The sequence below is a fragment of the Budorcas taxicolor genome, chromosome 25 (assembly GCF_023091745.1).
Source record: "Budorcas taxicolor isolate Tak-1 chromosome 25, Takin1.1, whole genome shotgun sequence".
NCBI classification, from domain to species: domain Eukaryota; kingdom Metazoa; phylum Chordata; class Mammalia; order Artiodactyla; family Bovidae; genus Budorcas; species Budorcas taxicolor.
The window spans coordinates 28,656,915-28,801,093 of record NC_068934.1 but is presented as its reverse complement, the minus strand read 5'-3'; the positions used below and the strand labels follow the sequence as shown (position 1 = coordinate 28,801,093).

The 144,179-nt window shown below is 44.6% G+C and overlaps 3 protein-coding genes across 3 annotated transcripts; 1 reads left to right on the top strand and 2 right to left on the bottom strand.

Moving 5' to 3' along the window:
- Positions 1 to 1,615: 1,615 nt before the first annotated feature.
- Positions 1,616 to 26,286, bottom strand: SLC37A2 (solute carrier family 37 member 2). The gene is made up of 18 exons (XM_052662318.1): positions 26,228 to 26,286; positions 11,392 to 11,473; positions 10,814 to 10,907; positions 10,620 to 10,698; positions 8,304 to 8,439; positions 7,847 to 7,923; positions 6,766 to 6,932; positions 6,203 to 6,240; positions 5,815 to 5,967; positions 5,398 to 5,488; positions 3,847 to 3,909; positions 3,471 to 3,556; positions 2,957 to 3,005; positions 2,713 to 2,786; positions 2,369 to 2,447; positions 2,152 to 2,249; positions 1,857 to 1,921; positions 1,616 to 1,643 (listed from the first exon to the last, which is right to left on the bottom strand). The coding sequence occupies exons 1-18, from the start codon at positions 26,284 to 26,286 to the stop codon at positions 1,616 to 1,618; spliced, it is 1,518 nt and encodes a 505-aa protein (XP_052518278.1).
- A 29,745-nt stretch (positions 26,287 to 56,031) lies between these two features.
- On the bottom strand, positions 56,032 to 104,745 carry CCDC15 (coiled-coil domain containing 15). The gene is made up of 16 exons (XM_052662412.1): positions 104,566 to 104,745; positions 102,250 to 102,399; positions 101,499 to 101,690; positions 95,781 to 95,894; positions 92,192 to 92,314; positions 89,999 to 90,115; positions 89,228 to 89,731; positions 88,547 to 88,669; positions 88,180 to 88,302; positions 85,287 to 85,361; positions 84,265 to 84,387; positions 77,553 to 77,645; positions 77,294 to 77,397; positions 58,291 to 58,467; positions 57,638 to 57,786; positions 56,032 to 56,363 (listed from the first exon to the last, which is right to left on the bottom strand). Exons 1-16 carry the CDS (start codon positions 104,743 to 104,745, stop codon positions 56,242 to 56,244), a joined length of 2,469 nt encoding a protein of 822 aa, XP_052518372.1. The 3' UTR covers positions 56,032 to 56,241.
- A 21,128-nt stretch (positions 104,746 to 125,873) lies between these two features.
- On the top strand, positions 125,874 to 142,812 carry HEPACAM (hepatic and glial cell adhesion molecule). Its single transcript, XM_052662432.1, has 7 exons — positions 125,874 to 125,958; positions 137,850 to 138,191; positions 139,124 to 139,405; positions 139,699 to 139,798; positions 140,870 to 140,943; positions 141,242 to 141,312; positions 142,510 to 142,812. The coding sequence occupies exons 1-7, from the start codon at positions 125,874 to 125,876 to the stop codon at positions 142,810 to 142,812; spliced, it is 1,257 nt and encodes a 418-aa protein (XP_052518392.1).
- Positions 142,813 to 144,179: the final 1,367 nt, after the last annotated feature.

The following is a 144,179-nucleotide window of genomic DNA, read 5'->3' as shown; positions in this document are numbered from 1 at the left end:
ACAGGAGTTGGAGCAAATTCCAGGAGTCAGTGATGGACAGGGAAGCTTGGCGTGCTGCAGTCCATGGGGTCACAAAGAGTTGGACACGACTCAGCGACTGAACTGAACAGGTAACATTGTATGGAAAAACCCGAATGAACTTTTTGGCCAACCCAATAATTGCTTTTCATCCCATTCATTGCCATTAGGGCTCCCCGTCACCTCTTCAGCAGGGAGCACCAAGCCAGAATCATGTTTTAAAAAACTTCACAGTGTTTGTACCACGTCTGACAGCTTTGCAAAGCCATGTCACATTTTATCCCAGCGTGTCTCAGCCTGAGACCAACCCAATCAGATATTTAGGAACGAGCACCCCCACTGGACACACAAGGACGCGGACATTCGGAGAAGGTGCCAAAGTTGGACAGAAGCAGGCGAGCAGAGAAGTCAGGACTGTCCAGGGTTTCTGGTGCGGAGCCCTGGCTCTGTGCCTCCGTGCCCCCGACACAGGCCTTCCTCAGAGAAAGACCCGCTGACGATGCAGATGGCAGTGAACTCACACACCTAGGTCCAAAGGCGGGCTCTGCTGGGATGACCTAAAGGCCTGAGGTGTGTCCCGTGAGCTCTGAGCCTCTCGGGGCTGCTGAGAGGGACGCCAGTACGGCTAGACGGACTCAAGTCAACGGCCAGAGCGGATGCTCACTATGCATCATTCTCCTCCCCTCCTGCCTCAGTCCCTCTCCTCCCTGGGTCCCCGCAGGCCTGGCCTGGGGGGTGGGGGGCAGCAGGTGGAAGCAGCACTGGTCTTGAGGTGCCATCCTCTGCTCCCCCTCCAGGGCAGGGCAGGACAGAGACCCGGCTGATGCCTCCTGCCCTGCGGGTTGCTCTCCCTGAGCCGGGATGACACCTTCCTTAAAGGGAAGTGCCTCCCCAGATATGGTGCTGGTTCCCAGGCCCCCAGCCGGTTCTTCCTCACGTTTACCATCCAGACCAGGTCCATCGCTCAGGCCACTTCTCACAAGCAAGAGCTTCCTAAGGAAAGCCAGAAAGGCAGCGAGAGAATATTCCCAGCCTCAGCACCAGCTGCACGGCCCAGCCTCTCACGCCCAGCCTCAGCTGTGAGCCTGTCTGAGCCACCTCCGCACCCACCACCTCTGGGCGACAGGCAGACCACACTTCAGGTCAGCTTGGGGTTTTGTTCCAGAGGCTTCACTTGGCATCTGCTTTTTTTCTGCATACCCCAGGTAGACAGGCCAGACACCCTCGGCTTCTGAACTCTGGGAGGTGCAGACAGCTCAGCGTCCGAGTTCAGAGGAAAAACTATTTCCCCAGACGCCATCTCCTCTGTCCTGGGGGACGGGGTCCGTCCCAAACCCTGTCACTTGCCGTAAGGAGAGGCTGCCAACCTTCCCAGTGGCTCTGGCCTCTGAGGAAATACTTCCCAAGCACCATATTCAGCCCAGAGTCCGAATCTTTGGAACTGGCCCCCAAGGAAAAAGCGAAAGTCAGAAAAGTCAGGAAAATCAGAAAAATCACACTGGAGGAGAGAGAGGCTTTGCATGCACTCTTAAGAGCACAGTAGTCACAGACTTGAAGGAAATACTCACAAAAGTCATGGGACTTGAGGAAAAGACTATCACGCGTGGGTTAGGGCCACATTAGAGCTATGGAGACACACGGGACAACAGACGACAGGTTAGTGGAGCTGAGGGCTGGGCCGGGGCTCACGGAGCACGTTCGGGGTCCGCGGGCTGCATTCCTGAGGTCTGGGCTGGAGCTGGGCTCAGACTCTGCAGAGCCCCCAAGCAATGGATTTCACTCCCAGGAGGAGTGAGGCCAGGTGGACAGGGCTCCAGCACTCTCTCTGCAGGACTTACCCTCTGTCTTTGCCCAGGGATGACTTCCAGGCCAGGATCTCTTTGTACACCAGCCGGCAGAGGAGCTGGGGGGAGGAGGGGAGGGAGGCACGATCATGGAGCACCAGTCCCTAACGCTGGGTGACTGCAGGGCTGGCTGTTCACAGTGCCATTCCGCAGGGGGTCACCCATGGGAGGCAGAGTGCTTCGTGCAAAGGAAGCAGTCCTCATCGTCCGGACACTTTGGAGCCCCAGATTCCAGGCCTGCAGGAGGGGACCCCTCCCACTACCCATCTGTGTGCCCCCAAACTCTTACCAAGCAGGCCAGGACGTCGGCAGCGATGAGCATGTAGAAGACATTGTTCCAGCCCGTGGGGGATATGAGACCGGCCAACAGAGGCCCCAGAGCCGCACCTGTGCGGAGCACAGTGTCAGAGAAGGGCCCGGAGCAGGGGCCCTGCCCTCCATCCTAAACTCCGCCCAAGACCACGCTCGGGGGTCTGTTGGGAGAGCCCAGGGTGAAAGTTACAGACCTATGGATCCAGTGCCGTCGATGATGGCTGTGACAGTGGACAGCGCCTTGGCGTTGCCCTTCAGGCTCTTGTGCGTCCCCTGGAGAGAGACAGCAGAGTTGGGGTGGGTTGGGATGGGGGCCAAACTAAGAGGCAGCGCCCTGAGCAGGACTAGGACTGAGAAAGCGGCTGGCTCGGGGAAAGGGAGCGATGAGGGCTTGGAGTTGGGAAGAAACAGGGAACCAGGGCGGACTCTGAAGGACTTTGAAGATCTCGTCTCTGGAGGCTGGGAGAAGGGGAAAGACGTGGGGAAGATGAGCCTGGAGACAGAGGCCCTGCCCAGGCCCCAAGGTGGCCCTGCTTACCAGGTCAGCCGAGACAGCAGTGGTGATGAGCGCATAAGGGCCATTGACCAGGGCTCCACAGATAAGCAGCATGACTGAGGTGGTGATGGAGACGGCCAGTTAGAGAGGAGAGGCCACCATCATCCTCTGCCCCAAAGCGGGTGAGTCCCCCAGGCTCCAGGCCAAGAACCTCCACTTCCCCAGGCTGCCCACCGTGCCCCCAAGCCAGCCTCGTGTGCTCCCCAGGGCAGCGCCAGCTCCCCACCTATGGAGATGCCGATTCCTCTCTGGCCAACATGGTTGTACAGGAACATCTGAGAGAGGAGAAGCAGGGGGGCAGGCTCACATGCTGGCTTCCCCGTGGGCCACCTCCATTAGCCTGGAGCCCAGAAGACTAGAGACCCCACAAGCCCGCTTTCCCTTCTTTCCTCTCATACCCTGGCCTCTTGGTCCTCAAGTGTCCCAGGGAGGCAGGGTCTAACACGCAGTAATCCATTGTTTCGCTTTGCCCCAGAAGTCTCCTCTCCTATCAGACCTCAGGCTCTTATTCTTTCTTTGGTCAGGAAGTTAAGCAGCTGACATTCCCCTCTCTAACTGAGGTTGAAGAGCCACTAGCCCTTTTCCAAAATTCTCAGTTTGGATCCCTTTCCCTGTGCTGATCCTGGCTTCTCCTCCCCTGGCCGTGCACAGGGCTGCAGACATGCAAAGAGACGGGTGTGTGTGTGTGATGCCCGGGCGTGCACACAGCTCCCGGCCCTCGACCTTGAGGTTCTACGCACCATGGGGGCAGCCAAGATCAGCATGACGCAGCAGGTGGTGGCCCTGCCGTTGATGTAGTCAGAGACGAGCCCCGCCAAGATGCCGCCTGGAATACAAGGTGCACACTGCCGCCCCAGGCATGGGCACCCCCGAGCACCGCCCCAGCAGTCCACCCAGCACGAGCCTGACCGGGGCACCCCGGGCCAGCAGATTGTCCCCCTCTGCAACCGTCCCCATACCCAGGGCTCACAGGAGGGCCACCTGGGCAGGATGCCACCTTTTCCCTCTGAGGCCACCTGCCTAGGTCACATCCCACGGGAACCTGTCCCTTCTCTCTGCAACCCGACAGGAGAAGAGGTGGATCCAGCTGAGAGGCACGGCAGGGCGTGGCCTTACCTATGATGCCACCAACATCGAACAGCGTGGACAGGTCCCCAGCCTCTTTGGCACTGAAGTGAACTGTGGAAAATGAAGCACATGCTCAGACCTGGGGACTCAGGGCGGACAGCGTGGAGGGCCACTGCTGGAAGCGTCCCGGCAGACTCCCAGTCCGGGATCACTGCCCACTTCTTCGGAGGAGGGAGTGGGGGGCCTTGAGGGAAGCGACTGGCCTAGGTCAAAGGTGAGTCTGCAGCAGTTTGGGACAGGACACCCTTTCTGGCCCCCAGGCCTGTACTGCCTTCTTCCCCTGTCGGATGGCCTTGACCTCCGAGAGCACAGGGATCTGGCCCCCAAGGACCCTGTCCCACCGGGGGGCACCCCAGTGCTGTCTGAGCCTCAGCCCGTCCAGCCACATGCCTGCCCGCCCCTGGTGGAGCAGCACGCCCGCACAGGAGCTTGTCACCTTCTTCTGAGGTCCCTACTGATAAACAGGAAGGAGGCTCACTGGGAAAATGGGCACCTCAGGCCCCTGACCTTGCCCTGGGATTAGAAAGAGGGACGCCCAGCAGCATGACTGGCAGCCCAGCCCTCAAGGTTGACTCATGCTCTGTAGCCAGCATCAAGGCCACAGAACAAAGAATCAGTGTCCACAGGGCCGCCCTGGCGCTAGCCCTGTCTTTGGGGGAGGCCCCTCAGTTGCAGACAGGATGAGGGTGGGAGGGGGCAGGTTACGACTTGAGATTTGGCCCTGACTCATCCAAACGGCATCCTGTGGCCCAGTGTACCGTGTGGACCCCAGCTTGTTCCCCCAGGGCCCTGGAGGGAGGCTGGTGGTCCTGCTGAGAGGTCCTTGACCCTGGCAGGGCTCTGGGGCTCTGGGGCTCTGGGGCTCTGGGGCTCTGGGCTCTGGGGGCAGAGCTGCTCCTTAATAGAGCAGCCCCACCTGGGGAAAACCAGAGGCCCAGGATGGGAGGACATAAACATCCTTTTCTAACCACAGAAGTGATCTCTCCTCATCTGTCCATCCTTGGGCAGGAACAGAGGCAGGAGACAGGAAGACCACAAGGTGGGCAGCCCAGCAGACCTGGGCACTGGGTATCAATAACCCAAGTATCCCGGCAGCCCCTGGGAAGAGAATGGTGTTTCCCACCAGGCTACCAGCAGTGAGGGCAGCTCGTCAGGCCCTCTTCCTTGGGCTGGGGGAGGCTTGAGAGACTCCTGCAGGCATTCAGAAGGCAGACCGTTTCTCCAGGACCCTCCGATCCCACCCATCTATGAGCCAATGGGCCTGAAGCGGGGTTTCACTTGAGGCCGGAGTAGACGTTAGAGAGGACTTGAGTTCCTAACCTCGACTGAGTGCCAAGTGAGGAAAAGTGGCTGGAATCAGTCAGGGACTAGGAGGGTTTCTGCAAAATTTAGCTTCCCATGAAAGAAAAAATTTTCCTTCTGTGCTAGGAGAGGATCAGCAGAAATCCTGCCTATTCGTGGAGTCATAAGCATAAGTGGCGGGTTTCTTCCTTGGAGGCCCCCTGCTCCTATATCCCCTCTTCTTCCCCGTGTACTCACCCACATTGGAAATGTACAGGGGCAGCCAGTAGAGGAAGGTGTAACTGACCAGCTTGGCGAAGAGCAGACACAAGGAGAACTCGACCACACCCTGGGAGCAGAGCAGAGGGCAGATGGGAAGGTGGGCAGGACAGCCTGGGGCCTGCGGCCTCCGAGCCCTGCGCCAGCACTTTCCACCGCCCACCACACGGAGCAGCCTCTAGAACACCTCCAGTCTCAGGTACAGCAACATGCCTGCTGCCTGAATGCTAGGGTAATGTCCGGCCACATTACCCTCCCCAGGAGGGCCCCTGCCCTAAGCGTTGCTCGTAAAGAAACTCCAAAAACCATGGATCACCCTGAGTGTCCCCATCTCCTGACACCCAACAGAAAAATCTAGAGAGCCTCTCTCTTCCTTCTGGTCCACAGATGACTCACCGGGATGCGCAGGGCCCCGAAGAAGCTGATGGCGGAAGGCTGAGCACTTGCTTCCTTGGAGCAGGTGACAGCTGACTCCAGGCTGCTCTCTTTGTTACAGTTGGGTCCGTTTGCAGGGTCCTCAGGGTGGTCTTGGCTCTCTTCTGGATTACCCTGAGCAGAGAAGAGCCCTTATTGGGGGCACGTCCACATACCACTCCCCCACCAGCTAGAGGGACAACCCACGTGAGATGAGTTGCATGAGGTATGCACTCCCCTCCTGGACCGGACTCACCACCTGCCAGGGAGCCACCCACGGGCCAAACTTGGGACACACAGGCCCCTCCTCAACTCCCCAGGCCTCTCTGGGACCAGCCCCCAGTGGAGTGGGGCTGGGGGCCACACTCACGTGGTGCTGAGGCGGGGAGCAGTCCACGTCTTCTGGGTCTGAAAGGAAAACCTTCTAAGAAGCTTGCCAGCAGACCAGGCCCTCACCCTGCACGACATGTGACCCCCACACCCACAAAGGGGCCCATGGAGTTTCCAGCACGAGGGAGCCGGGGCTCCGGAGACCACCTTTGAGGCCTGGGTCTCCTAACCACGAGAGCCTCGTGGACTTTCGTTCTTTTGCTTACAAGTGACCGTGGCCATGACTCCAGGGGCCATCTGTCAGGGAGCCAGGAAAAAAGCAGCAAGCATGGAGAGGGTGCTGTCCAACCCACCTCTCCGGCGTCAGGCTCAGAGGAGCCAGCATTTTCTGGGCATCCTGACATACGTCTCACAGACACTCTCCACAGCCCAGGAAAGCAGGTGTCCCACGTGAGAAATCAAGACTCAGAGAGGTTGTCCTCTGAGTCACACATCTAGGCCTCCAACCCCGCGACTCCCACGGGACCAGCCTCCTTCTCCCAGAACCTAACTGGGAGGCTTCGCTCTGGCCCTGTGGGGATGGAGGGAGAGGGGTCCACTCACATTCGATGAGGAAGAAGAAGGTGATGATGCCCATGATGGCAGTGATGACGCCGGGCACCACGAAGGACAGGCCCCACTGCTGATCCACCCACACGCCAGCCAGCAGGGAGCCCAGGATGTTGCCCACGGATGTGTGGGAGTTCCAGATGCCCATGATGAGCCCCCGCCTGGAGGGGAGGCAGGAAGGGAGGCAGGGAGGCAAGAGCAGGAAAGGTAAGAAGAGAAGCCCCGGGCTCACGGAGACCGCCCCAGCCAAGTGTGAACAGCTGGCTGCCTGCAGCCTCTGTGCCCGAAGACCCCAGTCAGGGAGGAGAGGCAGGGCTGGCTGGCATCAAGTGAGTGACAGCCAGGCCTGCGGTGTCCTGCTCCCCAGCCAGCTCCCTGAGCAAGACCTGTCTCCCCTCCGTCTCAGGGCCGCAGCCCCACCCTTTCTTCTCTTGCCCTGAGGCTGTGTCTCTGAGGGCCTTAGCTAAGGGTGATTGCCCCCAGGGGACATGGACACTGTCTGGAGAGTTCTGGTGATCCAGCCCAGAGTGTGCTGGTGGTGTCTAGCAGGTAGAGGCTGCTAAATGCTACAGTGTGTAGGATGGCCCCTCAACAAAGAATTACACAGCCCCAAATGTAGCCCACAGTGTTAACAGTGCCAGGGCTGAGAAACTCTGCCCAAAAGAAACTTTTTTTTTTGCACAAAAGCCAGTTCAACGGAAAAATAAATAAATATATAAGACATATACATATATATGCATTAAAAATATATGGATATATGTATTTATATATATACACACACAGAGTTTTATAGGCTTCATTTTTGTCTTCATGCAAAATTGAAATTCATCTATTATGAGGAAAAGGCATAAGCAAGATGGCAGGTTTTAAGGATTAAAACCTCAGCAATGAAAAAAAAAATGACTGCTTTTAGTCACTAAAACGTTTGTATTCCAGCCTGTGAAAGTCAGCAGGACGGAGGCTCATTTCTAATCTTTGTTCCTAAAATCGTATCAGAGGCCACAAGGGACCTCCTGCCCCCACACCAGCCCAGCACCCCCAGGCAATGCCCACCCTCCTCCCTGGTCACACTCACTTGCCCTTCCCGAACCAGTTGCCCACGCAGCTCACCACGGCGGGCCAGCCCGTGGTCTGCACAAGTCCATTGAAGATCTACAGGGAAAGTGGGGGGACAGAGGCCCCTGGACTGAGTGGTGCAGCTTCTGGAATGGGGGAGCCCTCCAGAATCCACACTATGCACCCCGTTCCTTCACACGCGTGCACACACCCACCAGCTGATGCCCTTCTGACCCGAGGTCCCCACAGCAGAGACTGGGCCTCACAGGCTCTTCCAGGGACCTCAGGCTGATGCTCAGTGCAGACTCCCTGAGCTGGCGAGGCTACCCTGGCTATGGGCAGGGGACCCCGCACTGTGATAAAGGAGCCTGAGTCGGGATCTGCCGTGACCTGGAGCGGCTGGGAAGGACTCACAGCCTCTATGATCCTTCTGTGCAGGAACAGAGGCCCGAGTGCAAGACGGAGGAGGCTCGTACCTGCACCAGCACAAAGTACCAGAGCACGTGGATGTTCCAGAAATACCCAAGGCCAAACAGTGAGGTGAAAAGGCCGCTGAGCAGCATTCCAGCTGTGAGGTAGTACCGGAGGGGTAGCCGCTCCCCAAAAATGCCACTGCAGAGAGAGTTGGATTCGTGGTTAATCTCCGCTACCTCGCACCCCTGCCCCCTGCCTCCTGGCTCCCCCGGGGCCCCACCAGGGACGTCTGTGTTGCCACTAGGCACCTCTGCTTTGTTTGACGACGGGCCTCGCAACGTGCCTGGCAAAGTGGCCTCTGTAACATCCCCGTGACCCTCTTCCCCCTTGGCTGACCAGCCCATCTCGTGCGTCTTCTCTTGCATCACCTTTATGGTTTTACCTGCCACGTATGTACACGTACATGGCCCAGCTGTATGTCTACAGCCCTGAACTTTCTCCCAGGATCATATCCACATTGCTTCTGGACATCCTGACTGCAGTGCCTCCTAAACAGCTGCTAATCAACAACTCCAAAGACTGGACTCCTCTGCCTCCCTCGAAGACCCTGCCCCGTGTCTGTGCCCCTCAGTGGACTGGATGGCACCCCCACATTTGGCCACTCAAGCCAGGAATGAGCTACTTCAGTCTCCTGTCCCTGCAGCCCACCGTCCACAAGTGACCTCCAAGACCTGCCCGCTGCTCCTCTTATTTCTCTCCAGCGCATCATTTCTCTCCATCTCTATTAATAATACCATTCTAACTCAAGCTTTCCTCCAAGCCCAGCTGGAGCTACTGTCAAATCTGTTCCTTAGTTTGATCCGCTAGTCAGCCCTGAAGTGAAGTTAGTCACTCCGTCGTGTCCAACTCTTTGTGACCCCATGGACTATAGCCAGTTGGGCTCCTCTGTCCATGGGCAAGAATACTGGAGTGGGTTGCCATTCACTTCTCCAGGCGATCTTCCACACTGCAGCCAGATTCTTTACTGTCTGAGTTACCAGAAAAGCCAATCAGCCCGTCTCTCCCTCAAGTCCGCCTCCGTCAGCCTGTCAGGATCTGTCTGACATGTAGGTCTGAACATGACACCCACTGAGCCACCCACTCAGTGGCTCTCCTGTGCTCACAGCCTAGTGCACAATGACCTCACTCTTCAGCCCTGTCTCCTGCGTTTTACACGCTGGTGAGCCTGTTGCGAGTCCCCCAGTCCAGCCCCTGCCCTCTGTGCAGTCATGCTGCTTCAAACTACACCTGCCTTATTTCACCAAGCCATGACTCCCTGGTGCGAGCATGCTCAGTCATGTCTAACTTTCTGCCACCCTGTGGACTGTAACCCCCCGGGCTCCTCTGTCCAAGGAATTTTTTAGACAAGAATGTGGGAGAGGGTTGCCATTTTCTCTTCGAGAAAATCTGCCCCACCCAGGGATCAAACCCGAGTCTCCTTTGTCTCTTGCCTTGCAGGTGGATTCTTTTTTTTTTTTTTTTGCAGGTGGATTCTTTACCCACTGAGCCACTGGGAAAGACTCTTGTCTCTGTTCAGTTCAGTCTGGTCGCTCAGTCGTGTCTGACTCTTTGTGATCCCATGGACTGCAGCATGCCAGGCCTCCCTCTCCATCACCAACTCCCGGAGTTTACCCAAACTCATGTCCATTGAGTCGGTGATGCCATGCAACCATCTCATCCTCTGTTGTCCCCTTCTCCTCCCGCCTTCAATCCTTCCCAGCATCAGGGTCTTTTTAAATGAGTCAAGTCCAATTTCTCTTCATCAGTTCAAATGTCATCTCCTCCAAGAAGCCTTTCCTGACCCCTCTTTTCTAATCCCAGCTCAGACAAAGTGACTCCTTGGAGCTCTGTACGTAGCCACCTCTGTCTCAGAGCCACCACACTGTTTATAACATAGCTGCTGAAGTATTGGTCACTCCATTAGGCTGTAAGCTCTCTAAAGGTAGTACCCAGCCTCAGCCACCCTCAACTCCTGGGAACAAACATCATGCTTGCTACATAAATGCTGTGCTGGGTTTTCAGCTTTCGGGTTATCCGTGAAGGACCCCTGTCCAGGACAGACCATATTCCAGCCACACTGCTGACATGCCATCTGAGTGAATAAACTCAAAAGAAGATCCAGGAAGGCCTTTGCAGGAGAATTACTAAGAGAGGGAGTCAGCCAGGTGAAGGAGCAGGCTGGGTGATAGTGGCAACACGCCAGCTACGGGTGACGGGATGTGTGGAAGGCTTGTCTCATTTCCAACAACTTTCTCTCTTTGACCCCGCTGCCCCAGGTTGGTGTAGAGAAGACAGCAGCCTGAGCTATCCTGCAGGACAGCGCAGGCTTTGCCTCTTACCTGATGAACATGCCGATGGCGTAGGCCACGAGGAAGGCGTTGTCCACGGCCCCCAGTAGCTCCTTGTAGTTGCTCTTATCTGAAGGCAGACGGGGGAGACAGAAAGCTCGCTGTCTGGATGCCCCCAGCAAGAAGTTCTTCCTGGACCTGGATGGCGAGCAGGCATGGGGAGGAGCAGCTCACCCCGCTCTTACCAAAGGGGGCCCAGTTGCACCATGTGGTGTCGTTGAGACTGTGGGTGCTATTGAGGGGCTGGATCACCTCTGAGCAGTTGTGGTGCAGACGGCTCTGGAGAGGCGACGGGCGGGCAGGTCAGGGGTTAGCTGGTGGCCCCAGAGTCAACCCAGCCCGCAAGGGAGCCAGTTACCTTCCCCACCACAGCAGCCCACTGCCCCTCCCCACTGGACTCCCTGCATCTTCCTCTGACACCCGGTCTGGCAGGTATGGCTCTGGGGACAAGGGGCCGCGGCAGAGCCTCGGTGAAGGGCAAGGGGTGTCTATGAGCAGCACCCAGGGGACCCAAGGTGCCTGCTCTCTGGTTCCACCCCAGTTCCCTGACACCGCTCTCTTGGTGAAGAAACCCAGGAAACTCTCCTGGGAAAAAGAACTGCTAACAGTGGGAGTCAGCCAAGGGGGAAGAGACAGACTTGGTGACCAAGATAAGGGACAAGGATGGGGCTTCACTGAGCTCCAGGCTGTTCTATTGAAGTATTTCCGTATTTCTGCTGAGGCTAGCAGTCCTGCCTTCTTCCTTACCCCCAGGCCAGCTCACCTTGACGACACTGATGGGCTTCCGGGACATGTGATAGCAGGTGTAGATTAAGAAGGTGATGAGCAGGATGAAGGCTCGGTACCTGCAGGGGAAGGTGGGCATCTGGGTGAGCAGGGAGTCCAGGCCTACCGTCTGCACTGTGTCCAGGAAGCAGTCTGCCTGTGCCCGTTCTGGCAGCACCACCAACGCTCCCCTCCAGACACAAGCTGCTTGGGGCAGAGGCCACGGGGAGGGGAGGGACAGGTGCCCAGAGGCCAGAGTGCTCAGAGTTCCTGCTCCCGAGGGCAGAGGCCTCCCAGCAGAGCTGGGCCAGCGGCGGCATCCTAGACGGCCCCAAAGTGCCCTCTGCGGCTCTTGTCACTGCCCATTTCCTCTACTTCTCCCTGTCCTCCCTAAGATCAGGGTGCCTCTGTGTGCATGTGTGCGAGAGAGATAGGGGCGCAGGGAGACAGAACTGTGTTTATATACTGGAAATGGTGGGAGCCAGGAGGAGGAGGATGCATGCCAAGTGTCTCTTTGTTTGAAAAACTTTTTGTTTTGTATTGGGGTGAAAGAAAGTGAAAGTGTAGTTGCTCAGTCGTGTCTGACTCTTTGCGACCCCCACAGACTGTAGCCTACCAGGCTTCTCTGTCCATGGGATTTTCCAGGCAATAGTACTGGAGTGGGTTGCCATTTCCTTCTCCAGGGGATCTTCCCAACCCTGGGCTCAAACGCGGGTCTCCCGTATTGTAGACAGACGCTTCACCGTCTGAGCCACAGCTGATGAACAATGTGGTGATAGTTTCCGGTTAACAGCGAAGGGACTCAGCCATACATATACATGCATCCATTCTCCCCCACACTCCCCTCCTATACAGCTTGCGACATAACATTGAGCAGAGTTCTCTGTCTATACAGTAGGTCCTTGCTGGTTATCCATTTTATTTTACTTTTAAATTTTTTTATTATTTTTAACACCAGAAACATTTTGTATTGGGGTACAGTTGATTAACAATGTTGAGGTAGTTTCAAGTGAACAGCGAAGGGATTGAGCTGTACATATACATCACCCATTTTAAATATATCAGTGTGTAGATGTTGATTCCAAACTTTCAGAAATGGTCTATCTTTAAAGCGAGATCAGCTACTCCTCGTAAGCCTAGTTGGTTGCTCAGTCGTGTCTGACTCTTTGCCACCCCATGGACTGTAGCCCTCCAGGATCCTCTGTGTGTGAGATTCTCCAGGTATGAATACTGAAATGGGTAGCCATTCCCTTCTCCAGGGGATCTTCCCCACCCAGGGACCGAACTCAGGTCTCCTGCGTTGCAGGCAGATTCTTTACCGTCTGAGCCACCAGAGAAGCCGAGAACACTGCAGATATGGCACCTGCTACAGTCCAGTAGGAGCAGAGTCCAAAACATAGAGGGAAATGTGGCAGCTGAGAAAAGCCGGTTGACAGGACCAGGTCCTCTGCCTGCTCCATTCTAGTCCATTCCTCCAGACAGAAGGGTCACTCTTTCCATTGTGGCTCATGCATCACACAGCCCTCTCCCACCCCCGCTTCTCATCCCATGCTCTGATCTGAGATGGAAAACACAGGTCAGCCAGGCACCACTGAAGTTTCCACTGCCCGCCCCACTCTCCCCCTTCTCCTAAGGATCTGGGGGAGGGCCCCCATGTCCTCCTGAGTCACTGCTTCCCCAGCAGAACATCAGCTGAGCCGACTCAGCATCCCAGAGCCAGGAAGTACATGGAAAAAGAGAGCTCAGCGTGGACTCCAGCCCAGGAGAAAGGCCAGAGCCTTGGTTTCTTAAAGATCCCCTGGAGAAGGTGGGGAAGGAGGGGAGGGGGACCGGAAACCCCATTCTATGCCTGGGCTCCTCGAATCAAAGAGCCAGGACACTGGAGGCTCATTCTGCCCTCTCTAGCGATCTGCCTCCAAACCCCAAATCACTTCCCCACAAGCATGTTACGAAGGCTCCTGTTTGTGAAATGAAGGGTGTTACATCAGAGAGTGAAATCAGGTTGGGCTGCCAGGACCCTTCTCACTTCGTCCGTGACTTCTGGTCTATCTCCATCTCTCCACTGCCTCATAGTTCATCTTCTGAAGAGAATGAAGGTACATGTACCCTGCCGTCACCAGGCTGAATAATTCTCACTGGCTCTCCATTCCGTTAAGTATGAAGCTCCGTACAAAATAAAAAGCTTAAAGCTTGGGGGAGGAAAAGAATGAAGCTCCAACTCTTCAGCCTGGCTTTCAGGCTCCTCTACTGTGTGGTCTGTCTGGCTCCTACTTCCAGACATGGGGTGCATGGGGGCAGGGAGTCACAAGGGATTCTCCAGGGAATCTGGGGTCATTCCCAGGGACTGTCACAGTGACCCACATAGACAAGCTTGGTGGCAGCAATGTTTTCCAACTGGTAAATGGCTCATGACTCCTGAATCAGGGACTTTCAGAATCTGGCAGCGGGTGGGGGCAGGGGGTGGAAGGATTTGGAGACTGTGCCCAGCTGGGCTTCTTCAGAAAGCAAAGGATGGAAGAAAACCACAGCCCTGCAGATTAACACTCACCAGTGTCCTGTCTGGAAAAAAGCTTCAAGTTTTGTAGACATGTGTGTGTGTGAGCGCGCACACTCAGTCATGTCTGACTCTTTGCAACTCCATGACTCCTCTGTCCGTGGAATTTTCCAGGCAAGAATACTGGAGTGGGTTGCCATTTCCTGCGCCAGGTGATCTTCCCTACCCAGGAATCGAACCCATGTCTCCTGGGTCTCCTGTATTGGCAGGTGGATTCTTTACCATTGAGCCACCTGGGAAGCCTCTAATTATTTGTGCAACCAGATGCAAATTCTTTATTTTTTTTGCCTCTGGTTTCCTCATCAGATGTACAGGGAGAACAGCATCAACCATATCTGAGTCAAAGACAGGTGAATACAATGTAACTCTCACCCTAGTCCCTAGGTCTCTGCTGTGCTACCCTTCAGACCTCCACTCTCGGGCTCAGCCCAGTCTCTTTTCGCTGCTACATGGATGCAGTGATTCTGGTGACAAATTAGATCTTCTTGGCTTCCCAGATGGTGCCGTGGTAAAGAATTTGCCTGCCAATTCAGGAGACTCCAGAGACGTACGTTCGATCCCCGGATGGGGAAGACACCCTAGGGAAGAAAATGGCAACCTGCTCCAGTATTCTTGCCTGGGAAATCCCATGGACAGAGGGAAATGCCATGGACAGAGGAGCCTGGCAGGTACAGTCCATAGAGTCGTAAAGAGTCAGGCAGGACTGAGTGACTGAGCACGCCCGCTGGGCCTCAAAGATCCCCGGGGCCCCGCTGAGGCCCCGGCACTGACGGTCCTGCCTTGACAGGCCTGGCCGTGAGGCCCAGGCTGCCCTCAGCCACGCTGAGCCCCCGGGAGCCGGTCGGAGTCAGTGAGGGGTCAAAAGGCACAGCCCCGCTGGCAGCCACCCTTCTCCTCCCCACCCGCGGCCCCCTGCGCTCCCCACCTCACGGCTTCTGCCCCAGGGGCCGGCACCCGCCCACCTGGGCGGCACCTCGGAGCGCCGCCCTGGACTGTCTCCGGCCGGTGGCCCCCGGTGCTCTTCCTTATCTGCCCCCACCTGGGTCCTCTCCCTCGGGTGGGGGAAGCTGTGACGGAACAGCGAGCACATCCGGGCCCGCTGCGGACATCCGGTCTGCCGGCCCACCCCCACGCGCATCCCACCGCGTGCCCGGCCCTGAGCCAGGGGCCTGGGGAGACCAACCGTAGGAGAGACCGCTGCCCCCCGGGGTCACGGGGCAGCAGGGAGACAGCGGGGCCGGTGCGACTGTGCTACAAAAGAGGGGAGACGCCCAGACCGGCTGGGTTGGGGGCAGGGGCAGGAGAGGAATCCGTGAGCGGACCTGAGACTGTCCTACAGGGTGAAGGAAGCCAGAAAGAGAAGAACAAACATCGTATATTAACCTGTACGTGTAGAAGCTAGAAAAAGGGTATTTGCAAAGAGACGCAGACTTAGAGAACAAAAGTATGGATACCAGAGGGGAAGCGGAGGGTGGGATGAATCGGGAGATTGGGATTGATGTGTATACACTGTTGATGGGTGTGCTAATTCGCGTCACTCATGTTCAATTCTTCTGCAACCCTATACACTATAGCCCGCCAGGCTCCTCTGTCCATGGGGATTCTGCAGGCAAGAATACTGGAGTGGGTTGCCATGCCCTCCCCCAGGGGATCTTCTGGACACAGGGCTCAAACCCAGGTCTCTTGCATCTCCTGCACTGGCAAGTGGGTTCTTTACCACCAGTGCTCCCTGGGAAGCCCTAAGTATAACATAGGTAACTAAAGAGAGCCTATTGTAGAGTACAGGAAACTCTACTCAGTGCTCTGTGGTGACTTAACAGGAAAGGAAATGCAAAAAGAGAGGACATATATATATATATATATAGCTGATTCACTTTGTCATACAGCAGAAACTGGTACAATATTGTAAAGCAACTATACTCTGATAAAACTTTTTTAAAAAGGAAAGAAAGAATCCTGGAGGTGAGGTCTCAGCACAGTCTTTACAAACTAGCAGGAGGCAGCCAGGTTCACCAAGGCTGGGGTGGGAGCAGGGCCAGGGAGAGGGGAAGTGCGTGTGCAGCAGCGTGAAGGCGTGAATATCACTACCTGTTTGGGGAACTCTGTATGGTTCAGGGTGTAGTTCAGGGTGTCTGGAAGGTGGGGCTGAGCCAAGCACGGCAGGTGAGGGCGCTGGGAAGGAGGAAAGGGACAGGTCACGGAGGGCCTTGGGCGAGATTGGACTGTTTCTTGGGGTGACGGGACGTCACTGAAGAGGGATGGGATTTTCTAGGTCACAGAGTTCTGGGCACCAGCCAGGTGGGGACCCAGGGCTCTGCCCTGCTGGTAAGTTGGGAAAACTCCAGACGGGCTTCCTCGCAGAAGGCAGGGCCGGCTTCCTCTGCCTCGTCCATCCTGACAGCCACTCCCCAGGCACACGGCCACCCCCGGGGAGACCCTCGGTGGTGCCCTGGACTCAGGAATCAGGTGAAACCTTTCATTCCTTACACCTGTGTGTCATCTGAAAGTACAGTTTATCACCTCTTTCACAGGGCTGTTGATAGGTTGATGAGATGATGCATACCTCTTACAGTTTTCTGACACGCAGTCCACACTTAAAAATGACAGCGATGGTGATTTCAGGTTTTGAGGAAGGAAAACTGGAGCGGGCGGGAGGTGAGCAGGGTGGGGGTGGGCACCAAGCTGCTCTGAGTAGTCGGGGCTGCAGGCCCTGGATGTGCCTGTAAGGTAGGGGTCTGGAGGCTGGCTAGTCCACTCCTCCCCACCGGCCCAGTTTGCAGACCTGGGCCGGAGGCGTCTTTGCAGACGCCTGAGGCCATGAGTGCCCACGGGGGAGCCTGCAAGGGGACAGAGCACAGGCTGGTCCGCTGGGCCCGCCCCTGCACTCCCTTGGGAGCAGATGGAGAGGCTTAGCAGAGGTCCATAGACATGCCGATCGGCCAGATTCCAGCCCTGCCCAGAGGCCTGGCTGACCTTTCTCCCAGCTCTGACCGCATCCCTCCGTAGAGAACCTGACGCCCAAGAAAGCAGGAGAGTTAGAGGGAGGGAGGCTGTGGGGCAGAAGGTCCTCAGAGTGCTGTGTGATGCCGGGCTGGGCACTGGCCTCCTCTGGGACTCCTTGCCTAGACTCCAGCATGATGGCAGGAGGAGCCCGGAGAGGCCCGGCTAGCTGGGCAGAGCGTGCTTGGAGCCGGGCCTCTCCTTGGTCCAGTTCACTTTCCATTCCACTTTGACATCTCTTAAAGAAAAAGGCCAAGGTGCCATAGTTCAAAGGGGACTGGGGACATGGGTGGAGTGAAGGGCTGGGCTGAGGCCAGCGACCTCACAGTAGCTCACTGGAAGATAGCTGACGGGCTCCTGACGCCTGTGGAAGCCGCAAGTTTCACTTCTGCTCTCATGAGCCCTTCTTTCAGAACCAAGGGGCCCCAGAAAGGGGGGCAGGGGCAAAACACACACAGAGGCTAGCCTTACCCAGCTGGCCCCAGGGCAGCTGCAGAGGGGAGGGAAGGCAACCCAGGGGCTGGGCAGGCTGGACAAGCGAGCCAGGGACCCCAGAACCTGCACAGCAAGGCCCACAGACTGTTCCGGGCCGGGCGCCTATCCCAGGACCCTCCAAGTCTGTGTTAGTGAGAAATGTCACTTCCGAGAGTCTCACCTCCCCTTGCCCAGCACTGGTTACTGAGTAACCAAGTCAGATAGAGAGGTGGACTGGCTATCTCTTAACTATTAGCTGACAGTCCAACTTACTCTTTCAAATGAGCATGCTAATAGCTTTATGGACCTCGTTAAGACTTTGCACTAGAAATGCTTCTGAGGTAGGGACAAAGAACAATGTCTGCCAAAGCAGTGACCGATAACAAACAAAACCCCAAGGACCTGCTACTACCACCAGCGCAACAATAGAAAATAAGAAAGAGCCCAGGAGAGGGACCTTAGGAGACAGTGGCGAGAGGTCCCTTTCACCCAGCGTCTACCGGGTCATCCCCCGGTCCTTGCATCCCCCTCCTGGCTTTGCAACCACATTGCGGATGGTTCCCATTCCCATTTCAGGCCCCAGGTCAAGGGGGACTTGAGCTCCCTCACTGACCCTCTCCTATCACTTCCTGCCTCAGCCCAGCCCTTCACTGGAGTCTGGGGCAGCTAGTAGATGTATAGGGCCATTCGGGTTGGCCACGTGAGAGACTGGGCTGGTGGTGACCTTGGCACCTGCCCTGAGGAAATGAACTTGGTGGCCTGTCCTTGGATGTGCCAGTTTTGGGACTCAGCAGATCTGAAAGGGAGAGAGGGCTGGGGATGGTAAGAACCAGGGCAGTGGTGACGATGCCATCATTGCGCTTCCTGCCAAGTCCTCCACTACCACTGGGACACAGCCTGGTAGGGAAAGGCCAGGCCGGAACAAACCGCACAGGGCAGAGCCCCCGAGCCCGGCTTTCCACTGACAGGAGGGGATGGAGACAGGCCATACAGGACGGGCCAGGTCCATGACGGCCTCTGAGGAACAAAGCCCTCCTGGAGCTGAGCGCAGCCTGACCATCGGATCCTCCACGTGCTGCCCTTTCCTCCAGCTGGGACTCAGGCACTTGCTCAGAGGGATCGCGGGGACTCTGGGCTCGGTCCCAAGGTCCTTCTGGAGAAGGGAGTCGTTGGTTAGTAGCACAAGCAGCCCAGGACCTTCTAGAAGGAACGAGTACATCATAATCTTTTTTAGGAGAGTGGAAACTATAGGCTAGATTGCTAGACTGCTTTGTTTTGAGAAGGAATCTAAGCAGGAGAACCCCGAGTATTCAGACAGAATGAAAAGACCTGGCTTTCAGCTACAGCATGAGGTGTCGTGTGGATACCTGGAAAACCTCTGGGAGCGTGTGAGAGCTGGCAGAGTTTGGGAGAAGTGGGCAGGGAGCTGGTCTCTCTTCTGCAGAGAGGCTATGCAAACAGCACCAGTGGAATGCACTGATGGTGGCAAGGCTGTGGTCCTGCCAGGGCATCAGGATGGGGGCCCTCCTCTGGAGAGTCTCCGGAGGCCTGGCCCCTGGCTTACCCTCCTCTATGCCTTCTCCCCAGCATGAAGGATCCAGGGAGTGAGGCATGAGCCAGAGGCCAAAACGGGAGCAGCAAAGCTGTCCACCTCACCTCTACCCCACATACCAACTCGGGGGCTGTGACATGGGGGGGTGGGGGTTGTGGGCTTCACCGACTCCACCCTTGGTGTCTGGCCCCAGTTTGGTATCACTTGGGAACTGCTCAACCTCAACTTCAGTGCTCAGGTGGTACCGCCGACTGGAAGACATAAGGCCTTGGCCATCCATACAGACCATTCCCAAACCCCTGCTGCCTTCTAGATTAGCCGCTGGCCCCTGGGGCAGACTGCCCCACCCAGAGCCAAGGAAGTGCTCTTCAGTCTGCTCCGTAAAAGGGAAACAGCAGAGAAGAAGAGGAAGCAGAACAGCTGGGGGAGAAGACAGCGATCATGGGTGGGTGGGGGAGGGGAGCGACCAGGGTCACATGCTCTCTGGGGATCAGCCTGAGGACCGGGGTGGGGGCAGGGGGTGCGAGAGTGGGGACAGGGGACAGGCTTAGCCCTCCAGGTCCTCTGCCAGGATCTCTCATTCCTTCTCAGAGCTGCCTTTCACCATCACAGCTCATCCTTACTGGGTACCAGGAAAATAAGACAAGAGAAAAGTGCTTAAGCAGCGTCTGGGACCCCTGGTCTGAAGCCACAGCAGAACAGGGAAAAGTTCGTTAGACCAACAAGAGGCTGAGTCTTAACTTCTGGTCCTGTGACTGCGACCCTGGGCCAGCTGTCTCACCTTCAGCCTCTGCTTGAGCTTCTTTTAAATGAGACAGTAAACTGTCATCGAGGTGGCCCTGGGGATTAATGCAGAGAACATTTCACCTCTCAGTCTCACTTCGATCTTCCTTTAAATGAGATACTAAGGGACTTCCTGGTGGTCCAGTGGCTAAGACTCTGCACTCCCAATGCAGGGGCCCCGGGGTTTGATCCCTGGTCAGGGAACTAGATCCCATAGGCCACAGCTAAGAGTTCACATGCCACAGCTAAAGACCCAGCATGCCCCAACTAAGACTGGGCACAGCCAAAGAAATAAATAAGACAGCGAACTCCTATCAGAGAGGGGGCGACAGAGAATAATATGGTTGGATGGCATCATCAACTCAATGACATGAATTTGAGCAGACTCCAGGGAGAGAGTGAAGGACAGGGAAGCCTGCCGCGCTGCAGTCCACGGGGTTGCAAAGAGCTGGACACGACTGAGGGACTGAACATCACAGGAGATGTCCATAAGGACTATGAGCTGCGAGGGACCTGGCAGCAGGCCCTCAGCAAACTCTGGCAGACAGATCCTCTGGTCCCTGCTGCAACTACCACCTGCCTCACCGTTCCAGCTCCCATGGGAGGACTAGAATGTGGGGGAGGACTGCTATGAGGGAGTTCACAACTTCTGCTTTCCTGCCCGTCCGGTGCCTCATCCCATTCCTGCTCATCCGGCTCCTGCTCCTCCTCCCACGGGCTTCTCTCCCCGCCACAGGTCCCAGGAAAATGGGCCCAGCCCCATGTGCAGCAACCATAGTCATCTCTCTGGCGAGATGCCCACATTGCCATCTGCCCCCAGACAGGCCCACTCAGAGGCTGGCACAGGGGGAGGGCACCGGCTAGACTAGGCCCAGCACCAGGGAGGACTCGGAGGGGCCGCCGGACACAGCAGGGGTCTGACTGGAGGAGGAAGTGGGGGGTACCATCTTCCTGGGCAGAAACTCCTCTGAGTCTCTGCCTTCTGCTGGCACAGCTCATGCCACCTGCCTCTCAGCCTCCTATCCGGGGGCCATGCCTTCAGACCCCCAGGCTCCCGCCAGCAGGTGACCAGTGCCGAAGGGACAGGCTGTGACCTCCCTGCCCTGACTGCCACTCCACAGCCTCTGCTCAGAATACCTCCCGATCCAGCCCGTCAAATGCTACCTTTCCTTTCTAATGAAGATGAATCCCACCTCCAGAAACTGACAAGCACCAAGCCATTCCCAAGGACTAAGTGTGCTCCAGACACCGGGCTAAGTGCTTTCAATGTCTTCTCACTTAATTTCACCAAAGCCCTGGGCTAGAGGTACATTGTTATTTCCATTTTAAAGACAAGGACCTGAAGCCTCAGAAATTTAGTGATCTGTCTCAAGCAAAACGCCTCTGTTTTCTTTTCCCCTCCCACCCTCTAATCAGTCGGAAAAGACCAGGGACTTGGGAGTCCAGCTAACCTGGATTCAAATTCAGCTCAATCATTGACTAGCTATTTGGTGCTGGACAAGTTGCATAACTTCTCTGTGCCTCATTATGTCCTTATAATGGGGAATTAGGCCGGGAAACAAAGATCTTGCAGTGAACCACAAACACAATGCCTGGTACAGAGTGGTAGGAAGAGCAAGTAGAGTAATAGTCAATAATTAATGTTTAGTCAGTGCTTACCCTGAGCCTGGCACTCATCTAAGTATTTTACCTGCTTCACCTTGTGACAATCTTTAATCCTCACAACTATGGAATGAGGCAGGTGTTACAAATATCCTTGCTGTACAGACAGGCAAAGCCAAAGCTTGGGGGGAGCCCACCCGCCAAGGTCCCACTCCAGAACGCCTGCTTTCTTCTTTTCTGTTTAAAAGTCCTCCCTGGGAACGTGTGGAAGCAGCCAGTTTGATAGTGAGGGGACACGCCCTCCCTCTAGCTTAATCCTTAATTCCGAGAAAGTAGGACTGTGTCTTAATCATCTTTGTAAGCCTGAGAGTTCAAAACAATCATGTGCCTACAGTAAGAACTACAGTGATGTTGGGTGTTTGTTAGGAGTCCGAACCTACACACATGGAGGAAGAAGTGAAGGAACACTTGCCGTGGGCTCTCCATCAGCCACGGGAGCTCAAGAACGTTCATGGATCACTTTTGCCCCCAAGAACCCACCCAACTTTTACTGATGCGGGGGCAGCAGGGGATGGTGCTCAGAGAAGTTAACTATTCAAAAACACACAGTGGCGAGAGGATTTCAATGCAGATCTGTCTTAAACCTGGGAGACGTGGTTGGATTCACACTTCAAGAAGTGTCTCAATGACATGTGCAGCTGTAGAAAGTTATGTGTGTTTCTGAGCCCTTCTAAAATGCTGGTGTGGGACAGGCTACTTCCAATGACCCAGTCTCTCTGCCCCCTCATTTTCTCTGAAATCCAAGTTAAAAGGTATAGTTTGGTTAAAAGGTATAGTTAATATATATGAATAAGACTCTACTAGGAACAATAAGTGGCAGAGAGGTACAACTTTGTATATGCAGTAATGAGATGTATTTTTGTTTATTAAGAGAAAAAAGAGAAGTAGAATATGATTATTTATATAAGTATCTCAGAAATGGTTTGCTGCATGAGAAATTTCTGTAGACTTCTCAATACCCTCTTGGTCCATGATCTGTCTCTATGGATCAGTATCCTGGTGTTCTTTGCCTAATGATGACAGTATTACCAGTCATGACTTCAGCTAATCTTATCTAAGCTGCAACTTTACTTCTTTCTTTGGAGTCTAGCATCTCTAGGTCAGTGGCTTTCAACTGGGGAGGTACATCGGACTTTCCTACGGAGCTTTATTAAAACATAGATGTTTAGGACTTGCTGGTGTATGTTCATGCACAGTTGTGCCCGACTCTTTGCAACCCCATGGACTGTAGCCAGCCAGGCTCCTCTGTACATGGAATTCTCCAAGCAAGAATATTGGAGTGCGTTGCCATTTCCTCCTCCAGGGCATCTTCCCGACCTAGGGATCAAACCCATGTCTCCTGCATTAGCAGGCAGATTCTTTACCACTGAGTCACCTGGACTTACTAAATCTAAGTTGACATTCTTGGTATTCCCTTGGTATATTATGCAAATTATGTCTTGAGACTTCTATATATCTCTAAATACATAAAAGTATATATACTGAGATACAAAAAATCTTGAGATTTTTTCCTCTATAAAAATTATACATTCTTAAAAATCAGATATTGTGTTCACCATCTTCTTTGAGATTCACCTTAAGTGTGTTTTTAGACACTGTCTAATATTTTTTGGGTTGGCTTTGTGTGTGTTACATACCTCAGGAACAACCAGACTTCACTGTTAGCTGCATTTTTCTTGTCATGACTTCTCATCAGATCATTCACTTTTGAAAATTATCATTAATAAATTAATCCATACCTTTGCAGGTCTCTGACCCTTACAGATAGTTTCTGTTCTATTCTGGATGCTCCCTAAAGGCTCTGCAATCATCTATAAGCCGAAGGTTTTATCTTTAACAGCCGAGCACTGTCTCACGAAATCAGTGGACCAGGTACACATTCGTGGGTACAGACTCCTGGTGATATCATTCAGGTATCTTTAAGAACATACCTGTGGCCTGAGTCAGGATTTCCAAAACTTAGGTAAAAATGCTGACAGGTTTATGAGGTTGCTGACCCAAGATTCAGCAGAACAAGAATTAATCACTTAGAACTGAATGAACTGATGAGGATGATTGTCACTGACATTTGGAATGTCAGTGACATTATAGCGTTCAGTGTTCTGAATATATAAGAAAGCTCTTTCTTCTTTCTTCTTAATATGTCTGTAACCCATAACAATTTAGGAGATTCTGTTTTTGTAAACTGAAATGAAATATTTGTAAATACTTTATTCTCTCTACCTGACTCCCCAGAATGTAGAAACTTTTACTGTCTCCTTGCTTTTTATAAAATATGGTTATTTGCAAAAGTTCAATAAGAATCCGTCCTCTTTATTTTATCAGGACATATTTGAAAACGAGTTTACCAGGTGTCTCAGCAGTAAAGAATCCACCTGCCAATGCAGGAGGCGTGGGTTTGATTTCTGGGTCAGGAAGATCCTCTGGAGAAGGAAATGGCAATCCACTCCAGTGTTCTTGCCTGGGAAATCCCATTGGACAGAAGAGCCTGGGGGACTACAGTCCATGTGCTTGCAAAGAGTCAGACATGACTTAGCGACTCAACAACAACAATTTGAAAACTTGGTTCTGCAGCCAAGGCCTTGCCTAGAATATTGTATTTGACAATGATACTCGTTTAATCAGATATTGATGCCACTCTTAAGGAATTAAGATTGACAGCCAATACAAACCCTCCCAAGAAAACTGGCTTACTGTCTTCCCTTACAGGCAAATCAGGACTTCACTCCCTGGCAGGCCCAGGAACCTTAGGATATTTTGGGGACCTTAAGAAGAGGGTAATTTGTCTATTAATAAATGTATAGGTATAGCAGGTAAAACCTAGTGGAGACAATTTCTTGGCTTGGCTTCCTAATCTCAGAACAGTAAATAATAGAAGGCTTTTAAAAGTCCAGTCTCAGAACCTTTATGAAAACTTCCAGCCAAGTGAACTTAACATGGTAAATTATGTATATAGATAATCAGATCAAACCTAACACGACCAACCTTATTTTGTGACCAAGAATAATCATTCTTTGAGACTATTTTTTATCCTAGCAGAGAAAAGTATAGGAGAGAAAAAAAATGTGTGTGTGCTTCTCTGGGAAACTGTGCATTGCCTACAGGACAGCCTTCCCCTCCAAGTTATCTGATTCATGCCTTTCCCTGACCTTGAATTTCATCAAACAGTAAGTAACAAATGAAGAAGTGAGGAGAAGTCGCTCAGTTGTGTCCGACTCTTTGCGACCCCATGGACTGTAGCCCACCAGGCTTCTCAGTCCATGGGATTTTCCAGGCATGAATACTGGAGTGGGTTCCGACCCAGGGATCGAACCTGGGTCTCCCGCGTTGTAAGCAGACGCTTTACCATCCAAGCTACCAGGGAAACCCAAGTAACAAATAAGTCATATAAAATATGTCCACGAATTGACAGAGTTTCAATAATCTTCCCTCTCAACCAGTTTTGCCTCAATATTCCTGACCTAAATGGGCATCTTCTTTGTATTCTTTTTAAAATTGTGGTAAAACGTCTGTAACATAAAATTTAACTATTTTTAAGTGCACAGTTCAGTGGCATTTTATACCTTCACATTCTTGCGAAACCTTCACCATTCATCTCCAGAACCTTCTCATCTTCCTAAACTGAAACGCTGTACCTATTAAACAGTAACTCTCCATTCTCCCCTCCCTGGATTTTCTTTTGTGCCAATTATACCATCTTCTGGCACCCTCATCACAAGTGAAATAAAATCTTTTTAACACACGTCCATTTTTATATCCTTACAAGAGTCATCTGACTTTTTTTCTGAAAAATACCAAATAAATAAATTAATGAGGAAGGCTGGTAGTGATGAGGAAGGTCCCCAAGGAGGACTGTCACTAACTGGAAAGTGCCTCGGGTGACCATCCTGATTTGCCCAGGACTGAGGGGGTTTGGGGCACAGGATTTTGTTTGAAAACAAAGCTGGGTCCTACTAAGAGCTTGCACCCCATCTAAAGGGTGGTGTTAATACTCTTTATGATAAAATTTGAGAATTTAGGCCTGATATTGCTAGATCAGACGTAGGAGGAGTCTGGCTATCAAGGTTGTTTTATCATTTGCAAGTGATGGCAAGTAACACAAAGTGAAACAGAACGAAACAAAGACACGGTGCAGACCAAGCAAAGTGTTCCACTGTGTGGCCTCTGATGAAGAGTGGGTTGAAAACTCTCTAGCCCACCACACACCTGATGGTCCGGTGGCCTCCTCAAGCCTCCTTAGTCAGGAGGAAGTCGCTGGCCGGCTGCTGGGGTGACCAGCCAGTTGAGGAGCAGCTGCCCCCTGATCTGAGAGGTGTGCCTTCCCCGGGGGTGTCCCTTAGGGCCTGGAGCTGCTCAAGGCAAGCTCCCAGGACCACTAGGTTCTGGTCTTGGAGCTATCCAAGGGCTAAAAGAGACCAAATGGGACACTCGGCAACTCCAACGGCCACTTTCTCGTAGCAGCAGCTGCCACGCCCTGACCTCGGTTCCCTAGTCTACAAACCGGGGGTCCCCCGGGTGATAAAGGAGGCGCTCTGAATCGGATCTCCCCCAGAGGGGAGTGTGTGTGCGCGGAGGTGAGGATGCGAAAGGACAAAGCGGAGACGCTCCTGGGCAGCGTCCCAGGGAGGGGTTCAGGAGAGGCGGAGTGAGCACGTGCCACTTCACCTCCCCGCCGACCGCCGGCCAGATGCTACCAGAACCCCCCAGCCTCACCCCAACAAGCGCTCTGGGACTCCGGGAGTCGGGTCTCAGTAGCGAAGCCGCGGGGCCCGGCGCTCCCCGTGCCCCCAACGCCCCAGCCCCGCTCACTTGCTGTCCCTGGAGAAGGCGCGGAGGAACCAGATGCCGGGCGCCAGAGAGGACCGCATCTTGCCCGGCGGTACCCGAAGCGAAGGCGGAGCGGAGGAGGACGCGGAGCTTGGGCACGCGTCCCGAGCTGACAATCCCCGGGGTTTAAATGCCCCGCCGGCCGGCCCGCCCCGACCCCGCAACCCGTGGCCTTTAGCCCCCGCCCCCTTGCACCTGACCGCCCTCGGGGCCGCCGGGCGCTGTGCAGAGCGCACACGGCCTGCCCATCCTCTGGTCCGTCCGCTCGCACGCGAATTTCCCGTGCTTCGCCTCGGGCAGTGGACCCGCGGCCCTCCGCGCCTCTGTGGGCCCCTCCTTCAGCCCGAACTTGCCGGCTCACTTCCCTCGGGGAACCGAAAGCTGCGATCACACATGCAGCCGCCTCTGAGCGACCTTCTGTCTACCCGCAGCGGCTCCTGCCGCGCCTTCCTACCCTGGTTACTAGCGACCCCGACACCGGGGAAATTGAGGCCGGCTGCAGGGCCAGGACTAACACCCCGCCGCCCGCCCCCCTCCCCCGCCCCCCTCCCCCGCCCACGCCCCCACTCCCTGCCCCACCACAGGACCGCGATCTGAGTGCGAGCGCCCCCTGGCCCCAAACACACTTCCCAGGTCCCAGCAGGGACTTGCTGTCCCATTCAGATTCCAGCCCGTGCGCTGAGCCAGACAGGACCCTCTGATCCACCCCGCCACCACTCTACTCCCCACGGGGACAGGGTCGCGGCCACCCCTGCTCTCCCGTCTGCAGGCCCACAGCCATGCAACAGTGAAGGGCCCCTCGGAGGCACAGAATTCTGCACACCTCTAGCCTGAAGAGTTCCAGGGCATGTTTCCACCTATAAAAAAGGAGTTATTGTGAGATCGTTGGCTGTGAAACCAAGGGTGAACTATAGCGGGGTGGAGAGGGAAGCGTGGCCTGGAGAATAAAATTGTTATTAGGACATAAACTAGGAACGTCCCTGTGCAAATAGATTTCAGCTCTAACCCCACCCTGCCCCTCACCCCTAGGAGTGCCCAGGCCCAAAGTTCAAGGTCAGAGACTTGCCGGGAAGGGCTATACCAGACAGGATCGGACCCAGGAGAGTGGGCTTGGCCCCTACCAGTCCCGGAATCAGGCAAAAAGAGGTAAACAGAGTTGTAAAACCCTCCCTTAACACCGGGAAGTCTGGGAGCCAGTATCTAGCTGCAGAGATGGAGATGCCAACAAGCAGAGCACAGGAGGTGGGGGACTAGAAATGAAAGGAAAGAGCGAACAGGAAGGAGCCGGCTAGGATGTGTAAGGTATGGAGCTGACACCTGAGGAAGAGCTCAGCTACCAGTAGCTAACTCAGCCCTTAAATTACACCATACTCGGTGCCCAGATGTACATTTATTCCATTCATTCTTACAAGTCAGTGAGGCGGGCATGATCCATCTGGGAAGGCTAACCACATATGCTGGTTTGCCTGGGACAACCCCAGCAGACACCTGCTTCACCAGAATGCACAATGGATAGCTCTGAGGTCAGTAACACCCAAAAGACATTGGGCCTGAGAGAAGGCAGATTACGGGTGGAAAAGACACTGGAATAATGAGCTGATATCACCAGGAAGACAGCTGCTTGTGTCCCAGGGACTAGAGGGAAGGATAAAGTTGGATACAAAGGAGCCAAGGAAGCAGCTGAGCTCACTTGATGCTACATGGGAGGAGTACATGGATGTCAGCAGGGAAAAGAAAGAACTGACCACCAGGCCTCCAGGGGGCTTCCCAGGTGGCGCTAGTGGTAAAGAAACTGCCTCCTAATGCAGGAGACATTAGAGACCTGGGTTTAGTCCCTGGGTCGGGAAAATCCCCTGGAAGAAGGCTTGGCAACCCATTCCAGTATTCATGCCTGCAGAATCCCATGGACGGAGGAGCTTGGCTGGCTAGTCCGTGGTGTCGCAAAGAGTTGGACACGACTGAAGCAACTTAGCACACACACAGGCCTCCAGGGGTGCTATCCAGACCTCAGCTGTGCGGAATCGCTAGCTTTCCATTGCAGAGAGAGAGAAGCCAAGGAATAAGACTCATTGCCACTCATTTCACATGCCCCTCCAGAGAAGATGTGTTTCTGTCCCCCGGGAGAGCACGCTCATCTGTGGCTGGAACCCTCAGAGAGGCACAGAGACCATCCCCTGTCGGTGGTATGGCTCCCGAGCTGTTGGGGGCAGGGCCAGTCCTGAGACAGTCTTTGCCTTGTCCTAGTTCCTTCCTGGGAATTCAACCTTACATCCCTGTTCAAGGGTCCAGGATGGCAGTGGGGACACCCCAACCAGTGTTCCTCCCTTGCTCCCGTAGAGGAGCTGACAGTCGTCTCCTCGCTTCCTTGCTTAAGGGAGTGACGAAAGAGGATATTCCTTGCACTCACCTACCCAAGCATCCTACCCTTGGCTCACCTTCCTGTTATCGGCCCCCTCACACGCTACCTGCTCAAACCCGGCCAGGTGTGGGTAGTAGTATCTAAAGGAAATCAGGAGGGAAGGGATGAGCTATGGAGTTACACATTAAAGGAAAAGAGCCTTAGTTCTCACTGCGGGTAATGATTAAATTAAATTAAAATTTAAAATTTTTTAAATACTTTTAAAATTTTTTATTTATTTATTTTTTAATTTCTGGCATATGAGGTCTTAGACCCTTGACCCCTACAGTGGGAGCACAAGGCTTAACCACTGGAACATCAGGAGGTCCCACGGATAGACCTATAATTGGTCAAAAACGCTCACCATGACACTCTATTTAAAATGGCTAACCAACAAGGACCTACCATACAGCACAGGGCACTCTGCTCAAGGTTATGTGGCAGCCTGGATGGGAAGGAGTTTAGGGGAGAACAGATACAGCTATACGTTATGGATGAGTCCCTTTGATGTTCACCTGAAACTATCACAACATTGTTAATCAGCTATACCCCAATACAAAATAAGAATTTTTAAAAAAATGTTCACTGTAGTTTGGTATTGAGTGAGTGAAAGACGCTCAGTTGTGTCTTTGCAAGCCCATGGACTGTAGCCCACCAGGCTCCTCTGTCCATGGGATTCTCCAAGCAAGAATACTGGAGTGGGTAGCCATTCCCCTGGTGCTGGCAGTTCATGGCCTTTTTGTCCATCAGTCACCAGTTCCTATTGCTAGCAAGTTTCTTTGGCCATCCACAGAGCTTTTTGGGTGGTCAGTTATTTGTTTGGATCCTTCCAGATAGGGCAACGAGTGTCCTTTCTGGTATTTCAGAGGGACCCAGGGACCTGAATTCTTGAGAAAGTCTGTGAGAACAGACCATGAGGAAAAGCATCAGGTGGCAGAAACTTCGCGTTTCCCTGCACACACACAAGCATCATTATTCGAACACATTTTCCCCCTCCCACTTCTGTGTCACTAAACAGAGAATAGCACAATTTTTGTGATATAATCAAAGCCCAGGCCCTTGATTAATGGGGTAGGAGTTGAGATATTAGGAGAAATAGAGATTATTCAACATTTTAAAAATTTGTTTTCTTTTTCCTTTGGCCACGCCCATGTAGGATCTTGGTTCCCCCACCAGGGATCTAACCCACATCCCCTGCGGTGGAAACACGCATTCTTAACATGGACCACAAGGGAAGTCCCTAAAGATTCTATTTTACTCAGGCCTTTTTATTGAGAGGCCAAGTGTAGTGAAAAGAACACGGACTTTGCAGCAGAGCCACCTCTGTCTCAGCTGCTTCTCTGAACCTCAGTTCTTTCCTCTGTAAAATGTGGATAATAACATCTGTCTTGCAGGGGAGCTGTAAGAATTTAAAATTATGCATATAAAAAGTATATGGCCATATTAAATAAGTCTGGTGGAACAATTATTATATGTGCATGAGCTTATATTTAGCATTAGGAACAGATACTGACTACAACTTTTAGAAACCAATGGCCATTATACATGTGGAAAAAATACAGGCACCAGAGGATCAGAGTACTTAAAAAGTGTTGGTGGACAATGAGGTACCATTTCACGATGGTCAGAATGGCTGCTATCAAAGAGTCTACAAACAATAAATGTTGGAGAGGGTGTGGAGTGTGGAGAAAAAGGAACCCTCTTACTTCCCTGGTGGCTCAGACGGTAAAGTGTCTGTGTACAATGAGGGAGACCTGGGTTCGATCCCTGGGTCAGGAAGATTCCCTGGAGAAAGAAGTGGCAACCCACTCCAGTACTCTTGCCTTGAAAATCCTATGGACGGAGGAGCTTGGTGCAGGCTACTATCCATGGGGTCACAAAGAATTGGCCACGACTGAGCGACTTCAATTCACTTCACTTATACTGTTGGTGGGAATGCAAACTATTACAGCCACTATGGAGAACAGTGTGGAGATTCCTTAAAAAACTGGAAATAGAACTGCCACAAGACCCAGCAATCCCACTGCTGGGCATACACACCAAGTAAACCAGAACTGAAAGAGACACGTGTATCCCAATGTTCATTGCAGCACTGTTTACAATAGCCAGGACATGGAAGCAACCTAGATGTCCATTGGCAGACGAATGGATAAGAAAGCTGTCGTACATATACACAATGGAATTATTACTCAGCTATTAAAAAGAATGCATTTTAATCAGTTCTAATGAGGTGGATGAAACTGGAGGCTATTATATAGAGTGAAGTAAGTCAGAAAGAAAAACACCAATACTGTATATTAATGCATATATATGAAATTTAGAAAGATGGTAATGATGACCCTATATGCGAGACAGCAAAAGAGACACAGATGTAAAGAACAGACTGTTGGACTGTGGGAGAAGGCGAGGGTGGGATGATTTGAGAGAATAGCAGTGAAACATGTATATTACCATACGTGAAATAGATCACCAGTCCAGGTTCAATGCATGAGACAGGGTGCTCAGGGCTGGTGCACTGGGATGATCCTGAGGGATGGGATGGGGAGGGAGGTGGGAGGGAGGGTCAGGATGGGGAATACATGTACACCCATGGCTGATTCATGTGAATGTACGGCAAAAATCACCACAATATTGTAATTAGCCTTCAATTTAAAAAAAAAGTGTTGGTGGATATAACAGAATAGATTCACCTGAAAAGTCTTTAATATCCTGTGTGTACGTGTATAGGTGTGAATGTATAGGCATGTGTGTATCTCTGTGAGTGTATACAACTTCACTCACTGAGTCACTGTAAGCATTATGATAGCACATGTAGAATAATTGGGGGGTAACAAGAATGGATTTATGAGTTGAGAAAAGTGTCATGAAAATGAAAGGTGCTGAAATCTTAAGAAGAGTTGCCTTTAAACTTTTTCCAGCCAATACAATCAAAAAATAGATAAACAAGGTGGCTGTGTATCCAAAAAGATTTTGTTTCTCAATAAAAGACAATGTTTTGGGAACTTTCTTGCACTGTTGGTGGGAATGCAAATTGATACAGCTACTATGGATAACACTATGGAGATCGCTGAAAAAAAAAAACAAAAAAACACTAGGAGTAAAACTACCATGTTGTTGTTCAGTCGCTCAGTCATGTCTGACTCTTGGTGACCCTATGGATTGCAGCACACCAGGCTTCCCTGTCCTTCACCATCTCCTGGAGATGCTCAAACTCATGTCCGTTGAGTCAGTGATGTCATCCAACCATCTCATCCTCTCCCATCCCCTTCTCCTCCTGCCTTCAATCTTTCCCATCACCAGGGTCTTTTCCATGAGTCGGCTCTTCGCATAGGGTGGTCAAAGTATTGGAGCTACAGCTTCAGCATCAGTCCTTCCAATGAATATTCAGTGAAGAAGGCTGAGCGCCGAAGAATTGATGCTTTGGAACTGTGGTGTTGGAGAAGACTCTTGCGAGTCCCTTGGACTGCAAGGAGATCCAACCAGTCCATTCTGAAGGAGATCAACCCTGGGATTTCTTTGGAAGAAATGATGCTAAAGCTGAAGCTCCAGTACTTTGGCCACCTCATGTGAAGAGTTGACTCATTGGAAAAGATTCTGATGCTGGGAGGGACTGGGGGCAGGAGGAGAAGGGGACGACCGAGGATGAGATGGCTGGATGGCATCATGGACTTGATGGACGTGTTAGTGAACTCCGGGAGATGGTGATGGACAGGGAGGCCTGGCGTGCTGTAATTCATGGGGTCGCAAAGAGTTGGACACGACTGAGCGACTGAACTGAACTGATTTCCTTTAGGATTGACTGCTTTGGTCTCCTTGCTGTCTAAGGGACTCTCAAGAGTCTTCTCCAACACCATAGTTTGAAAGCATCAATTCTTCAGTGCTCGGCCTTCTTTAGGGTCCTACTCTCACATCCGTACATGACTACTGGAAAAACCACAGCTTTGACTATACAGACCTTCATTGGCAAAGTAATGTCTCTGCTTTTTTAATATACTGTCTAGCTTTGTCATAGCTTTTCTTCCAAGGAACAAGGGTCTTTTAATTTCATGGCTGTAATCACCATCTGCAGTGATTTTGAAGACCAAGAAAATAAAGTTTGTCACTGTTACCACTTTTTCTGCATTTATTTGCCATAAAGTGATGGGACCAGATCCTATGATCTCAGTTTTTTGAATGCTGACTTTTAAGCCAGCTTTTTCACTCTCCTCTTTCACTTTCATCAAGAAGCTCTTTAGATCCTCTTTGCTTTCTGCCATCTAGGGTGGTGTCATCTGTATATCTAAGGTTATTGATATTTCTCCTGGCAATCTTGATTCCAGCTTGTGATCCATCCAGCCTGACATTTCACATGACGTACTCTGCACAGAAATTAAATAAGCAGGGTGACAATATACAGCCTTGACATACTCCTTTCCCAATTTTGAACCACTCCATTGTTCCATGTATGGTTACAATCGTTGTTTCTTGACCTGCATACAGATTTCTCAGAAGGCAGGTAAGGTGATCTGGTATTCCCATCTCTTTCAAGAATTTCCCACAGTTTGTTGTGATCCACACAAAGGCTTTGGCATAGTCAATGAAGCAGATGTTTTTCTAGAACTCTCTTGTTTTTTCTATGATCCAACGGATGTTAGCAATTTGACCTCTGGTGTCTCTGCCTTTTCTTAATCTAACTTGTACATCTAGCAGTTCTCAGTTCATGTACTGTTGAAGCGTAGCTTGAAGGATTTTGAGTATTGCCTTGCTAGCATATGAAATGAGGGCAACTGTGCAAAGTCTGAACATCCTTTGACATTGTCCGTCTTAGGGACTGAAACAAAAACTGACCTTTTCCACTCCTGTGACCAACCACTGCTGAGTTTTCCAAATTTGCTTTCATATTGAGTACAGCACTTTAACAGCATCATCTTTTAGGATCTGAAATAACTCAGCTGGAATTCCATCACCTCTATTAGCTTTGTTTGTAGTGATGCTTCATATTCCAAGATATCTGGCTCTAGGTGAGAGATCACACCATCGTGGTTATCCAGGTCATTAAGATGTCTTTTGCTTTGTTCATAGTGATGCTTCCTAAAGCCCACTTTGCACTTCAGGATGTCTGGCTCTAGGTGAGTGATCACACCATCGTGGTTATCCAGGTCATTAAGATCTTTTTTGTATAGTTCAATCCCACTACTGGGCATATGCTCTGAGGAAACCATAAGTGAAAAAGACACATGCACCCCAACGTTCACTGTAGCACTATATTGCTAAGACATGGATGTCCACTGACAGATGAATGGATAAAGAAGTTGTGGTAATATACATAATGGAATATTACTCAGCCATAAAAAGGAACACATTTAGTCAGTTCTAATGGGGTAGATGAACCTAGAACCTATTATACAGGGTGAAGTAAGTCAGAAAGAGATAAATATCATATATTAATGCATATATGAGCTTCCCAGGTGGCCCCAGTGGGGAAGAACCCACCTGCCAATTGCAAGAGATACAGACAGGTTTGATCCCTGGGTCAGGAAGATCCCCTAGAGAAGGGCATGGCAACCCAGTCCAAGATTCTTGCCTAGAGAATCCCAAGGACAGAGGAGCCTAGTGGGCTAGAGGCCACAGGGTCACAAAGAGTTGGACACAACTGAAGCAACTTAGCACACATGGAATCTAGAAAGACGGTACCGATGGAACGATCTACAGGGCAGCAAGGGAGACACAGACACAGAGCACACACTTGCAGACACGGTGGGGAAGTGGGACAAATTGAGAGAACAGCACCGAAACATCACATTACCATATATAAGATTAGATAGCCAGTGCAAATTTGCTGTATGACACAGGGAGCTCAAATCTGGTGCTCTATGACAACCTAGAGCGGTGGGAGGGAGGTTCAAGAGGGAGGGGACATACGCATACCTATGGCTGATTCATGTTGATATATGGCAGAAACCAATACAATATTATAAAGCAATTATTCCCCAATTAAAAATAAATTTACATTAAAAAATTAAAAGAAATAAATCCAAAACATAAACAAATAAAAGACAATAGTTTGGAAGCTCTTGGCAAAGAAAGCCCCAGCATTGATAAAACTGGTCAAAAGGAGGGGAAGCTTCAGTCTACTCAAGACTCAATGGCCTTAAGAATGGGCTTTTGAGACCACTAAGAGTCAAACAAGGGGGAAGCCCTGCTCTCAAACCATCAACCAGTGGCAGCAGATATATATAAGGAGACAGACTGCAGGAGGGAGGGAGCAGATTGGGGAAGTGGTTAAATTATTATGGTCTCCCAGGACTTCCCCGGTGGTCCAGCAGATAAGAATCTGCCTGCCAACTCAGGGAACACGGGTTCGATCCCTAGTCCCGGAAGATTCCACGTGCCTTGAAGCAACTAAAGCTGTGTACCACAATTACTGAGCCCATGCTCTGGAGCCTGTGCTCCGCAACAAGAGACTCCAACACAATGAGAAGGCCGTGCACCATGATGAAAAGCAGCTTCCGTTTGATGCAGCTAGAGAAAGGCTGTGTGCAGCAATGAAGATCCTGCACAGAAAAAAATAACTAACTAAATAAATAATTTAAAAAGTATCATGGTCTCCAAAATTCACTTTGTTCAAGGGAGAAAATAAAAAAGGAATATATAAAAGGCAGCCTCCCGTAGTCTGCTCACACAAACTGAGGACAACTTTCAGTTGCTCTAGTATCTGAAAGGAACAATTCATTCCTTTATTCACTTAATCAACACTTTTTGAACAGCAGGTATGCACCAGGCGTGGGGCCCTGTGCTGAGGATATACTGATGAGCAAGAGAGGCATGGCCCTAATCTCAAAGTCACAGTTGAATGGGACAGAGATGTGTAGAGATATAATTCCCCCTCAGAGTCCTAGGAGAAGTTGTTGTTTAGTTGCTAAGTTAAGTCCAACTTGTTTGCGACCCATGGACTGTAACCTGCCAGGCTCCTCTGTCCATGGAAATGTCCAGGCAAGAATACTAGAGTGGGTTGCCATTTCCTCCTCCAGGAAATCTGCCCCACCCAGGGATGGAAGCCAGGTCTCCTGCGATGGCAGGCAGATTCTTTGCCACTGAGCCATGAGGGAAGCTCTAGGAGAAGAGCTACAGCTTATATAGGTATGATAAGGTGGCACTGACAAAGGATCAATAACTCTGGAAGAGCTGAGAGCGTTCACCGTACCTCGTATGAGAAGCAGATATGAACTATAGCTGGGTGTGGGCCAAGTGGAGAACAAAAAAACCCTGGGACCTGCAGAGTGCCTGGACACAAGTGTATGCAAAATGACAAAGCAGGAAAAAACGTGGTCTGGTCAAAAAATGGTGCATAAACAATTCTGTTAGCTGGAGAGCACGCCTGTACCGTGAGGTGTTCCAGAGGATACAACCACAGCCCCTTGTGGTGAAATAACCTTCAATGTCAGTGTTAAGGGGTTGGGATCTGGTTCTTTGGACAGCTGGATGTAAAGAAAAGGTTTCCAAAAAAGATTGAGAGGTGATCAGATTTATGTTCTTAGAGGAGAAATGGCCATTTTAAAGGCATGGGGGGCATCTGGTTTTTGGATCAGATGGAATAGACCCACTGCTCCCTATTCTACTTGGTGGTGGTAGTGGTTTAGTCACTAAGTCGTGTCCGACTCTTGGGACCCCATGGACTATAAGCCTGCCAGGCTCCTCTGTCCTTGGGATTCTCTAGGCAAGAATACTGGAGTGGGTTGCCATTTCCTTCTCCAGGGGATCTTCCCAACCCAGGAATCGAACCCGGGGCCTCCTGCATTGCAGGCAGATTCTTTACCGACTGAACTAACAGGAGGAAGCCACGCCTATTGCTAAGTGCTAAAAACCCTGGGCATTAAACACACAGTACCTTAAGAAAACTCTGAAAAAGTAGAGAGAAGAAGGAAGATTAGCTAGGAACCTCAAGATCTGGGAGAAGACAGAGCAGGGATTTGTCCAGGTTTCCTTTTATCCTGACTGGGTACTGGAGAAGGCTGCAGTCCAGAAGCACAGCAGCACAGACAGAAAAGAGAAGGAAAGGAAAAAGCAAAAACACCAAGAAAAGCTGGCGATTTAAGTAAGGGATCAAGAAAAGGGTAGCTTATGCAAACCGAGTGAAAGTGGTAGTTGCTCAGTCGTGTCCGATTCTTTGGGACCCTGTGGACTGTAGCCCACCAGGCTCCTCTGTCCATGAAATTCTCCGGGCAAGAATACTGGAGTGGGTTGCCATTCCCTTCTCCAAGGGAAATTCCCCACCCAGAGACTGAACCCAGGTCTCCCGTATTAAAGGTGGATTCTTTACTGTCTGAACCACCAGGAAAACCCCCACATACTGTATGGTTCCATTTAAATAACATTCTCAAAATGACAAAATTATAGAGATATCGAGGAAATGAATTAGTGACCAGGGGTTAGGGATCGTGTAGTGGGGTAGGAAGGTGACTCTCTAGGAGTAACATGAGAGGGAGGTCTCTATGGTGATGGAAGAGTTTTGTGTCTTGACGATGGTGGTATTTACATGAATCAGGACATGTGGAAATGGCAACATAGAACCATACCCACTGGGTTGGCCCAAAAGTTTGTTTGGGTTTATCTATACCATCTTACAATACAGACTGTTCTAATGCCAGGTTTCTGCTTTTGATATTGAGCTACAGTTATATTAAAAGGAACCATTGGGGGAAACTGGGTAAATTTCCTCCCTGAACTATTTTTGCAATTTCCTGTATACATACATGAAAGTGAAGGTTGCTCAGTCGTGTCAGACTCTTTGCAACCCCTTGGACTATAAAGTCCTTGGAATTCTCCAGGCCATAATACTGGAGTGGGGAGCCTTTCCCTTCTCCAGGGGATCTTCCCAACCCAGGAATTGAACCCAGGTCTCCAGCACTGCAGATGGATTCTTTACCAACCCCACAAGGGAAATCCATATATAATTACTTTATAGAAAGTTTTGTAAAACATGAAAAAAAAGCAACTCTGTCAACTTTTAAATTTTTTCTAGTAGTCCTCAGTTTGCTAATTCTGGAAATGGGATGGTATGACTACCTTTTTAAAAAACTATATATATATTTATATATTTATTTGGCTATGTTAGGTCTTAGTTGTAAGCACACAGGATCTTTAGTTGTAGCATGGGGGATCTCAGTTCCCTGGCCAGGGGTTGAACCTGGCCCCCTGCACTGGGAGTGTGGAGTCTCAGCCACTGGACCACCAGGGAAGTCCCATGAATTTACCTTTTAATATAAATGTTTTCTTTTGAGAATATGCTGTGGCGTGTCAAGGTCAGCTGTCCATGCTAATTTAAGTTAACATTTAACTTTCCTTATTCATGATTTCAGCATTATTCCTTTGATTCCAAATGGTTCCAGCTCTGTTTTTATCTAACACTTTTGTCTGTACCACTTCACAGCTAGGAGATTATACTCCTCCCCATTCCAAAGACGAGAAAATTTTAGCTTATAGAAGGAAAAAAGCATGTACTGAATCACATGATGATGGTGGTGGCAAGAGAAGATATCAACTGTTCCCCAGGGCCACTCCGAATATATGGAGATCAGATTCCTTTGTTCTCAGCCCCTGGGGTGACTGTGGGATGCCTTCCTGCCTTCCACCGCTACTCTCTTAAATCTATACTTGGGAATACAGTTTTACTGCATCGTTGTGAAACTAGAGGTATGAAACAGGGAGAACAGGTTGGACAAAGGAAAACTGGAAGTTGGATTTAGAAATCAGAAGCATGTGACTTCAAAGAACTATGATGCTTTTTGCAGACAAGAATTGGAAGGTCTTTTAGGGAAAAGTTTACTAGTAAGATTAAAGGAAGCCTGGATAAACAAACTAGTCTCATACAATAAAAACTGGAGATGTTCTTGCTACTCTTAGGTGCCCATGGCAGCAAAGGCAGGCCCCACATTTGGACAAACTCTCTTATATCTCCTTTGGCCCAGAAATACCTTCATCCTAGTTTCCCCACAAAAGTCTTTCCTACGGGTGTCGGATCCCTAGTTCCTAGCACACGGTTGGCATTCCTTGTAAAATATGTAAAGGACAGGCAGGAATTGTGTTTGAGACTGAAATTCCTGGGACAGCCCTAATCCTCGTGCTTCTGAGAAGCTCTTAGGTTATTTTCATCTTTTTGCTGCACCTTGTGGCATGTGGAATCTTCTTGCTCCAACCAGGGTTTGAATCCACAGCCTGTGTATTGGAATCTCGAAATCTTAAGCACTGGACCACCAGGGAAATCCCAGAGAAACTCTTATTTTAAACCCCAAAATTGGGTTTGATTCTTCCCCTTTTCAGAATCAAATATCATCTGAATGCTCACCATATGCTAAAATGTGCTCTAGCAGCTTCTATTGATTGAGCCCTGTTTCTAAATGTTTTCCCCCACTTTCCTACTAATGACTTTGTGTAGGTCTTTCTAGTTTAGAATGACAGAGCTTCAACTGGTTGTAGGGGTGGGTATGCCCAGACATCTCTGGGAAAAAGAAAAAAAGTAAGACAATTCATCGGTTTCTTTCAAAGTCTTTGTGTTACCTTGTCAAGTCCGTCAAGTCAGGCTTCTCTGGTGGCTCAGCTGATAAAAGTCACATGGGAAGCCCAAAAGACGCACAGACACAGAAGCCTCAAAATTAAAAAGTACAATCAAGATGAAAACAGATGAACTATGAATGAATATTCAGCATGGTTAATTAACAAAAATTTTAAAAAGTCAAATATGAAATTCCTTATAAAAACTACCAACAAAGCAATCTTAAGGATACCTGGATCATGAATTAACACTCTTACTGTACCTATATAAATAACTAGACATAATCCAATGAAACCAGCTTTAGGTTATGATCAAGAATAGTCCTTCTTTAGGGCTATTTTTGATCAAAGCATAGGAGGCTGTAGAAAAAAATGTTATGCTTCAGTGGAAAATTATATATTGTTTAGAGGACTTCCAGGTTATCTGATTTTAGCCTACAGTTAATTTAATTTACAGTTCTGGAAATTTTAAATAACTATTTAGAAAGAAATCAGGTTTGTCTCCATTTGAAATTTCACAACAGTCTTTTATTCATATAAATTTTTTTTTCATTTACTTTTTCTTGGAACTAGCTATAACATCTGCTTATTTCCTTTGGATTTTCAGTCTGTAACACATGCTCATTTTAATATCAACATGCTCATTTTATTATCTGTATAAGAGGCATAAGTTTACTTTTTCCTGAAAATTGCCTTTTAATATATATAAACAATTACCATGTAAGGCAGAACAATATGTCCTACATAAAATTACAAGTAGTATACTATGATTGGGCTTCCCAGGTGGTACCAGTGGTTAAGGACACGCCTCCTATGCAGGGGACGTAAGTGACATGGGTTCAATCCCTGGGTTGGGAAGATCCCCTGGAGGAGGGCATGGCAACCCACTCTAGTATTCTTGCCTGGAGAAACCCATGGAAAGAGGAGACTGGAAGGCTACAGTCCATAGGGCCGCAAAGAATAGGATATGACTAAAGTGACTTAGGAGGCACACATCCATAATTGGACAGGAGGAATATTTGCTTCTGATTATAGAGGAAAACAATAGAATGGGAAAGACTAGAGATCTCTTCAAGAAAATTAGAAATACCAAGGGAACATTTCATGCAAAGATGGGAACAATAAAGGACAGAAATAAAAGACCTAACAGAAACAGAAGAGATTAAGAAGAGGTGGCAAGAATACAGAGGAACTGTACAAAAAAGATCTTCACGACCCAGTAATCACGACGGTGTGCTCACTCACCTAGAGCCAGACATCCTGTAACGTGAAGTCAAGTGGGCCTTAGGAAGCATCACTAAGAACAAAGCTAGTGGAGGTGATGGAAATTCCAGCTGAGCTATCTCAAATCCTAAAACATGATGCTGTTAATGTGTTGCACTTATTATGTCAGCAAATTTGGAAAACTCAGCAGTGGCCACAGGACTGGAAAAGGTCAGTTTTCATTCCAATCCCTAAGAAAGGCAATGCCAAAGAATGCTGAAACTACCACATAATTATAATCATCTGATACGCTAGCAAAGTAATGCTCAAAATTCTTCACGCCAGGCTTCAGCAGTACATGGACTGTGAACTTCCAGATCTTCAAGTTGGATTTGGAAAAGGTAGAGGAACCAGAGATCAAATTGCCAACATCTGCTGGATCATCAAAAAAGCAAGAGAGTTCCAGAAAAATATCTACTTCGGCTTTATTGACTATGCCAAACCCTTTGACTGTGTGGATCACAATAAACTGTGAAAAATTCTTAAAGAGATGGGAATACCAGTCCACCTGACCTGCCTCCTGAGAAATCTGTATGTAGATCAAGAAGCAACAGTTAAAACTGGACATGGAACAACAGACTGGTTCCAAATTGGGAAAGGAGTATGTCAAAGTTGTATACTGTCACCCTGCTTATTTAACTTATATGCAGAGTACATCATGAGAAATGCTGAACTGGATGAAGCACAAGCTGGAATCAAGATTTCCTGGAGAAATATCAATAACCTCAGATATGCAGATGACACAACCATTATGTCAGAAAGTGAAGAAGAACTGAAGAGCCTCTTGAAGACAGTTAAAGAGGAGAGTGAAAAAGTTGGCTTAAATATTCAGAAAACTAAGATCATGGCATCTGGTCCCATCACTTCATGGCAAATAGATGGGGAAACAATGGAAACAGTGACAGACTATTTTCTGCGGCTCCAAAATCACTGCAGATGGTGACTGCAGCCATGAAATTAAAAGGCGCTTGTTCCTTGGAAGGAAAGTTATGACTAACCTAGACAGCATATTCAAAAGCAGAGACATTACTTTGCCAACAAAGGTCCATCTATTCAAAGCTATGGTTTTTCCAGTAGTCATGTATGGATGTAAGAGTTGGGCTATAAAGAAAGCTGAGCACTGAAGAACTGATGCTTTTGAACTGTGGGGTTGGAGAAGACTCTTGAGAGTCCCTTGAACTGCAAGGAGATCCAACCAATCCATCCTAAAGGAAATCAATCCTGAGTGTTCATTGGAAGGACCGATGCTGAAACTCCAATACTTTGGCCACCTGATGTGAAGAACTGACTCATTGGAAAAGACCCTGATGCTGGGAAAGATTGAAGGTGGGAGAAGGGGACTACAGAGGATGAGATGGTTTCATGGCATCACTGACTCGATGGGCATGAGTTTGAGCAAGCTCCAGGAGTTGGTGATGGACAGGGAAGCCTGGCATGCTGCAGTCCATGGGGTCGCAAAGAGTCAGACACAACTGAGTGACTGAAATGAACTGAACTGAACTGAGAGAAAAGAGGTATGTCTTCATAGAGCAGGTGGTAGTAATAGGCTTCCCTGACGGCTCAGCAGGTAAAGAATCCACTGGCAATGCAGGAGACAGGGATTCAATCTCTGGGTAAGGAAGATCCCCTGGAGAAAGAAATGGCGACCCACTCCAGTATTCTTACCTGAACTATCCCATGGAAAGAGGAGTCTGGCAGGCTATAGTCCATAGGGTCTCAAAAAGTCGTACGAAATTAAGCATGCCCGTGGAGGTAATACTTGGCTTTAAGGGTGAGTAAAATTTTAAGACTGAGAACTGAAGAATAAACAAAATGACTAGTAATCCTAAGGGACTCTCCTGACCCAAATGTTATGAGTCAGGACCCAGCACCCTTGTGTCCCAAGGAAAGGCCAGACTCAATCCTGTGAGATTCATGTAGGAGCAATTCCCAATTTGGAAACAATATCAGGGAATCTCCCTGTATATCTGACCTGGCAAGGCTTACAGTCCCACTGCTCAGCTGATGAAAGACTCCTGGCAAGACCAGGAGTGTGAGGCATGATGTAACTGGGATCCGTAGGCCAGGGATGTAGTTGTATGGATGGATCTAATTGCAGCTTACTCCTGGAGTCAAATTAGTTTCATTAATGACTTTTAACCCATACATTTCTGTTTTGACAATGGTAAAGAGGAAGAGGTAGGTAAGGAGTTCAGAAAATGTAACAGGACTTAAGGTAAGTTTCCGTTCAGTTCAGTCACTCAGTCATGTGCGACTCTTTGCGACCCCATGAACTGCAGCATGCCAGGCCTCCCTGTCCATCACCAACTCCCAGAGTCCACCCAAACTCATGTCCATTGAGTCGGTGATACCATCCAGCCCTCATCCTCTATCATCCCCTTCTCCTCCTGCCTCCAATCCCTCCCAGCATCAGAGTCTTTTCCAATGAGTCAACTCTTTGCATGAGGTGGCCAAAATATTGGAGTTTCACCTTTAGCATCATTCCTTCCAAAGAACACCCAGGACTGATCTCCTTGCAGTCCAAGGGACTCTCAAGAGTCTTCTCCAACACCACAGTACAAAAGCATCAATTCTTCAGTGCTCAGCCTTCTTTAGGAGCTTAATGCAGGCCAACTCCGATACTTCAGCCACCTCATGTGAAGAGTTGACTCATTGGAAAAGACTCTGATGCTGGGAGGGATTGGGGGCAGGCGGAGAATAGAACGACAAAGGATGAGATGGCTGGATGGCATCACTGACTGGATGGATGTGAGTTTGAGTGAACTCGGGGAGTTGGTGATGGACAGGGAGGCCTGGTGTCCTGCGATTCATGGTTTGGGTTGCCATTTCCTCCTTCAGATCTTCCCAACCCAGGGATCGAACCCGAGTCTCATGTCTCCTGCAGCAGGAGGGTTCTTTTCCACTAGCGCCACCTGGGAAGTCCCTAAATAGAGTACATCTGTCATTTAAATTTCTTTTGTTTTAGAAAATTTTTCTAGTTGTATTTCCATTATTTTCTTCCTTTAAAAAATTTTTTTAATTTTATATTGGAGTATAGCCGATTAACAATGTTGTGATAGTTTCAGGTGGACAGCAAAGGGTCTCAGCCATACATATACACGTATCCATTCTCCCCCAAACTCCTTTCCCATGTTTTTTGTTTTTTTACAGAGCAGGGGTCACAGGCAGAAAGGCCCTTGTCTACCATCCCTGACCCAAGTTACTGGTATGAAAAGAACAAAGAGTTAACTTACATGAAAAAAGACTCATGAGGCTGAATGCTTAAAGACTGAGCTGTATGAGTCAGGTTTTATGCGTAGGCTATAAAGTCTCAATAGTGACAGGAAGAGATGTGTTGTTAGCTCAACGGCAATTGCTTTGAACTCCTTAGAGGAAACACACAATCCATCTGGGTAAACAGGGTAAGACATGTTCCTTCTCCAGCTGAACTGCAACTCAGTGTTGCCAGTGTGATAAGGCGGCCAAATCCTGTGAGAGGAGGTACCTGCAGTTCTAAGCTAGGAAGGATTTCAAGGTAGGCATCATCTCATCTTGGATTGAGCAATAAACAAGGCGTGCTAATTTACAACTTAAATGGCACACCCATCCATTTGGCAACTGGGCAAACTCTCTTTCCTTGATTCTCTACCTCAAAAAAACAAAAAAAATTGGCTTCAGTGGTAAGCAGGCTCACAGGAGGATGGAATAATGAATACAATCAAATACCCAAAAGCTTCCCTGGTGGCTCAGCTGGTAGAGAATCCACCTGCAGTACAGGGGACTTGAGTTCCGTCCCTGGAGTGGGAAGAGCCCTTGGAGAAGGGAACAGCTACCCACTCCAGTATTCTGGCTGGGAGAATGCCATGGACTGTATATCCATGGGGTCGCAAAGAGTTGGACACGACTGAGCGACTTTCACGTCACTTCAAATAAAGGTAAATGTCATCATAACCATGGGACTTAGAAAATCTTTTCACTTAGGCATTAATATGAAAAGTCAAATGAAATGTCTGAACCATCCCATTGAATTCTCACAACTCTATGAAGTAAGTACTATTATTATTCCCATTTTGCAGGTGATGAAATGGAAGCCCAGACAACTCAAGTAACTTGCTTAAGGTCACACAGATGATACGTGGTACCATAAGAATTGAACCTGTGACTGTGACCTTAACCACAGCCCAAACTATCCCATAGAAGTAGGGCCTATGAAGACAGAGCAAGAAAGAGATCTGACTACAAAAAAACAGTGTGACAATCTCTAGCAGATCCTATCCAGAGGCAGGATAGAAATCTAAATGACTTGTCCCATCTCTGATTTACAGCACATAAATATTCTTAGTCCCATTTTACCCTAAGATTTCAAAGCTTCTTTTACTAAATTACCATTTTGTTCTTTTTGTTATTTATACCGTATTTCCTTTTGTAGTTTTTAAAATTTCTACCCTATTTTCACTCGGCTGACAAAAGTCTGTCTAGTCAAAGCCATGGTTTTCCAAGTAGTCATGTACAGACGTGACAGTTGGACCATAAAGAAGACTGAACACTGAGGAATTGATGCTTTTGAACTGTGGTGTTGGAGAAGGCTCTTGAGAATTCCTTGGACTGCAAGGAGATCCAACCAGTCCATCCTAAAGGAAATCAGTCCTGAATATTCATTGGAAGGACTGATGCTGAAGCTGAAACGCTAATACTTTGGTCACCTGATGTGAAGAGCTGATTCACTGGAAAAGACCCTAATGCTGGGAAAGATTGAGGGCAGAAGGAGAAGGGTTTCGTCAGAGGATGAGATGATTAGATAGCATCACTGACTCAATGGACATGAATTTGAGCAAATTCTGGGAGATGGTGGAGGACAGAGGAACCTGGAGTGCTACAGTCCACGGGGTCATAAACAGTGAGACACGACTTATTGACTGAACAACAACTCTATTTTCCATGGTCTTACATCCCTGATTTTCCCAACTTTTATATGCCTAGGAATTTACCAAATAATAAAACCAAGTGACTGACTGCCCAGTCTTTCTTATAGAAAGACCACAAAATGGGAATTCCCTGGCAGTCCTGTGGTTAAGATTTTGCCTTCCAATCCAGGGGGTTCAATCCCTGGTCAGGAAGCTAAGATCCCACATACCTTGCGGCCAAGAAACCAAAACATAAAACAGAGGCACTATTGTAACAAATTCAATAGACTTAAAAATGGTCCACATCAAAAAAAGAAAAAAATCTTAAATAAAAGACCACAAAATGCTGCAGCCTCTAGGTTCTAATCACCACCTGAAAATAATGATCACGTCAGAAGTCACACAACTATAAAAATTAATTTTTAAAAAGTCACGCAACTAAGGGATATTACTTCCCTACCTAAACTTCCTATTATTGGGGAGGGCAGTGGAAGGGGAAGGGGAAAGGGAAGGACATTTTATAAGGCTAGTAAGTTTATTCTAGTCTCAAATTTTTTTTTAATTATTTTAAAAATTATAAAAGATAGAGTGAATAGCATAATAAAAACTCAATATACCTGCCCCTTAGATTCACTACTATCAAAGTGTTGCTGCACTTTATCTGTATCTTTTGTCCCATTTTGCTGAATTATTCCAAAGCAAATCTCAAACATAATTTTATTTCATCCCTGTATACTTCAGTATCCATTCCTGTATAAGTATTTTCTTATACTACTACTGTTACCTTAACAAAATGAATAGCTTAGACTATTCAAAATTGCTTCATACACACCTTTTTCAGACTCTTTTGTTTTGTTTTACTTCAGGATCTAAGCAAGGTCCATACATTATATTTGAGGGTTGTACTCTCTATGAATCTGTATTAATGTAGAGCTACCTTCCCATTTTTCAAATTCAAGCCATTAACTTGTTGAAGAAATTGGGTGAATTTTCCTAGAGTGGTCTCTCCTCTAGATATCCGCTTTCTCATGGTAGAATTCATTTCCCTCTCTCTATCTCCTATAAAGGGAATTCTCACTGTTTTCCTCTTTACATATTCATCTAAACTAGAAAACACAGAAAATGATTTGCGACAGTTTTCTCAATTCTCCCAAGGAGGGTACACGGTGCGTGCCATTCTAAGTGTGTAACTAAAGTGAACTTGGGTCTTATTTGCCCAACAGGGAGCAGAGCCCATTCACTAACACCGCGGTGTCATGAAGGAAATGACAACGTTTATTTGTAAGGTGCCAAGCAAAGAGTGCAGGGTAGCTGGTGCTCAAAAGACCTGAATTCCCCAGTGGATTTCAGGGAATGATTTTCAAGACAACCTTAGGGGCAGAGGTTGCAGGGAGCGTGATCAGCTCATGGACTTTCTTCTGATTGGCTGGTGATGAGGTGGTAACAGGGTGATGTTTCAGGAATCTTTATCATCAATCGTCTGGTTCCAACCAGTCTGGGGTCTGTGTGCTTATGTTCAGCATTTAGTTACCACCCTCCACCTGGGTGGGTGGGGGATTCTAAGCCCCAGCAGAACAACTCAAAAATACATGTCAGGATTCCTGGAGGAGGAACTAGGACTCTGTTTTATTGCTGAACTGGTTGACTGCTTTTCCTTTGATTCTGCGCTCCCTCACTTCCCTAATTAGCAACTGATTGAGTCTGCTCATTAGAACTCAGGGAAGTTTTAGTAGATGAAAACCTTTTTCTACAAGAAACAGGGGACACAGAGGGACTTTTGTGCCTGGGAGGGCCCCACCGTCCACAGTTTCAATCCCCTTTTCTTTGATACTCCTCAGTTGTATCCAGTTCCCCTAGGGTACTAGAGGCAGGACAAGAAAGGGAATAACGTTTTAGATAAAGAGGTTAATCATAAACTCAGCTAGAGAACTCAGTTTGAGGGGCACTTTGTTTCAACTGAAGGATTCCCTGGTGGCTCAGCTGGTGAAGAATCCGTCTGCAGTGCAGGAGACCTGGGTTCGATCCCGGGGTTGGGAAGATTCCCTGGAGAAGGGAAAGGCTACCCACTCCAGTATTCTGGCCTAGAGAATTCCATGGACCGTATAGTCCACGGGGTCACAAAGAGTTGGACACGACTGATCAACTTACACACACACTGGTGGCTCAGACGGTTAAGCATCTGCCTGCAATGTGGGAGACCCGGGTTCGATCCCTAGGTCGGGAAGATTCCCCTGGAGAAGGAAATGGCAACCCACTCCGTACCCCTGCCTGGAAAATCCCATGGACGGAGGAGCCTGGTAAGCTACAGTCCATGAGGTCGCAAAGAGTCAGACACAACTGAGCAATTTCACTTTTCCTAGAGAAGGGAATGGCTACCCACTCCAGTCTTCTTGCCTGAAGAATTCCATGAACAGAGCGAAGAGAAGTTAATTTATTATACATAGTGGATTCCTTAGGGCAGTAGAACTTAAATTTCAAAACCAAAATGAAAAAGGTTTAAAGTCTTGATTATATTGTTTCAACTATTTTTTTTTTTTTGGCAGAAATACTTTATTGAAGGCACTGAATGCCTCGTATTGAAGGTTATCAGGAGGTACAATGTCTATTCTCGCTTTTAGTGACAGAAAGATGAATTAATGGGTTCAGATGATGACAGTGAGTAATAGTTTCATCCATTAATGATTGCCTTAGATATTTTGAGGGAGGGGGAGGAACCTAAGACAAGAATTGAGTGAAACATTTACCAAAGGTGATCTCATCTCAGGGCCTGGACAGGATGATGACTCACACAGCATATACACCACCAAACTGTCTTCATCAATCTTAATCAAAAGAAATCAATTTGACTTCTCCCCATCAGCACACCCAATAACAGTGGTCAGTAATACTGAGAGCCAAGACTAGACACAAACCATTCATTTATACCCCAAGAGAGCTTTAAAAATAAAAATCAACATATTCAAAGTCTTTTAGCCAGCAGAACGGGCACAGCCGGCCAGGAGAACATTTGCCTTTATCTTCCTCTATGGTATTTTCCAGGCTTCCCGGGTAGCTCAGCTGGTAACGAATCCGCCTGCAGTGAAGCAGACCCTGGTTCAATTCCTGGGTCAGGAAGTTCCCCTGGAGAAGGGATAGGCTACCCACTCCAGTATTCTTGGGCTTCCCTGATGGCTGACAGTAAAGAATCTGCTCGCAATGTGGGAGAACTAGGTTCAATCCCTGGGTTGGGGAGATCCCCTGGAGGAAGGCATGGCAACCCAGTACAGCATTCTTGCCTGGAGAATTCCATGGACAGAGGTGCCTGGCGGGCTACTGTCCAAAGAGGTCGCAAAGAGTCAGTCATGAGTGAGTGACTAAGCTCTGCACAGTATTTCCCTGGTGGCTCAGATGGTAAAAAATCCGCTTGCAATGTAGGAGACCCAGATTTGATCCCTGGGTGGGGAAGATCCGCTGGAGAAGGAAATGGCAACCCACTCCAGTACTCTTGCCGAGAGAATTCCATGGACAGAGGAGTCTGGCATGCAAACAGTTGGACCCAACAGAGCGACTAACACGCACACACACACACACACACACGTGTGCTTTCCTGAGAAGCAGGGGAGAATGCCCAAAATGGGACACACAGTAGACTATGATCACTGCACTTAAAGGGACACTAAAGGAAATATTTTGCTTCCAGAAACCAGAATCTAAGTAAGCAAACACAGAAAAGGCATACCTGCTAACTATCATACCGTAAATTGTTGGAAGATATGAAAGAAAGCAGCAGTTTCTAGCCTCTGCAATGAGTGGGTAGTCAATAAAATTGTTGACAATCTTATTCCTGCCCATCATAAAAGGGCTGAAAAAGTAAGGGTAAGTGATACTGGACAACTTCCAGTAATACGCTGGAGCAATGCCAGGGAGAGGACACAGCGTTCATTAAATCAGAGCAATTTGAGAAAGCTGTTTTAGGTTGAACTGCCTAGGAAAATATGTCACGCATCAGCTTTTTGATCATTATTGCATGAAAACGAGTACATGAATATCCTCTGCAACTACTATAATCCTGGAATTGCCTCTATCACATACATATTCCGTCTCTTGGCCCAAATTCTCTAGCTGATACAGGTCTCTCTGGGGAACAGCACAGCTGAGCCTGGGGTATGGAACCCCCCCTGCCGGACACACCTATAGTGTCCTACACCCTCCTGTCCTAGTCCACTGTGACCCTACTGAACATGCATTTACTCTGACAAGATTAGTATTGGAGTCAGAGTTGAAGGGAGTGAACCTGTCTAACACTATCGTGCTATCTACAAGTAAAATGTACGAGTCCACGACTCGTCATGAAGAGCAAATGAAATGGAGAGTTAGTGAGGTCAAAGGTGTAAAACATAATTAATGAATTTGTAGAATGTTAGAGCTACAGGGGAGATTGAAGTTCACTTAGTATAACCCTCTTTATAGAAAACTGTAGCCCAGAGAAATTCAATTACTTGCCCTGAATTAGTCTTAATTACAGAATGAAAAACAAAGTAACATGATGTCTGTAAGGACACCAAAAACATCAGGTAAGACTACTAATCATGTAGAAGCATTTGGAATTTAAATAATTCAAGTCTGTGTATTTATTTAACATTTACTGAGAGCTTGTTACATGCCAGATACAGCATTGAACAAAAATCCCTGTGTCTGTGGAGTATACAATCTAGTAAAGAAACTAAACATTAAGTAAACCATACAGTATGCCACACAGCTGTGGAGGAGGAAGTGGCAACCCACTCCAGCATTCTTGCCTGGAGAATCCCATGTGCAGAGAAGCCTGGCTAGCTACAGCCCATGGGGTCACAAGAGTCGGATACAACTTAGTGACTAAACCATACAGCTGTAAATATCATGAAGAAAAATAAAGCAGGGGAAGGGGAGGGGGGACCTAAGGGGAGCAGGTGGATAGGAGGGTCACATTTTAAAACAGGTGGTCAGGGGCTTCCCAGGTGGCGCAGTGGTAAAGAATCTGCCTGCCAATGCAGGAGATGCAGGAGACATAGGTTCGATCCCTGGGTCAGGATGATCCTCTGGAGAAGAAAATGACAACCCACTCCAATATTCTTGCCTAGACAATTCCATGGACAGAGGAGCTTGGCAGGCTACAGTCCACGGACTCATAAGAGTCAGACACAACTGGATGACTGAGCATACACACACACACAGACACACACACACAGAATGTCCTCTAATTAAAATATACTTGATAAGGTAATAAAGTGATCCAAAAATTATCTGAGAAGAAGTGTCTCCAGACAGAGAAAGAGCTAATAAAGAAGACTTGAAGAAAGAGTCCCTGGAATGTCCATCCAAATACCAGGTCAACGAAGCTCAGCAGAACAAGCAAGGAGGAAAGCAGTGGGAGATAAACGTTTGAGAAGTTAAGTGGGACCAGATTTTGTCTGTGTGTGTGTTGTGTGTAGAGAGTGGGGATCATGAGATTTGGTTTTGGATGTGTTAAGCTTGGCTGCTGTATTGAGAAAGTACACAGATACAAATAGAGATTATTTTGTTGTTTAGTTGTTAAGTCATGTTTGACTCTTTTGTGACCCTTTGGACTGTAACCCACCAGGCTCCTCTGTCCATAGGATTTTTCAGGCAAGTATACTGGAGTCGGTTGCCATTTCCTTCTCCAGGGGATCTTAACAGCCAGAGACTGAACTTACATCTCTTTCATTGTAGGCAGATTTTTTTTACCACTGAGCCACCTGGGAAGAGATTACTTAGGAACTCTTAAGATAATCTATGAGATAGACGATGATGGTATGGACCAGGCATCTCACAGCAGAAGTAATGTGAACTGGAAGTGTATTTTTCAGGTAAAGCTGACACAATTTGCTGATGAAGTGAAGGATGAAAGAGACAGAGTGGGGAAATTCAATGATTTCTTCAAGGTTCTTGGTCTCAATAACTAGACACATGGAATTGCTAATTAACCAATATGGGGAAGACTATAGGAAGAGCAAATTGAGGGGAACCAATTTGGAGAAGGCAATGGCACCCTACTCCAGTACTCTTGCCTGGAAAATCCCATGGACGGAGGAGCCTGGTGGGCTGCAGTCCATGGGGTCGCAAAGAGTTGGACACGGCTGAGTGACTCCACTTTGACTTTTCACTTTCATGCATTGGAGAAGGAAATGGCAACCCACTCCAGTATTCTTGCCTGGAAAATCCCAGGGATGGGGGAGCCTGATGAGCTGCTGTCTATGGGGTCACACAGAGTCGGACACAACTGAAGCGACTTAGCAACGATGAGGAAATGTTAAGTGGCAGTTAAGGTTAAAAATTTGGATTTTCAGAGAGAGATCTATGCCAGATATATAAATGTAGGAGTTATCAGTATATAGATAAGAGACCCATGAGACTAAAACAGATCACCAGAAGAGCAAGTGTAGACAGTAAAGGTGTCCAGGGACTGAGACCCGGGATACTCTTAAAAGCTTTGGGGTTGTGGAAGCCAGGTGTAAGATATTTCAATAAAAAATGGAGTGATCAATTGTGTTTAAGTCTGATGGCAGGTCAAGATAAACTTTAAGAATGACCATTGAATTTAGCAATGTGGAAGTCACTGATGGCTTTGAAAAGCCACTTCACCAGAGAGGTAAAGGCAGATAAGTCTTACTACAATGTATTCAAGAGATAATGTGATGAGAAGAACAGGAACAACAGACATTAAAAAATTAGTTCAGAAAGGTTACAAGATACAAGACTGAAAAATGAAAGTGAAAGTTCTCAGTCATGTCTGACTCTTTGTGACCCCATGAACTACAGATTCCATGGAATTCTCTAGGCCAGAATACTGGAGTGGGTAGCCTTTCCCTTCTCCAGGGGATCTTCCCAACCAACCCAGGGATCCAACCCAGGTCTCTGACAATGGAGGCGGATTCTTTACCAGCTTAGCCACAAGGGAAGCCCCAGAGTACTGGAGTGGGTAGCCTATTCCTTCTCCAGCAGATCTTCCTGACCAGGGATTAAAACGCTGTCTCCTGCACTGCAGGTGGATTCTTTACCAACTGAGCTATCATAATATACAAAATTCAACTGTATTTCTACACACTTATGATACACAATGAGAAAATAAAATTAAGAAGATAGTTCCATTTAAAAAGTATCAAAAAGAACAAAATACTTTGAAATAAATTTAACAGAAAAGTACACATTATATGCTCTGAAAATTATAAAACATTGTTGCAAGAAATGAATGGAAAGACATCCCACGTTCATGAATCAGATGACAACTCCCAAACTGATTTATAGATTCAATGTGACCCTTATCAAAATCTCAACTAGCTTTTTTTGCAGGAAGGTGATCTTAAAATTTCATATAAAAATGCAAGGGACTCAGTACAGCAAAACAATCTTTAAAAAGAAGAACAAAGAAGCCTCATGCTTCTCAATTTCATAACTTGCTACAGTAATTAAAACAGACTACTTTGGTTTAAGTATAAATATATAGATTAATGGAATAGGAAAGAGATTTCAGAAATAAACCCTAATATTAATGGTCCCTTGATTTTTGACAACAGTGTCATATCAATTCAGTGGCGTGAATAATAGTCTTTTGAACAAATGATGCTGGAACAACTAGATATCCTCATACAAAAGAATGAGGTTGGATGCCTATCTAGCTCTATACATAAATATTAACTCAAACCAGATCACAGACCCCAGTGTAAGAGCTAAAACTAAAAAACTCTTAAAAGAACACACAGGAGTAAATCTTTGTGAACTTGGACTGTGTGCACACATGCTCAGTCACTTCAGTCGTGTCTGATTTTGCAGCCATATGGACTGTAGCTCGCCAGGCTCCTGTCCATGGGATACTCGAGGCAAGAATACTGGAGCGGGGTGTCAGTCCCTCCTCCAAGAGATCATCCTGACCCAGGGATTGAATCCATGTCTCCAGCACTGCAGGCAGCTTCTTTACCCACTGAGCTACCGGGGAAGCCCTGAACTTGGATTAGGTAAAGCAACAAGAGAAAAAATAGATGAATTGGACTTCCTCAAAATTAAAAAATTCTGTCCTGCAAAGGAAACCATCAAAAAAGTGAAAAAAAAAATCCCCAGAACAAGAAATATTTGCAAACCGTAAGTCTAATAAGGGACCTTATGCAGAATATATTAACAACTCTCAGAACTCAATAATCAAAAGATAAATAACCCAATTACAAAATGGCAAAGGATTTGAAAAGACAGTTCTCCAAAACAGATATACAAGGGGCTAATAAGCATGTGAAAAGATGCTCACCATCGTTAGCCATCAGAAAAATAAAGATGCTCACCATTGTTAGTCATCAGGAAAATCAAAATCACCATGAGATACCACTTCATACGCTTTAGGATGACTATAATCAGAGCGATAGATAAGGATAAGAGTTGGAGGATGTGAAGAAAATCTGAACCCTTATACACAATTGGTGTGAATGTAAAATGATGCAGACGCTTTGTAGAAGTTTTCAGTTCCTTAAAATGTTCAACATTAGGCTACCATATGACCCAGCAAATCCGCTCCTGGGTATATAGCCAAGAGAAATAAAAACACAGCAAAGCTTGTAAACAAATGTTCACAGCAGCATTATTCACAGTAGCTAATTAATAGAAACAGCCCAAATGTTCATCAACTGGGTAAATAAAATAGAGTATATCCAGAGTGGAATATTATTCAGCAATAAAAAGCAATGAATTACTGATACAAGCTACAACATAGAGAAATCTTTAAAACATGATACTAAATGAAAGACTCTAGTCACAAACGACTATTCATTACATGACTCCATTTATATGGCAAGTCCAAAATAGGCAGATCTATAGAGACAGAAAGCGGGCTGGTGATTGGCTGAGAGAATGAGAAACAACTGCTAGTGGGTATGGGATTTTTCTTTTCTATACTAAAAAAATTTGATTATTGTTAGAAAAAAACTATATAAAATTTACAGCTGTAACCAATTTTAAGTATACTTTTCAGTAGTGTATCTTAAGTGTGTTTATATTCACACTGTTGTGAAAGAGACCTCTGGAACTTCTTCATCTTGCAAAACTGAAACTCTACTCATTACTCACTTCCCATGTCCTCCTGACCCCAGATCCTGGCAAGCACTACTCTGCTTTCCTTTTTTTAATTTTGGCCGTGCTGGGTCTTTATAGCAGCACACGGGCTTTTTCTCTAGTTGCGAATGCACACTTCTCGTGTTGCGGAGCACAGGCTCTAGAATGCGAGGGCTCAGCAGGTGCAGCCCACGGGCTTGGCTGCCCCACAGCATGTGGGGTCCTAGGTTCCCAACCAGGGATCGAAGCTGTGTTTCAAGCACCGGAAGGTGGATTCCTATCCACTGGGCCACCGGGGAAGTCTCCATCACTACTTTCTGTCTGCATGAATTTGATTATTCTAGGTTCCTAGTGTGAGTGGAATCACACAGTATTTGTCTTTTTGTTCCTAGCTTACTTCACTTAGCACAATGTCCTTAAGGCTAATACAGGTTACACTACATGACAGGATTTCTTTCCTTTCTGGGGCTGAAGAGTATTCCGTTGTATGTATACACCACATTTTGTTTAACACGTATCTGTTGATGGAAATTTAGGTTGCTTCCACCTCTTGCCACTCTGAACATATCTGTTGAAGATTCTGCTTTCAATTATTTAGGATATATACCCACAGTGGGATTGCTGGATCACCTGGGCATCTCCTTAGAGTGACAAGTGCTCTAAACTTTGATAGTGGTAACAGTTGTACAACCATAGAGTATAATAAAAACCACTGAATTGTACATTTCAAGTCGGTGAATCAAATGATATATGAATTATATCTCAACAAAGGTGTTAAAAAACACAACTCAGAAAGGCTAAAGCAAGGATTTAGTTGCATAAGGATTTTGACTGAATTGGATAATTAATCTGATTAAATAACCAGTCAATCTTGTCACACGAGTAATTCTGACACTTATTTTCAATGACCTGGTTAGATGTTTAGGTGTTTTCTGAGATATAACTTCAGTGCTTTTTCAACACTGACCATTAGAAGCAAGAAAAAGAAAATCTCAGTACCTCTCCTTAATTCACAATATTAAAACTTTTCATATTTTGTGTCAAGAAACACTGTAAAGAAATAACAAATTCATACTAACTATAGCAATTTTTATTTCACCTGCTCTGTAGGTATGGCATTCACCAGATTTTTTAGAGATAGAAAAATTAAGTAGGACTTTACTCTCTTTGACTTCAGATTCACTTTTTGAAATGTCACTCACATTTCACATAAAACACGCTCAAAAGGCAGACAGTTTATTTGCCTTTTTTGCTATAAAAATTCTAAAATTAAAAAGTCCTGTGTTCATCATCACTGAATGGGGAAAGAGGTAATAAACTTAAAAACACGAGAGAAAAAATTTTGAGGAAAAAACATACATGAAATTCAGATTGTTCTCATCTCTAACTGCTGTACACAACTAGAAAAGCTAACAGCAATACAGATGGCCACTGGTGCTCAGAAATTCATTTCTTCATCTTCTCTTCTTCATCCAAACATTTTCAATTTTGTCAAGATTCAAGTGGTACAGTTATATAAAGATAATAAATCAGATAATCTCAAAGATTTCTAATAATATCTTCTGAGCAGAGCAGAGCAAAGTGAGAGAAACCTCACCAGCCTGAGTGATTTTTAAAACAATAGGTACCAGATGGTTTACAGTAATGAGACAAGTCTGGAAGCCAATTTTCAATCTTGGTCCCAAGCAGAGAGTGAAATAATGGTCATGATTTAATTAAAAAGACACCAATTGTGTGGGACAGTCTTTCCAAATTACACATCTTATACACTTTGACAGTTTTTCCTAAAATAATCTCTTGGGGTAGATTTTAAGTAGGTTGAAATACTAATGGTTGATTTCAGATTCTTATTACAGGTTTTTCAAAGTCCGTCTATGTGCAGAAGCAAAATTATGAATGGCAACTCGAAGATCTGAGTTCCCCTCAGGGATGTCACAGGAATTGATGACTGAATGTAGTGCCCGGGTATACGCTGCAAATAAAGATTAGCATAGTGATGAATGAAGTAGGATTCTAAAAGTTCTCCCAACCTCTTCCTATTAGTACTGCTTCTCTGCCCAGTCTTATAGGCATTAACTTTAACAATCTATTGAATAAGTATTGAGTATTTACCACATGCCAAGTACTCTGTGATTACAGAAAAGATCATGAGAGGATGGACACAAAAATTAAATTACAGTGTACTATTTCCAAACCAGAGGCATATACAAAATGTCATCACAGCATGAAGTTCAAAATGAAAAAAAACTAGGAGAGGATGAAAAAGATTCCCAGAAGTGGCAACATCCCCAAAAAAACAAAAGAATCGGTAACATTTAAGGTGGTCTTGAAGGATTAACAGAAGTAAAGGAAAGAAGACCTTCTAGGCAAAGAAATGAGTGTGTGGGGGTACAAGGATATATATTTTTTTAATGTGGTGTGTACTGACAATAGCAGGTTCGATATGGCTGGAGTATGGCCTGGAGCCAGAGGGAAAACATGCCAGTTATACACTCTATTTTGTATTGCAGTGGTAAGTCCTACAGGTCTGATGATGATAAGGGGACGGCACAATCAGATGTGTGTTTTTAAAACATAATTCACAGGACTGATAAGAAACTCATATCGTAGATGGAACATTAGGGATACAAACACCACCACTATATTCGGTGTTTGTATGAAGCCTCTATAATCTCTACACTATGTAAATCAATACATTTAAGAATGGACAGGAAACAGAAATATGAGTGACAACAGGAAATGACTCCATTTCTTCTAGCTGGTATTCTTAACAGAGTTTACATTGGTCCTCATGTTTCTCAGTGACCCCTAGCAGAACTGGCAGTCTAATGTGGATATACACACATTATAAATAATATACAGATGATAAGTCTATGTTAGATAACATTTAAGAATTTGGATAACAGGGTATTCAACTGGACAGAGGCCTAACTTAGATAGCTATAAACCTCTAATCTTCTTCATTGATAGGAGGACCTGCAACCCTAGTCTCATTACTGTACAATGGGCTAGGACTATTTCCCTAGCATAAATGAAGACAAGAAGATAACATATCTCAAAGAGAAATATAACTCATTATAGTTATTTTTATTGCCTCAGAGTTGTTATGTAAAGGGGGGTGTAACAGTCTTTGATATGTAATAAGCACTTAGTCAATAAATGCTAAATTTCTACTACAATCACTACTTTTACTCTTGTTATTTTTTATCTGCCACCAGGCCCCAACCATTCCTTGAAGACACTTACCTTTGTGGTTTTTATAGAAAATACAATTATTGGCACAGGTATCAGGATGAGCATCCCAAAAATCAGGACCACAGCAGCAGAGTGGAGGTAAAGTAATATTATATAGTTGCATTTTCTCCTGGATCTGGGCTCTTAAAGCTTCTACATATCTATAAAAATACAGTATGACCAAGCAAAGTGAACCACTAGGAAGAGAATAAGCCTGAGCCCTTATTTTACTCCTAGCTCAAACTGTGAAACTATTTCATATCACTGTGCTTCAATTCTTCCTCTGTGTACAAAGAAGCAGTACAAGGAAAAATGCAGTGCTATTCCAGAGAGGTATTAGGCAATCAAGAAATCTGTTCACCTTCTGAGGCACAGGGTGAGGGTTCGATCCCTCCTCGGCAAGCTAGGATCCCACATGCCTCATGGCCAAAAACAGCCAAAGAACATAAAACAGAAACAATATTGTAACAAATTCAATAATGACTTTAAAAAACAGTCCACATCAAAAAAAAAAAAAGTCTTAAAAAAAAAGAAATGTGATGAAGTTCTGTACCTCCTGAAGCATAAGAAGACACCAGTCAATTCATTTTAGGGAAAATGAGAACACCGACTTCCTAACAGGTCTCCTCTAGGCCCAAAATTTCATGCAGAACTTTCCAAAGTACCTTTGGTATTCTTTTTCTTTCTGCTGTTGTTTTTCTCTGGCTCCTTTTATTTCCTCAAGCTGTAGTTGGGCTAACATCTCACTCATCTTCTCCCCTGAACATGGCTCTTCATGGGAGTTCATTCTTAATATTCTCTGTTCTTCAGCATAACGTTGCTGCTCTTTCTTTTTCTTAATTCTGAGAATAAAATCAACATAGTTAGGAATTTCAAGTCATTATTTAGAATTAGCTTTTAGATCCAATACCTCAAGAAATTCCCAGAAAGAGGGGAGTCAGGAAATCAGTTTAACAACCCTAGAAAAGCCTCAAAACTCCCTGCTGGCTGATTTAAGTTTATCTCATTGCTCATGTGTACACATAGTCTCTTGAATGGAAATGACTAATAGCTACTACTAAAAGAGTGTTCCTGGAAGAATTCTAACACAAGAACTTTCTGAGGTTAAAATTACAAGTAGATAGGATTTCTCCTTTTAGCTAAAATGGATTACCGGGGACTGGATTTGCCCTACCACCTTAAACAACCAAATAAATAAAACAACAAATCAACCCAGAAACCACAAACAAACAAACAAAAACCAATGGTTTTCTAGACACTGGATATTGATCAATGAAAGACAGTGATCCTTGACAGATGGAAAACAAGTGAAGTGAGTCCTACAAGTGCCCACGTTCACTGCCTTCAAAGTTTCCAGGCAGCAGCAGCACAGGGCAGGAGAGTTGAGGTGGAGGCTGATAGACTTTCTGAGTTGGGGAGAAGACGCTCAAAGTACAGGGACACAAAAGCAACTAAAGTACTTAAGACAGGAAACCCAGGGGAGAGAGCTGCTCAGAGAGAGAACCCCAGAGATCTAGGGGGTCTCCTTGTAATACCCAGCAGCGCACTGAGCATGTATGTGAGGACACGATCTGAGACCAAGGACAGGGCCATCCTGAAGAGTAACAGGGAACAGTGTCCTGCGCTCACACAGCACAGAATGGAGACTGTTCCCACCACGTAAGCCTTGAAACACTCATAATGTACGGACACTGGGTAGAGTTTTCAGGAAGACTTTACCTTACTAGTGGGGAATAACAATTGTTCCAGACACAGCCAACACTGTAAAAGCAAAGCCCCAAAGTAACTTAAACAAAAGTGCTAGTTGTTCAGTTGCGTCTGACTCTTTGTGACCCCAAGGACTGTAGCCCTCAAAGCTCCTCTGTCCATGGGATTTTCCCGGCAAGAATCCTGGAGTGGGTTACCATTTCCTTCTGCATCCCTAAACAAAGCTCAGAAAAATATCATAACAATACAAAAATAACCAGTAACCAACCAATGAGGTAAATTCAACGTTGGACGTCTAATCAAAGATTACCAGGCATGCAGAGGCAGGCAAATACAATTCATAATGAAGAGAGTAATCAACCACCCAAAATCAACCTAGAATAGACAGTGATTAGAACTAGCATAGAAGGACATTAAAACAAGATAGTACAATTATTAATAAATCCTATATGTTCAAAAAGTTTAGACATAAAGAAGACTGAAATCAACTTATCAAGATGAAAACTACAATTTCTGAAATAAAAAATACATTGGAGAATAAGTCTATAAGTTAAAGAAATAGAATTAATAATTAGTAACCTTCCAAAACAGAAAGCACCAGACCCAGATGGGCTCACCAAACAATTAAGGAAGAAATTATACCAGATGTCTTCAATCTCTTTCAGTGGACAGAAACAGAAAGCACGCTTCTTAACTCATTCTGTGAGCATTACTCTAAAATCATTCTCAGCATTACTCTAAAATCAAATCCAGATAAAGATATTAGAAAGTATTACCAATATCTCTCATGAACAAGAGGCAAAAATCCTCAAAAATATTAGCAAGTCGAATCTAACAATGCACATATATATCACGATCAAAAGGAATTTAGGCCAAGAATGAAAGGCTGGTTCAACATGAAAAAAATCAATTAATGTAATAGAGCACTTCAAAAGCTATATAAGAAAAACCACAATTCTATAAAAAGATGTAGAGGAAGCATTTGACAAAATCAAACACCACACAATCCAGCGGTGCCCCTTGGTATTTATACAACTTACACCCACACAAAACCTGCGCATGGATGTTTGCAATAGTTTATTTGCCAAATGCTAGAAAAAACCATGATGTCCTTCATTAGATGAACGGATAAATAAACTGTGGTACTTTCAAACAGCACAATATTATTCAGTACTACAAAGAAATGAGCTATCAAGCCATGAAGAGATGTTCGATGTAAATGCCTATTACTAAGTGAAAGAACCCAATCTCTAAAGGCTACATACTGTATGATTCCAACCGTATGACATTCTGGAAAGACTAAAACAATGAAGACAGTGAAAGATCAGTGGTTGCCAGAAGCTGGGGTTGGAGAGAGGGAAAGAAGGTGAACAGGCAGAGCATAAAGGAGTTCTAGAGCAGTAAAACTATTCTATATGATACTTAATGATGGATACAAGTCATTACACATTTGCCCAAACCCATAAATGTGCAACACCAAGAGTGAACCCTAGTGCAAATTATAAACTTTGGTTGATAATGATGTACCAATACAGGCTTATCATGTGTTAACAGTTGTACCACACTGGTGGGGGATGTTGATAATGGAGGAGGCTCTGAATGTCAAGGGATAGTACATACGAACAATTGCTCTACCTTCCTCTCAATTTTGCCATGAACCTAAATTGCTCTACAAAAATAAATTCTTTACTTAAAAAAATACACTGGATGGGATTACTAGCACGTTAAACACTGCAAAACTAAATCTGAAAGCATAATGATAGAAATTATCCAAAATAAACCACAGGGAGAAAATCCAAAAATTTAAAAGGAACACAAAAAAGCAATGAATCCAATTAAAAATGGGTAAAGGACTGGAACAGATATTTCTCCAAAGATCATCTATAAATGACCAACAAACATAAGAAAAGCTGCTCAACATCATGAATCTTCATTCAAATACAAATCAAAATTTCAATGAGATTATCACCTCATACTATATTCACAACAATATAGGTATGTTTATTTGTTTATTAACATTACTGAACTGTACACTTAAACATGGTTACAATGGTAAATTATACATTATATGTTTTTTACCATCAAAAGAAAAAACCATGTCACATAAATAAACGAATAAATGAAGGGAAAAAATGAAATCAAGTTGTTTTTAGATGTACAAAACCTGAAAGAATTCATCCCCAGTATGGGCATAATCCAGAGACAGAACAGGCTTGGTTCTAGACCACTGTAATAAAGGGAAGATTGAGATAAAGCAAGTCACATAAAGTTTTTGGTTTCCCAGTGCATATAAAATTCTGTTTACACTGTAGTCTTTCAAGTGTGCGATAACAAAGTGTACATGCCTTAATTTAAAACTAATTGGCATCAGCAGACTAGCTCAACACAAGGTTGCCACATACCTTCAATTTGTAAAAAAATGCAGTATCTACAAAGTACAATGAGGTGCAGCACAGTAAAACAAGGTATGCCTGTACACCCACAATTGCAGGAAACGTTAAACGTTATCTTTCAGACAAGAACAGAATTATATTTTTGGTAATATATATAAGATTCTTATTAGTTAAATCTCTTTTAAATAATAACAGACTTCTTTAACAAAAATAACAGTGTATTTTATATGTAAAAGTAAAATGTATAACAATAGTATAAAGGTTGGATGAGAGAAATGGAAGTATACTACTCTAAGATTCTTATATTAAAATTTTATATTATATGTGAAGTAGTATAATATCATTTAAAGGTAGAGTGTGAAAAGTTAAGAAATATACAACTATAAATCCTGTGTGTGCATGTGCAGTCTCTTCAGTTGTGTCCAGCTCTTTGCAACCCCATGGGTTACAGCCTGCCAGGCTCCTCTATCCATGCAATTTCCCAGGCAAGATGGAGTGAGTTGCCGCTTCCTACTCATGGGATTGACTCTGCGCCTCATGCACTAGCAGGTGGATTCTTTACCACTGAGCCACATGGGAAGCCCTATAAATCCTAGAACAACCAATAAAATAACAAAAATGTCATAGCTTACAGGCCAACAAAGGAGATGCACTAGAATCATAAAGATACAAAAGTAATTCAAAACAAGTATAAAAAGAGAAAAAAGAGAACTAAGAAGAAATGGGACAAACAGCAAGATAATATATCAAACCCTACCAATAATCATGTTAAAAGTAAATAGTGTAAACACCCAATTAAAAGGAAGAGATTGTCAGATTTGATGAAAATTGTAGGATTTGACTCAACTACACACTGCTGACAAGAAATTCACTTTAAATGCAAAGAAACAGATTAAAAATACAAGAAATGCAGAATATATGCTGCTGCTGCTAAGTCGCTTCAGTTGTGTCTGACTCTGTGCGACCCCATGGACTGCAGCCTACCAGGTTCCTCCGTCCATGGGATTTTCCAGGCAAGAGTACTGGAGTGGGGTGCCATTGTAGCACTAGTTAAAAGAAGGTTGGAATAGCTATATTATTATCAGAAAATGTAGATTTCAGAACAAATAAACTATCAGAGATAAAGGTTATTTCATAATTACAGAGTCAATTAACTGAGAAGACATAACAATCCCAAACATGTATGTATCTAATAAAAGAGCTTCAAAATACATGAAGCAAAGGCATATGGAACTGCAAAGAAGATACAATAAATCCACAGTTAAGGCAGAGATTTTTAATATCCTCTCTCAATTATTGATAGAAAAACCAGGCTTAAACATGGCAAAGAAATAGACTTGATCAACATCCTCATGAAATTAAAAGATGCTTGCTCCTTGTAAGAAAAGCAATGACAAACCTAGACTGTTAAAAGGCAGAGACATTACTTTGCCTACAAAGATCCATATAGTCAACGCTATGGTTTTTCCAGTAGTCATGTATGGATGTAAGAGCTGGACAATAAAAAGAGCTCAGCACAGAAGAATTGCCTTCAAACTGCGTGCTGGAGAAGACTCTTGAGAGTCCCTTGGACAGCAAGGAGATCAAATCAATCAGTCCTGAAGGAAATCACCCTGAATATTCATTAGAAACACTGATGCTGTTGAGTGTATTTTCAAGTGCTTATTAGCCATTTATATATTATTTCCTTAGGAGAAATGTCTATTTAAATCCTTTGTCTACTTTTTAATTGAGTTATCTTTTTATTACTGAGTTATGAGTCCCTTTATATATTCTGACTACAAGTTTCTCATCAGATATATGATTTGCAAATAATTTCTCCCATCTTTAGTTGTTTTCTTCACCTTCTTTATAGTTTTTAATTTTGATGAAGTCCAACTTATCAATCTTCTCTTTTACTATTCGTTGGACAATTGATTTTTGACAAATGCACCAAAGTATGCAGTGGAGAAAGAATAACTTCAGCAAGAGGATATCCTTATACAAAAAAAACACTTCACACTACGTGTGAAATGAACTCAAACTGGATCACAGACTTAAATGTAAAACCCACAATGAAAATCTTTCTAGAAGAAAACATCAACAAATTTTTGTGACCTTTAGTTAGGCAATGATTTCTTAACTATGACACCAAAAGTACAATCTCTTTAGTCATTTGAGAAATGTAAACTAAAACCACAATGAGGTACCACTACATACCTATTCAAATGGCTAAAATGAAAAAGACCGATCACACTAAGTGTTGGCAATGATGTAAGGGAACTTGAACTCTCTTACACTGCTGGTGGCAACATAAAGTGGTACAACTACTTTAGAAAACCATACTGAAATATATACCTACCATGATGATCCAGTCCACTCTCAGGTATTCACCCAAGAGAAAAGGTAACAGATTTCCAAAGACTTGCTCATGAATGTTCACTGCAGCTTTATCTGTATTAGCCCCAAACTGGAAGCAACCCAAATGTCCATTAACCTTTGAAACAGATTGTGGTATATCCAAACAATGGAACACTATCTATAAGAAAAAGGAATAAACGCTTGATACCACCACAACAAAGACAAATCTTCAAAATAATTACTCTGAATAAAAGGAGGTAGGCCAGGACTTCCCTGGTGGTACAGTGGATAGGAGCCTGCCTGCCAATGCAGGGGACAGGGGTTCAATCCAGGAAGAGTCCAACTGCAGCAGAGCAACTAAACCCATGAGGCTATGCTCTAGAGCCTGTGAGATGCAACTACTGAGCCCGTGTGCTGCAGCTACCGAGCCCTCGCACTGACAGCCTGCGCTCCACAGCAAGAGACGCCACTACAATGAGAAGTCCTCACACGGCAACTAGAGTAGTCCCCACTCTCTGCAACTAGAGAAAGCCCATGCACAGCAATGATGACCCAGTGCAGCCTCCACAAAGTAAAATTAATTAATTTTTTAAAAAAGGAACTGGGCCAATCCCACTCCTAGGTATATATCCAGAGACAATCACAATTTGAAAGGATGCATGTACTCTTGATGTTTATTGCAGCACCATTTAAAATAGTCGGGACATGGAAGCAATCCAGATGTCCATTGACAGAGGAATGGATAAAGAAGATGTGATATATATATACAATGCAATATTACTCAATCATAAAAGGAACAGAATAGTGCCATTTGCAGAGATGTAGATGGATCTAGAGATTGTCACACAAAGTGAAGTCAGTCAGAAAGAAAAAAACAAATATTGCATAATATTGCTTATATGTGGAATCTAGAAAAATGACAGAGATGAACTTATGTGCAAAGCAGAAATACAGTCACAGATATACAGAACAAACTCACGGCTACCAAGGGGGATGGGATGAATTGGGAGACTGGGACTGACACATATACACTACTATGTGTAGGATAGATAACTAATGAGAACCTATCGTATAGCACAGGGAACTCTACTCAGTGCTCTCTGGCGACCTAAATGGGAAGGAAATCCATAAGAGGGGATTTATGTATACGTATGACTGATTCACTTTGCTATACAGCAAGAAACACAACATTGTAAAGCAACTACACTCCGATAAAATTTATTTAAAATAAAAGGAGCTGGCTACAAGAGTACATTCTGCAGAACTTCAGAAAATGCAAACTAATCTACAGTGACACAAAGCAAACAAATAGCTGCCTGAGGAAGAGGGGGCTGTGCAGGTAAGAGGTACTACCAAGGGCAGGAGGAAACTTTTGAGGATGATAGGTATGTTCACTGTCTTGACTATGATAGTCATTTCATGTGTGTGTCTATGTACGTGTGAAATTTTATATGTGTAGTTTACTGAACATCAATTATACTTCTTTTTTGAAAAAACACCTTCTAGTAGAGAGCAAAAAACACCTTCTAGTTGCACAATGAGAAAATTATCAGAAATCCTAATGTAAGAGCTTTTGTTAAGAAATATAACTATTCGGGACTTCCCTCATGGTTCAGTGGTAAAGAATCCACCTTGCAATGCAGAGAACACAGATTCAACGCCTGGCTAGCAAACTAAGATCCCACATGCCACCAAGCAACTAAGCCTGTGCACTGCAACTACCGAGCGCGTGCCACAATGAGAGAACCCATGCACCTCAACGAAAGACCCTGCATGCCACAACCATGATCTGACATAGCCAAATAAGTAAATATTTTTTAAAAAGCAATATAATTCAAGACTAGAACTTAGAGATGTATGCTGATAATGTCAGTTGCTAAAAATGACTTTGAAACAAATGAGCTGCTATTTTCTGAACAGTAGTATGAGGTCAATTCACACACCTCTTCAATAAAGCATGGTCTGCTGAAAATTCTGGGCTTCCATCCATTTGTAGCAGCCTGTTTACTCCAGGGGAATTCTGGGCTTCCTTTGTTAGATTAATACAGGTATATACTAAAAACCAGGAAGCTGTCCTACAAAGGCTCAAAGATCAGGCACTGGAAAAGTACAAGAAACTTGACGTGCGACTAAGTTCATCCAGATTCTGTCACCTCCAGTAGAGGTGACAAGTCCACTCTAAACAAGGATTTTCTTATAACTGTTCAGCACACCTGCCATTCTTTCTTGAGCTATAAGTCTACTAGGAGTATTCTTCAAACAGTCTAGAACATAAAAATAGCTTTTATGGTATGTTGTTGTTGTTTAGTTGCTAAGTCATGTCTGACTCTTTGGGACCCCATGAACTGCAGCATGCCAGGCTCCCATGTCCTTCACTGTCTCCCACTGAGTTGGTGATGCTATCTAACCACTTCATCCTCTGCCATCCCCTTCTCCTCATGCTCTCAATATTTCCCAGCATCGGAGTCTTTTCCAGTGAGTCAGCTTTGTGCATAAGGTGGTCAAAGTTTTGGAGCTTTAGCTTCAGCATCAGTCCTTCCAATGAATATTCAGGGTTGATTTCCTTTAGGATGGACTTAGGTTTGGACTTTAGATTCGATCTCCTTGCTGTCCAATGGACACTACTCAAGAGTTTTCTTCACACCAGAGTTCAAAAGCATCAACTCTTCAGCGCTCAGCCTTCTTTATGGTCCAACTCTCACATCTGTACATGACTGCTGGAAAAAGCATAGTTTTGACTATACAGACCTTTGTTGGCAAAGTGATATCTCTGCTTTTTAATACACTGCCTGTTTGTTGTAGCTTTCCTTTCAAAGAGCAAGTGCCTTTTAATTTCATGGCTTCAGTCACTGTCTGCAGTGATTTTGGAGCACAAGAAAGTAAAATCTGCCACCGCTTCCACTTTTTCCCCATCTATCTGCCATAAAGTGATAGGACTGAATGTCATGTTAGGTTTTCAAATGATGCATGTTAAGCCAGCTTTTTGACTTTCCTCTTTCACCCTCATCAAGAAGCTCTAAAGAGCTTCCTTCACTGTCTGGAAAGAGGAAAGAAGTTTCTTGTCACTTTCTGCCAGTAGAGTGGTATCATCTCTATATCTCATTGTTGATATTTCTCCTGGCAATCTTGATTCCAGCTTGTGATTCATCCAGCCTGGCATTTCACATGATGTACTCTGCACAGAAGTTAAATAAGTAGAGTGATGATATATAGTTTTGATATATATTCCTTTCTCAGTTTTGAACCAGTCAGTCGCTCCGTGTCCAGTTCTAACTGCTGCCTTTTGACTCACATACAGGTTTCTCAGGAGACAGGTAAGGTGGTCTGGTATTCCCATCTCTTTAAGAATTTTCCTCAGTATGTTGTGATCCACACAGTTAAAGGCTTTAGTGTAGCCCATAAAGCAACAGTACAAATTCCTCTGGAATTCTCTTGCCTTCTCCAACGAATGTTGGCAATTTGATCTCTGATTCCTCTGCTTTTTCTAAATCAGCTTATATCTGGAAGTTCTCAGTTCACCTACTGCTGAAGCCTAGCTTAAAGGATTTTGACCATAACCTTGCTAGCATGTAACATGACCACAATTGTACAGTAATTTGAACATTCTGTGGCACTGCCCTTCTTTGGGATTGGAATGAAAACTGATCTCTTCCAGTCCTGTGGCCACTGTGTTTTCCAAAGTTGCTGATATACTGAGTACAGCACTTTAACAGCATCATCATCTAGGATTTTACATAGCTCAGCTGGAATTCTATCACCTCCGCTAGCTTTGTTCATAGTAGTACTTCCTAAGGCCCACCTGACTTCACATTATAGGATGTCTGGCTCTAGGTGAGTGACTACACCATCATGGTTTAGGGGCAATAAGACCTTTTTCGTACAGTTCTTCGTATAGTTCTTCTGTGTATTCTTGCCACCGCTTCTTAATCTCTTCTGCTTCTGTTAGGTTGCTTCTGTCCTCACTATCGTGCCCATCCTTACATAAAGTTTTCTCCTGATACCTCCAATTTTCTTGAAGAGATCTCTAGTTTTTCCCATTCTATTGTTTTCTTCTATTTCTTTGCATTGTTTGTTTAAGGAGGACTTCTTATCTCTCCTTGCTCTTCTCTGGAATTCTGCATTCAGTTGGGTATATCTTTTCCTTTCTCCCCTGCCTTTCATGTTCCTTCTTTCCTCAGCTATTTGTAAAGCGTCTTCAGACAACCGCTTTGTCTTCGTCCTTTTCTTTTTTTTGGTAATGGTTTTGGTCACTGTCTCCTCTACAATGTTATGAACCTTCATCGATAGTTCCTCAGGCACTGTACCAGATCTTATCCCTAGAATCTATTCGATCCTCCACTGTACAATCATAAGGGATTGGTTTAGGTCATACCTGAATGGCCTTGTGGTTTTTCCTACTTTCTTCAATCTAAGCCTGAATTTTGCAATAAGAAAGCGATGATCTGAGTCACAGTCTGCTCCAGGGCTTCTTTTTGCTAACTGTATAGAGTATCTCCATCTTCAGCTGCAAAGAATATAATCAATTTGATTTTGATACTGACAATCTGGGATAGCAACCCCTGGTGGCTCAGATGGTAAAGAATCTGCCTACAATGCAGGAGGCTCAGGTATGATCCTAGGTTGGAAGATTTCCCTGGAGAAGAGCATGGCAACCCACTCCAGTATTCTTGCCAGGAGAATTCCACGGACAGAGGAACCTGGCGGGATACAGTCCACGGGGTCCCACAGAGTCAAACACGACTGCACGGAGACCATCTGGTGATGTTTATGTGCAGAGTCATCTCTTGCGTTGTTGGAAAAGGGTGTTTGCTATGACCAGTGTGTTCTCTTGACAAAACTGTTAGGCTTTGTCCTGCTTCATTTTGTACTCCAAGGCCAAACTTGCCTGTTGCTCCAGGTTTATCTCTTGACTTCTTACTTTTGCATTCCAATCTCCTATGATCAAAAGGACATCTTTGTTTGGTATCAGTTCTAGAAGGTGTTGTAGGTCTTCACAGAACCAGTCAACTAGCTTCTCTGGCATTAGTGGTTGGGGCATAGACTTGGATTACTGTGATTACTGAATGGTTTACTCTGTAAATGAACCAAGGTCATTCTGGGGGTTTTGAGACTGCACTCAAGTCCTGCATTGTGTACTCTTTTGTTGACTATGAGGGCTACTCCACTTCTTCTATGGATTTTTGCCCACAGCAGTAGATACAATGGTTGTCTGAACTAAATTCGCCCTTTCCTCTCCATTTTAGTTAGCTGATTCCCAAGATGTCGATGTTCACTCTTGCCATCTCCTGCTTGACTACGTCCACTTTACCTTGATTGATGGTCCTAACATGCCAGGTCCTTATGCAATACCATTCTTTACAACACTGGGTTTTACTGCCACCACCAAACACATCTGCAAACTGAGCATTGTTTCTGCTTTGGCCCAGTGGCTCCATTCTTTCTGCAGCTATTAGTAATTGTCCTCGGCTCTTCTCCAGCAGCATACTGGACACCTTCTGGCCTTGGGGGGCTCATCTCCCAGTGTCATATCTTGTTGCCTTTTCATACTGTTCATGGGGTTCTCACAGCAAGAATACTAGCCATTCCCTCCTCCAGTGGACCACATTTTGTCGGAACTCTTCACTATGACCCATCTGTCTTGGGTGGCCCTGTATGGCATGGCTCATAGCTTCACTGTGTTACACAGCCCCTTCACCACGATAAGGCTGTGATCCATGAAGTGGATCACAATCAAACTCAAATGCAATATAAAGTTGAAACAAGGTAGAAGTAAGAAATCTCAATACTCCAACTTGTGTAGAGAGATGTTTTATTCCTAGTAAGGATCAAGATACAAAGGCACATCAGGCAGTGTACCAGGAACATGAGAAAGGTAATGTGGAGAAGAGCCACAGCACACATACTTATTCACACCTGAATTTTCTTCTTTTGGCCATGCTGGACAGCATGCAAGATCTTACTTCCCTGACCAGGGATTGAACCCATGCTCACTACAGTAGATGTGCAGAGTCCTACCCACTAGACTGCCAGGGAATTCCCCACAATTAACTTCAAAATATACATCAATTTGCTCTCTTAAAATATAATGCATGATATAAGTAAGAGAATAAAAGGAGGAGATTAAAAAAGTATAAAAGTTTAAATATGAGCCTAGGATCATAGATGCCCTTCGCCAAGGATCTATTTACATAAAGATCTTCTCCCAAAGACAGCCAGTTTTAAAAAGTAAATGTTTTGAGGACATTCATATTTGATTAGTTCAATAACTCCTGAGCTGGTGAAAAATGCAAATGTGAAAAGATTTTTTACAGATGAGAAATCGAACTGAGGTTTTCAATGGTTGCTGTTGTTAAGCTGTGTCTGACTGTTTTACAACCCCATGGACTATAGCCCACCAGGCTCCTCTGTCCATGGGATTTCTCAGGCAAGAATACGGGAGTGGGTTGCCATCTCCTTCTCCAGGGCATCTTCCCCACCCAGGGATCGAATCCGCATTTCCTGCATTGGCAGGCGAATTCTTTACCACTGAGCCACCAGGGAAGCCTCAGGTTTTCAAGAGTGAAACTTCAACGGAGCCAAGTGAATAATAACAGAATGGTTTAGTTACTGGTATAATTCTCCATAGGCTTCCCAGGTGGCAGTAGTGGTAAAGAACCCAACTGCCAACGCAGGAGACATGAGACGCTGGTTCGATCCCTGGGTCAGGAAGATCCCTTGGAAGAGGGCATGGCAACCCACTCCAGTATTCTTGCCTGGAGAATCCCATGGACAGAGGAGCCTGGCGGGCTACAATCCATAGGGTCACAAAGAATCAGACACGACTCAAGTGACTTAGCGCACACACACATAATTCTCTATACCATTTATTCTCTATACCTAGAAACTAAGAGCTAAGGAAACATGTCAGCATTGTTTCTCAAACGTGGGTAACAGGAAAATTACTCGAAATTGTTGGTAACAGGACAATTACTAGCAGTGATGTAATCAGCCCTTTCCCCTTCTTCCCCCCAGTTAGTCCTCTCCTCACAGTCAAATATCTTAAGAGTCTAGCTTTTTCCTCTCTGATCTCCTCTCCCCTCCAATATGGCTTTTAAGACCCATCAATCACTCCACAAAACAACTCTCTCTAAGGTCATTGGTGGCCTACAGGTTAATCCATCTGGCATTTACATTCTCAACAGGGGCAACATTATACCCACGGCAGCAAAAACTGATTCGAGGGAGCAAAATATCTTAGATGTTAAAATAGTTTGTGGCCCTTGAAAAGGTCATAGTACATAAGTAGAAATACACCATGTCTATTTCTTCCTCTAGAAGAAGGCATTGTCCATTTCTTATTCTATGCCTTCTCCCTAGGTGACTTTCTGCATACCATCTGCTTCTGTGACCACTCCTATCATCTGTAACTCATTAAGCTCCCGCTCCGGCACAGACCATTCCTCTGAGATTTAAACCTATTTAACTGTCTGCCAGTTTGACATTCCACTTGAGTGTCTCAAAGGTATTTATCTGGGAAAAGGATCCACAGCTTTGGTTAGATTCTCAAGTTAAGAACTACTGCCACACAGTAGTTTCAGAAAGGATCATAACAATAAAAAATGGCAAAACCAACTTAAAAAGTTGAGGAAAACAATTACTTTATAAACCTCTCAAATATCTTTAAAGCTTCTTGCGTAAATATACTTTTTAGTTGATACACAATAGAAATTTAACTAGGTTGGAAATCAAGATGTCAACACACGGGTTTTTCCCAGGGCACTGACGTGAATACAATTACAGTGGTTCTCGGGTCATGCTAAACCCAATGTCAAACTTTCAGTAAATGAGAGTAAGAATATAAAACTCTGCAAATTGCTTTGTCAACTTGCTACACTGAGTGTGTGCACAACAAGGAGATGGCAATATTTACATTTGGAAAGAATCCTGAAGAGAAAGCGGTATCATAGGCAAAGTACGCTAAAAATACATTCTTATAACTACAACAACTCAAAAACTCTTGTTAGTCATTCTTCATATAAGGTCACGCCACTAACCCTTTACAAAGTTACACTTTGTAACAGATAGAGATCTAGAACTAAAACTGAAGGCTTTTTGGCTCTATGAATTCATACTTCTTGAGCAATCGCAGAAATCTGCCAACACTAACACTGTCAAATAAAGGGAACTCTGCATTCAAGAATAAGAAGTAGCTTTATTTCAGGAGTTAAAAGAGGTGTCTGCTAGAAAAATAACTTCTTAAGGAGATGAAAGAAATCTTCCTCTTCGGTACAACAGGATTAAGGTCTAATCTAGCACAGTCTAAATCTCTGCCTGCCAATCCTGTTTTCCTGTTCAACCTTCTTCTCTCGTTCTTGATTCTGACAGTATTCTTCCTTAGTGATTTCTGAAATCGTTACTAAAAATAACCTAATATTTCCTACTGGATGCTCTACTTGAATTTCCTTTAAGGCACTTCAAATCCAATTTGCCCCAAACTAAACTTCTCCACCTCTACCTCCTTGCTGGAAAATCTGTTTCAAAGCTGCTCATTAGGTAAAAGGGCTAAGGGTGGCCTAAGCCATAAACCTGGAACTTATCTTTGAATTCTCCTCTAGCAGTATCTTATCAATTCTATGTCTTCTGCTCTTAAAACTGCCTCCTCGTCACTGCCTCCCTGGCCCTGGCTTATAACTTATTGAAGTTACAGACTTCAAAGCAGTTAGGTGATGGAACTGAATAAATTTGGGATTGAATCCCAGTTCTGCCACTGTTAAGTACGATCTTTATCTTAGGCAACTCAGTTAACCTCTCTGGGGCTCATTTTCTCATCTGTAAAATAAAAAGAATAATAATCTCCTAACATCTAGTCTTAGCCATTTTACCCATTCCTCACAATGTATCTAAGTGGCTCCTGTTTTCAGGATAAAATCCAAATTCCTTCTTATAACATACAAAATTCTTTATAATCTTTCCTCATTGTATAAAGCTTACCTCTAGCCATTCTATTAGCTCCGACCACACCCAGCTCAGAAGAGTCATATTCTTCGTGTTACTGCTTTTACAGTGTTAGTCTTTCTGCCTGGAATCCCTATCTACTCTTGGTCCACCCGGTTCCAGTTGTGTCTCATACACTTCTGACCCTCAATACCTCAGCCCAGGAAGTCTTCCCTGTACTGCTATATCGGGACCCCAATTTTGGGTTCAAAACAGTTTCTGTGCTCTCATACCTTCTTGTAATTTTTTCCTTCTACAGACATTAGAAGAAAGATTTTACTTTACTAATATTTTACTTGATATTTTTACATTTATGTTGATTAAAGAAATTAGTCTGTAATATTGCTATCTTTTAATATCCAAGACAGGTTGATTTTAAGGTTATACTGGCTTCTATAATTATTTCGCAAGTATTCCTGTTTTCCATTCTCTGGAATATTTTATGTAAAACTTAGTGCTATTTTTTCCCTTAAATATTTGGTAACTAACATTTATTGAGCATGTATCACATACCAGATTCTACACTAAGTTCATTTGCCATGTTACCTCATTTAATCCTCACAGTAACTTTCTGAGGTATATATTCCTCTTATACCTGTTTTATAGAGAAGAAACTAGGGCTAATAGGAAGTAACTTTCCCAAAGTCAAGAAGCTGGTGGGCAGCAGAGCTAGGACTTGAACACGTATCTCCCCAGGTTCTTAATCACATGCTACATTGTCTTGTAATACTTAATATATCACACTATAATTATTCATTTATTTGCCTCCCCATTAGTCAGTGGAATCTATCTACTAAGATCCTCGAAGGATGGGATCATCCATATTTTATATGCTTTAAATCTAGCATCATGTCTACCAATTAATAGATGCTCAATAAATAGCTGCTAAATGAATAAATGAAGACATATCATTTGATTCTCGTAACAACTGGGTGAGGTAAAGTGGTTACTATCAATTCTTATGTAGAAAGTAGGTATATGTTTATTTTAGCATGCTGCTAAAGTGGTTTTTGTCTTCAAGTTAAAACAAATAATCCCCATGCAAAGAAGGGCATACATTTCGTTTCTTCAACAAGTAAAAAGCAAAAAATAATTTTATATTATTTGCAAACTGTCATTGACAACAGATTTAATGTTCTGATACCATCTGTAAGACAGAGACCTTCATATTTCTTCTGGGGTCAAGAGTATAAATCCAACAAGAAAAAGATTATCCAGTGAAAAATGGCAATAAAACAAAAGCCTTAAGCAGAAAAGCTTTCAAAGAAGGTCAGCAGAATAGTAAAGAAGAATTCCCCACTGACTACACCATGTGGTAGGCATGTCATAAGAAGATTTAAGGTAGACATAAAATACCCACAGCAGAGATGTCTTGGCTTCAATTAGATGAACTAAAATTTCTATTCTGTGTTTTGCCTGATGAGTCTGTAAAAATGCTTATATATGGGCACCACAGAATTCAGATTTTTTTATTTTTGATGGAGATCAGATCATAATTATGGCAAAAGAGAGCCAATGTCCTTAGATTCTGAAACTATTATCCAGGGAATTACATAATTACAGACCCAAAGAACATTAAGAAGAGAAAATATCCTTGAACTATTTAAACAGAATTCTGCCTAAAGGCTACCCTGGCTAACCTCACAAGGATTTTTCCAAGCCTCTCTCTTTTAATCCCAATCCAAAACATACATACACATACACTTTTTTACTGCAGCAGTTTTTGCCAAGTCGCTTTTAGGACAACAGTATTATAACATGTCTCAAAGGGGAAAAAAACGTGAGAATAAAAACACCTCACAGGAAAACCATTCTCACCAGCGGACTGCCACATAAAAATTTCAGAAGTCTTTGTAGTCTTTATAGCAAAAAAAACAAGACATTAATCTAGGGGGCTCTTACTGCTTAGGCTCCCAGAGTCAAATATATAAATAATAAAAAATTGAAGTGCAGAAAGAATAGAAAAAAAAATATTTATTTCCCCCAGTGAAAGACAATTCTTATACATCTTGGAATGCTTAATCATTGTGTTCATCATCATTGTCCTTGCAAAAAGCTCTGCTTCCATTGGGTCCACGGCTTGGGAGAAGTTCAGGGGTAGTTAAGAAGCTGTCCTGGGGAAGAAGGCAGATGCTTGGGCAGAAGCCCTAAGATCAGGGGGTAATAGGTGAAGCAGTGCCCCTAATAGGCCACTAGGTCTTATTTTAATTTCAAGTAAAATTTATATTCATGAGAGAAATTAAGTTTATAAATGTTGCTTTCTTATAAAGTCCTTGTCAGGTTGGTACTAAGATTATGCTGGCCTCTACAATTATTTGGGAAGTATTCACTATTTTCCACCCTCTAGAATAGCTTATATAAACCCTGGTGTTATTTTTTCCCTTAAATATTTGGGATCCCCTAATGCAGACATCAACCTAGATAGCATATTAAAAAGCAGAGACATTACTTTGCCAACAAAGGTCCATCTAGTCAAGGCTATGGTTCTTCCAGTGGTCATGTATGGATGTGAGAGTTGGACTGTGAAGAAAGCTGAGCACTGAAGAATTGATGCTTTTGAACTGTGGTGTTGGAGAAGACTCTGTTTTTTGTTTTTGTTTTTTTTTTGGAGAAGACTCTTGAGAGTCCCTTGAACAGCAAGGAGATCCAACCAGTCCATCCTAAAGGAGATCAGTCCTGTGTGTTCATTGGAAGGACTGATGCCAAAGCTGCAACTCCAATACTTCAGCCACCTCATGGGAAGAGTTGACTCATCAGACAAGACCTTGATTCTGGGAGGGATCTGGGGCAGGAGGAGAAGGGGACAACAGAGGATGAGATGCCTGGATGGCATCACTGACTCGATGGACATGAGTTTGAGTAAACTCCAGGAGTTGGTGATGGACAGGGAGGCCTGGTGTGCTACGATTCATGGGGTCGAAAAGAGTTGGACATGACTGAGTGACTGAACTGAACTGAACGCAGACATCTGAGCCTGTATCTAAATGTGAGTTTTTCTTTTTGGTAAGATTTTTTTCAAAAAGTGATTTAATTTGTTTACATTCCATAAGTGATTTTTTTTTTTGTGGGGTTAGTCAGATTTCTATTTCTTCTTACATTCATTTTGTTCTTTTTACGAGTTTGTCTATTTCATCAAAGTGTTCAAATTTTCTGTCTTCTTATTAACATTGAATGTTTGCAGGCTCTGTAGTAATGGCTTCTTTTTCATTCCTAATATTGGTAAATGATGCCTTCTTTCTTTTCAAGTAACAGTTTTAATTCTTCCTTTCTAATTTAATGTCTTTCATTTATTTCTCTTGCCTAACTGCTCAGGCTAGGATTTCCTATACTATGTTGAATAGAAGTGGCAAGAATAGGTATTCTTGTCTTGTTTCTGATACTAAAGGAAAAGCTTTCAGCTTTTCACCATGGAGTATGACATCAGCTATGGACTTGTCACATATGGCCTTTATTATGTCAAGGTACATGTCCTCCATATTCACTTTGTTGAGAGCTTTTATCATGAATGAATGCTGAATTTTGCCAAGTGCTTTTTCTGCATCTATTGAGACAATCACATGATCTTAATCATTCATTATGTTAATTTGGTATATCATGTTGATTGATTTGTGGATCTGAACCACCCTTGCATCTCCAGAATAAATTCCACTTGATCCTGGTGTGCAGTAGTTTCTTAGAAAAATGAACATCCTCTTACCATACAATCTAGCAAACGTACTCCTCATTATTTGCCCGAAGGAGCTGAAAATGTATGCCCACACAAAACCTACACATGGATGTTTAAAGCAGCTTTATTATAACTGCCAAATCTTGGGGGAAAAAAAAAAGATATCCTTCAGGAAGTGAATGGACAAATAAACTGTAGTATTTCCAGATATTAGAGTATTATTTGTCCATATGTAAAATAGGATTATGGTGTGTCAATGTAGGTTTATGAGTGGTAACAAATTCACCACTATGGTACAGGATATTGACAGTGGAGGAAGCAGTCCATGTGCAGGGGTAAGAAGTAAATGGGAACTTTCTGGACTTTTTGTTTAATTGTGCTATGAATCTAAAACTATTTCAAAAAAATAAGTCTATTAAAAAAATATAACTCTTAACCATCTTTTAATATTGCAACTGAGATAAGAAATAGTTGTTTCCACTATGGATAAGAAGGTGAAACCACTGCCTGACTCTTTCTAAAATCTAGCTTCCAAAATAATCTTAAAACTGGTAATTTACAGCTCACAATGAGGATCAAAGCACTTACTTATCAATTTTCTTCTTATGTTCTTTTTGCCTTTGTTGTTCTTTCACTTGTTCTCTTTCAATATCCATGAAAAGTCGTCTATACCTCAGGTATTGCTTTTGACGCTAAAGAAAAGAAGTAAAAATTTTTAAGACTCTGCTCTCAGAGACTTTCCAAGAAAGGAAAATATCCTTAAACTACTAGCTCAGTATGTTAGGACACAACAAATTGCTTCCAATCTCACATATACTGATGTCCAAAAGCCATTACCACTACATACCTCTTTCTTGTCTTCCTCTTGACTTACTCCAGACTGAAGTGCCAGGGGAGTGTGAAATTCAGTGTTCAATCTTGACTGATACTCATCACCAACCTGTTAGGAAGTCCAGTCGTGCAAAGTGACAAAACTGCCAAAAGCTAGACCTATGCATGCTTTTGATAATTTTATCTACTAATTCTTTCCTCCTGCAATCTTGAGCTCAACTAGATTTTAAAAGTTAAAAAAACATATATATATATATATATATAAAAGAATAAAACTTTAAGAAAGAATAAAAGGAATTAATCAAACAAAAACAAGACTCAGGTCAAAGACATGGGTGAATTCATGACAAATCAAAATGTTCAGAAGCCTTCTAAAATGGTCACTTGAAATCATTCTATTATGACTGTGTGCTTGGGATCTAATATAGGATATAAAATTAGATCTCTTACTATCTCATATCTATAATAATTTTCAATTTGTACACATTCTTGATGGTGTGAATTTAAAGAATAAAAGCTTGAAAGAAAATATTATAGGAATCAGCTGTCATGGCAGAGAAGAAACTAGAACTTATTTTCTCCCAAAATACTAGGAAAGCCTGTTGACATAACTTAATATACTTATTTTGACATTACATGGCTCAAATTATGATCTCTAACTTTTAGAAATACAAATTTTAAATTACTTTGATCTTTTTAACTTAAAAGTTATTTATCAAAAAGAAGTTATTTATCTGTCAGCAAAGTTGCAAGATACAAGATCAGTATGCAAAAATCAATTAAATTTTTGTGTACTTGCAACGAACAATTTGAAAATGAAATTAAAGGTAAAATCAATATAATACACCATCAAAACACACCTTATGAATAAATTTAATAAAAGAAATATAAATTGCATACACTGAAACCTACAAAACCATGTTAAAAGAAATAAAAGATCTAATTGAGTGAAAAGACATCTCTTGTTCATGAATCAGAAGACTTAATACTGTTAAGATGGCAAATGAGTCAACAGATTTAATGCAGTCTGTATCAACATTTAAGTTGATGGGACTTCACTGGCAGTCCAATGGTTAATATTTCACCTTCTAGTCTTCCCTGCTGGTCCAGTGGTTAAGACTCCACCTGCCAAAGCAGGGTACATGAATTTGATCCTTGGTCTAGGAATATTCCACATGCCGCAGGCAACTAAGCCCATGCGCCACAACTACTCAGCCCATGCTCTAGAGCCTGTGTGCCACAACTACCAAAGCCTGCACTCCCTAGAGCTTGGGCTCTGCAACAAGAGAAGCCACAGCAATGAAAAGCCTGTACACCACAACTAGACAAAGCCTTCCTGCAGCACTGAAGATTCACCTTCCAATGCATGAGATGGGGGTTCGGTCCCTGTTCAGGGAGCTAAGATCTCACAGGCCTCGCAGTACAAAAACAAAAGCATAAAACAGAAGCAATGTTGAAAAAAAAAAAAAAAACCTCAATAAGGACTTCAAAAATGGTCCACATAAAAAAAAAAAAATTCAAAAAAAATTCAGTTTACTTCTCTGTAGAAGTTGACAAGGTAATCCTTAAATTCATATGAGTGAAAGTCACTCAGTCATGTCCGACTCTTTGCAACTCTGTAGACTATACAGTCCATGGAATTCTCCAGGCCAGGATACTGGAGTGGGTAGCCTTTCCCTTCTCCACGGGATCTTCCCAACCCAGAGATCAAACCCAGGTCTCCCGTATTGCAGGCAGATTCTTTACCAGCTGGGCTTTACCCAGAATAGCTGAGACGATCTTGAAACAAAGTTGGAGAACTCACTTTTTTCAATTCAAAACTTATTACAAAGCTACACTAATCAACACAGTGTGGTACTAGCATAAGGACAGACTCATAGATCAGTGGAACAGAACTGGTAGTTCAGAAATAAACTCATATTTACAATCAACTGATTTTTGACAAGAGTGATGAGAATTCAGTAAGAAGAGTCTTTTCAACAAATGATGTTGGGTCACCCTGGATACCCACATGCAGAAAAGAGTGAAACTGGACCCCTACCCAACACCATATATGAAGATTAATGCAAAGTGGATCACAGGCCTGAATGCAAAAGATACAAGATTCTTAGAGAAATATTAGGTGATGGTTTCTTAGATATGACATCAAAAGCACAAGCCACAAAAAAGTAGATAATATGGACTTCATCAAAATTAAAAATTTCTGTGCTGCAAAAGAAACCACTGACAAAGTGAAAAGACAACGCACAGGATAGGAGAAAACATTTTCAAATCACAAAATAAATAAGGGTACTATGTGTAGAATATATTAAGAACTCACATAAGTTAATAATCAAAAGACAAATAATCCAATTAGAAATTGGGCAAAGGATTTAATAGTTTTCTAAAGAAAATACACATATGGCCAATCAGCACATGAAAAGATGCTCATCAAGAAAATGTAAATCAAAACCACAATGAGATATCATTGCACACCCATTAAGAGAGCTATAATTAAAAAGACAAAAGACAATAACAAGTGTTCGTGAGGACGTGGAAAAACAGAAACCTCGTAATACTGCTGGTAAGAACGAACAGCACTGTGCCACTTTGGAAACCAGTTTGGCAGTTCCTCCCCAAAGGTTAAGCATATGGATGGATACCATAAGTCTCAGCAATTTCCTCCTACTTATACACCCAAGGAAAATGGAAACACATATCACAGAAAAACATAAACAAATGTTCACAGCAGCACTATTCACTATTAATAGTCAAGAAGTAGAAACAATCCAAACGCCTATCAACTGATGAATGGATAAATAAAATATGCTACATGCATACAATGGAATATTATCCAATGAATAGGAATCAAGCATTGCTACATGCTATAAGGTCTATGAACTTGGAAAACATTATGCTAAGTTAAAGAATTCAGTGATAAAAGGCCATTCTATGATCCCTTTTATATAAAATGTCCAGAATAGGTAAATCTAGAGAGATTTAAAAGTAGACTAGTGGTTACCTAGGGCTGGGGTTGGAGGTAAGGGGCAAAAGGGAATGAGTGGTTGCTAAAGGGTATGTGACTTCCGGGCAGTGATTAAATATTCTAGAAGTGACTATGGCAAAGTTTGCACAACATTCTGAATATAGTAAAAACACTGAACTGTAAATTTTCCATGGGTTGTATACCTGTATGGTATACAAAGCAGCTAGGCTTCATTATTTGACTACTCCTTATTTGTGAATTTGCCTATTCACCAAGACGTATTTGTTATCGTAGAATTAATGCTTGCAGTGCTTGTGGTCACCTCCAGACATGAGCAGCGCTGGGAAAAATGTGAGTCATCAGATGGACATGTTGTCAGCTAAGGTCAAACACTGTGATGCTCTGCCTTCTTGTTTCAGCCTTCATACTGTAAACAAGTATCCTTTCAAATGTACATTGAGTCCAAAGCTTTCTGCATTTTTGTGCTTTTTTTGTTGATTGTGCTATTTAAAACACCCCCCAAGCACAGTGCTCAAGCACTACCTAGTGTCTTTAGCATAAGAAGGTTGTGATGTGCCTTATGGAAAAAATACATCTATTGGATAAGCTTCATTCAGGCGTGAGCTATAGTGCCGTTGGCCCTGAGTCCAATGTTAATGAATCAACAATACATTTTAATAAGGTGTCTAAACAGAAATTCATGCAAAACAGTTAAGCAATGGTTCAGTATTGACTAAAATTCAGTTGCAGTATTTATGGCAAGTTTATAGAACATAACTGTTATGAATAAAGAGAATTGACTATACACCTCAATAAAGTTTGTGTGTTACAGATAAAATCTACAAACAATATGCAGCAAAAGGTTAATGGTGGCTATCTCTGTAATTTGGGGTCTTTTTTCCTTTTTATTTGTATTTACTTTTTGCTGTAATAAAAATGAAATTATTTTTTCTGCTTTCATAAACGTAAAAAAGGACTGCCCCAGTGGTCCAGTGGTTAAGAATCCGCCTGCCAATGCAGGAGACACAGGTTTGACCCCTGGTCCAGGAAGATTCCACACGCTATGGAGCAGCTAAGCCCGTGCATCTCAACCACTGAAGCCCACGCCCCTAGAGCCTGTGTGCCACAACAGAAGCCACTGCAATGAGAAGCCAGCACGCCACAGCTCCAGAGAGCCTGCAGGTGGCAATGAAGACCCAGTACAGCCAAAAGTAAGTACAGGAAAATACACTGTTATAAAGTAAGAAAAATCGGACTTCCAGCACTGGCCAAGGAGTAAGCCCACTCCGAGCCTCTAGCTCTCTCTCACTGATTCTAAGCAAAAATTGTAGGAAATGTGGCTCTAAGTATCTGGAGAGTATATGCATGTGGCACCCTGAAGAGGGGTGAGTATGGAATGCTACTCAACACTCCGTAATAACCTAAATGGGAAAAAGAATCCAAAAAAGAATGCAGATATGTGTCTGCATGACTGAGTCACTTTGCTGTACGCCTGAAACTAATACAACATTGTAAATCAACTATAATCCAATAAAAATTAATTTAAAAAAAAGAGGAGTGAGTTAAAAAAGTGGATTCCTTAATTCTGTGTATGAAATGGCATACACCCCAGAATCACCCCTGAGCTGTGCTGCCTGGGATGGACTTAATGGAGTATAAAGAAGGCTCTGAGAACTGAACTAACATTGGAGCTGCTGTTCACAGAATATGAGAGAGAACTTGGAGCCTGAACTTAACCAGGTCAACTGCCTGCTAGAACAAAAAAGGGAATGTTCTTCAGAGGATTTTAACAAGAAGTCAGTCTCTCAATATAATGTTCAAAACTGGACCCAGAAGAAAACATGGAAAGTGAATCCAGAATACGGATCCAAAGAAAAACAGCTCTGGGATGGGAAATTCCTGGTGGTACAGTGGATAAGACTTCACACTCCCAATGCAGGGGGCCTGGGTTTGATACCTGGTCAGGGAAGTAAGATCTCATGTGCCATACAGTCCAAAAAGAAAAAGGACAATTCTTCCTCTGAGATTAGTAGAAACAGGGAAGAATGGCAAAAGAATAAATGGTCAAGGGAGTTATTGAAAGAAGGCCCCCTTTTTAATGAAAGTCAGAGAGTACAGGGTTGCAGAAAGAACTTTATGGAGTATTTAAGGTTTAGAATTATCAGTGTGGGCCATGTGTGAGGGAGCTAACAAGTAGCAACTAAGAAAAATGGTAAGCAGCACTGGGGATCTATTTGTGACTGTAAAACCCCAAGTATGGATGTGTATAATTATATCTATACCACTAAAGAGGGTTTTTTTTTTTTTACAATAAACCTGGATTGTTTGGGAGTCTGAAAGGTGAAAGGACTGATCTAGGGTTTTCAGGGCTGGTGTGCAGGACAGGCAGAAGAGATTCTGACTATTAAAGTGGCACCCTGAATCAGACAGTCAGGTTTAGGTACCCCTCTTCTTGCTCAGTTAATGGCCTATCCATTCTCTACCACTAATTACATTGCTTCATAATTATCGCTTGTTTGTCAGTCTCTCTTCTTCAGACAGTCTGAAACTTGAGTGCTAAGTCTTATTCACAGCTATATCTTTAATATTTAAAACCTAAACAATGGCTAACATCAAACTGGTGCTCAATAAACATCTGACTGACTGACCAATTCTTTCTAAACAAATTTAGCAAGAGACAAGCAGGAACTAGGCACCATGCTAAAGGCTGTCCACACTCCAGTAAACAAAACAGGTATGCTATCTCTCTTCATAAAGCTTACAGACTACTGGAAAACATGGAAATAAGTAATTACCAACTGTCTTGTGCATGGAGAAGGAAACAAACAGAATGCAGGGACAGAGGAAAAACATAAAAGGGGAGGAGACCTACTCTTGATAAGGTGGTCAGAGCAGAAGTTGAAGTTGAAATTCTAAAGGATGAGAAGAGACCAGCTTCGCAAAGAGAAAAAAAGAAGACTCTCAAAAAGAGGAAAAAATAGGCAAAGGACGCAAGTAGAAAGGGCTTGCAGAATATAGAAATGGTGATGCAGAATAAAACACACCAGCCTTCCCTTAGGCCAACCTTAGAGACCTAAACCAAAAACAATAAAGCTGCAGTTTAGTCTGAAAAGCTCAGCCCAAGTCCTTCTTTCTGCCTTTCTTCCTTTTTTTCTGCTCTTTTAAAAGGACCAAGGGAAAATTTCTGTTTATCTTTTTCATATATTCTAACAATGCTGGGTGCCTGAAGGCTCTGTTTCTAAAATGACAAAAAACCACGAGTTAGAAATTATGCAGACAGTGTAAAATTCTGATGGGAATAAACTAGACTTCAGTCATAGGGAAATCTCAGTAGGCCAGAGTACTGTGACATTTTCTTGGAAAACATAACCCTAACAAGTTCCAGCCTAAATGTCTTAGTGATCCTGCCTCATGCTCTACCAGGTTCCCGATGGGGATCTAGTCCTGGCTGTTGGGTGCAAGATCCTCCTGACCCCGACCCTTCAGAAACCACTTACTTCTTTCCTTCTCATAAAAGAAGAGACACCAAAAAATACACCTTTTATAAGAGAATACACATGTAAAAAATACAATTTTTCCAATAGGCAACAAGTGTTTCTGACAATACCCTAGCCTTCAGGGAGTAATCTTAGGTCAGGAAAGGTTTCACACACCATGAAATAAACCAAGAATCTGCTTTTTGCTCAGCCTTACTGTTCCCAGCTCAGTAGGTACCTATGACCCTATCTAAATCCCACTGCTCACACTCCACAGTCTGCTCTACCTGTTTTCTGCTAGAAGCCTCTCTCTGCTGCTTGGATGCAAGATGCTGATGCCCATCCAGAAGCAAATCTTCCTGCCGTTTTTCAGCTGTTCCAACACATGGTTGCTGTATGGAGCATAAGCTCTAAAAGATACAAAAGCGTTCACCAAATTGCATGAGCAGTGGCATGATGTTGGTGAAAATACTTTAGGCTGCAGTGATAGCCCTGATGTAATCTAAACATGTCAGAAGAGTCTGATGCGTTAGGGCATGAAAGTAGACACTACACTTCTTGCCACTACTATGGATTTTTAACTGTATCTGCGAAGCAGTCCTAAGTTTCTCTATTGGTAAAACAAGGAATAATGGCATCGATCTCCCAGGGTTATTTTGAGAGTTTAATGAGACAACGGATACAAAGTTCTAGAACCATTGTGGCTATGGTAAATGTTTAATGAATTTAAGCTGTTATTCATAATGATACTAATAACATTACTAATACTGTTAATAAGAGATAACACTATCATCATTTCTTGTTGGCAGCATAGCTCTGGCAAGCCCATATCAAACTCTCACTAATTGACTTTCTGCCGCTTACTCCTCACTATACTAAGCTCTACCTTCTCTCTGGCAGAGACTGGATCCTGGATTTCATGAATGACACATTCACAGTGCTCCAGAAATAGCTCCTCTCTCCATCTCTCATCTGTCACATTATGCGAGGCCTGCCCATAGTTCCTGTGCTAAAAGAAAAGAAACCTTGAACAACTGTCCAAGAAGTAGCATCAGGCCAGGGCCCTGGCGAAAGCGTCAGTGAAGAGGCCAGAACCAGTCTCAACAGGGCAGAACAGTCACAGAACAAGAGGACGTTATACCTTTGCCCATTGTTATTGACCTTAACACTAAACCCCTGAAGCAGTTATGACTTTGCCCTGCCAATCTGGAATTCAAACCTAAGGAATCTGTCGTCACTTACTCCCCACTATATTCTGTTCTACTTACTCTCTGGGAAGGGCTAGGTCTTGAACACTGGTGAGACTTACCAACCACACTCCAGAAGCAATTCCTCTTCCAAGCTCCGACTTCTTGAAACATGAGGGATGCATAACACACTTGCTCTAAAGGAACAACAAAATACAAAACTAACTGAGCAAAAATAATAGGTTGTTATTTAATAACCTATTAAATAATAATAGTAGTTTGATAATAGTACTGTACACTTCAGTGACAGCCCACAATAATGATACTAGGGAAGGATAATTTAACAGGTGTGTGCATGTATGTATTTAATATAAAATTTCCAAACATACATCAAAGTAGAAAAAAAATAGTATAAGGAATCCAAAGATACCCATCACCCAGTGTCAGCAATTAGCAATATCATGTTTTTTCATATATCTTTTCTCCCACATTTTTCCTAGGGTATTTGAAAGCAAATCCTAGATTATTCTGTTTTTTTCTTTTTCTTTTCCTGCATGGGGTAACTCTTTATTCAACAACACATTTAGAATAAGATAAGGCAACAAGAAAATATCTTTACAAAGTTGCCAACCTATTCTCAGGTAATGCCAGGAAACAAGCTTGTGTCATTTCCCTTAAGGACGCCTAACTCAGTGTCCCCGATAATTCCACGCACAAACAACAGAAGTGGTGAAGTCTGGGAAGCTGTGAGTGGCAAACAGCTTGTTTTGTTCTTCATCATAATTGGTTTGCAAACTGGATGTCTGGCTTTGGTGTACTGCTTCAGCTGCCCAAGAGTAGAATTCCTTCACTGTACAGAAGACTAAATGTTCAAAGCCAAATTTACTGAAGGACTTGAGTTTACTAAGAACTATTTACTGACAACCAATCAATATTATACAAGTAAAATCTATCTCTTATTTGGCCCAAATGACAGACATATGCTTTGTCACCTGGACTCTCTTTAGATTTGACACATTTTGAAATAACTGAAGACATCATACTCTTAGTCTAATGCCAGAAGCTTTAATTCTATGCAACCTACATACAAGCTAGCTTGACAAGCTCTAGCCCAAATCTTAAGTAATCTCAGTTCAGTTCAATTCAGTTGCTCAGTCATGTCCGACTCTTTGCGACACCATGGAATGTAACACACCAGGTCTCCCTATCCATCGCTAACTCCCGGAGTTTATTCAAACTCATGTCCATTAAGTCAGTGATGCCATTCAACCATCTCATCCTCTATTGTCCCCTTCTCCTTCTGCCTTCAATCTTGCCCAGCATCAGGGTCTTTTCAAATGAGTCAGCTCTTCGCATCAGGTGGCCAAAGTATTGGAGTTTCAGCTTCAGCATCAGTTCTTCCAATAAATATTCAGTACTGATTTCCTTTAGGATGGACTGGTTGGATCTCCTTGCAGTCCAAAGGACTCTCAAGTCTTCTCCAACACCACAGTTCAAAAGCATCAATTCTTCAGTGCTCAGCTTTCTTTATAGTCCAACTCTCACATCCATACATGGCTACTGGAAAAACCATAGCTTTGACTAGACGGGCCTTTGTTGGTAAAGTAATGTCTGCTCTTTAATATGCTGTCCAGGTTGGTCATAACTTTCCTTCCAAGGAGCAAGCGTCTTTTGATTTCATGGCTGCAGTCACCACCTGCAGTGACTTTTTTAGGAAGTAGACAGCGTGCCCACTGTCTTCTGCTCTACCTGCCCTCTGCGGGGAGGGAGGTGGTCTTATACTTTAGGTTGAATGTACTGATGACACCCCAGAGTCAATTCATCTTTCTTCTCGCATTAGAGATGACAGTTGCTTCAGAAATACGTTTAAAAGAAACAACAAACACAGAAAACAAATCGTCTAACCAGGGCAACATGCTAACCTTAACACTCTGGGCTTCAGTGAGAATGCCAGGGAAATGGTACCACATGAGGGTATTCTGATACATTTTAGTTTGAACAGGGATGTTAAACTTTTAACCCAACTCTATAGATCTTACTTTTTAATCCCGAAACATTCACAGAACAGCCTGACAACCCCCTCAAATTTTAAGTAGTTTAGAATCTGCTAATTCCCCTACATTGTTCATGTAAGAGCAGTATACCTGTGGGAATAATGCCTCACCAAAAGTTATAGCATAATCTTACTAAATTAAAGTAGTCTGATTCCACAATAAGAATACAAGTGTGATTTATCAGCCTTCTGAATGACAGAACTGCTTTGACTGATACAGTTCACTAAACAAGGGTCTGATTCTATATTTCACATTACCAGTTGTTGGAAATGTATAAAATCCAGTTACCTTATTTTCCATCTATGTCTCTTCTTTTTTTGCAGGGTGGGGAGGAGGGGCACACCTCAGAGCATGTGAGATCTTAGTTCCCCAATCAAGGACTGAATTGCACCCCTGCAGTGGAAGTGCAGCGTCTTAACCACTGGAATAGTGTTGTCACTCAGTCGTGTCTGACTCTGCGAGCTCATGGACTGTAGCCCGCCAGGCTCCTCTGTGCATGGGCTTCTCCAGGCAAGAATACTGGAGTGGGTTGCTATTTCCTCTGCCAGGGGATCTTCCCAACCCAGGGATAGAACCCAGATCTCTCGCATTGCAGGCAGACTCTTTACAGTCTGAGCCACAACGGAACCCCACTGGACCGCCAGGGAAGTCCCCCATCTATATCTTTTTGATTGAGCTCTACCTGATCTCTGATGGAGGCCTGGTCCTGAAGTTTGCTGCTACTGCTAAGTCGCTTCAGTCGTGTCCGACTCTGTGCGACCCCACAGACAGCAGCCCACTAGGCTCCTCTGTCCCTGGGATTCTCCCGGCAAGAATGCTGGAGTGGGTTGCCATTTCTTTCTCCAATGCATGAAAGTCAAAAGTGAAAGTGAAGTTATTCAGTCGTGCCCAACTCTTAGTGACCCCATGGACTGGAGCCTACCAGGCTCCTCCGTCCATGGGATTTTTGACTGAGCTCTACCTGATCTCTGATGGAGGCCTGGTCCTGAAGTTTAGGAGGCAGATATTGATAACTTTCCAGAGAAAACTCTTTTCTTCCTTTCTCATTCATCATATCACAATATGTCTCCTTGAAGCATACCTTCTAAAAGACAAAAAGAAAACATATATTGTCAATTGTTCAATGAGAGCAACATGAAGTAATAGAAATAATAGTCCAGGCTTTATAAGGAACCTTACAGTAATTTTTTCAACTCCAGATAATGTGAAACAATATGTAATAAAACACAAACCACACTTCTTGAAATCTATCTGAGAACAATCTTGAAAAGTTCCAAACTAAGCCCAAATAATGCAATTCCTCATGTTCTCTCCTTTTTCTGCTCTACCTTGCCACTGATGAAGGCCTCATCTTCATGCCTGTGTAAAAGATCCTGATGGATATCCACAGGAAACACCTCTCCCCGACTCCTACCTATCAACATTGATACTGCCGGCTTCAAATCTGCTCTCTAAAAAAGAACAAATATAAAATAGCAGTTGTTCAGTTAAGAAACACAAGGTAATCAATAACACTTTAGTTTGCAGTGAGAATTCAGAAGTTAACTGAGGCCATCATCTTAGAGAATAAGTTAATACACTATGCCACATAAGCCTAGCCACAGCCCTAAGTAATTTACTTCCTGTTGATCCCTTTCTTTTCCTCTTAGTCTAATCAATCTCTGCTGGAGGGCTGGCCTTGGGACCTGGGTTAAAAATACTGTTGGACACTAGCAGTCTACTCTTTTTTCCCATCTTTCAGCTCTCAAAACAGACGATAGCTGTGAGAAATATTTTACCTAACAGAGAAAGTTTTTTTAAAAAGTAAATTGTCCAGACAGGGGTAATATGCTGCTGCTAAGAAGTTTAACATTAATAAGAATGCTGGACATGTGAGAAATCAATCAGGCAAGTTATCTTTTCCCCAACTATGACTCTCTAAATCAGCTGCAATAGTTCTTGCAAATTGCACTACAAGCCTTAACATGCTTATTTCTTTTTGTTGTTATCTTCTTTCCACTTTATTTTACCTGATTGCTGGGTAGAAAATCCTGGTCCTGACATTTGGGTTGAATATTCTGGTCTTTGGGGAGAACACATTGGTCTTTGGGTAAAACACACTGGTCTTCGGGTAGAAAATCCTGGTCCTGACATTTGGGTAGAACATTCTGGTCTTTGGGGAGAATGTGCTCATCTGTGGGTAGAAAAGTCTGATTTTGGAGTGGAAAATCTTGCACTTCCAAGGCAATATCCCCATCTTCTAGTCCAACAGTCGTGTCTTTCAGCATACTACTCTTAGTTTTTATCTTAATGGCCTGGGCTTTGGCCTCAACAGTGTGGCCTTCCAGGTCAATATGCTGGGTACTGAGTCTTGGCTCACAGCGCTGGGCTTCCCACTCAACATCGAGGACACTTGTCAAATCCCCCTGGGCTTCTGGAAGATAATCCTGGGTTTCTGGCAAAACATCCTGATGTAATTGCTTTACTTCTTCCTCTTCCATCACATCAAATAGTGGGGTTTTGAATTGTACTTTCTAAAAGTGAACAGAAACATTGAATATAGAATGCCAAGTAGCAGTAACACTCAGGTTTTCTGTGAGATTCCTAAAATAATCCTAAAAGGATATGGTAGTCAAACCAAACCGAACATTACTACGATAAAACGCAAAATTACAGTCTTTGCTCAACTCACCAGAACCTGAATCTACAATCCCCAACTAGGCACAAGAATACCAACAGCTCAAGTCCAAATCATAATTACTTTCATTTATATTATACCATCTCCCTTCCCTCTGCTTTACCTGAACTCTGCTGAAAGGTATATCTTTGTCTTCAGGAAAGAGAGTCTCCTGGTCCCCCCAAGACAAATGCTTTTTCCCTTTCTTATCTATCATAACAGATGAAGATTCCTCAAGTTCCTAAAGAACATACAAACAAAAATGGAAAAACAAACAAATGTTACAGGTAGAAACAAGAATGCATGTGAAAGAATTAAGTTAGAATTCTTCTTCACACTATATATAAAAAAAACTCCATATGGATTATAAGAGCTAAAACTATAAAATTCTTAGAAGAACACGTAGAATTAAGTGATGGTTTAATAGATACTACACCATAGCACAAGTAGCAAAAATTAGACGACACTAAACCTAAAAATTTTGTGCTAAAAAATGATAGCATTAAGAAAGTGAAATGAATATTTACATTGATGGCAATGTTGATGCAATTTCATTGTTATGTTGATGGAATGTCAGTCTTGTAAATATGGTTTTGGAAACAGAAATTTTTTATTGTTTTAAAAAGATTTGTATTTTGGTAATTTTCTTTTGATGAATTGGTGGAGAGTCATTTGAGGGCCTTTAAACTGCTTACAAAATGGTGGGATTTTTGTGTAGTGGATAAAATGAGTAATTGAAAATGGGTCCATAGAAATCAAAGGTAAGTGGGGTCTTTGTGAGTTGAGGACTAGTTTTAATGTAGAAAGATATATTTACAAATGAGTCTAAAATTTCAAAAGAATTGGAGAAGAAAAATCTATTATGAGAATAAAGCAGTGACATGGTTAATTTGGAACTTTTGTTCTTACACCAATAAAGGAAGGTACCCCAATAAAGAGGCTTCTCGCACACATAAACACAAAAAAATGAAATAACAACCCAGAGAATGGGAGAAAATACCTGCAAATCATGTAACATTAGGATTTGCATTCAGAATATATAAAGAATCCTTGTTTTTGTTTATTCACTAAGTAGAGTCCAACTCTTTTTGCAACCCCCTGGACTGTAGCCCGCCAGGCTCCTCTGACCATGGGATTTCCCAGGCAAGAATACTGGAGTGGGTTGCCATTTCCTTCTCCAGGGGATCTTCCCAACTCAGAGATCAAAGCTGTGTCTCCTGCACTGCAGGTGGATCCCTTATCACCGAGCCACAGGGAAGCCCAAAGAATTCTTACAACTTGATAATAAAAAGACAACCCAACTTAAAAATGGCACTGCATCTGAACACAGATTTTTCTTCATGAGAGATAAATAAATGGGCAATAAGCAAATGAAAAGATACTCAAGATCACTAGTCATCAGGAAAATACAAATTGAAAGTATGGTGAGATACCACTCCAAACCTACTTAGGAGGCTATAAAAAGATGGGCAACAACAAGGATTGAAGAGGATGTGGAGAAACTGGAAACCTCATATATTGCTAACGGAAAGCAGCTTGACAGTTCCTCAAAATAATAGGCATAGTTATCATGTGATCCAGAAATTCCATAACTAGAGAAATGAATGTTCACACAAATACATCTAACTGCTTATAGCACAATTATGCATAAAAGCTAAGTGGAAACAATCCAAATGTCTATTAACTGATGAATGGATATACCAAGTATAATATACTGATGTATTGATACATGCTACAAGGTGGATAAACTCTGAATACATTAAGCAAAGTAAAAGAAGTCAGTCACAAAAGCCCCATTTTATACTATTCCATTTATATGAAACACACATTTACATGAAATGCCCAGAATATGCAAATCTACAGAGACAGAAAGCAGTTTAGTGGTTGTTTAGTTCTGGGGATAGAAACAGGAAGGGACTAGGGAGTGACAGTTAATGGGTACAGTGTTTCTTTTAGGGATAATGAGAATGTTCTAAATTAGATTGTGGTGATGGCTGCACATGGCACCCCACTCCAGTACTCTTGCCTGGAAAATCCCATGGACAGAGAAGCCTGTTAGGTTACAGTCCATGGGATCGCAAAGCATCAGACATGACTGAGCGACTTCACATGATGGTTGCACAATCCTGTGAATACACCAAAAAACACTGAAGGGTACACTTTAAAGTAGGTGAATTGTGTGGTATGTGAATTATAGCTCAATAAAACTGTTAGAAAAAAAACTATTGGATATTATAATCCCAATACTTAAGTCCATCTTGTATGGTTAGTTCTAACAGGGCATCTTTTTTCCCCTCTACTCTTTATATTTACCTACCTGATCATCCACAAATTTCTGGTAATCTGCAGGAGTTAAAAGACCTTGATGGACCTCCAAGGGCAGTTCTCCTCTTACGCCTATATTTATCCTGGTAAATGATGGCTTCCTACAAAGTGCTTTCTGCAAAAAAGAAAAATTAATACAAACGGTCTAGAGAAAGCAATATGCTCATAACACTAAGTTGAGTTTTTGTGAACTATCTGATACAATCTTAGCAGTTTATGGTAATCTACTACAGAATCACGGAATCAGTTCAGTTCAGTTCAGTTGCTCAGTCGTGTCCAACTCTTTGCAACCCCATGAACTGCAGCATGCCAGGCCTCCCTGTCCATCACCAGCTCCCGGAGTTCACTCAGACTCACATGCATCAAGCTGGTGATGCCATCCAGCCATCTCATCCTCTGTCGTCCCCTTTTCCTCCTGCCCCTAATCCCTCCCAGCATCAGAGTCTTTTCCAATGAGTCAACTCTTCACATGAGGTGGCCAAAGTACTGGAGTTTCAGCTTTAGCATCAGTCCTTCCAAAGAACACCCAGGGCTGATCTCTTTCAGAATGGACTGCTTGGATCTCCTTGCAGTCCAAGGGACTCTCAAGAGTCTTCTCCAACACCACAGTTCAAAAGCATCTATTCTTTGGCTCTCAGCTTTCTTCACAGTCCAACTCTCACATCCATACATGACCACAGGAAAAACCATAGCCTTGACTAGACGGACCTTTGTTGGCAAAGTAATATCTCTGCTTTTCAATATGCTATCTAGGTTGGTAACTAAATAACTTTCCTTCCAAGGAGTAAGCGTCTTTTAATCTCATGGCTGCAGTCACCATCTGCAGTGATTTTGGAGCCCAAAAAAATAAAGTCTGATACTGTTTCCACTGTTTCCCCATCTATTTCCCATGAAGTGATGGAACCAAATGCCATGATCTTCGTTTTCTGAATGTTGAGCTTTAAGCCAACTTTTTCACTCTCCTCTTTCACTTTCATCAAGAGGATTTTTAGTTCCTCTTCACTTTCTGCCATAAGGGTGGTGTCATCTGCATATCTGAGGTTATTGATAATACAGAATAGAGAGTTCTATTTCAAGTATACAAACAAATAATTTACATAACAAACGTAAGGAGTGAAATAAGTTAGTAGATTACTTTAACTTTCTTTGCAATTTGCCCCTATCCTAGCCAGTGACAACTTCAGAATGCTCATAATTTTGTCTTGGTGATCTAACAGTGGGTAAACAAACCTATCTTCTACGTGTATCTCTAAATCTAGAACAACAGTAACAACCAGACAGATTCTAATGTCAGTAAAAATAAGTCTAACAAGCAAATGAAACCAGAGCTCAACTGGGTTATAGGCTGTTCTCCTTTCTGACCAGCAGATTCCTCCTGCTCACAACTGAGTGGGTAGAACTGTTCAGATTTAAAGCAAAGACTACATACTCGATAAGAAAAATTTCACTGTCAATTATATGCCATAGATTTGTTTGTGGTACTTTATCTGAAACAGCACATGCATTATTTGAAAGCAAGCAGCTAGACCAGTCATCATTATCATAATGAACTACACTTAAATGGCACCTTTGACATATAAAACTGGTTTATACAAGGATGTTATATCAGACTTAACCTCCTCTCTTCTACTGGATAATTATTTCAGTCAGACCTAGGAACAGTACTCTTTCTGGAAAAACATCAATTGAAAGGTTGGAATATGTTCTGCACAATATAAAGTATCAGTCTCTAGGATCTGGTCATCCTTCTTTTTCTGGTTTAAATAAACTGGGTCCAACCATCTCCTTTTAGCAGTTCCGGGAAGTCAGTCTTACGGACCAAAACTACAGTACTGCCAAATCTGCGGAAGAGGTATGAAAATTGTCAAGAAACCAAGTCAAGAATTTAGTTACAAATGAAACTGTGTCTTGAGTCACAACAATGCAATCCTAGAGGTAACCACACTTAATGCATCTAAGATGGAATGCAATATTAGGCACACCCATGCCTACTTGCTTTTTATATTTAACTATGTGTGCCAGTCACTTAGCCGTGTCCAACTGTTTGTGACCACATGGACGGTAGCCCGCCAGGCTCCTCTGTCCACGGGATTCTCCAGGCAAGAATACTGCAGTGGATTGCTACTTTCCTTCTCCAGGGATCTTCCTGATCCAGTGATCAAACCCAGGTCTCTTGCATTACAGGCAGATTCTTTACCATCTGAGCTACAGGGAAGTCCATATTTAACTACAAGTTTCTTAATTATCACTATAGAGGAAGTATTCTACTAACCACAAACAGAGGCGTGTCTTTGATGGTTGCTGGTTGCACTGAGATACTTAAGGGAAAAATACAAAAATAAAATATAAACATATATGTAATCTAGGAAAATGTAAAAAAAAAATACTAATTAGATAGGAAAACTGAGAGAGAACTAAACAAGAGACAGGTGATAAAAGTACCAAAAAAAGAGTAAAAAAAGACTGATTAATAATCCATTTTATCGATGCTGCCTATCAAAACTTGAAACTAATGTGAAAATTAAGTAAACACAGGGAAATATACGGGTTTAGGAGCCAAATCTGTGAACATGGAAATAAGGAGACACCAAAACAATGTAATTTTATAAGCATAGCTTTAAATATTCTTTTAAATCTAACAATATTTAGGTTCCAATTCGATCTAACTTTACTCTATAGCTTTTCTCACTGCAATCACAGTCTTTATTTTCACTTTGGTGAAATATATACCAGGGACGTCCAGAAAGTTATTCTATATTTTGAAACAAAAGAATTTCTTTCTGGACTTCCCTGGTGGTCTAGTGGTTAAGACTCCATGCTTCTCCTGCAGAAGGCACAGGTTCAATTCCTGGTCAGGGAAGTTCCTCATGCTGTTTGGTATGGCGAAAAAAAAAAAAAAATCCAAAAAACCAAGAGAATTTCTTTCTTTTTAAAAAATGCCATTGACCTCTTCCTTCCTGATTAAAATTTAAAATATATACATTATGGAAGATTTCTATGATTAAAAAAAAAGAAAAAAAATCACTTGTAATAACACTACCCAGAAATAATCAGCATGAACCTCTTGGGTCATTTCTTTTCAGGCCTTTGTCTATGCACATAGCGTTCTCTCCCCATCTCGATATTTTGCTTTACACTTATCACTGGAAATAATATTCTGTATTTACATGCTTGTTTAAGAATATGCTTCCCTACTAGCACAGGAGCTCCTTGAGGGATCTTTTCATCATTGTTAAGTTCTGCTTCTAGAACAATGCCTGGCAACTACAGATAGTCCGTAAATATTTATTGGATGAATTTTTAAAATTGAGCTTATACTATATCTAATTTTATATCCTACTTTTTCCACTTACCTTTATATCACAAACACTTTCCCTAGGCTTCAAATATCCTTCGAAAGCATGATATTTTTGATAACAGCTATATATGGATATATCATGTTTGTAGACCACTCCCTACTATTGGAAAATTAAGGTCATTTCCAATTATTTTTCAGTTCTAAATAATGCTGAAGTATAAATTAATCTTTATCCAATTTTTTACCTGTATTTTTAGAAACAACTCATGAGAACTTAAGTTACCTCCTGGGTGGGAAAGCTTTTCTTTCTATCATCTGGAAACTCTGGTGCATCTTTCTGATTCACAGTTTTAAACGAAGCCAGCCGGTGACGTGCTTGTTTCATGCTTTGACTAAGCTGCCAAGGAAAAGGGGAAAAAAGAAAACAAAAACAGGCTAAAGTCTTAACACCAGATTCACTAAGTGTTCCAACAGGAAAACAGGCCCCTATTATTAAAAAATGCCAGACCTGAGACCAGAGGATTACCTGCAAAGAAGACTTTCTGATGTGCTGATAAGCTTTTACAACACTGTTTTATTATTCTAAGAGACTGCATTTCATAACTTGATTTAAGTGCTGTTACTCAAATCATTTTTTAATAATGTATGCTTTATATTAAGTAAGTTGGAGCAGGCAATGGCACCCCACTCCAGTACTCTTGCCTGGAAAATCCCATGGGCGGAGGAGCCTGGTAGGCTGCAGTCCATGGGGTCGCGAAGAGTTGGACACGACTGAGCAACTTCACTTTCACCTTTCACTTTCATGCGCTGGAGAAGGAAATGGCAACTCACTCCAGTGTTCTTGCCTGGAGAATCCCAGGGACGGGGGAGCCTGATGGGCTGCCGTCTATGCAGTCACACAGAGTCGGCCACGACTGAAGTGACTTAGCAGTATATTAAGAAAGTACACAAAAATATTAGAACCTAAAGATCTGAATTTGGAAATGATTCAGCAGATATATTCTTTACCTTTTATCTATCTTCTTAATAAAGAGTTATTTCTTCAACCGGTCCTTGCATGCCTGATCACTTTTATCACTCCTAGTTCCCTAAAATTGTTTTTTCTTATTTACATGGGTTCCTTCTTCACCTGTAACATTTGAAGGCTGTACTTACTTGTCTTTTCTCAAATGTCTTCTTCCAGGAAGCCTTCCTACATTAATTTTAAACCCAAATTCAAACATCTCAACAGAACCAATTTGTTTCAGGTACTCTAGACAACAATTAGTAATAAGTATTAATATCAAATATGTTAATTTTGTGCTTATTCCTTATTTCTACCTAGCAATTTCAGCAAGCACCTACTTTGATTTCTTTTTCAGAGAAGCACTGCCTATTTTATATTCACATTTTTGCACAGAATGTTCCTTTAAGGAAAATCCAGCAAAGTGTATCCCTATACAATTCAGTAAAATTATGGCAAAGCCAGGACCAATTTCAATCCATCCAGTGAAAGTTTAATGACATCATTTCTTCCTTAAAGGGAAATAATGATTATGGTTTACAGATATGAATAACAAATATTTTATGGTATTTACTAATAGTGACTAGAGATGAAAATTCTCTCTTGTTACCAGTCCAGTTTCCTTACAGCATATTACCTCTGTTTTGACCTTGCTTCTAAGAAGGTCTATATCTCTAGCCAGAGAAACCAGCTTGAAACATTATACTTTATTCTATTAAAAGGAGGACGTTTAAATTTAGTTAAGAGTAGAGTAGCTGGGCTTCCTGGTGGCTCAGACAGTAAAGCATCTGCCTGCAGTGCGGGAGACCAGGGTTCAATCCCTGGGTTGGGAAGATCCTCTGGAGAAGGAAATGGCAACCCACTCCAGTATTCTTGCCTGGAAAATTCCATGGACTGAGAAGCCTGGTGGGCTACAGTCCATGGGGTCGCAAAGAGTCAGACACGACTGAGCGACTTCACCACAGAGTAGCTAAATTTAGTTAGTAGAGTAGCTAAAGGGGGCAGTTCAGTTCAGTCGTTCAGTTGTGTCCGACTCTTTACGACCCCATGAAATGCAGCACGCCAGGCCTCCCTGTCCATCACCAACTCCCCAAGATGGAGTTAATTACAATGCAAAAAGACACAGTATATTTGCAGTTAAAGTTACGAAAAAGTACAGAGCCACAAACGCCTGCTTTAACTCATTGTCAGGTATGGCAGACATCACTGCCCTGTATAATGGGACCAAGGATGCAAAATATTTGGTGTGACAGATTTAAAATAAGAGTTACGTATTCTTCTTTTTCCATCAAGTCCAACCTCTATTAGAATTGCAGATTGATTTTAGTCCCTTAAGCAGGATATTTCAGCTGGTCCAGCAATTGCACTATACCTAACATTCAGTTTCTCTGTCATTAAATCAACCCAAAAGCCCTTTCAATGACCTGCTATTAGGATGTAGTATGCTGAGTAACAGTCACCCAAAGGTATCAAGGGGCTTCCCAGGTGGCATCAATGGTAAAGAACCCATCTGCTAATGCAGGATGTACAAGAGATGCAGGTTTGATTCCTCGATCAGGAAGACCCTCTGGAGAAGAGTGTGGCAACCCACCCAGTATTTTTGCCTGGAAAATCCCACAGACAGAGGAGCCTGGCAGGCTATAGTCCATGGTGTCCCAAAGAGTTGGACGTAACTGAAGCAACTTAGCACGCACACAAAGGTATCAGGTCTTAATTCCTTAGACTTGTAATTGTTACTTTACAGGGAGAAAGGGCCTTTGCACATGTGATTAAGTTGAGGATCTTGAGAAGACATAATCTTGGATTATCTAGACCAGCACTAAAAGCCATCACAAGTGGTTTTTATAAAACAGATAGAGGAAAACCAGACATACAAAAAAGGTGATGTGAAGATGGAGCCAAAGATTGGTTTGATGTGGCTACAAGCTAAGGAATGCCAGCAGACACCAAAAGCTCGAAAAGTCAAAGAACAAATTTTCCCTAGAATCTGTAGAAAGGAGCATATCCCTGTAGACACTTTGATTTTGGCTCAGTGAAACTGATTTTGGACTTCTGGTGTCCACAACTGTGAGAGAAAAAGTTTTTGTCATTTTAAGCCACTAAGTTTGTGGGCTTACAAATCCCCTTATTTGTTAAATGTTCATTTTACATAATTTGTAAAAGTTTTGGAGCTGTGATGATGAGAATACCAGTTAGTAGTAGAAAAGTAAGTAAAGAAGCATGAACACATGTAGAGACAGGGTGACCAGCTGTCCCAGTTTGCCTGGAACTGTCCCAAAGGAGTTAGTGCTTTGGACACTGTCTCACTGTCTAGTTCTTAGTGACATCTAGTGGATAGAAAGTGCAACAGAAACAGTAAGATTTAAAAAAAAAAAAAATTGAGCTTCTATTGTCACAGATTGCATAAGCAAAAGTTTATAGGCTTAGAGTAGTTTAAGTCACTGAATATTCCTCAGTAGCTCATCTTCTTTTAAGAAAAAAACAGGGTCGGGACTTCCCTGGTGGTCTAACGATTAGGACTCCTTGCTTCTACAGCAAGAGGCATGGATTTGATCCCTGGTCAGGGAACAAGAAGATCCTACAAGCTCCAAGGTCCAGCACCGCCCACCCCCACCCCCCCAAAAAAAACAGGGTATAAAAACTTTTATATTCTAGACTTTTTACTGTTCCTATCTTAAAATTCTTTTGAATTTACCAATTCAACTCAGTTTACCAGTTCAAAATATACAGCTCAATTCCACCTCCTCCAAGAATTCTTCCCCAACTATTTCTTTAGAATTAAAACATTTTTGAACTTCCACTGCACAAATTTATCACCAAATGCAGCATATATTTCCAAATTATTAACCAACAGATTAGGAGTCTGTTAGCTTTGTATCTCTACTTGGAAATGTAAACCCATGAAAGGTCCTATTTCACATATCATCAGTATCACTACAATGCTTAACAAACACAGTATATTCAAATATCTGTGGACTGATGTGTCCTGAAGGCTGAGTGCCGAAGAATTGATGCTTTTGAACTGTGGTGTTGGGAGAAGACTCTTGGGAGTTCCTTGGACTGCAAGGAGATCCAACCAGTCCATTCTGAAGGAGATCAGCCCTGGGATTTCTTTGGAAAGAATGATGCTAAAGCTGAAACTCCAGTACTTTGGCCACCTCATGTGAAGAGTTGACTCACTGGAAAAGACTTTGATGTTGGAAGGGATTGGGGGCAGGAGGAGAAGGGGACGACAGAGGATGAGATGGCTGGATGGCATCACCAACTCGATGCATGTGAGTCTGAGTGAACTCCGGGAGCTGGTGATGGACAGGGAGGCCTGGCGTGCTGCGATTCATGGGGTTGCAAAGAGTCAGACACGACTGAGCAACTGAACTGAACTGAACTGAACAGATGAAGTATAAGCCTCACTCTAATGGGATTTATAGCTACAAGCACCATGAAAGCAAAGGCTGTGTCTGTCTTGGTCAATGCTTTATCCTTTGTACTTTATGCAGTGTCTGGCTCAAGAAATACTGGCTCGGTAAATTGTTCATAATATTTAAAAGAAAATAAAAAATGATCACTATAAGCCAAACAATAATAAGAAAAAGCCATAGTCTGGGAAAGAGAAAAAAATCTTTTAAAAAAGTATTTCAACACACATGTACTTATAAAACTTTCTCTATTTATCCTAACAGCACAAAAAGATTTGCTTCATATTTATGACCAAGCTTGTTAGCATCACACAACTTTTATTTTCATATAATCATAACTTTCCATATTTTTTTCTCTCCTCTTACTAACCCTCTGGATTACATTTTAAAAGGATAAGATAGGAGAAGGAAATGCCAACCCACTCCAGTATTCTTGCCTGGAAAAGTCAGTGGACAGAGGAGTCTGGCGGGCTGCAGTCCATGGGGTTCCATGACTGAGCACACGCTTGAGGAGGGTGGAGGGAGATTAGTTGGTAGCAATAAACTTGTAGAACTAAACAAAATGAAATAAAATAAAATGATAAGACGAAGGATTATTCCCACAACCAAGTTGAAGAACGTGATCAACTGAACAGAAACCAAGGTACACTAAGCAGGGTGGGGGTGCTGATTAGATGGCGTCAAGTGACCTGAGTGGCTGGAGCTATGCATGGTGGTTAATTTTTAAATATTAGGTATTCAAAGTCTATCACTGAAAAGTTACATTTAAAATTTGTGAGTATGTCAATTTAGAGTTTACTTATTATTACTTGACTTACAGATCAATTCACTGTGATAATCAAACAGTCATGGGAATTCCCATATATGTACTGAACCTTTGTGGAATAGAGGTTAGGAATCACTTTTGTCCATATGCTGTAAACTGAGAGTCACTTACCCATAACAACTTAAGTATAATTGGAAAATCTACATTCTTTGACTTAAAGCTTTTTCTCGTGAGTTTTGAACTCTAATACTTTAGTATCATAAGTGTCTAATCAATAAATATAAATTGTTGTTGCTATTGTTCAGTCACTAAGTCATGTCCAACTCTTTGCAACCCCACGGACTATAGCACGCAGGCTTCCCTGTCCTTCACAATCTCCTGGAGTTTGCTCAAACTCATATCCATTGACTCAGTGATGCTATCCAACCATCTCATCCTCTGTCTCCCCCTTCTCTTCCTGTCCTCAACCTTTCTCAGCCATCAGGGTCTTTTCTAGTGAGTTGGCTCTTCACATCAGGTGGCCAAAGTAGTGGAGCTTCAGCTTCAGTCCTTCCACTGAATATTCAGGGTTGATTTCCTTTAGGATTGTCTGATTTGATCCTCTTGCTGTCCAAAGGACTCTCATATAATTTTAAATATATATTAAAAATAAACATCGTCCCATTAATCTTCACTTTACAAAGGTTAAAAAAAGGGGGGGGGGTGATAAAAATCGAAGTTGATGTGACTCCTAATCTCTTTATCATAGGCCAGGTATGTTATATATCTAAAAAGAAGAAAAAACCAGAAACATAAATAAAATGAATATGTACTTACAGCCTGGGCTTGTTGTTGGAACAGTTCATTCTGATTCTCTCTGTCTTCTATTCCACCCTCAAGCATGTGGGGAGGAGGCAATCTGGCCCTTCCAATAGCAGCATTCAAATTGCTTGGAAAAACGCTCGTTCTTTTAGGAGTTAAGTGTGCTAGATCTGAAGAGTACATGGCTATTGAGCCTTCTTTCTCTGCCTACATGAAGGAAGAAAGAGTGAGATTCCTCTTGTGAGAGTGATTCCCTCCAGCCCAGTATAATCAACTAATATCTACAAGCAGCCCAAAAGTCTTAAAACCGGGGTTGGGGAGAGGGATGGGAAATTTTAGTTGGCAAAGGAACTAACATTTACCAGGCACCTACTGGGTGCTAATAATCTACATTATCTAATTTTCAAAACAACACTGTGAGGCAAGTATTATATCCCTACTTCACAGATAAAGAAACCATAGCTGAGAGAATTTAAGCACTTGGCCCAAGGTCACATAGCTAGTAAGGAGCAAAGCCAGAATTCAAACCCCAACCCAAACTCTGACATTATTTATAACTATTTGGTGAAAGCAAAAGAGGTAGTCAGAACAACACAGGAAAACAGAAACAACTGGTTCTCTGCCTACAAATCTACTGCCCTCACTAGTTAATCAGACTATACAAAGCCTGGGCTCAAAAAAGGTGATTCTGTTACTGCCTAATAGCATTTCCCATAACAAACACATGTTCCATCCAATCTTTATTCAGGCTCAGTTTTGAACTTACAGCTTCATAAGACCGCTGAAGTTGTTGCTTTTTTCTCAGCCTAATTTGCTGATTTACTCGGCTTTTGACTTGTCTCTGAAAACGCTTCAGAGCTTCCTGCTTCTTTCTTAGCTGCTCCTTTAGTTCTTCTTCAATTATATATGCTGAAGTCTTTAAAGATGAAAGATAGAAAATAAATGTACTGTCCCACTAGTTGCCTACTGTAAACACAAAGTGGTCAGGATACAATCCCAAAAAAATACTTCAGTTCTATAATCCAAAATTCCCTGTACAGTAAAGAAGTCACAGTAGTTCGGAGCTGATAATCTAGACATAACTGTGCTGCACTTAGTCGCTATGTCATGTCTGACTTTTTGTGAGCCCATGGACTATAGCCCACAAAGGTCCTTTGTCCATGGGGATTCTCATGCCCTCCTCCAGGGGATCTTCCCAAACCAGGGACTGAACCCTGATCTCCTGCATTGCAGGCAGATTCTTTACCATCTGAGTCACCAGGGAAGCTCAAGTGAGTACCAAGAACTTAAACCAAATCACAAACTAAAACTCAGAATCTGTTAGCACAAAAATCAAATCTTAATTTTTCATGTACTGAGAACTAAAAGTATCTTCATTAATTCTTAATGAACCAATTCAAACCTATCTTATGTTTCAGTTTCTAAAGTGAGTAAAATAGTCCACATATATCAGATTGCTCGACTCCCCTGGTGGCTCAGATGGTAAAGAATCCGCCTGCAATGCAGGAGACCTGAGTTCAATCCCTGGATAGGGAAGATTCCCTGAAGAAGCGAGTGGCTACCCACTCCAACATTCTTGCCTGGAGAATTCTATGGACAGAGCCTGGTGGGCTAACAGTCCATGGGGTCACAAAGAGTCTGGCACGACTGTGAAACTAACACCAACATATCAGATGGCTCACCACTCACCCACTATGTGCTATTATAAAACGAGAATTATGCTGCTTTTTTAACCAAGCATGCCCTTCCTGTCATTTCTACCTAGAAAAGGCCTACTCAATCTTCAAGAACATCCAATACCCATCTCCTCTCATTCTTGGAGAAGGAAATGGCAACCCACTCCAAATCCCATAGACAGAGGAGCCTGGCAGGCTACAGTCCATGGAGTCCCAAGAGTCAGACACAACTGAGCGACTACACCACCACCACCACCCACCACCTCTCTTTCTTACTAACATTGAGTACAATAATTCTTAACTCCCTATTAGATTATGAATCCTTTGAGGGCAAGAAATGTATTTCATTCTCCTTTGTTTCCCCTACTGTAATGGAGCCTAGAATACAAAGGTACTCAATATTTATATAATGCTTAATCCCAAAACAATCTGGAACATTTTATTACATTTGAGTCCTTGATCATTGTTCACTTCCTCTCAGTGCTCTGAATAGCAAAGAATGAAAATAATAGTAGTCACCATGAGTAAAGACCTATTAGCAAAAACACTCTAACTCATATTACTGAATCCTCAAAACTAGCTCCAATACTAGGTATTCTTATCTCTTACATGAAAGATGATGAAACAGGCTCAGAAACATTCATCTTTAGTAGCTGCCAAAGATCCTACAGCTGGCAAGGAGCAAAGCTAGAATGTTCTCTGACTCCAACACTTATGTCCTATACTGTATTGCTCTTCATTTGACTATGTCTCTCTTCCATAACAAGTCTCTAAATTAAATAAACCCATCATACCTCCTGTCTATCCCTTCTTCTAACACAGTGATACCAAATTCTAATTCTGAGGGGTGCCTCAAATTATTTCACAGTCTCTAAATTCTCAAAATCAAGTGAAATTAAATTCTAATTAAAATTATGAGTTCCAAAAAATCTGTCCCATAAACTATTCTAGAACATATGTACCAGAGAGCAGAATGTACAAGTATCAATGAATAATTAGGTAACACAGTTCCAAAGGAGAGATATATATATATCAAGTCTGGACAAGTGACTCAGGTTAACTCAAGACCAGACAAACTGAAGCCACCGGCACCTCTCTCCTTCACTCCCATTGTCTGTCTGCCCTCTTTTGCCCTCACCTTGAGATTACCAAATATTTTCCTGAAATGCATGACTGGTTCCAAATTGTGGCTTTCAAGTGTAAACCAAAGATTAAGAGTACCACATTTTAGAAACCACTAAACATCTTTGTATGATAATTAACAACTATGTATTTGTTCAATAACCCTAAAGCAAAAACATAACTATTTATGACGGAATACAAACGGCATCCCCAGACTGCTTTTTCGAGCACAAGGAATTAGGGAAAGAAAGATGCCACCACATTGGCATCAAACTGACACTCACAGCTGCCGGGACTTCTGAACTATCTGGTGGGGCAGGCTCCACCCAGGCCCCAACGGGTACTATAGCCTGGTTCCTCTCAGCCAGCACTGCCAACACGTCCTTGCTCTTCAAGGGGTTTAAAGCCAGGGGCAACTTCGTGGTATTTCGAGGCTTCTTGAGGGGGGCCATACTTCTTGGCATCTATGACTCCTGGTTAGGAGAGAGGAAAAGCTCAAAATCTTAAAACGACCACCTTGAAAACTCAATTCCCTAACACCTGTGCCACAACTTCTGAAAATGAGTGAAGCCTTGCAGGAGGCCGTACTCTGACAAAGATTCTGGCGAAGGAAGGAAGGGGGAAGAGAGGGAAAAGGGAAGATACAAAAGAAGTGTTATAAAGGAAGGAAGTTTCAAGATCGCCCTCGAAAAGCAACACGGAGGAGAGCGGGGGTCAAACAAGAACCTGACTGAGAGGAGGAAACTGTGCCATTGGTGGCGCAGCGACATGGGAAAGGGAGGAAAGAGTGTAGCAGCGGGAGCGCGATGGGACTGGGAGGGTGCGGGGTGGGAACCTGGGTCTGAAGACGAAAGTTCAAATAACTGGTATCCGGTTATGGGGGCAACGCTGATCGCCAGGGAGTCCCGGACCAGAGAAAATCCTGTTTCTCAGGCCTCGGGGTCACACTCTGGCTGAGACTGCACCGGCCTAGTAGTACCGATCGCAGCCGGCCACAACTCAAGTTAACGTGGATACTAAGGTAACTACCGCAAGTAAACCGCCGCTTTGGGGAAGGTCGCGCCGCGCTGCCCCACCCCGCTCCTCGGCGGCCTCCTACCCGCCTCTACCGGGCTTGCGTCATCTCTCGGGGACTGGGAAAGCGTGAGGGGTGGGGTTTAGCGCTCCCGATGTGCGTCACCTCCGCTTCGTCTCGCTGAGGGGGCGGGACTTGTGAATGCTGGTGGAATGGGTGCGGCCTGGGTGGGTCCACACGGCGGCTGGGAAACCAGCCAGCAGAAATGTGGGTCTGCCGGCGGTGCCTCGAATATCCCAGCACCGGGGACGTCCGGCATCTTCAGGAAAAGGAGTATTTTGGGCTGAAAAGCGGGTTGACTGAGCATGTTGTTGTTGCTAAGTCGTGTCTGACTCTTTTGCGATCTCACTGACTGTAGCCCGCTAGGCTCCTCTGTCTGTGGGATTTCCTAGGCAAGAGTCCTGGAGTGGGTTGACATTTCCTTCTCCAGGGAATCTTCCCAACAGGGGGGATCGGACCGGGTGTCCTTGTCAGGCGGCTTCTTTACCACGGAGCCATCAGAGAAGCCCATAACTGAGCTGGCCAGGGGCCTAATTGAAGGAAGCACAGGAAAAGGATGGGCGAAGGCGGGCCTGGCAGGGCTTCCTTCAGGAATGAACTAAGCCAGCAGCTCAGACCATAAAGAATCTGCCTGTAGTGCAAGAGACCAAGGTTCAGTCCCTTCGGGAAGATCCCCTGGAGAAGGAAATGGCACCCACTCCAGTATTCTTGCCTGGAAAGTCCCATGGACAGAGGAACCTGGCAGCCTGCAGTCCATGAGGTCCTAAAGAGTTGGACAGGACTCAGCAACTAACACTTTTCAAGCCAGTTGTCAATCATGCTCATCCTTTATACACCTGCTTACATTAGTAGTGCTATTTCATACATGCTCTTATGCATAAATATGGTAGCCTCCTGAGTGGTCTCCCTGTCTGCTCCAAACTTTAGTATAACCCAGGGACACTTCATTATCCCTTTGAGATACCCATTCGTTCTTTCATGTAACTTATCATAATTGAGAGATTTTTATATACCAGTACTGTTTTAGGCACTGGGAATGTATAGTAGTGAACAAAACAGATAAATATCCCTTGTTCATAGAAGTGATGAGAAATAACAGCATAGACTCATGAATAGATAAACAAATGTGTCTAGGTGATGAGCATTGTAGATTAAAAGCTGAGGACGAGGATAAAAAGTGTGTCAGAGGATAGGGGAGATGAAATTTTAGATAGGATGACCAGAGAAGGCTTCATTCACTGAGGTAATTTTCAGCAAAGACTCCAATGCAAATTTCCATGGACTAGCGGAACAAGCCGATTTTCACTGGAGAGCTTTCTAAAAGTTCCAAGCAAAGTGAACAGCAAGTACAATCGCTCCAGAGTGGGTGCCTGCCTGGCTGAGAACCTGAGCCCTGGGGCTTCCTCACATTAAACAGGCTGGGAGGAAGAGGGGAATGCAAAGAGATTGGAAGGGTCAGCCAGTAAGCCTAGGAAGAAAACCAGGAGCGTGTAATACCTTGAAGAAAATGTTTTATTGAAGAGGAATTTAACCTGTGTTAAATTCTGATAGGTCAAATAAGATGATGACTGAAACTTAACTATTGGATTGAACCACATGGAGGTCATAGATAACTTTTATAAGAGCAGTGTTTTGGGGGTAGCTTGAGATCAAAAGGCTGTTGGGTAGACATAGAGAGGGAGGAAGAATTGGAGACAGCCATTTTAGACAACTCTTACAATGAGTTGAATTGTAAAGTGATGCAGAGAAAATGTGTATCTGAAAGATAGGATCATGGGATTCTTTTCTTTAATGTTGCAGTCCACATGCTCTGCTGATGCTAACTATCCAGTAAACAAAAGAAAACTGACAATGCAGGAGAGAGATGGGGGAATTTTTGTATCTGTGTCCTTAAGTGGGTAAGAGGAAACAGGAGGTAATGAACAAGAGGGAATGGATCTAGTGAACAGTTGGAGGGATTGGCCTTAGATAGCAGGAGAGAGAGTTCATTATACCACTAGCAGTGAAATAGAATATATACTGGTAATTGGCTAATATGGCAGTGGGAGCTTGTGGAAGTTCTTTTCTGATTGCTCTGTTTTCTCTGTAAAATGGTATTTTTGTTAGCTGACTCTAATGATCCCCACCTCCTGGTATTCACACCCTGTGTAGTCCCCTTTCACACTGTACACACTGTGTTGAATTGTTCTGTGTGACCAACAGTATATGACATGTCACTAGAAATTAGGTTATAAAAAAAATGCTGTGTTTCTCTCTCTCCACCATGTACTCTCATTCTCTCCATCTCTCACTCTTGCTGTGATTCTCACTCGTTCCCAGCGCTTGCTCTGGGGGAAGCCATTTATGTCATGAGAAGTCATATAAAAAGGACCACATGGCAGTGAACTGAAGGCTCCTGCCAACAGCCTGGTGAATGATCTTGGAAGTGGATCCTCCAGCCCCAGTCAAGTCTTCAGAGACTGCAGTCTTGGCCAACAACTTGACTGCAATCTCATAAAAGACCCTGAGCCAGAGTATCCAGCCAGAAACTTTGTGAGATGATATTTGTTGTTTCAAGATGCTAGATACTGAGGTAACTGGTTACACAGAAAGACATAACTATTACCAATAGAAGGCAAATTCATCGATGAATAAAATAGAAAAAAAGAGATGCTGGACCTTTGAAAAGGTATAAAATAGTTGTCCAGAAGAGTAGAAGTATGAACTAGAAACATGTACAGTTGCCAGACGGCCTTAAGGACCCATGTGAGGTTCATGATTATGAATTTAAAGTAAGACTAGTCAGCATGTTTGAGGCTTTTCCTTCAGTTGCGTGGTTACAGGCATAATCATAGGTGGAGGTTTTAATTTTAACCAGGGTTGAGGTTTTACTAAACTATGACAAGCAAGAAAGGCGCAAGAGAGTTAAAGATGAGTGCAAGGGAGTAATTAATGACTGACCATGGAATTGAAACTTCCCTGGTGGCTCAGATGGCAAAGAATCCGCTTGCAATGCCGGAGACCTGGGTTCAATCCCTGGGTAGGGAAGATCCCCTGAAGGAGTGCAGGGCGAACCGCTCCAGTATTCTTGCCTGAGAATCCCCATGGACAGAGGAGCCTGGAAGGCTACAGTCCATGGGATTGCAAAGAGTCGAACATGACTGAGTGATTAAAAATCATCTTACCTACTTGTCACCCTTTCCCATATCTGTTTGTGTGCTTAGTCACTCAGTCATGTCTGACTCTTTGCGATCCCATTGGCTGTAGCCCGTCAGGCTCCTCTGTCCATAGAATTCTCCAGGCAAGAATACTGGAGTGGATCGCCATTCCCTTCTCCAGGGGAATTTCCCAATCCAGGGCTCGAACTCAGGTCTCTTGCACTGCAAGAAAATTCTTTACCATATGAGCCACCAGGGAAGCTACTAAGTAGATAAGGGACCTGGTAAAGTTGGCAGGATCAAGACCTTGTAGGGTCCAGTTAGGGGCTTTAAGGTTTGTTAGAGTGAGATGCACTGAAAAAATAAGAGATGGTTGAGGGACTTCCCTGGTGGTCCAATGGCTAAGATTCCCAGCTCCCAATGTAGGGGGCCCAGGTTCCATCCCTGATCAGGGAACTAGGTCCCACATGCTGCAACTAAGAGTTCGTGGGTCTCAACTAAAGATCTCACATGCCACAACAAAGACCTGATGCAGCCAAATAAATAAATAAATACCTATTTTTAAAAATAGGTGGTGATCTCAAGATTCTTGAAACCGCAATGTCAGTACTGTCAAAGTCTATGGTGTGACCAAGGGAGAGAGTGCTGAAGTAGAAGAACATAATTGCTGCAGAAGAGGTCAGAGAAATGAGGGTAAGGACACTGAATGGATTATCCCTGAGGTTATTGAAATCACCAAGAACCATGACCAGAATAGTGTTGGTGAGAGCCAGAAGCAAGTCTTCAGGGAATTCCAGGAAAAGACCTGGAGGTTGGTGAATGAGTGTAGCTGGCAAATTAGTGCATGGCATACCCTAACATCAGAGTCAAAGTGAAGGGCGAAGCAGAGAAAAAGGAGCTCCCTTTTTATAAATAATAGAATTAAAAAACAAATGGTTTCTAGATAGCACTGAGCAATCAAGTAACAAGAAGGAAACCCAACATTGTAGGGCAATTATCCTCCAATTTTAAAAAGTAGTGTAAATTTTTTATAATTAATTTTAAAAAAAGAAAGTAAGGGGAAAAAAAGAAGAAAACATACCCCACATCCACTCAGGGTGGTGAGAAACAGAAAACAGCTACGGCTGGAGAGGGCCAGAGGGAGATGGATTTGTGCACCTACACACACACACACGCACTCACACACACACATCCAACACTAGGAAGAAGTGTTACCTGCTCACTCAGGTCTGTGCCTCCCACTAGCTGCTGTGCCAGTGGCTTCTTACAAAGAATGGCTGAATCCCTTTGCTGTTTGCTTGAAACCATTACAACATTGGTAATCAGCTATACCACAATACAAGATAAAAGTTTAAAAAATAATAATAATAAACAAAAAAAATCTTGTCTTTACATTCCCAGACCAATCAGTCTTGGGATGAGTCTCCTCCTCAGAGAGAGAGCAAGGCTGCTCTTTGAAGCTGATGTCCCTTAAGGAGCCGACAGCTCAAGGGACTACAACGCTCTCAGAAGCTGGGCCATCAAATCCTTCTACATTCTTGCATTTCCAGAGAGATCTCATCTTGAGCCCAGCTCCCATTTGCTGACGTTTTCACAAGGCTTATCTTTCATGGCCAGAGTTAGTTTCTCAGCAAGGGAACTGTTTGCTTAGAAATGTCTGCCTTCAGGAACTTAAAAGAACAGGTGTTGCTGGCACCAGAGTGTTGCGGCCCTGCTTCAATCACTCCTCGGGGGAGTGCTCTCTGATGCGTGTGGCTGGGGGATCCCTAGCTATCAGCGCACGGAGCCCGAGTCACTGGGTCCTTGGCAGCGGTCCACCGCACACAGAACTATGAAATGTGCTGCTTGGTTGCCACTAATCAGTTTGTGGCTGACTGACCCTCCCCACAACCTGTAACCCACTGGAAAACGTGGTCACCTGTTCGTCCCAAGGGTCTGTCCTGAGGAGAAGCTTTCCTTAAGTGGGAAAATGGCCTGTTCCCCCTTCTAGGGACCTGGGTGCTCGGCTGCTGTGTCGTCACCCATTTCCACTCTCTTCTCCGCACTTGAGCAGGATTCCCTAGGGTTAGCATCCAATGTTCTGGGCTGTTTCCTCCAAGTCTTCTCTGTTCCTCCTCCTCTTTGCCTACCTCTTGATGCCAAAAACTCAACTCCTCTGTACACTGGTGCTGAATTAAATCTTGGACAGAGTTTTGGAGGAAGCAGAAAAGAGTAGCTTTATTGTTTGGCCAGGCAAAGGGGGCCACAGTGGGCTAATGCCCTCAAAACCATGTGTCCCCACTTGGGGAAGACAGTGACAAATTTAATAGTAAATGTCAGCTCCTGACTTTCTTCTGATGGGTTGGTGGGGAGCTAAGTAGGTGTCAACATCGTCAGCCTTCAGGTCCAACTGGTCTGGAGTCAACATGCTTACAGGAAGCAGACCATAACTTCTCCCACCTGGAAGGGATTTCCATATCTACAAAATACCTCAAAGATATTGTTGTGTGTACCCTTTGATGGGGAAACAGGACCTTGGCCCATGACTGTTTCTACATGGTCTTGTGTCCCCTCCCTTCCCTAATTAACAACTGTTTGAATTTGCCCATTGGAACTCAGGGAAGGTCATGAAGGTTGAATGAGGGCTGTTTCCTGTGATCAAGGAAATGGGAGACACAGAAAGGCTCTGTGCCCAGGAGCCCCACAAGGCCCTGCTTGGTATCAATCTCAAAATAACTTTTCTAACTGAAATCATTGGCAAGGGTCCTTCTGCTTGTTTGTGCCAACCAAGTTTTTTACAAGCAGCGTTTCCTTGTAAATGGCATCAATAACAGATTGTTCCGATTAAGCCCGCTTGTCTCAAGAGCATCTGCTGTACTCATCTTTGCAAAAAATTCTCTAAATTTATCAAAGATGAAGAAGCATTTTCCCCTTTATCTTCGTGGGTGATTAAAAAAAAATATTAACACAAGAACTTCATTGTCCTCCGTTTTACCAAATACTCATCTCACATGGACATAGAGATGCGCTTCCCAGATCCCGAATCAAGGAAGGATTTGATGGCCCAGCTTCTGAGAGCGTTGTAGTCCCTTGAGCTGTCGGCTCCTTAAGGGACATCAGCTTCAAAGAGCAGCCTTGCTCTCTCTCTGAGGAGGAGACTCATCCCAAGATTGATGGGTCTGGGAATGTAAACACAAGATATTTTTTTGTTTATTATTATTATTTTTTAAACTTTTATCTTGTATTGTGGTATAGCTGATTACCAATGTTGTAATGGTTTCAGGCAAACAGCGAAGGGACTCAGCCATACATATGCATGTATATACACTCTCCCCAGAACTCCCCTCCCATCCAGGCTGCCACATGACATTGAGCTGAGTTCCCTGTGCTATATGGTAGGTCCATACTGATTGTCCATTTTAAATATAGCAGTGTGTACATGTCCATCCCAGACTTCCTTACTATCCCTTCCCGGCAGCAACCCTAAATTTGTTTTCTAAGACTGTGAGTCTCTTCTTGTTTTGTAGGTTCATTTGTATCATTTCTGTTTCAATTCCACATATAAGTGATGTCATATGATATTTTCCTCTCTGACTTGCTTCCCTCAGTATGACACTCTCTAGGTCCATCCATGTTGCTGCAGATGGCATTAATCTCATTCTTTTTAATGGCTGAGTAATATGCCGTTGTGTATATATGTACCACATCTTCTTTATCCATTCCTCTGTCAATGGACACTTAGATTGCTTCCATGTCTTGGCTATTGTAAACACTACTGAAATGAATATTGGGACGCATATATCCTTTTTGATCATGTTTTTCTCTGGATACATAAGGCGTGGGTGTTTCTGCCTAACTTGGAGCAATTCTGATGAGCCATCATTTCAGCTTCAGAGCCCCCCATGGACTTGGCTGAGGCTGTCCAGCCTGAATCACAGCTCAATCGATCCCTCTGCCTCCTCCTATTTCCTCCTCCTCCCTTCAACAGGTGTCAATATCCAGCACAGTCCCTGATAAAATCCTGAACTTGAAACTTCGTTTCAGAGTCTGCTTTCTGGTGAAACCAACTATAACCCCCTCTGAGTGTTGTTACGCCTCAGGGACCAAGGCATGAACAGCTTTCAGTCCATGTTACTCCCACTGTAAAATCCATAGATAGTCCTTGTGTGTATGTGCTAAGTTGCTTCAGTCTTGTCCAACTCTTTGCAACCCTATGAACTGTAGCCCCGCCAGGCTCCTCAGTCCATGGGATTCTCCAGGCTAGAATACTAGAGTGGGTTGCCTCCTCCAGGGGATCTTCCCAACCCAGGGATCAAACTCCCATCTCTTATGCCTCCTGTATCAACAAACATGTTCTTTATCACTAGCGTCATCTTTATTCTTTTCTTATTCATCAAAGAGGCTGGCAACATTTCAAAGAGATGGTCTAACCACAATTTAAAGTCCTTCCTATTAGCTGTTGCCACTTTTGAGCCTGTGGATTAAGCTAACTCTCAAGGTTACCCCACCTCTAGACTGTGAGCAAATGTGAGCCAATAAAGTCCCTTACCATAAATGCCAGTTTGCATTAGGTTTTATGTTGTTTGTAACACAGACAGCCCCTAGGTGAGCAAAATAGAGGGAGGCTATTGGTAAAGGTAAGAGAATGTAGCCGATAAGCAAAAAGATTCAGAGCTGCCTACAAAAATTGGTTCCAGTGTATTAGCGCTGCAATTCTAGACCCATGTGGCATGCTTTGCCTCTGATGGTAACTTCCCTGGGATGGCTGTTTGTAGTCAAAGAAGCTTTGCTAAGATGAGAGACTTCACCTTAACACAAAGCCAGTTTGGGTCAAAATGATTTTGCTGCTGCTGCTGCTAAGTCGCTTCAGTCGTGTCCGACTCTGTGCGATCCCATAGACGGCAGCCTACCAGGCTCCTCTGTCCCTGGGATTCTCCAGGCAAGAACACTGGAGTGGCTTGCCATTTCCTTCTCTAATGCATGAAAGTGAAGTCGCTCAGTTGTGTCCGACTCTTTGCGACCCCATGAACTGTAGCCTATCAGGCTCCTCCGTCCATAGGATTTTCCAGGCAAGAATACTAGAGTGGGTTGCCATTGCCTTCTCTGCAAAATGATTTTATCTGTCAATAAATTGTCCTCTATATTATTCACCATATTTTGACATTTTTAGAAAATGTACTCCTAAATACTAGTGGTAAAGAACCCACCTGCCAATGCAGGAGACATAAAAGACACAGGTTAGATCCCTGGGTCGGGAAGATCCCCTGGAGGAGGGCATGGCAATCCACTCTAGTATTCTGGTCTGGAAAATCCCATGGACAGAGGAACCTGGCAAGCTACGGTCCATAGAGTTTCAAAGAGTCAGACATGACTGAAGTGACTTAGCACCAAAATTTAAAAAATTGCAATCTTAAAAGATACTTTAAAAAGTATATTGAAGGGTCTAAAAACAATTTCAAAAGAGGAATTTCAAGAATGTTTTATAGGGAACTTCCCTGGCTGTCGAGTGGTTAAGACTCCAAGCTTCCAATGCAGGGGGCCTGGGTTCTATCCCTGGTCAGGGAACTAGGTCCTACAACTAAACTAAAAAATTCTGCATACTGCAACAAAGATTGAAGATCCTGAGTGCCTCAACTAAGATCAGTTCAGTTCAGTTCAGTTCAGTCACTCAGTCATGTCTGACTCTTTGCGACCCCATGAATCGCAGCACACCAGGCCTCCCTGTCCATCACCAACTCCCGGAGATTACTCAAGCTCACGTCCATCGAGTCAGTGATGCCATCCAGCCATCTCATCCTCTGTCGTCCCCTTCTCCTCCTGCCCCCAATCCCTCCCAGCATCAGAGTCTTTTCCAATGAGTCAACTCTTTGCATGAGGTGGCCAAAGTATTGGAGTTTCAGCTTTAGCATGATTCCTTCCAAATAAATCCCAGGGCTGATCTCCTTCAGAATGGACTGGTTGGATCTCCTTGCAGTCCAAGGGACTCTCAAGAGTCTTCTCCAACACCACACTTCAAAAGCATCAATTCTTTGGCACTCAGCTTTCTTCACAGTCCAACTCTCACATCCGTACATGACCACTGGAAAAACCATAGCCTTGACTAGACAGACCTTAGTTGGCAAAGTAATGTCTCTGCTTTTCAATATGCTATCTAGGTTGGTCATAACTTTTCTTCCAAGGAGTAAGTGTCTTTTAATTTCATGGCTGCAATCACAACTAAGATCAGGCACAGTCAAATAAATAAATATACTTATATAAAGAAAAGAAACCTTGTGTCTCCCTTCGTTGAATCCCATGTATCATAAATTCATTATCTTAAATGTCCTCAGAGTCACCACGGGGGACTCAATCATTCTCTTGCTAAATCTGTTTTTTTTTTAAGTTCCTGTTGGTTGCCTTTATCCTTCCTTGTCTCATACCTTGTCTCAGAGACATCCTTTTTTCTACCCGCTTTTTACTTCTGGGCTTGACTGAAAGTGATCTCTTTCAGGAGTGTAGGGTGTGAACACTAGAGCAAGAAGCATGGGCTAAGTGTACACTATGTTGACATAACTGCATGACTTTGAGCTGGTTTCTTAACTTCTCTGAGCTTCATGTCCCTCCTTGGGAAAAAAAATTCTTGCCACACAGAGTTGTTAGAATAAGACAGTATTCTAAAAGACAGTTTGGCAGAGGAATGGAAGCAATCATTAGTTTTTAAGCTAGGGAAAGATGGGGATCCTTTAATCTTTTTAAAGAAGCAGTGCTAGTCTAGAGAAACAAATGTGTAATCCCCCTTTGTTTGGGATTTTTTTTTAAAGTTTTAATTAGCCCAAGGAAAGGAACATATCAATGGTAAACTATTTTCCCGTCAAATCCTCAGTTTATGCTGCATGCTTCAGTTTCTTCGTCCCTTTTTGTAGTAAAGAACCTTAAAGTCACTGCGATCTTCCTGTAGGTATTTATGCTTTTAGATAAATGGTACATTTAAGAAGCAGTACGGGACAAGGCTTCCAAATGTCCCTTTGTCCCATTGTCAATTTGTGTGTCTTTATCACTGTTCTAATTTTGCACAAGTAACCCATGTAAAAAATGTACCTTTTTCCAAACTTGTAAATAAAAATAACCTTAAAAAAATAAGAAAAGACACACTGTAAGGGCAGTAGAGCTGTATTATCAACGGCATTGTAGATTTATTAATAGATGCAGCTTTCCCAGGTAGGGTTAGATGCCTCCACAAGGATTGTGTTTTCTGTTACTTTCAAACAGGTCCCCTTCCCCACATCCCACTCCTCTTACTAAAGTCTGGAACATGGAGTGCCTTTCACACTGTAGGCAGTTGACTTCCATTTCCGAGCCTCCCTCTCTGGGAGGAGGGCAGGGAAGGGAGGATGGGAGCAAACACTTTCCGGGATACCATTGGTGGGAGGACACCATCTGAGCATCTAGAAGAGAAACAATGAAGCCTTTGAAGAATTGAGGGTAATCTGTGGCATCCCCGATTTTTAAACCTCCTTTTGTTAGAGCACTGAAACTTTGTTGTTGTTGATTAGTCCACTTAGTTGTATCTGACTCTTATGACCACATGGACTGCAGCCCACCAGGCTCTTCTGTCCATGGGACTTCTCAAGCAAAAATGCTGGAGTGGGTTGCTGTTTCCTTCTCCAGGGGATCTTCCTGAAGCTCTACATGAACAGAAATCCAGAGATGTTTTCTAGAATGTCCTCGCCGCATCTTAAATAGGTCAGTGAAAGCTGGATCTCTCCATGCTGTAATGCCAGTGAATTGCTCCTCTTTGTTCCTCTGGAGAGTTGCTGAATAGGGCACGTTCATCAACTGTGGACACAAGCCTGAGTTCCTCTCAGCTTCTGAGGGGGCGGGAATTCTATTCAGAAATCAAATATTGACTCTCAGCATAAAAACACTTGGATGCTTTTCAGTATTCCAGTTTGAAACTGGGAGCTCCTCCTCCTAGCCTTGTGGAAATCTACCCCAGGACCCTATGCTCTCCCAGAATCACACATTTCTCCTAACAAGCCCCACGTCTTTTTGAGACACCCCATCTCTGCAGAGGGCTCCCCTGGGGGCACAGATGGTAAAGAATCTGCCCACAATGCAGGAGAACTGGGTTCAATCCCTGGGTCGGGAAAATCCCCTGGAGAAGGAAATGGTAACCCCTACTCCAGTATTCTTGCCTGGAGAATCCTGTGGACAGAGAAGCCTGGCGGGCTATAGTCCATAGAGTCACAAAGAGTCAAGCACGACTGAGCCACTAACACACACACACATCTCTATAGGATGCTTTTCTTCTGGGTTAATCCCCACAGTTATAGACATCAGCAGGCAGCAAAACCAACCTGCAGGATGCAGACCCCAGGAAGGGCAAGGGAGTTTTTGACACCCACCTGCCCTATCTCCATTTCTTTTTGATGTTTCTCAGAAGCGAGCCAGAGTTGGAGAGCTTTAAAAAGAAAAAGGAGAAGGAAAAAAAGTACTTGGGGAGGGCCGTTCCTCACTGTCCAGGCCCACAGAAAGCTTGTTTTGTTCCAGAGAGAGCTGGCCAGCTAATCTGTCTCTTGTTCCGTGGTTGCTGGAGCAGCGGGGCGCTGCCTCCTCCCCACACAAAGCCTCACACAAATTCTTCGTTTCCCAGGCAACGTGCCTCAGCTTCACAGTCTCTCTGGTCCTCCCACTCCCCCCACTCTGGCAAATTGAACTGATGGTAGGGACAACCCTGGCACCACTCACATACAGGTTTATGGAAGCAAGAATCAAAAATAGCTTCAGCCAGAAGAGAGGGCACCAGGGGTGGGCAGAGAGGTCCACCTTACATCCTGGAGCTTACTCAGAGGGTAGGTCCTGGGAGCAAAGGTTAGACCAGGAAGTGGACTTCCGACTGATGACTCAGAGAGGTGGTCGGAAGCCTGAACTTCGTTGGTGACCAACTGACGTTTCTAATCCAGATTCTTTTTTTATTTTAATTGGATGATTATTGCTTTACAATGCTATGGTCTCTGCCATACATCAATAACTATCAGTCATAGTTATATACATATTTCCTCCCTCTTGAGCCTCCCTCCACCATTCCACCCTTCTAGGTCATCACAGGGTACCAGGCTAGGTTCCCCATGTTATACAGCAGCTTCCCACTAGCTTTCTGTTTTACACATGACAGTGTATATATGGCAATGCTACTTTCTCAATTTGTCCTACCGTAAGGAATTGGCAACCCACTCCAGTATTCTTGCCTGGGAAATCCCATGGACAGAGGAGCCTGGTCAAGGAGCTGGGGGGTGACACGCTATAGTCCATGGGGTTGCAAAAGGGACTTAGCAACTAAACGAAACAACTGCCACTTAGTAACAACTGCCACTATATGACCTTGGCAAGTTGCTGACTTCTTGAAGTTTTAGTCTTTCTTGTCTGTAAAATGGGGTGATGATATCTACTGAGAAGAAGATACTGGGAGGATTAACTGAACAAATAGATATAAAGTGCCTGACAGGAGGAGGAGCTTACACACACCCATTGAGAGCAGTTCGAGAAGAGGAGAAGGCTTGGACAGTATGCCTCTCTGAGAGGGTCATCCAGAAGTCTGGGGAATTAATTTCTCCTTACCCATCAGAAGCAGCCCTCAGCCCAGATCTGATGGCAGTTGGTGGATAAACATTTCAGTGGATGAATGCTCCTTGGGTGTGATAACTCTGGGGCTTGTTCTTCATTATTTCCCACAGGATTAGGCTCTAGCTGCCCACAGCAATCTGCTTGATGTTCAGCCTTCCCTGGCTTCCTTCACTTTGCCTGACTCATTCCCCCAATATCCTACCTAGTTTTCTGGGATCAATTTTCAAATGAAATATCCATACTTAACTTTAAAAAAAAGAATTAACTTGGCTGTGCTGAGTCTTAGTTGTGGCATGTGGGATCTAGTTCCCTGACCAGGGATCAAACCTGGGCCTCCCTGCATTGGGCATGCAGAGTCTCAGCCACTGGACCACCAAGGAAAGCCCTTGAAATTTAACTTCTTGACTCAGTGTTTGTCTGTGGAGGAGGCTGAGATACCGATACTTCTCCACATTTCTGAAGGCTACGTTCGCAGGACCGTCGCTGACTCAGGACTTCTGCTTCAGCTGATTTAATCAGTTCAGAGATCATTTCACTGTTCTACACGTGCCGCTTCCTGCCCACAGTGGTGATCCGGACCAGGAACTCAGTCCTTGGTCTCAGTATATAAACACACACACACACACACACACACCGTTTTAGTTTTCTATGCTGTATAACAAATTGCCACAAATTTAGCAGCTTAAAATAACATACATTAATTTTTTTAGTTTCTGTGGGTCAGGTACAGCTTAGCTGGGGTTTCTGCTCAAGGTTTCACCAGACTTCAATTAAGATGTCTGCTGGTCTGCATTCCCTTCTGAAGCTCAAGGTCCTCTCCCAAGCTCATATAGTCATTGGAATAATTTGGTTCCTTGCAGCTGTGGGACTGAGGTTCCTATTTTCTTGCCAGCTATTAGCTGAGGGTAGCTCTTGGCTACTAGAGGCCCCTAGCCTTCCCTTGCCATTAGGCTGTTTCACAACAGGGAAGTTGACTTCTTCAAAGTCAGCAAAACCATCTGGCTCTAATGTGCTAAGTCAGAGTCTTAGATAACATAACCTGATCAAGGGAGTGGCTATTCTATCACCTTTGCCATATTTATTAGCTGGAAGTACACACACATACTCCAATTGTGTATAGTAAACTTTTCTGAGGGTTTTGATGAAGACAGAGGAGAAAGAGTTTTATAGTATAACAATGTAAGCTTTTCTTTTTTAAGTGTATTTTATTTTGTTATTGTATCGTATTGGATCTTAGTTGTCTCATGTAGGATGTTTCTCATCTAGGATGTTTGGAGAAGGCAATGGCACCCCACTCCAGTACTCTTGCCTGGAAAATCCCATGGACAGAGGAGCCTGGTAGACTGCAGTCCATGGGGTCTCGAAGAGTCGGACACGACTGAGCAACTTCACTTTCACTTTTCACTTTCCTGCGTTGGAGAAGGAAATAGCAACCCACTCCAGTGTCCTTGCCTGGAGAATCCCAGGGAGGGGGGAGCCTGCTGGGCAGCCATCTATGGGGTCGGACACAGAGTCGGACACGACTAAAGCGACTTAGCGGCAGGATGTTTAGTTGCAGCATGCAAACTCTTAGTTGCAGCATGTGGGATCTAGTTCCCTGACCAGAGATTGAACCTGGGCCCCTTTCATTAGGAGCATGAAGTCTTACCCACAGGGCCACCAGGAAGGTCCCCAAACTGTTCTTCAATTTTATTCAGCTCCTCATCCCTTGTTGCTCACTCCCCCCGACCTCATTCCCTGATTCTCCCTCTCTGCTCTTTCCCCATCCCCAAATTCCTGTCTGTTTCTGTTACACAGCAGTTTATCTTTTTATGCCTTGACTCCCTAGGCTTAAGACCTTGCATTCCATTCCATGTGGCATATTCAGATATTTTTCTTGCTAAAGACAAAAGTGTCTTCTCTGCAAGAAGAATTTAGGTGCCATTTGTTAAAGGTTTGTTTTTTTTTTTTTCATTCTGCTACGAAAGATTAATTACAATTTAGTGGAGGAGACAGAAATGACTCGATTAATAGCAGGAAGTGAATGAGGGAAGGAGGGGGAAGACACTAACTATAAAATCACCACTGATGTTACAGTATTCGTAAGGACTGAATCCACTAGCAGTAACAGTGCCAGAGCATTCTTCCTGGAGCCTGGAGACAAAAAAATAAATAAATAAAACAGGCCAAGTAGGTCGGGACATTCCTAAATCTAACGGTAGGGTTATTAAAATTGGTGCTTATTTATACATGATTTGTGTGTGTGTGTGTGTGTGTGTGTGTGTGTGTGTGTGTGTGTGTGTTTTACCTCTTCTTGCCTGCACTGCTAAGTAACTTTCGGAGTCCCACATCTGTTGTTAAATAGCAGGTTAACTCTGGGAAACTTCCTTAATGTCTCTGTCCCTTAATCCCTCATCTGAGAAATGAAGAAGTGAGACAAGGTCATCCTAAGTGTCTCTCACAGTGTGGTGAGTCTGTCGCTCTGATTGTTCTGCCACTCCTGCTAGACTTCAGTTCTTCAAGGACAGAGATCATTTTATAAATTCCCCAGTCAGCTTGATTTTTTTCTCCGCAATTCACAGAGGTCTGTATAAGGTGGTGACTCAGTCGAAAACAGTGCCTCCCATTCTGGAGAATGGAACACTTCTGAGTTTAAGCCAGCAGGGAGGGGTGTGTGTGTGTGTGTGTGTGTGTGTGTGTGTGTGTATGTGTGTGTGTTGGGGCAAGGTTTCCATTCCAAGCTGCAGGACCCCTGGTTGCTCAGGACAGGGCCTGAGAACAGCAGGCCAGGGCCATCGTGAGTGCGGGGTGGAGGGTGGTGGGGCCGGGTCAGAATCCCAGAGTGGGTGCCGAATAAGAGTGGCCTGAAGCCACCGTGGGCAACAGAAGGGCCAGAGGACTGGGTTGAGCAGCTCAGGAGAGAAAGATGCCCATGGAAATGCATCTCCTCAAGTGCTCAGAGGAGGAAGGGGCAGGGGCCTTGGCTGCCATCGGTCAAGAGGTGTGTCTCCACCGTTGTTTAACAGCCACATTATGCAGCTCTCAGAACTGGGTCCTGGGAGGAGACCCATAAGAATAAAGAGCTACAGCCTGGGCCCCGAAGAGGTCTCCCAGGCTAATGAGGAGATGGCCACAGTAACCATATTTTCTGATCCCAAAGAGGGACATGCCGATTGACCAGTACAAATATACTTTCAAAGTTAAAGACATGTAATATTTATAATCAGGATATCCCTACCGATAAAACACAAAACCTCAGCCTGACTCATCAACAATTAGCTAGAACAGACACACCCGCAGGGAAAAACCCAGGGGATGCCCGGGAGGTTAAAACAGGGTCAGCCAGGGCAGGTGGGAGGTTAAAACAGGATCAACCAGGGCAAATGAGATCGCCGTCACGTGTCGTGTATGAGACCAAGTTGACTAGGCTGTTACCTATGTCTTTGTGACCCAGTTGCCTAGTAGATCAGTGGCCACCCTCAAAGTACGTTCCAGTTATTTCTGGGAATTCACCAAGGAATTCCTCCTGTGTGTTCACACCCTGCTCTGTTCTCTGCAGTTGCTATTTGGTGCCCTCCTCACTGTCCCTCCTCTGGTCCAGCCCCCTCACACACAGCTGCCCCTTATCCACCCAGCTGCTTGAGAAGTCCCCCCACCCCCCACAGGTTCTCTCCCATTCAGTGTTCAGCAACTGTCTGCTGAGTACCTACTATGTGCCCCCCCCCTGTATAATACATTAGGGCTTCAGAGGCCGATGACACTGTCCTTCTCTGTCCTTGAGGAGAGAAGAGCCCAGAAGCAGATGATATGAGGTTCTGTAGGGCTGTGTGTGTGTGTGTGAGTCATTCAGTCATGTCAGGCTCTTTGTGACCCTACCAACTGTAGCCTGCCAGGCTCCTCTGTCCACAGGATTTCCCAGGCAAGAATACTGGAGTGGGTTGCCATTTTTTCCTCCAGGTATCTTCCCTACTCAGTGATCAAACCCGTGTCTCCGTAGCTTAGCCTCTGCTTGGATCAATCTTTTCAGTTTCCACCCCCAACCCAGCTCCTCTCTGAGAAGGTTTAGGGTGAGCGTAGCTGTGATCTTGGCGAAGCAACAGTGAGTGGTTTCGTGAAGTGAGATCTTAATTCCTTGCCCAGGAATTGACCCTGGGTAGCTTAGATGAGAACCAGGAATCCTAGCCACCAGACCAGCAAGGGCTACAGGCTAGAAGCTATTTTTTCCTGGATCTTTGCCCCCACTGAAAAATGTATTTATCACAGAGGCAGGTACAAAGTTTATTATTAGAGACACAGCACAAGAACAAGTTGGAGAGCACACAGAGAAATGGTTTGATTAGTTAAGAAAGAAATAAGACAGGGATGCACACCCAGAGAGGAAGGGTGTGGGCATCCCCTCTAGTGAGGCGGGGTGAAGTCAAGAGGTGGGTGGTTAAGTCATTTATATCAGGCAGGTCTTCCAGGTCTTTGTCTTCCTTCAGGCCAGTTATCTGGTTTCTTTTTCTGCACCTGACCTACCCTGGGACACTCCCCTGGGTGTGCACACCCCCCTCAGCCAAGATGGATCTCCAAGTGAAGGCTTCTGGGAGGAGCAAGACTCCTTATGGCCTGGCATTGTCTCTTGACTTCTGACCCACAAGGAGCCTTTTGGTGCATGTGTAAGGTCTCCCTTGTCCCAAAAGAGGGGGACACGGAGATCCCTTAATCATTTATTAAAACAGGGCTTTGCCTCTCTTTGTCCTTGCCATGGCTATTACCTTGACTATTGCTGTGATTATTACCTTAAGGTGTTTATAAAAGACAAACATTGGCTATTTACCCTGTTTCTTTTGTTGCTTCCACTTCGGAGGGCAAACAGGAGGCTGACTGTAAATGCCTTAACTGGAGCCCACATATCTCTTGTCTCAAGAAATGCTAAAGAGCTGTAAGTATCCAGCCTGAAGCCCACTTCTTTGTGCCCCACGAAATGCAGATAGGAGGCCAGTTGTCAATGTCTAGCCTGGAGCCCATCTGTCTCCCACAGCACCTGTGTGGCCTAGGACTCCTTGTGACAGCAGAGGAGACAGTGCCTGGGGACCTGTGCGGCCTTCAGGACTCTCTGCTCAAGTCTCAGTTGCTCCCTGGTCTGAGGGGCAGTTGGTGGCCTGGCCTCGCCTACCCAGTGCAGCCCCTTCCCTCCCTGTTCTGCCTTCTGCTGGTTCTTTCTCTCCAGCACCTCTGGGTCCCCTCAGGAAGTGTGCAGCTCTTTGGGGGCACTCGTGTATTCTGTGTGGGGGTAAGGAGCCTGAGGTTCATCCCTGGGATGAGGGTGGGGGGTAGAACTTATTTCCTGCTTCTGCCTTCTGTCACAGTTCTCTTCCCATAATCCTTCAGGCTGAAAATGGCAAACTTCAGGCTTTCTATTTCCTGAAGGTCATATCTTTTGTGCTAAGTTGCTTCAATCATGTCCAACTGTTCGCAACCCCTTGGACGCCATGTAGTTTGCCAGGCTTCTCTGTCCATGGGATTCTTCAGGCAAGAATACTGGAGTGAGTTGCCATGCCTTCCTCCAGGGAATCTTCCGCACCCAGGGATGGAGCCTGCATGCATCTCTTATGTCTCCTGCATTGGCAGAAGAGTTCTTTACCACTGAGCCACCTGGGAGCCCCTCATATCCTTTCACCTCAGACAATAAGCCTTCAGGTGCAATCATCATAAGCAAAAGAGGCCATTTCTACGCTAAAGAACGATCCGGTCCATAGCCTGCTCTCCATGATATATCAAACAAACAGATAAAAGAAATGAAAATATCCTTTAGCTCCTTACAAAGACTGGCTTTCAAGCCTTTCATCTTGCTACTGACTCTAAAATACTGTTTTAAATGTCAGAAGCTGAATATTCCTTTCTGTTTTTCATTGTATTCCTGCTGAAACTCCACTAACTCTACCAGAGGCAGACAAGTGCCATAAGCTGTCTAGGAAGAAGTTGCAATCATAGAGATGCAAAAGGAAAAAAAAAAACCTGATTTATGTATTTCAGAATATTTTTTGGAGTTCCTCTGTGACGTTCAAAACCAATGCTGTCCACTTCTTTTCCCCCATTCTTCAGCTCAGATGGACCATGCTCTAAATCTTCAATTCTAGAAACCTGACTTGATACTATGTATGAAATAGATAACTAAGGAGAACCTACTGTATAGCACAAAGAACCCTACTCAATGCTCTGTGGTGACCTAGATGGGAAGGAAATCCCCAAAAGAGGAGATATATGTATACATGTCACTGATTCTCTCTGCTGTACAGTAAAAACTAACACAGCATTGTAAAGCAGCTATACTCTGATAAAAGTTTTTTAAAAATAGAAACCTGGCTTACACAGGCTTTCTCTAGTATGTAAAAAGAATACTTTGAAAGATAACTTCCACACTTATAAAATTACGACCAGAGTTCCAGTGTTAGAGACAGCTAAGAGGAGGAGTTGTAAACTTTGGTCTCACCAAGACATAAAAATCCCTAAAGGAATTAGAAGAAGATTTTTCTTCTAAGTTTAAAATACCACCTCTTCAGGGCTTCTCAGGTGTTGTTGGTGGTAAGGAACCCGCCCGCCAATGCAGGAGACTCAAGAGATGCGGGTTCCATCCCTGAGTCTGGAAGATCCCCTGGAGGAAGGCACGGCAACCCACTCCAGTATTCTTGCCTGGAGAATCCCACGGACAGAGGAGCCTGGCAGGCGACAGTCCATAGCATCACGAAAAGTCAGACACGACTGAAGTGACTGAGATGCACACACGCACAAACATTCGCATATCACCTCCTCAACAAAGAATTTTCTAGGCACTCCACTGTACTAAATCTTCATCAATCCTCTCAACAGTTTCTACAAGGAAGCTACTGCCCCCTCAACCCCATTTACAGATGTGAAATTGGAGAATTAACAAGGTTGAACGGCTGTCTGCCCCAGATCACACAGTGAGCAAGCAAGCGTTCCATTGGCGACCTGCAGGAGAAGCTGTGGAGGTGGTAACGGGGGGTCAGGGCAGGGCTAGGGTGCTTTTCTTCATCACACCTCAAGACTTGAGGAGACGGCTGGGCTGTAGCTGGTGGCCGAACCCCAGGCTCTTGGGGTATTACCATCATCTTTGCTCTGACATGTTCTAGAAAATGGACTGGAGGCTGGGGATTGAGCAGAGTAGCTACTGGAAAAAGATCCCCAGCATCTACAAGATTCTATGATAGGAGGGAGAAGCGCAAACTTGACAGCTATGATAATAATACAATTCAAGCCATTTTCCAATCTTCTTGTTTTGGGGTAGAAGAGGGGCAGGTTCAGCTGTTTCTGGAATCTCTCATTCCAAGCTTTCAAAAGACTCCTCTCCCTGCCTTTTCAGAGTTTATTGGAGGTGTGTCCCTGGCGGGTACCCTCCCTCGCAGGAACGAGGAGCAAGAGGTGGAGACAGGACTTGCTGGGACACACAAGGTCCAGTTTAGTGTGGATCCCAGTTCCCTCCCTGGGCCCAGATTCTCATCTCCCCCTGGCAGTGGGGTTCAGCTCAGGCAGGTGAAGAACTGGTGGGACCCCTCTGACTGGAAGCTGTGCTGGAGATGGTCTTCCAAGCAGATACCCTCTTCCCAACCCGGGATGCAGGGCTTTGAAACTAGAAAATGCCAGGTCTGAAAGAGAGGAAAGAACAAGTCCAGCAACACACAGAGCTCTGTGTATTCAGAGAGAACTTGGCAGGGTTGTGTCTGGGCAGAGAAACTCCGAGTGGTACAAAGGGACGTGCCCAGAGTGGAGAAATCATGCTAATTGTCTGCACCAGAGCTGGAGAACGCCACCCAAAATGAAGAGAGAAAGGGAAGCCCCGTCCAGAGCCTTCAGTGCGCTGCGCCTCGCTCCTTTTGTCTACCTGCTTCTGATCCAGACAGGTAAGAGAACCAGAGGGCAGGACAGGGTCTGCAGAAGGGGCCCGGGGCTTTCAAAGGAGAGGGAGGGGGGAGCTGAGGGCCAGAAGGCCTCTGGGGCGGGAGGAGGGGAGAATGCCCAGCCACCGTGGGAAGCGGCTCAGTGAATTCAGGCATTCGTGTTGAATGTATTTCTTCATTCTGCATGCCTCCTGCTGGCCCCTGCCCCCCAGCCCCCAAAGCCTGCATGACTTTGGAGCTCCCACGGCATTCAGTACATTAGATGGAGGGCAACGAGCCATTGCTTATGGGACGTCTTGTTGGCGTGGGCCAGTCAGGCATTCTTTATAATCCCCAGTCGGTATTATGGTGGGGCTTGGAGGGGTAGGGAAATCTTGGTTTTGTGCCTCCTCAACCCCACACCCTGGCTTCTCTGGGTGTAAAACAGGCAAGGGAGATGAAAGAAGCTTTGGAGATAATGAGTCTCCTGGCTTGGGACAGTAACGCCAACCTATCTGTAACTCAGGCACGCCACAGACACACCTATCTTCTGTACTGCCCCCTACCAACTTCTTGCAGAAATGATCTGATTTTCAATACATATGTGCTTATGTGCACACACACACACGTGGGGTTCTCAGGTGGCTCAGTGATAAAGAATCCGCCTGCCAATGCAGGAGACGCAAGAGACTCGGGTTCGATCCCTGGGTCAGAAAGAGCCCCTGGAGTAGGAAATGGCAACCCACTCCAGTATTCTTGCCTGGAAAATTCCATGGACAGAGGAAACTGGCAGGCTACAATCCATGGGGTCACTAAGAGTCAGATATGACTGAGTGATTGAGCGCACACACACAAGCTATTCCAGAGAGCCTAGGAATATACAGTTTCATTGGGCAAATTGATGAAGAAATCATTTTAATAAAATGCAGAGACTACTATGAGTCAGAGAGACAGAAAGAGGTCACCTACACCATCAGGAAGCTGGTGCTGGTGGTACACGATACGAGTAGGGGAATATCAGGGGACGTTACTTGGGAGTGTCTGCACTGAATTTTAAAGGATGAGAAAAACAGGTAGGTGTGGGAGTGAGCATTATAGTTAGGAAAATGGGCCAAGGTCAACAGCTTGAAATGGTATCGCGTGTTAGGAGCAGCCCAGTCAGTCACTCCTTCTGGAGAGGAAAGAGTGAATGGAGTTAGGTGAGATATGTAAACCTTGCTAAGGAAACTGGAAGATAATTTGCAAACAATGGGGGCTGGGGGAGGGCACGGAATGGTTTTCAGTCTGGGAACCAGCAGGGCCAGAGATCGCTCACTCTGCACGGAGGCGTTGGAGCAAAACTGGAGGCAAGATAGGAAAGGAAGCCTGTATCCATTTGGTAGAACCACAAACTGGATGACTTCAATAACAGAAGTGTGTTGATTCACAGTTCCAGAGGGTAAAATTTCAAGAGCAAGGTGGCGGGAAGGCTGTACACCCTCCTAAGGTGCTAGGCAGGGTTCTACTCTGGGCCTCTCTGCTGTCTTTGGGTAGTTCCTTGGCTATGACAGGTTAACTTTAATCTTCACGTGGCTTTCTCCCTGTGCTTGCATGTATATTCGTATTTCTTCTTTTTGTAAGGACACCAGTCATCTTGGATTGGGCTTCCCTGGTGGCTCAGACAGTAAAGAATCTGCCTGCAGTGCAGGAGACCTGGGTTCAATCCCTGGATCGGGAAGATCCCTTAGAGAAGGAAATGGCCATCCACTCCAGTATTCTTGCCTGGAAGATCCCATTGACAGAGGAGCCTGATGGACTACAGTCCATGGGGTAGCAAAGAGTCAGACACAACTTTCACTTTCATCTTAGATTGGGGGCCCACTCCCTCCAGTATTAGCTTGTTACCTTGACAATGACCTGAATGCCAAATAAGGTCACATTCTGAGATACTTGGGGCTTCCCAAGTGGCTCAGTGGTAAAGAATCCACTTGCCAATGCAGGAGACATAAGAGATGTGGGTTTGATCCCTGAGTCGGGAAGATCCCCTGGAGCAGAAAATGGCAACCCACTCCAGTATTCTTGCCTGAAGAATTCCATGGACAGAAGAGCCTGGCGGGGTATAATCCACAGGGTCGCAAAGAGTCAGACACTTCTGAAGTGTTAGGAGCAGCCCAGTCAGTCACTCCTTCTGGAGAGGAAAGAGTGAATGGAGTTAGGTGAGATACGTAAACCTTGCTAAGGAAACCGACTGAGGACACACACACTGAAATACTTGGGATTAGGACTTCAAGACATAAATTATAGGGGGCACAAGTCAACCCATAACGAGGCTACTGCAATAGTTCAAGAGAGAAATGAACCAGGCTGGAATTAGAATAAAGAGGGAGGGAGGGAAGGATAATGAGATAATATTTTGGAGGGAAAATCAGGACCTAGTGATTGATAGGAAGCTAAAGAATCTAGGGAAGGAGGTAGGGTTTCTGTGTGAAACATTAAATTTAAAAATGGGGCAAGATTGGGAGATATAATGATTGGTGTTAGTCATGTTGAGGTTGAAATGGCTGTGAGACATTTGTGGGGAAATGTTGAACAACCTAAAACTGAAGGGTTGGGAAGTGGTATTTGGAAGCTGTCAGCTAAGAGGTGAGATTTAAAACAGTGAGAATAAATAAATAAATGAGCTGAAAATGGAACACTGAGGAACCCTAAGACTTTTTTTAAAACCAATGCAAACTTTTTTATTTTTTTACCTTTTTGTGTTGGAGTATAGCCAGTTAACAATGTTGTGATAGCTTCAGTGAAGGGATTCAGCCATACATATATATGTATCCATTCTCCCACAAACTCCCCTTCCATCTAGGCTACCACATATCACTGAGCAGAGTTTCCTGAGCTATACAGTAGATCCTTGTTGGTTACCCATTTTGAACATAGCAGTGTGTATATGTCGATCAAACTCCCTAACTATCCCTTCCCCCAAGCAAGCATAAGTTCGTTCTCTAAGTTTGTGTGAATCTGAGGAATCCCAAGATTTGCAGAGGAAAACAGAGAACAAAAGCCCATTGAGGAGGCGCATAACAATCAGAGAGACAGAGGGACATCCTGAAGACTGTGGTGTCCAGAAAGTGAAGGGAGTCGGGATATTCTCAGAGAGTCGACATCAAATGTATCACAGAACCTGGTGTAATAAGGACCTAAAAGAGCCCGTCTGATGTGGCCATGAAGAGGTTACCATTAGCCTTAGTGAGAGCAGTGTCAGTGGAAATAACAATGAATGGAGGGAATGAGAGCTAACGGTAGGAGGCAGTGTACCGGGAATAGGAATGGTACAATGATATGCACAAATCAGAGGTGTCCCTAAGCTCTTTCAGGGCATCATATGGTAAAGAAAAAATTATGGAAGGATCTTGTCAGTCACTGTGATTAGGCAGAAACAAAAGGAACTTCTGTGAGAGACAGTGGAACTGAGTATTATTTAACAAGGGGCTTTCCTGGTGGTTCAATGGTTAAGACTCCGTGCTTCTGCTGCAGGGGCACAGGTTCAATCCCCGGTCCAGGAACTTAAATCCTACATGCTGCATGGTCCCCCCCCCCCAAAAAAATGTATAACAAAAAATTCTGAATATAAACTATGCTAATAAGATATTAGTTACAAACTAAGATAGGTAAGAGGTAAGTGTAGGGTCAGGCCATTGTACTGCTGTGGATTCAAAAGGAATAAAGGCTGAGATTCTATGAGGAGTTTCTGCCATCCTCAATCTATTAGGAAAATGTCAGCTTCTGTGACAAATAAATTCCAACATTTAAGTTCTCCTGGCATTAACCCTGGAGTAGTCAGTACCATTTCAAGCAAGGCCTGGTATGAACAAAGGCTGTTCCATGAGGTTTTCCAGAGACCAAGCTCATGGAGCTCTATCAACTTTCACATGTGTTTCCAATGGTCAGTCTGAGATTTATCTCTATTTCTTTTAGGTAGAGGATTAAGGAGAAAAAAAAAAAAAGGAAGGAGTACACCAGCCTATAAGTGGAATCTACCACTTTTACTAGTACTCTTGGGTAGAAATCAGTACTGACACAGCCATACTTAACTGCAAGGGAGGCTGGGAGATATATCTTTAAGGCTGGCACTAAAAGGGTGGCCTGGACCATATGACTCTGGCTCCCAGAGATCTGCCTTAATCCCTTGCCATTAAGAAAATCAACCCTAAATATTCATAGGAAGGACTGATGCTGAAGTTGAAACTCCAGTACTTTGACTGCCTGGTGCAAAGAGCCGACTCATTGGAAAAGACCCTGATGCTGGGAAAAATCGAGAGCAAGAGGAAAAGGGGGGCAACAGAGGATGGGATGGTTGGACAGCATCATCGACTCAGTGGACATGAGTTTGAGCAAGCTCCAAGAGTTGGTGATGGACAGGGAAGCCTGGCCTGCTGCAGACCACGGGGTCGCAGAGTCGGACAAGACTGAGCGACTGAACAGCAACAATACTCCCATCTGGCAGCAACCACTTTACTTGCCTCAGGCAAGTAGCACTTAGTCCTTGATGCTCTGAACCTAATACGAACTAAGGAGGCTTCCCTAAATTCATCACAGCCCTATTCCTGGAACATTCCAACACAGCTTTTCTAGAGGCTAGGATACTAATTTACAGTCATAAACACAGCATACCATACATCTAGATAATCTGATTTGCAAGATGTTACTCTCTGGGATCCTAGAGCCAGTCCGTCCTCTAGGCTCCCATTAGGAAGAAGTCCCTTGCCTAGGTTCCACCCTCTGCGTTCTAAGATCACCTTCCATATTGTAGGTGCTGTATTTTTTTTTAATTGCAATTTAAGATTATATACAGGAACATGCAATTTTGCCTAAGGATACAGTTTTATGAACCTTTAAAAAGTGAATAAATCCATTTAATTAGCCCCCAAGGTCATGGAAAAGAATATTTCAGTACCTGAGAAGCACCTCCATACTATATCGTTACTATTGCCTTCCCCCCAGGGTCACAGTGGTGTACTAATTTCTAATACAGATTAATTTTGTGTGTCTTTGAACTTCATGAAAGTGGAATTATATCTATGCATTCTTTTAAGCCTGGTTTCTTTCACTGAACACCAAATTTGTAAGATTCATGCATGTTGTTGAAATTGTTACTTGTTTGATCTCAGTGCTATATAGTATTCCAGTGTATAAATATACCAAAATTTGTTTACCTATTCAATTTTGATAGACACTTTGGTTGTTAACAGTTTGGGCCTTTATGAACAAAGTTGTTAAAAACATTCTAGTAGATGACTTTTGGTGAACAGATATACCCAGGAGTAGAATTTGCCGAGTTATGTATATGCGCTTAGGCTTAGTAGACATAGCCAGAGTTTTTAGAAGTGGTTGTATCAAGCTACATTCCCACCACCCCTGACTGAGAGTCCCAGATGTTCGTTCCATATATTCACCAATAACTGAATCTTCTTTTTCATTTTAGCTTTCCTAGTATGAGGTGGCATTAAATTATGGTTTTAAATTGCAAATCTATAATGATGAATGCAGTTGTGTCTTTTTCATATACTTATCAGCTATTTGAAAATCCTTTTATGGGAAATACCTGATCCAAGTCTTTTGTCTATTTTCTTTTGAGTTTCCTAGATTTTTTTAAAAGTGGTAATTTGTAGGACTTTAAAATATATATATTGGATATGAGTCATTTATAGGATATATGTATTACAACTATCTCCCACTGTGCGTGTGTGTCTGCTAAATCGCTTCAGTCGTGTCAACTCTGTGTGATCCTGTGGACTGTAGCCTGCAGTCTCCTCTGTCCATGGGATTCTCCAGGCAAGAACACTGAATTGGGTTGCTATACCCTCCTCCAGGGGATCTTCCCAACCCAGGGATCAAACCCATATCTCTTCTGTCTCTTGCATTGACAGGCAGATTCTTTACAGCTAGTGCCACCTGGAAAGTGGGAGTGATCTCCCACTGTACAGCTTGCCTTTCACTTTCTAAATGGTGTCTCTTGGTGACCAGAAGCTCTTAATTTTATTGTCCACTGTATCATTTTCATCTTTTACGGGTACCACCTTTGTGTCCTGTCGAAAAATCTATGTCTGTCCTCAAGTCACAAAGATATTCTCCTATGTTTTCTTTTTAAAACATTGTTTTACCTTTCACATTTAGATCTACAATCCACCTAGAATTGGTATTTGTGTGAGATGTGAGGTAAGGACCAAAATTCATATTTATTCCAATGTGGCCCAGCACTATTTATTTAAAAAAATCCTTTCTGTACTTCACTGCATGTCACCTGTGGTTCACTGGTTAGGACTCCAGGTTGCCACTGCAGGTATCAAGGGTTCAGTCTCTGGTTGGGGAACTAAGATCCCACAACCCTCACACCAAAAATAAAAAGTCAAGCTATCATGTTTAAGTCTGTTTTCGGACTCTTCATTCTGTTCTGTTGATATACTTGTCTATTGTGCCAAGGATAAATCTCTTGGGATTTTGATCAGTGTTGTATTAAATTTATAAGCCAGCTTTGGAGAATTGACAGCTTAACATTAATGATTACTCCGATCCAAAGCACGGTGTATCTCTGTGTGCTATCTTTATACTTATTAGCTAGGTACACATTACTGAACATTTGCTTTCTTTACAGTATAGGAAAAAAGCTACCCCTCTCTTCCTGGATCCCAAGGGCCTTCTTCACAATTTCTGTATCCTGATTTTCCCTTATATTCATGAGTGATTGACACTTAAAATGAGTTCACACTCTTGTAGGCCTCAACGTAGTAACAAGTGAAAACTCTAACACAGTCACCCCAACAGTGAAGCTCCTCTACAACAGGGGCAGAGGAGGGGTGTTGTTTTCTCAGAGCATTTAATATTCATTATTATTAATTCATTCAGGATAATAAAAATAAAAATGAAGAGCAAAAAGTAATATTTTTTGCTTTTAGAAAACTATGGCATATGGGACTTTCCCCAGCAGTCCAGTGGTTAAGACTCTGCCTTCCAATGCAGGGGATGTGGATTCAATTCCTGGTGGGGGAACTAAGGCCCCACATACTGTGGAGTGCAGCCAAAAAGAAAAAGAAAACCATGCTGTGTGCTGCCTTTGGGTTATTGTATGCAGTTCTGGTCACCACACCTCAAAAAAGAAATAATAGAGTTGCAGAAAGCCCAAATAAGGGTATCTATGCTAGCCCAAGGGAAGGAGGGACTTCCTATAGAGACAGATCCAAACAAAAGAAAAAGCCTTTCAGTTAAAAAGGGACATACCTGCAGTCCGGAGTGTCAGAGTGTGTGGATTAGGTATAACATGTTTCACAGTATCTCATGAATGCTTTTGAGATGGTTAGACAGCATCACTGACTCAATGGACATGAGTCTGAGTAAACTCTGGGAGATAGTGAAGGGCAGGGAAGGACATGGACTGGCTTGCAGCAGTCCATGGGATCACAAAGAGTCGGACACAACTCGGTTACTGAACAACATTTGGCTGCACCGGGTCTTAGCTGCAGCACATGAAATCTTTAGTTGCCACATGCAGACTCTTAGCGGTGACATGTGGACTCTGATTTGCATGCGGACTCTTAGTTGTGGCGTGCGGGATCTAGTTCCCTGTGCTGTGCTGTGCTTGGTCGTTAAGTCATGTCTGACTCTTTGCAACACCAGGGACTAGAGCCCGCCAGGCTCCTTTGTCCATGGGATTCTCCAGGCAAGAACACTGGAGTGGGTTACCATGCCTTCCTCCAGGGGATCTTCCTGACCCAAGGATCAAAGCCAGGCCCCCTGTATTGGGAGAGAGGAGTCTTAGCCACTGGACCACCAGGGAAACCCCTCTCACTGATATGTTTAAAAGGTAAATTTAAGGCAAATACTGGTAATAGAAAACCTTTGCCCACCAAAAAGGGCACATAGAAATGAACAGATGATGGTTTAAGAAAGTGGCTATTAAGGGTCCCTAAGGCTATTGGCAGGTACATTCTTATATGTTAAAGCTTGACATTCTTTGATGTCATAGTAGCTTTAAATCCTAGTTGACGAGGGCCACCTCCCTGGTCCGTGTGGCCATTTAAGTTGGCAGGGACATCTTGCAGCGAGGTCAATTTCCTTCTGTTCAGCCTCCAGCGGGAACGGAGACTTTTCTACCTAACGATGCTTTTGAGACTTGAGGATGATGATTAAGTTAATCGTTTCTCAAGGTTGAAGAGTTTTAGTTCCTTTTATTTGCACCATTAGCCATTTCCTCACTTCTGTGTCCTTCCTTGGCACCTGTCCTAGTTCTCTGTGTCCCTTGAAATTTGTGGGACCCTGACCTTAAAACCAACTCCAGTTTTGGCTAGATTTTGGGAAACAGTGTTTGCTCTGCAGAAAATGCTCTTTGTCAGCTTCTGGGAAAGACTGCACCCTCCACTTCTGAACATGCCTACATACACCCCTATGACTCAGGGGCACGACTCATTCACAGACACGGGGAAGGCACCCACCAAGAGGAGGGTGAGGCCCAAGGTGATCCACATGCAGTAACTTCTCCAATGGTTTTATCCAGAAGAATCAAGTTTATTTTTTGTTTTTTAAATATTTATTTATTTGACTGCACCAGGTCTTAGTTGGCAGGCAGGATCTAGTTCCTCGACCAGGGATGGAACCCAGGCCTCCTGTATTGGGAGTGGGAGATCTTAGCCACTGGACCACCAGGGAAGTCCCCAGAAGGATCAAATTTACACTGGGAGAAAGAGGGACTTCCCTGGCAGTTCTGGGTTGGGACTCCATGCTTTCACTGCAGGGGACCCTGGTTCGATCCCTGGTCAGGGAACTAAGATCCCACATGTTGCATCATGTAGCAAAAATAACTAAACAAATTGGTAGAAAGAGCAAACTTGAAGGGGGCAAGACATCCCAAAAGCACTCAGTTCAGTTCAGTTCGGTCACTCAGTCGTGTCCAACTCTTTGCAACCCCATGAATCGCAGCTTGCCAGGCCTTCCTGTCCATCACCATCTCCCAGAGTTCACTCAGACTCACGTCCATCAAGTCGGTGATGCCATCCAGCCGTCTCATCCTGGGTCGTCCCTTTCTCCTCCTGCCCCCAATCTCTCCCAGCATCAGAGCCTTTTCCAATGAGTCAGCTCTTCGCATGAGGTGTCCAAAGTACTGGAGCTTCAGCTTTAGCATCATTCCTTCCAAAGAAATCCCAGGGTTGATCTCCTTCAGAATGGACTGGTTGGATCTCCTTGCAGTCCAAGGGACCCTCAAGAGTCTTCTCCAACACCACAGTTCAAACGCATCAATTCTTCGGCGCTCAGCCTTCTTCACAGTCCAACTCTCACATCCATACATGACCACAGGAAAAACCATAGCCTTGACTAGACGGACCTTAGTTGGCAAAGTAATGTCTCTGCTTTTGAATATAGTATCCAGGTTGGTCATAACTTTTCTTCCAAGGAGTAAGCGTCTTTTAATTTCATGGCTGCAGTCACCATCTGCAGTGATTTTGGAGCCCAAAAAAATAAAATCTGACACTGTTTCTACTGTTTCCCGATCTATTTCCCATGAAGTGATGGGACCAGATGCCATGATCTTTGTTTTCTGAAAGCCAACTTTTTCACTCTCCTCTTTCACTTTCATCAAGAGGTTTTTTAGCTCGTCTTCACTTTCTGCCATAAGGGTGGTATCATCTGCACATCTGAGGTTACTGATATTTCTCCTGGCAATCTTGATTCCAGCTTGTGTTTCTTCCAGTCCAGCGTTTCTCATGATGTACTCTGCATATAAGTTAAATAAGCAGGGTGACAATATACAGCCTTGATGTACTGTACCAGTCTGTTGTTCCATGTCCAGTTCTAACTGTTGCTTCCTGACCTGCATACAGATTTCTCAAGAGGCAGGTCAGGTGGTCTGGTATTCCCATCTCTTGCCGAATTTTCCACAGTTTATTGTGATCCACACAGTCAAAGGCTTTGGCATAGTCAATAAAGCAGAAATAGATGTTTTTCTGGAACTCTCTTGCTTTTTCCATGATCCAGCGGATGTTGGCAATTTGATCTCTGGTTCCTCTGCCTTTTCTAAAACCAGCTTGAACATCAGGGAGTTCACGGTTCACATATTGCTGAAGTCTGGCTTGGAGAATTTTGAGCATTACTTTACTTGCATGTGAGATGAGTGCAATTGTGTGGTAGTTTGAGCATTCTTTTGCATTGCTTTTCTTTGGAATTGGAATGAAAACTGACCTTTTCCAGTCCTGTGGCCAATGCTGAGTTATCCAGATTTGCTGGCATATTGAGTGCAGCACTTTCACAGCATCATCTTTCAGGATTTGAGAGAGCTCAACTGGAATTCCATCACCTCCACTAGTTTTGTTCGTAGTGATGCTTTCTAAGGCCCACTTGACTTCACATTCCAAGATGTCTGGCTCTAGATTAGTGATCACATCATCATGATTATCTGGGTCATGAAGAGCTTTTTTGTACAGTTCTTCCATGTATTCTTGCCACCTCTTCTTAATATCTTCTGCTTCTGTTAGGTCCAGACCATTTCTGTCCTTTATCGAGCCCATCTTTGCATGAAATACTCCCTTGGTATCTCTAATTTTCTTGAGGAGATCTCTAGTCTTTCCCATTCTGTTGTTTTCCTCTATTTCTTTGCATTGATCACTGAAGAAGGCTTTCTTGTCTCTTCTTGCTATTCTTTGGAGCTCTGCATTCGGATGCTCATATCTTTCCTTTTCTCCTTTGCTTTTCGCCAAAAGCACTACTAGGACCTTATATGTGACGAGACAGAGTAGACACAGGGGAAACTCAAGGGAGGGTCCAAGAAGAAAGAAGCAGGGAGGGGAATCCATTCCACTTTTCCTTGAGGCTGGGACTGTCATAGCCCAGCGTCCTGGAAAGAAGAAATGAGAACCAAGGAGCTTGGGGTTGCTAAACCCCAGGGTGGCTCTGCATACATCACCCTCATGTGCTGACCCCACTGCTTCAGATTGGGTCCTGAGAAGGGGGGTAGATGTTCCCATCCTGGCCCTTAATGAAGCTCACTGATTATTTTCAGAGCCACTTGAAGTCACCTACGCCAAACCCTATTTGCCTGTTCAGGGAAGTTTGAAAGCTTGTGTTTCTAAGTCAAACCAAGCCTGGGACCTAGCACCTGCTAGGCAGGAAATCCCATCTATATAATCCCAGAAACCAAGAGCTGGAGAAATCTTAAGTATCATGAGGTCAATCAGATTTCAGTCTGATGCATGGAGCCATAGAAGATTCCCTAGCAGCGCCCCGAGATCCTGGGAAGGACAGGACTCAGGTCTTCACCACCTCTTTGACTAAATCAAGTGAGCTAGAATTAAGTTTCATTTCTTTTCAATTTATATAGGGTTTTGGAGAACAAAAATACCTTTAATAAGAAAATTTGAAAATACTTGGTTTTCTCCATTCTAACTCCCCCCACAATTGAGACTCCCCTCAATGACAAGTATATAATATTCATGAATATGGTGGCTTTCATCATTGCGGTAGTGTCTTCCAAACCTAAAGGTATTTTTTATTATAACATTCTTGACACATGATGATAGAAAGTCAGGATTGGAATGTCAGGTTGCAGATTATCTGGTCTTACTACCTCATTATTCAGAGGAGAAAATGAAAGCACAGAGAGGGGAATGAACATTCAATTGGCCTTTCCTTGATTGCTTCTAAAGATGAGGAGCTCACTACCTAACAAAGCACTTGTTCCCAAAATGGGTTGGATATGTTTATTAAATTTAATTTGCTTTGATCTGCACAACTAACCTTTTAGTTTCATTGCCTTTTGGCTTGGAAAAAGGAAGAACTGTTAGGAAGTGAAGAGCCCAGCATGGTGAGGCATGGAGAGACCAGAGGAATCAGAAATGAGAATGGGGTAAGGAGCCAGGGCCTGACATTGCCCTCTCTCTGTGGGCTTCTGTTCACAGAGCCCCTGGAAGGCGTGAACATCACCAGCCCGGTGCGCCTGATCCATGGCACGGTGGGGAAGGCTGCCCTGCTCTCCGTGCAGTATAGCAGCACCAGCAGTGACAAGCCCGTGGTCAAGTGGCAGCTGAAACGGGACAAGCCGGTGACCGTGGTTCAGTCCATCGGCACAGAGGTCATTGGCACCCTGCGACCTGACTATCGAGACCGCATCCGCCTCTTTGAAAACGGCTCCTTGCTTCTCAGTGACCTGCAACTGGCTGACGAGGGCACCTACGAGGTCGAGATCTCCATCACCGATGACACTTTCACCGGGGAGAAGACCATCAACCTCACTGTAGATGGTAAAGTCTCGGGCAGGGAAGGAGCGGGGGTACCAGCAGCTTGGGTGGGGGGCAGGGTCCACCCAGTACCCTAGCTAGACCCCAGGAAAACCCACACAAGAGCCACTGGCGAGCAGAGAGTGAGCCAACTGGACCTTAGAGACTGGCAGATAGACCATAGCTAACATGTATAGGGTGCTTACTATGAGCCAGAAATGATTGTTAGGTTTTGCCTATATTGACTCATTTAATGCTTATAGTAATCTAGGGATAGTTAATATCACTGGCCTTGCTTCAAGATGAGAAAACTGAGGCACAAGGAGGTTGAATAATTTGACCAAGTCTACTCAACTAGTAAGTGAGAGTCAATATCTGAACCTATTTGGGGCTTCCCCTGTGTCTCAGCAGTAAAGAATCCACGGGCAATGCAGGAGCCTCAGGAGACCTGGGTTCAATCCCTGGGTCAAGACGATCTCCTGGAGAAGGAAATGGCAACCCACTCCAGTACTCTTGCCTGGAGAATCCCATGGACAGAGGAGCCTGGCAGGCTACAGTCCATGGGGTTTCAAGGAGTTGGACACAACTTAGCAACTTAGAACGTACAGACCTGAACTTAGCCCACTGAAAATATTTTCCAGGCTGGTCAGCTTAAGACATCTCGAAAAGGTATTTGGGAAGAAAGGAAGGGAAAGTCCAGAAGGGCAGGGACCGTGGCTGTCTTGTTCTGCATTGTACCCCCTGCGCTCAATTAGGCCCTCAATAAATAGTGGGTAAATAAATGAATAAATGGATGGATGGATGGATATATAGGTGGATGGGTGGGTGGGTGGTGGTAAAGAGCTATACTGAGACCTCTGAAGACCACAGATTGAGCTGGAAGGTGGGTAGTTAAGAAGGGGAAGGGAGATGCTTTTTGGCCCCTGGCTCACAGGCTCCCCCAACCCCGGGCTCAGTGCCCATTTCAAGGCCACAGGTGTTAGTAGCATCAACCACGGTGCTGGAGCTCAGCGAGGCCTTCACCCTGAACTGCTCGCACGAGAACGGCACCAAACCCAGCTACACCTGGCTGAAGGACGGCAAGCCCCTCCTCAATGACTCTCGGATGCTCCTGTCTCCAGACCAAAAGGTGCTCACCATCACGCGCGTGCTCATGGAGGATGATGACCTGTATAGCTGTGTGGTGGAAAACCCCATCAGCCAGGGCCGCAGCCCGCCCGTCAAGATCACCGTGTACCGTGAGTCTCCGCTGCCCTCCCTTGGGACTCTCAACCCTGAGAGGCAGGTGCCCATGAGAGGCTGAGGACACCCCAGACAGAGTGCCACCGGAGTGGGAGAGAGGCGGACATGGGCCAGGTCTCCCTGGAGGACAGCCATCGGTGGGAGTGAGCTCCGGGGAAATTCCCCCACTGGCCAGCCCTGCTGCCTGGGGCTCCTCTTCTCTTCTTTCAGCCCCAGGGAGCTCTCTCCTCCCCACACCCACTGCTCACCTTGAAGTCTCTCCAACCTCTCTGCCTCCCTCTCTCCCTAGGAAGAAGCTCCCTCTACATCATCTTGTCCACAGGAGGCATCTTCCTCCTTGTGACCTTGGTGACTGTCTGCGCCTGCTGGAAACCCTCCAAAAAGTCTGGGTAACTCCCCAAGTTCCCCTCCCTAATCCTTCTACACACCCCAGCCCCGAGCTCCATTCTTTCCTTAGTCTCTCTCTCTCTTTTAAAATTATTTATTTATTTGTATTTATTTTTGGCTGTGCTGGGTCTTAATTGCCGCACATGGGCTTTCCCTTGTTGCAGTGAGTGGGGGGATACTCTCTAGTGTCAGTGGGTGGACTTCTCTTTGTGGTGGCTTCTCTTGATGCAGAACATGGGCTCTAGGGTGCAGGGGCTTCGGTAGTTGCAGCACATTGAGTCAGTAGTCGTGGCACACGGGCTTAGTTGCCCCAAGGCATGTGGGATCTTCCCAGACCAGGTTTGAAATTGTGTCCCCAGAATTGCAAGGTGTATTCTTAACCATTCACTGGACCACCACTAAGCTCCTCTTGGTCTCTTTATTTATTTAAAAAAAAAACAAACACCTTTTTTTTAAGCGGACCATTTTTAAAGTCTTTATTGAACTTGTTACAATATTGCTTCTGTTTTATGTTTTGTGTTTTTTTGGCTGTAAGGCATGTGTGATCTTTGCTGTCCAACCAGGGATCGAACCTACACCCTCTGCACCGGAAGGCAAAGTCTTAACCACTGGACCACCAAGAAAGTCCCCATCTTCTTAGTCTCTTTAAATGCCTTTCCTCCCAGGGCCCAAAGCTCTTCCCAGGAGATCCATCTTACCAATGCATGCATTGTATATGGAATTACATTCTGTGCTCACAACCCCAACAATCCCAGCATTGTTAATAATGGTTTCACTTGCACATCACCTTCTGTGAGTCAGGCACTGTGTGGTTAGCGCACTACCTTTCAGTGTGATTATCTTAGTGTGAGTCTCTGCAGTTTACAGATACTCAGATGAGTTAAATGACTTGCCAGGGCCAGACTCAGGCTGCAACCCTAGAGGGGATATACCCCATCCCACCACACCCAGCCCGTCTTCCTATTACACCGCCTCATTTATGGCCATCAGATACTGCCCCACTGTGTCCCCAGGCCCAGAACTTCTGCTCACACTCAGCAGCTGTGTTCACCAGGTGCTGGGTTGATTTGCAGGAAGAAGAGGAAGCTGGAGAAGCAAAACTCCATGGAGTATATGGATCAGAGTGATGACCGCCTGAAACCTGAAGGTGAGCTCCCAGCCGCCCACTCACCCATCCCATCGTCATTCAGAGCAGTGGGCTGCTGGGAAAAGGCAGATCTGGGCGACAAGGAAGCCAGCTCTGCAGGGCCCCTTCTTCCACCAACTGCACGAAGACTGCAGAGCAGGGAGAGGAGCAGCCAAGGTAGGACCCCGGGGATGGCGGATCCTTCGGTGGAGGCTGTGGCGGGACCCCGACTGCCCGCTGGGAAGCAAGGAGTACAGGTGCTGTCTGGTGGAAAGGGTTCTGGACCTGCGCCAGCTGCCCCCTTCTTTGCCCTGTGCAGCAGACACCCTCCCACGAAGTGGAGAACAGGAACGGAAGAACCCCGTGGCACTCTATGTCCTGAAAGACAAGGTAAGCAGCTCCGGGCTAAGTGCCCCACGAACACCCCATCAGTCCCTGCCATGTTCTGGTGCTACTGTAGCCCTGCTATGTTGACATCCCTTTCTAGGACTCAGAATAACCCTGAGAAATATTTCTGTCATCCCCACTTTAGAGATGAGAAAAATGGGATAAAAATCATTTTACCCTATTTTATTATTTTTGTATAATAAAATAGGGTAAATGACTTGTTGAGAATCAAACAAGTAAATCGGTGGCAGTGTGTGTCTGTGTGTTAGTTGCTCAGTTGTGTTCTTGGCAACCTTATGGACTGTAGCCTGCCAGGCTCCTCTGTCCATGAAATTCTCCAGGCAAGAATACTGGAGTGGGTTACCATTTCCTTCTCCAATTGGTGGCACTACTAGCCTTCAAACCCAGATCTCTGGACACGGGCTTTGGGTGACTTCCCAGCTGTTCCACAACCAACTCTGTCCCATGCTGTCCAAGGCAGGAGGAAAGCGGAGAATAAGTGGTCAAAGCACTCAGTTTAATGCATTTCAACATTTAATGGGCACCTATTATGTGCCAGGCACCATGCTAAGTGTCCTTCAGTTCAGTTCAGTTGCTCAATCGTGTCCGACTCTTTGCAACCCCATGGACTGCAGCACGCCAGGCTTCCCTGTCCATCACCAACTCCCCTGAGCTTGCTCAAACTCATGTCCATTGAGTTGATGATGCCATCCAACCATCTCATCTTCTGGCATCCCCTTCTCCTCCTGCCTTCAATCTTTCCCCGCATCAGGGTCTTTTCCAATGAGTCAATTCTTTGCATCAGGTGGCCAAAGTATTGGAGTTTCAGCTTCAGCATCAGTTCTTCCAATGAGTATTCAGGACTGATTTCCTTTAGGATAGACTGGTTGTCTCACCTTGCAGTCCAAGTGACTCTCTAGAGTCTTCTCCAACACCATGGTTCAAAAGCATCAATTCTTCAGCGCTCAGCTTTCTTTATAGTCCAACTCTCGCAACCGTACATGACTACTGGGAAAACCACAGCTTTGTGTCCTATGTTGCAAGAGAAACCAGACCTAGGTCTGCAGCCTTCCAGGAGATCAGAGTGTGAAGGGGACTGTGTCTCTTTCACCTCGGTATTCCCAGGGCCCTGGAACACCAGGCGTGCTCCCAGCCCTGGCCAGCTGTCCGCTGAGCCCTCCTGGCAACTTATCCTTGCAGGACTCCCCGGAGCCTGAGGAGAACCCCGCCCCGGAGCCTCGGAGCGCGGCGGAGCCCGGCCCGCCGGGCTACTCCGTGTCCCCGGCCGTGCCGGGCCGGTCTCCCGGGCTACCCATCCGCTCCGCCCGCCGCTACCCGCGCTCCCCAGCGCGCTCCCCCGCCACCGGCCGGACGCACTCGTCGCCGCCCCGGGCCCCCGGCTCGCCTGGCCGCTCGCGCAGCGCCTCTCGCACACTGCGGACTGCGGGCGTGCACCTGATCCGCGAGCAAGACGAGGCCGGGCCGGTGGAGATCAGCGCTTGAGCCTCCTGGCGTCCTCCGGAGGTGCCCGCACACCGAGGCCCGCGTCCAGGGGAGGGCGGGGCAGCGGGGCTGCGGCCCGCGAGGGGCGAGGGATCAGGCGAGGTCCCGCCGGGCAAGAGGATAGGGCGCGGGGACCACTGTGAGCCTGCGGAGTCCGGGGACGAGGCGGGAATGGCCGAGGGTGGACCAGATTGTGAAATCGAGGTGCGTTTGCTCCCTGATCACTGGCTGTGTTCTCAGTGGGTGTGGGTTATGCCCTCTTAGGACCATATAGATTATTAAATTTACGGCCCAATCCCCGGAGAGGCTTATGGAAACTAACATCAGTAACCTAACCCCGATGACTATCCTGTGTCCTTCCTAGGACGCATTTATGCTTCCCACCCACCCTCTCCCCTTGCTCTCCAGGAACGAACTCCTGGTTCCTGGGGAACTTTCTCAGCAAGTCCAGATTAGAGAGGCCACTTGCCTCAAAGGTACAACTGTCCTGACCTAAGGGGGAGCCCAGAAAATCACTGTGAAGACAGGACCTTGGGGCACCCTTCTCAGGCATCTGGGACCTGGGTACCTACCAGTTGGTTAGGGAGGGGTTCAAGGGCATTTCTTCGCCACCTGCCCACCCCCCACAACCCGGGTCTAGCCAGAGCAAAGGATTCAAGCCTCCTAGGCTTGGCCTCCTCCCAAAGCCCCCTTCAGCAGCGTGCCCAGCATTCTTTTCATCTCTAGTCCCTAGAGAAGGGGCTCCTCACTCATTCTCAGACTCAGAAAGCTAAATCAAGTGAGAATCTGTCTTTTGACCCCTCCTATCTACTGGTTCTCCCTGGCTTTGCACAAAATAAGCCTTTCAAACAATCATTGTCCCCAGGAAAGGTTGTCGAACTTCCTGAAGGTTTAAGAAGATGAAGTTCGACTCTCCCCAGAAATAGTGGAAGGAGAAAGATGCTCATTGCTCTCCCTGCCCACCACTGTGTCTTAGAGGCCGGATGGAATCTTTGGTCTCAGGCCTCTCACCTGCCTTGCTCCCGGGTGTGCAGGGCCCAGGAGACAGGCCAGGGCAGGCTCCCTAATTACACAAACCCAGAATATGGAGAGATTGGTCCACTGTCTAGCTAGGCCACGCCCATGCCGCCACCACTTCCTGAACAGTTTGGAGGAAAGACAGTCATCTACCTGGTGAAGATAGAAGGCGATTAAAATGATGCAAAATAAGCCCTCTGTGTGTGCTGACCTCTCTTCCCTGATACTTCTAGCGCATCTCTGGTCCCTCCTCAGCTTCCTGAGCTCCAGTTCGGACCCTGCACCATCCCACAGAAGAACTCCTGAGGTCCCAGTTCCCCACCACTCCACGTAGGACAAGATTTGTCCCA

Bases quoted from the DNA above. Each gene is read 5' to 3' on its own strand.
- SLC37A2 (XM_052662318.1), bottom strand. From the start codon at position 26,286: ATGCGGTCCTCTCTGGCGCCCGGCATCTGGTTCCTCCGCGCCTTCTCC. The intron at 7,924-8,303 runs GTACGAGCCTCC...CTTTCCCTGTAG, and splicing joins GGTACTTTGTGCTGGTGCAG to ATCTTCAATGGACTTGTGCA. The intron at 1,644-1,856 runs GTAAGTCCTGCA...GTGTCTCCATAG, and splicing joins TCCCTGGGCAAAGACAGAGG to CTCTAATGTGGCCCTAACCC.
- CCDC15 (XM_052662412.1), bottom strand. From the start codon at position 104,745: ATGCCAAGAAGTATGGCCCCCCTCAAGAAGCCTCGAAATACCACGAAG. The intron at 102,400-104,565 runs GTGAGTGTCAGT...TCATCTTTAAAG, and splicing joins GTTCAGAAGTCCCGGCAGCT to ACTTCAGCATATATAATTGA. The intron at 88,670-89,227 runs GTAAAATAAAGT...GTTCTTTTTTAG, and splicing joins ATTTTCTACCCAGCAATCAG to AGAGCAGATTTGAAGCCGGC.
- HEPACAM (XM_052662432.1), top strand. From the start codon at position 125,874: ATGAAGAGAGAAAGGGAAGCCCCGTCCAGAGCCTTCAGTGCGCTGCGC. The intron at 125,959-137,849 runs GTAAGAGAACCA...TTCTGTTCACAG, and splicing joins CCTGCTTCTGATCCAGACAG to AGCCCCTGGAAGGCGTGAAC. The intron at 138,192-139,123 runs GTAAAGTCTCGG...CCCCGGGCTCAG, and splicing joins CATCAACCTCACTGTAGATG to TGCCCATTTCAAGGCCACAG.